At 58.1% G+C, this 121896-nt stretch overlaps 1 protein-coding gene across 1 annotated transcript; it reads left to right on the forward strand.

Annotated features, from left to right (window-relative positions):
- Positions 1 to 50770: 50770 nt before the first annotated feature.
- On the forward strand, positions 50771 to 116717 carry ZNF469 (zinc finger protein 469). Its single transcript, XM_035281895.3, has 3 exons — positions 50771 to 51064; positions 101540 to 101604; positions 103124 to 116717. The coding sequence occupies exon 3, from the start codon at positions 103250 to 103252 to the stop codon at positions 115397 to 115399; it is 12150 nt and encodes a 4049-aa protein (XP_035137786.3). The 5' UTR covers positions 50771 to 51064; positions 101540 to 101604; positions 103124 to 103249; the 3' UTR covers positions 115400 to 116717.
- Positions 116718 to 121896: the final 5179 nt, after the last annotated feature.

Consider the following 121896-nt stretch of genomic DNA (forward strand, 5'->3'; position numbering starts at 1 on the left):
GGCTCCTACCCCGGAGTGCAGTGGGCCTGCCCCTCCACACCGTCCTGAGCACGCATATTCCCAGTGGTTGCCACGCTTGAGCAATGTCAGGAAACAGTGATGTGGTGTGGTTTTCCTTGCATGTCTTTGGTTCTCCCTGGCCCAGACCACAGCCTCCACTTCATGAACAGTGGGACTAAGAATGAAGCTTGAGTCTGGCTCGCCACTTCTAGAGGCAGCGTCATGGCCCACACCCCTGCCTCAGTCAGCACAGGAGGTGAGAGACTTAGGTCCCCAGGGAAAGGAGCAGTCTTCTCTCCAGGCCTCCCAGGATCTCTCCTGCAGAGGCTGCGCACTAAGTGACAGTCAGGCCAGCCACAGCCTCATGCTCCCTGTTTGCTACTCTGTGACCTTGGGCTGGCCCCTTCAGTCCTCTGAGCCTCATCCACAAAAAAAGTGACACATTCCCCATGTAGCAAGTGGGTTGTGCAGACCGAGAGCATGTCTGCAAAAGCACCTGGCAGGCAGCAATTGCTCACTAAACACTGGGCAACTGCTGCATCAACATCATCATTGCCATTGTCACCACCAGCATCACCATCACCACCATCACCACCACCATCATCACCATCATCACCACCACCACCATCCTCATCACCATCCTCATCACCATCATCATCACCACCATCCTCATCATCACCATCATCACCATCATCACCATTACCACCATCCTCATCACCATCATCATCACCACCATCCTCATCATCACCATCATCACCATCATCACCATTACCACCATCATCATCATCAGCACCACCATCACCATCATCACCATCACCATTACCACCATCCTCATCACCATCATCACCATCACCACCATCCTCATCATCATCACCATTACCACCATCCTCATCACCACCATCATCACCATCATCACCACCACCATCATCATCATCACCATCACCATTACCACCATCCTCATCACCATCATCACCATCACCACCATCCTCATCACCATCATCACCATCACCACCATCCTCATCACCATCATCACCATCACCATCATCCTCACCACCACCACCATCCTCATCACCATCATCACCACCACCACCATCCTCATCACCATCATCACCATCACCACCATCCTCATCATCATCACCATTACCACCACCATCATCATCATCATCACCATTACCACCATCCTCATCACCATCATCATCACCATCATCACCATCACCATCATCATCATCATCACCATTACCACCATCCTCATCACCATCATCATCACCACCACCATCACCATCATCACCACCATCACCACCATCACCATCATCATCATCATCATCACCATTACCACCATCCTCATCACCACCGTCATCACCACCATCCTCATCACCATCATCACCATCACCACCATCCTCATCACCATCACCACCACCACCACCATCCTCATCACCATCACCACCATCACCATCACCACCGTCATCACCACCATCCTCATCACCACCGTCATCACCACCATCCTCACCACCACCATCACCATCACCACCATCCTCATCACCATCATCACCATCACTACCATCATCATCACCATCATCCCCATCACCACCACCACCACCATCCTCATCACCATCACCACCATCACCACCATCATCACCACCATCCTCATCACCATCATCACCATCACCACCATCATCACCACCATCCTCATCACCATCATCATCACCACCATCCTCATCATCACCATCATCACCATCATCACCACCACCACCACCACCACCATCCTCATCACCATCATCATCACCACCATCCTCATCATCACCATCATCACCATCACCACCATCCTCACCACCACCATCACCACCAGCATTGCCATTATCATCAGCATCACCACCATCTCTATGATCATCACCACCGTCATCACCATCACCATCTTCATCATCACTATTGTAATCACCACCATCATCCTCATCGCCACCATCACCATCATCATTATCGTTATTCATTTTTCCCTCTGTGGAGACACCCATGAGTCCTGGAAGCTCAGGATGCAGGCTTTAGGAGCGGTCAGTCACCTCTTCACTCACAGGAATACAAAGACCCAGTGTGGCAGCGACTTGCCCCAGGCCACCGTGCTGAGAGCAGAGCTGGATCCGGCCCTCTCCCTCGGCATGGAGCTTTGCGGCCCGATGGCTTTCCTCACAGCCCTGGGGACAGCAGTCTCTCGCCTCCCCCTCCTTGGTATTTAGTTGACATCAGTAAAGCCACCAAATGAATCTTTCAGAAATAAACAAAGTTGCATTTTTTGACAGACAGAGGATGGAAAATGACTCACAGGAACTCGGCATTCCGAGTGCACTACCCCATTAGGTATGAAGCGGGTCAGGTTTCGGTGCAGCGTCCAAGAATCCTGTGGCTTATTGCAGGAGGATGACACCGTCTGTGTGGGGAGCTGGCGCGGGTGCCTGAGGCCTGGAAGCACCCGTGGGAACCCATGATGTGCCGTCACCATGTGCCCTGCCCCCTCTGTGACGGCTCTCCCAGCAGTCTGGGCACGGCCACGCTTGGGCGCAGCCTTGCCACTGGCACTGGCCTCGGGCAGGGTCCTTGCAGCATGCCTGGATGCTGGGTTCTAATTTGGCTCTGAATCTGACTTGCAGGTTTGGGCCATTCCTCCTGTGTACCTCTGGCAGGCAGCCACCTGGCATATACCACGTGTGGCAGGGAGAGGGAAGGCACCATCAAGTCCACAAAAGCAAGGCCTCCCCTGAGGGACCCCAGAACCCATGGGTTGAGATGGGCAGGATGGTGGAAGGAGGGCTGCTGGGAACAGGGCAAGGGCCCCCCAGCACTGCTGCCCAGGCCAGCTCTCACAGCCTGCAAATCCTTCCCACAAGGCTCTGCACAGGCAGCCTCTGCAGCCAGCCTGCACTGTTTGACAGATGAGAAGACCAAGGGCCCAGGTTGCCCCTTGAGCCTGGGCAGCAGAGACCCAGGCATGCTGTCCCCCAGCCCATGACCTTCCTGCCCCCGTCAGAGCCACTGAGCTGTGCTCCCAGGAGCCACATCCCTGCCCAGCCTCTGTGACACCCAGAGGTGTCAGAGACTCTGGCACCAGGACGCACCACGTGGGTCCCTGTGCTGCTGGCCATTGCTGATTTGGTGACAAACCATGGAGGGAGGAGCCCGCTGGGGTCATTCACCCACTGCCCATGCTGTGGCCTCTGTGGGCAAAGCAAGCGTCCACAGCCCACCCATGAGTCCCCTGCTCCGTGTTGCCACGAGCCTCCACCCACCCAGAGGGAGACTAGGTGTGGTCTCTGAGCCGGCAGGCGTGGCTGGGGGAGAGAAGGCTCCGGACTTGCTGAGTCATGGAAGAGGGGCCCATGGGTGGCTGATAGCGACAGTTACAACTTGGGGACATTTCCTTCCAGCGGAGATGCAAAGATGGGGCATGAAGGCAGAAGCATAGAGGTCTTGGCATGTGTGGCCGGGGCCACCTGCGGGGGGAGGTTTTCTATTCTTGCCACAGATGCGGGCCACACGGTGGGGCCAGTTAGTAAAGATCCTGGGAGAGAGAGAACACACGGAGAACCGGAGCCCTTCGAACGTTCGAGAGAGAGAGAGAGAGACAGCTGCCCGGCTGGGGGGACAAGGGGGACGCTGCAATGTGCATGTGTGCGTGTGTGTCTGTGCATGTGTGTATGTGTATGCATGTGTGTCTGTATGTGTGCATGCATGTGTGTGCCTGCGTGCACGTGTGTGCATGTGCATGCGTGTCTGTGTATGCATGCGTGTCTACGTGTGTGCATGTGTGTCTGTACATGTGTGCGTGTGTGTGTGCATGTGTGCGTGTGTGTGTGCATGTGTGCGTGTGTGTGTGCATGTGTGCTCCATTTGTGTCTGTGAGCATGTGTGTGTGTGTGTCTGTGTGGGTGTATCTGTGTGCATGCCCAAGAGAGGCAGGTGCAAAGCTAAGGCAGTCTTGCTCTGTGTTGCAAATGTCATCCCCTTTCCTGAGAGACCAAGGAGTTGAGGTATTTTTCAGGTTTGCTGGGATGCTGAACTAAGCTGGACTAAGCTTCCTGTGAACGTGCCTCTGAAAAAATTTCTGGGGATTGATGGTGAAAAAACAACCACCACCAAAGCGAAGGGCAGGCTCGAGAGGCTGGCAGGGCAGCCCGAGAGGGGCTCCAGGGGTGGCCCGGGAGGGGCTCGCCGCAGCCCGTGTGAGAGGCTCTGCAGGATGAGCGGCTCTTGTCTGAAATGCTGGGGACCGGAAGTGTTTTGCAGTTCTGATTTTTTTGTATTTTGGAATGTTTGCCTTACCCTGCCCAGCTCGGCATCCCTGACTCAGTGTCTGAAAGGAGACGTGCTCCAGGGAGCACTTCCCAAGAGCGTTGTGTCGAGCTTTTGGCTTCTGGGGCATTTGGGGTTAGGGATTCTCAACCCGTAAGACCCAGGGCGTGCACCTGCCACAGAGCCGGAAGTGTCCCTCTGTCCCGGAAGGTGCAGAAGGTGGAACTGGGACCAGTTCATGTTCACCTGGAGCCGATGACTGTGACCTTATTTGGAATAAGGGTGTTGGCAGATGTCACTGCACTAAAGATCTCAAGGTGAGGTTGTCCTGGACCAGGGTGGGGCCTAGATCCCATGACAAGCAAGCTTATAAGGCAAAGAGAGGCTGAGATGGGAAGGTACAGACGGGAGAACATGTGTGTGACGGAGATGGAGAGGGGAGCGATGCAGCTACCAGGCCCAGGAAGAGGCAGGGAGGACCCCAGAGCCTTCGGAGGCAGCACAACCTGCGCATGCTGGATCCGGGACATGCAGTCTCCGGCAGTGTGAGAGGGTGAATGTGTGTTGCTTTAAGCTGCTAGGTTTGCCAGGAAATGAGCCCAGGCTCTCACCCCAAAACTCAGAGCTTAACTGTGGGGTCAGACGCAGATGAGGCTCTCCACCCCAAAACTTAGAGCTTAACTGTGGGGTCAGATGCAGGCAAGGCTCTCTACCACCCCAAAACTCAGCACTTAACCCCTGGTTAGTGCATCTCTGGATTCGCGTCAGGAAAGCAGGCAGGGCTGGCTGTGCTTCAGCGCCACGTGGTGTGGATAAGAACCACTCCAGGGTGCTCTGCGCCACGTGGTGTGGATGAGAACCACTCCAGGGTGCTCTGCGCCACGTGGTGTGGATGAGAACCACTCCAGGGTGCTCTGCGCCACGTGGTGTGGATAAGAACCACTCCAGGGTGCTCTGTGGGCAGTCAGGCTGATCAGAACTTCTGAGGTGTCCTTACCACTGCAGCTCCATGGCAAGACAGCTGGAACGTCCACACAGGGCCACTCTAGCATGGGGTCTCAGGGTGGCCAGGCCCTTCCACAGTCCCTCAGGACTCCCAAAGTGAGTGTCCAGAGGGGCCTCTGATGACCCAGCCACAGGGCCTCACTTTGGCCACACATCACTGGTCAGGCACGGGTGAGACCAGACAGACGCCCAGGAGGGGATTAGCTCTGCCTCCCTATGGGAGGAGAAATGAGGGGCTTGATAAGCACCAAATGAATGAAAGAAAGAAATTTGCATCGTGGCATTGACTGAGCAATACTTCACACATTCATCCTTCACATGAGACACAGATGCACCATACCACACACATCATCCTTCATGTGAGACACGCAGCAATACCACGCACATTCATCCTTCACGTGAGACACTGACACAGCAATACCACGCACATTCATCCTTCACGTGAGACACAGATGCACCATACCACACACATCATCCTTCATGTGAGACACGCAGCAATACCACGCACATCATCCTTCATGTGTGACACTGACACAGCAATACCACACACATTCATCCTTCACGTGAGACACGGATGCACCATACCACACACATCATCCTTCATGTGAGACACTGAGACACCAATACCACGCACATTCATCCTTCACATGAGACACAGATGCAGCAATACCATGCACATTCATCCTTCACATGAGACACGGATGCACCAATACCACACACATTCATCCTTCACGTGAGACACGGATGCACCATACCACACACATCATCCTTCATGTGAGACATGGATGGACCAATACCACACACATTCATCCTTCTCATGAGACACTGACACAGCAATACCACACACATTCATCCTTCACGTGAGACACGGATGGACCATACCACACACATCATCCTTCATGTGAGACACGCACCAATACCACGCACATCATCCTTCACGTGAGACACGCAGCAATACCATGCACATTCATCCTTCACATGAGACATGGATGCACCAATACCACACACATTCATCCTTCACGTGAGACACGGATGCAGCAATACCACGCACATTCATCCTTCACGTGAGACACACAGCAATACCACGCACATTCATCCTTCACGTGAGACACGGATGCACCAATACCCCACACATTCTTCACGTGAGACACACAGCAATACCACGCACATTCATCCTTCACGTGAGACACGGATGGACCAATACCCCACACATTCATCCTTCACGTGAGACACACAGCAATACCATGCACATTCATCCTTCACATGAGACACAGATGCACCATACCACACACATCATCCTTCATGTGAGACACGCAGCAATACCACGCACATTCATCCTTCACGTGAGACACGGATGCACCATACCACACACATCATCCTTCATGTGAGACACGCAGCAATACCACGCACATTCATCCTTCACGTGAGACACGGATGCACCAATACCACACACATTCATCCTTCACGTGAGACACGGATGCAGCAATACCACGCACATTCATCCTTCACGTGAGACACACAGCAATACCACGCACATTCATCCTTCACGTGAGACACGGATGCACCAATACCCCACACATTCATCCTTCACATGAGACACACAGCAATACCACGCACATTCATCCTTCACGTGAGACACGGATGCACCATACCACACACATCATCCTTCATGTGAGACATGCAGCAATACCACACACATTCATCCTTCACGTGAGACACGGATGGACCAATACCACACACATTCATCCTTCATGTGAGACACGGATGGACCAATACCACACACATCATCCTTCACGTGAGACACGGATGCACCAATACCACGCACATTCATCCTTCACGTGAGACACGGATGCAGCAATACCACGCATATTCATCCTTCATGTGAGACACGGATGCACCAATACCACGCACATTCATCCTTCACGTGAGACACGGATGCAGCAATACCACGCATATTCATCCTTCATGTGAGACACGGATGCACCAATACCACGCACATTCATCCTTCACGTGAGACACGGATGCAGCAATACCACGCATATTCATCCTTCATGTGAGACACGGATGCACCAATACCACGCACATTCATCCTTCACGTGAGACACGGATGCACCAATACCACACACATTCATCCTTCACGTGAGACATGGATGGACCAATACCACACACATTCATCCTTCACGTGAGACATGGATGCACCAATACCACGCACATTCATTCTTCACGTGAGACACGGATGCACCAATACCACGCACATTCATCCTTCACGTGAGACACGGATGGACCAATACCACACACATCATCCTTCATGTGAGACACGCAGCAATACCACGCACATTCATCCTTCATGTGAGACACAGATGCACCAATACCACACACATTCATCCTTCACGTGAGACACGGATGCACCAATACCACACACATTCATCCTTCACGTGAGACATGGATGGACCAATACCACACACATTCATCCTTCACGTGAGACACGGATGCACCAATACCACGCACATTCATTCTTCACGTGAGACACGGATGCACCAATACCACGCACATTCATCCTTCACGTGAGACACGGATGGACCAATACCACACACATCATCCTTCATGTGAGACACGCAGCAATACCACGCACATTCATCCTTCATGTGAGACACAGATGCACCAATACCACACACATTCATCCTTCACGTGAGACACGGATGCACCAATACCACGCACATTCATCCTTCACGTGAGACACGGATGGACCAATACCACACACATCATCCTTCATGTGAGACACGCAGCAATACCACGCACATTCATCCTTCATGTGAGACACGGATGCACCAATACCACACACATTCATCCTTCATGTGAGACACGGATGCAGCAATACCACGCATATTCATCCTTCACGTGAGACACGGATGCACCAATGCCACACACATTCATCCTTCACATGTGCAATTTGGTGGCTTTTAGTGCATTCACAGGGTTATACTACCATCACCACTATCTCATTCCAGCACAGGTCGCATCCCCAAACCAAACCCCATACCCACTGGAGGTCACTCCCTGCAGTTCCCCCAGCCCCCAGCGACCCCTAGTCTACTGCCTCTGCCTTTCTGGGCGTTTCACATGAGCAGAATTATGCTGTGTTTGCCCCTTCATGTCTGGCTTTGTCCACTTGGCCTGGTGTTTTCAAGGTTCGTCTATGTCACTGCATGTGTTAGTGCTTCACTCCTCTTCATGGCTGAAAAGTATTCCAGTGTGTGAATGGACTGTGCTTGGTTTAACCATTCACCAAATGATGAGCATTAGGGCCATTTCCATTTTGGGGCTATGGTGAGTGGTGCCGCTATGAATGTTCACACCTGATATGGTTTGTCTGTGTCCCCAACCAAATGTCATCTTAAATGGTGGGTCCCACAATTCCCATATGTCGTGGGAAGGACCCAGTAGGAGGTAATTGAAAGGTGGGGGCCTTTCCCATGCTGTTCTCGCGATGGTAGGTCTCGTGAGATCCGATGGTTTTATGGTGAGTTCCCTGCCGCTCTCTTGCCTCCACCGTGTAAGACGTCTTTTGCTCTAGCCCTGTGATCGTGAGCTCCCCAGCCTGTGGAACTGTGAGTCTGCTGTGCCTCTCTCCTTGACAGATTATGCGGTTGCGGGTAAGTCTTTATCCGCGGCGTGAGAACAGACTGTTACAGCAGCCAAGCGTTTGTGCGGTCGTGTGTTCGATTCTGCTGAGTTTGTACCTCGCAGTGCGAGGTCCCAGGGTCACTCTCCATCTGTCTTATTGAGAAAGTGCCAGGCTGCTCTTTATTTTGCATCCCCGTTCGCAAAGCTGGAGGGCTCTGGTCTTTGGCATCCTCGGCAGCAAGCGTCACTGTGCATCTTTGGATCCGGCCACCCCACGGGTGTCAGGTGCAGCTCGCGTGCCATGACCCACATTTCCCTGGTGGCTGAGGGTGTCCCAACACATCCCAGGGGCCGCGGGCAAACCTGCTCTCAGTGCTCCACACAACCCGCCTGCCTCCGGTCGCCTGGGGAGAGACCCTCTGCCTCCCAGCAGGTGGGGGTCCCGTGGGTGGGGGGCTGCCCGTCCGTGCTGTGCTGGGGGTGGTCCTGAGCTGGGTTCAGGCTGCGGGAAAGTGCTCTGTGCTTGATTAGCTATGTCTGCCCCTGAAGGAGTGAAGCCTGCACCCTGGGGCCACCCCTGGCTCCTGACTCTCCAGGCACCCTGGCACTGTGCCCTGGCCCACTTGATGAGGAGAGGTGGCCTCAGGTAATGCACTGAGGCTCCACACCCCCAGGGTGTGTTTGCCCTGAATGGGCACTGGGCCACCTATAGCAACTGTCTACAGACACACAGAAACCACAGAGCCGCAGGCCATCTTGTGCTGTCACCAAGGAAGAAACACGGAGGCCAAAGGCCTTGGGTGAACAGTGCCCCCAAACCCATGTCCACACACAGCCTGTGAACATGGCCCGGTTTACAGACAGGGTCTTTGAGGTGCAGTTAATTAAGATGTAATCAGCCACCGTTCTTATCAGAGGGGAGGACATGGGTGGACACACAGAGGAAGGACCGGGCCACAGCAAGACGGAGGCTGTGGCAATACAGGCAGAGGCCACTGGCCGAGAGTGTCAAGGAAGCCAGCAGACCCCAGAAGTAGGGAGGGGCAGTGGGGACGCTCCTGCAGTCCCAGGCTTCCGTCCTGAGAGAGCATTTGTCTCTTTTTGAAGCTCTCCAGTTTGTGGCATTTTGTTCTAGAAGCCCCAGAGAACCTACACTGCACGTGATAGTGTGTTCACTGCACAGTGGAGATGCCTGAGTCAGCCTCCCCAGGGCTGCTGTGTCCCAGAGGGGGCCATGCCCACCTGAGCAGAGAAGTCACACAGGGGCACTCCCAGCACCAGCAGGGCCACTGGGGTGAGAGCTGGGCACCAGGGAGGGCAGGGTGGCAGAGAGACTGGAAGACAGAGTGACAGGGGGATGAGGGGACAGGGTGGCAGAGGGATGGGGGACAGGGTGGTAGGGGGATGGCACAGGGTGGCAGGGGATGGGGGACACTGGCAGGGGAATGGGGGAACAGGACGGCAGGGGATGGCGGGACAGGCTGGCAGGGGGACAGGCTGGCAGGGGGACAGGGTGGCAGGGGGGCAGGGGGCAGGGGGACGGGGTGGCAGGGAGGCTGATCATGGCCAAACCCAGGTGCTTGACAGGGTGGCGCAGGTATGGGGGACGAGGCCACCCCTGCAGAGAGGAGCCAGTGGGTGGGCCTCCTTACTAACACACAAACCTCAGTTGTCTTCTGAGCATGCAGGGGGCAGGCATAATATTTTTAAGCAGGAGCAGTGCCCGATCTGAGCCACGGGTGCGAGTCCAGTCTGTAAGGTAAGTCAACGAGCAGACAGCGCCCTCACCACCACTCCTCCTCCTCCAGCAGCAGACGTGGCTGAGCAGCACAGAGGTGCCTCCCTGCCACGGCAGCCCAGGCCGCCACAGCAGCTGGGAGACCCGGTGTGCAGAGCGGGCGCCTGTTGTTCAGGCAGAGACCACCTCATAGGTGGGAGTGAGCCACATGTCCCAAGCCAGGTACAATCCTGGGGCCGAGAAAGGCCGTGGTAAGGAGGAGGTGGGGTTCTGAACAAAGTGTGGCTTCACTTCATGGCAGCTGAATGCTGCCCCTCAGTTGCTGCTGACGTCCCACGATGGTGTGAGATGTTAGTGGCAGGGAAACTGGAGTGAGGGCGGAACAAACTCTCCATGCTATCTTTGCAAACCTCAGGTAAATCTTAAACTGTTCTGAAATTAGGTTGACTGTGCTTGGTCACGGTGCTGGGCGCAGGGCATGAGGCAGGTGCTCTGAGAGTGAAGGTCCCCATGAGCTTCTGGCAGGGGTGGGGTCAGTGTGAAGAGGGGCACGTTGCACGGGGGCCAGGATGGCCGGCTGGGTTTCGGCTCTGCCCCTGCTGCTGGGCACCCTCAGGCAGTGCCCAGGCCCTCTCTGGGCCTTGGACCACAGCTGTGCACGTAGCATGGGGAGCAGCTCTGCATAAGGCCGTGATGGATGCGGGATGCAGCCAGAAGATCCCCCAGAGTGCCTGGGTTCCTGGGAGGGGCCGCTGTGGATGTCTGCCCCCTGTCCCAGAGGCGAGGCTGGACCAGAACCCGAGCCTCCTCCCCAAACCACCGCTTGGGCTCAGGGTCCCACGTGCCATGCCCCTCGGGTCCGTCCATCATGCGGCCTCTGGGACTTCCTGAAACCATCCAGGTGTTGCACATGTGGCCCCGACATCCCTGACGTTACTGTGCATCCCTCACAGAAGTGGCTCTGACTTGGGGTTTGGCTGGTGGAGCCCAGAGCTCTACAGCAAGTTCTAGAAGGGCCTGTGAAGACCAGTCACCTCCTCCTCACCTGTTGTAAAGGTGACAGGAGCCTGGGGTGGGGAGTGGATGCTGCAGTCAGAGGGCACATAAGGACCAGCTACACTGCTGGCAGAGCCTGAATCGTCCAGCGAGCCCCCTCCCAGGCGCCCAGGCCGATGCTCCATGTCCATCCTTGCTTCTGAGTGCAGGAAAACACCCTGGCACGGCGCCATCCACGTACACCTCCTGCGACCAGGGGACATTTCCGCACCTGTGCTGGCAACACGGCCGCCTGCACACGCGGAGCTTCTGAGCGGCTGAGGCCTGCGTAGGGACCTCAAAGAACCAGCTTTTTCATTGTTCCTTGTTTTAATCAACTTAAATGTAAGTAGCTCCTTGCGGCCCAGGGCTTCCGTACTGGACTGCACAGCTGTGATGGCTACACACACACACACGTTTGGGTGGGTGAGACCAGGAGCATGGGACCTGCACCAGGGCTCCTCTGCCGTCACTCACCATGAGACACAGGCATATCACTGTCCTCTGCAAGACAAGAGGCCTCTGCAGGCCGGCATGACAGCCCCCACATCTGGGTAGCTGTCCCCACCACCCCTCGGCCTGTGGGGTACCCCAGAGCCCATTTCACACAAACCCAGAAGGAGCCTCTGGCTGGCCATGCGGTGAAGGGCCCTTTCCAACGCCTTGCCTGCGTTCACCGAAGCACGGCTCCAGCTCTCCTCACGTGGATGGAACTCCCTGTCTTGGAAGAAGGAGGGTTTTGCGAGAGGCAGCTTCTCAGAGGGGAGAGTGCACGCCGGCCCACGCGTCAGGCCCCACTGAGGCTACCAGAGGTGACCTGCCGGCTTCGGTAACTCTGTGCTTCATCCAGAAGGATCTAGACCTGCTCCCCCGTCTAATATCACTATAATGACCTGGCACCGTGTCGCCCTGGAAGGACCAGAGGAAAATGGCGCCATCTGTTCCCATTATTCTTGGCCGGGGTGGAAGCATGAGAGGCGGGGCTCTGGACCAGGTCGGGCTGTGAGCGCGCTCTCAGATTTCTGGTAAAGTGCCGGACTCAGCAGCCGAGAGCATCACAAAAGAATTTGTATTCCGTCCCTCCTCTACCCCGCGGGTGCCCGACAGATGTCTCCAGGGATGGGAGTTCTTGGCTCCGTCCCAGGCCCATTTCTCCAGTGGCCTCCAGGCTGCAGGGACAGCCGGTGCAGGCCTCTGGGCGAGGAGAAGCGTGGCCTCTGGCCTGCTCATTTCAGGAGAGCCTCTGCTGACCACAAGGCCCTGGGAGTGCTCTGAGGACCAGCGATGCTTGTCCACTAATCACCAAAACAGACCCCGAGTCCTGGCAGGGCTCGCTGGGAAACTCCAAGCCGGCCTGCCCAGAGCCCCCCTCCGTCCCCCCCTCCCTCCCTCCCTCCCAGCCCTGGCCTGGACCTGCACATGCGCCTTGCGGGCCGCCTCAGAGCTGCAGAGCAAACCCGACAGCAGGACCCTTGCTCCTACTTCCACTTACTTTTTTTTTTTTATTTTTTAGAGTCGAGGTCTCGCTCTGTGGCCCAGGCTGGAGTGCAGTGACGTGATCTCAGCTCACTGCAGCCTCCAACTCCTGGGCTCAAGCAGTCCTCCTGCCTCTGCCTCCCGAGCAGCTGGGACTACAGGCGCCACCATGCTCGGCTCATTTTTAAATTCTCAGGACAGGGTTTCACTCTGTTGCCCAGGCCGGACTGACTTCTTCCTGTAAGAGGAAATGGGGAGACCGGTGGCCCCATGTGTGTGTCCCACGCTGCTCATGCATGAGCTGCCCTGGACCCAGCCCAGCGCGGGACTTCAGGCTCCCGTTGTGTCCACACTTGCCACGTCTGCCCTCAAACTCTCTTCCAAACCACAGACCGAGAAGCAGCGGCCGGGAGGAAACCATCCCACCTGGCCACCCTCGGGAGAATGCCCTCATTCCCAGGAGAGGCACCCTGAGGTATTATCCAGAAATGTCATTCCTGCTGGTCCTCGGGAGAAAAAGCAAGATAAATCCACAGGAAGAGAAGAAACATGGCCGTGTGGCTGAACTGGGTGGCATCAGTGTGCTCTCTCCTGAGTTGGTTTTGGTTCCACGGGGGCAAGGTGCCCGCCCTAACTCCTTCCCACCAAGCTGCGGGACCCACACGCAGGAGGCAATGCAGGAGCCCCCTGAACCTTTGCACGAGTGAGACCCCATGTTCTGGTTGCATTCGACCCCCTAAAAGATGTCAGGGCCCCACCCCACACCTGTGATGGGGCCGCCTTTGTAAATAAGGGCTTGGCGGATGATGGAGCGGAGACACAGTCAGGCTGGGTCCTAATTCACTAGCACCGTTACTCAAAGGTGAAATGGACACTGAGCTATGGGCACACCGGAGGGAAGGTCACACGAAGACACCCGGGAAGATGGCATCACCAAGCCCAGGAGAAAGGCCCAGAACAGAGCCTCCCTCCCAGCTCTGCGGAAGCCAGCCCCGCCATGCCTTGGCCCTGGACTTCCATCCTCCAGAACTGCCAGACGATAGGCTCCTGTTTTATCCACCCCGTCTGTGGTACTTGGTCATGGGGCCCCAGGAAACCCATCGCCCACATCCACCCCAATGCTAAGAACCATGGGGGCAGGGGACCAGTCCCCTCCAATCACAGGGGAAGAACCAGAGGCGGCCTCCTGCACCTCACGGCCACCTCTGGGCCTCCCATCCTCGCCGTTCCAGCCTTGGCTCCAGTTTACCCCAAAGGTGTCTCAAGCCCTGGGCCACACCCCACACCCACCGGCCTCTCGGGACCACTGGAGGTGTTTGGGCCCCCAGGAAGACAGCAGAGTCCGGTGAGAGCCGTGTGGAGGCTGCCACTGGAGCAGGGGGCCCACACCCCTGAGAAGGAGGATCTAAGACCAGACAGGGGCAGCGCCCTTCCCAGAGAGCTCCACCAGGTGTCGGGAGCCCAGGGGCCCAAACAGCCCACCCCGCACCCCTGCGTCCTCCTCGCTGTGGCAGCCTGGGCAGGCGGAGCATGGTCGTCCTGGCCCAGGGGGCTGCAGCCGGTCAGTCAGGGTGGCTCCCAGCAGAGGGCGGAGCCTGATTCTCAGCAGGCCCACCTGCCCCTCCCCGCTCTGTGTGCATCCCTGAGGCAGGTGGGGCTTCCCTCAGCAGCGGTGATTATGTCAGAGCTTCGGAGCTAGTGCTGCAAAGTCAGGTTGACTCAGAGACGCCTTCCTACCTCCTCCGGCTCCAGGTGGCTGCAGGCACTCCCTGGTTGGTGGCCGCCTTGCTGCTGTCCCCGCCTCTGGCTTCATGCCACTGTTTCCCCTGCACATGCCTCTTGTCTCCCTGTCCTTGCAGGGACACCAGTCACCATATTCAGGGGCCACCTCACTCCTGTGTGACCCCATCTCCATCACACCTGCAAAGACTCTGGCTCCAAATGAGGCCACACCTGCAGGTCCCCAGGGTTGGGACTTGGGCATATCCCTTTCAGGCCACCATCACACCTGCCTCGAAGCTCCACCACTCTGAGCCCAGGACTGGGATGACCTGCTGATTTGCCCACACTGAGGGGGGCTAGACAGGGAGTGGGGGGCCAACGGTGCCCTGGCGGACCAGGTCAAACAGGTGAGGGACGGTGCCGACGAGGGCCAGCCTGGTCCCTGTCCATACCCCTGCCAGGAGATCTGGGGACCTCTTGAGATGCCATCTGGGGTCTGGGACCTGGTGTGGATCCCGAAAGCCTGCCTCAACCTCCCCACTGCCCTGGGACCACAACTCCCCAGGTGAAGAGTTGAAGAAGACCTGTCATCCCCTTCCTGAGACGCCTGGGGCTGTCAGCGGGGATGGTCACTCAGGACCCCACAGGTCCTCAGCATCACACATGGGTGTGTGTGTGTGTGCGTGCATGTTTTGCACACAGCTGCTGTCCCAGGACAGGGTAGGGCTTGCCATGGCTTCCAGAGCCAGCCCTGAGCCGGGGGCATCATACAAGCCCTCAGCCACTGTGTCCCGCGTGGGGCCCCAGGCAGATCGTGGCCTCTCTGACCCATTCCCATCGCTTCACTTGGACACCTCCGCAGGCCGGCGTGGCTCTGGCCAGGAGGGAAGAGGCTTCCAGCCACCTGGAAAAAGAAGCAAGTGCTCACTCATCCCCGCCTCAGCAGTGCCCGGTTCCAGACACCCAGGCCAGTGCAGCCTCCCGGGCAGAGTGAGAAACTGAGGCCCTGAGAGGTGACAGAGCCCTCACAGTTATGAGGGTTCAGCGAGGCTCTGCTGTGCCCAGTGCCCTCCACGTAGCGGTGAACACCCCACGCATGTGTGTGACATGCACATAAGCACCACATACCCACGCAAGTTCATGCACACCTGGCACAGTACACATCACACACAAGTGCACACACACCCGGCACAGGACACACCACACAGTTACACCCAACACACAAGTGCACACACACCTGGCACAGTACACACCACACACAAGTGCACACACACCTGGCACAGTACACATCACACGCAAGTGCACACACACCTGGCACAGTACACACCACACGCAAGTGCACACACACCCGGCACAGTACACATCACACACAAGTGCACACACACCCGGCACAGTACACACCACACGCAAGTGCACACACACCTGGCACAGTACACACCACACGCAAGTGCACACACACCCGGCACAGTACACATCACACACAAGTGCACACACACCCGGCACAGTACACACCACACGCAAGTGCACACACACCTGGCACAGTACACATCACACACAAGTGCACACACACCCGGCACAGTACACACCACACACAAGTGCACACACACCCGGCACAGTACACATCACACGCAAGTGCACACACACCTGGCACAGTACACATCACACACAAGTGCACACACACCCGGCACAGTACACACCACACACAAGTGCACACACACCTGGCACAGTACACATCACACGCAAGTGCACACACACCTGGCACAGTACACACCATACACAAGTACACACCCCCAACACACAAGTGCACACATACCAGGCACAGTACACACCACACACAAGTACACACCTGGCACAGTACACACACCCGGCACAGTACACACCACACACAAGTACACACCCCCAACACACAAGTGCACACACATCCGGCACAGTACACACCACACACAAGTACACACCTGGCACAGTACACACCACACACAAGTACACAACCCCAACACACAAGTGCACACACCCGGCACAGTACACACCACACACAAGTACACACACCTGGCACAGTACACACCACACACAAGTACACACCCCCAACACACAAGTGCACACACACCCGGCACAGTACACACCACACACAAGTACACAACCCCAACACACAAGTGCACACACCCGGCACAGTACACACCACACACAAGTACACACCTGGCACAGTACACACCACAAAGTACACAACCCCAACACACAAGTGCACACACACAGCACAGTACACACCACACAGTTACACACACCCCAACACACAAGTGCACACACACCCGGCACAGTACACACCACACACAAGTACACACCCGGCACAGTACACACCACACACAAGTACACAACCCCAACACACAAGTGCACATACACCAGGCACAGTACATGCCACACAAGCACACACACATCAGGCACAATACACCCCACACACAAGTGCACACACACTGGGCACAATACACACCACATACAAGTGCACACACACCAGGCACAATACACACCACACACAAGTGCACACACACCAGGCACAGTACACACCAACACAAGTGCACACACACCAGGCAGAATATTCACACCACACAAGTGCACACATATCCTGCACAATATACACCAATACAAGTGCACACACACATGCACAGTACACACACCACACACAAGTGCACACACCAGGCACAATACACACCACACACAAGTGCACACACACCAGGCACAATACACACCACACAAGTGCACACATATCCTGCACAATATACACCAATACAAGTGCACACACACATGCACAGTACACACACCACACACAAGTGCACACACCAGGCACAATACACACCACACACAAGTGCACACACACCAGGCACAATACACACCACACAAGTGCACACATATCCTGCACAATATATACCAATACAAGTGCACACACACATGCACAGTACACACACCACACACAAGTGCACACACCAGGCACAATACACACCACACACAAGTGCACACACACCCTGCAGAATACACACCAACACATAAGTGCATACACACCAGGCACAATATACACCATGCACAAGTGCACACACACCCTGCACAATCTGTGTTCACAGTATCCACGAATGCACAAGGACACCCTACACACACTACACCCCACATACACATATTCCACACTAACATGTACCACACACTACACACCACACACTATACACAAATATGCACCGTGCACAATACACACTGCACACTTGCACATACAAGTACACATGCACGCACACACGACATACAATACACATTACATACAGTGCGCACACTGAACGCCACATACTACATAACATGCCACACAAACACACAGCGTGCATGATAAATAGCACACAACACACGTACCATGTACGGCACACAGACCGTGTGCACCCACACCACACAGCGCACACGGACACTCCCCCAGCTTCTGGGAAGGCCCACCCCGGCAGGCATGATCAGCGCAGTTCCGCCTGTCCCCCTCGGGCTGATGGTGCAATCGCAGAGGGGGTTCAGTGACTGAAGGTCAAACACTCTCCACGTTTTAAGGCAAGGCAGCCGCGGCCACAGCTGCAGGCTGATCTCCAGAGGCCTCACAGTGAGCTGCCTCTCACGACGCTACCCTCCTGTCCCAGGGGCCCTTCCTCCCCTCAGCACCATCCATGCAGGGACCCAAATGGGACCCAGGCAGGCTCCAGCACAAGTGCCACATCCTGGTGCAGGGCCATGGGCACTGCCTGGCACACCAGCCTTCGTCGGCCAGAAGCATCTGGGGAGGGCAGGGCAGCCTCACCACCAGCTCACACCCAGGCTGGGCCACTCACCAGCGCGTGACTAGGCAGGTGGCCTCCCTCTCGGAGCCTCGGTTTCCGCTCTGGAAGGTGGCTGGGACCTGTATTAACTGGGGAGGCCAAGCAGCCTGGATTCACACTCAGCCTCCCTGGGGTTGGCAGAACACGGTCCTGATCCCAGAGCCTCACAAGGCGAAAGGGGGAGGTCCAGGACCACCCAGGGCACCCAGTGTCCTCACCGAGCTTCTCAACGCTGACCCCGGCCGGAAGGAGATGTTGATTATGGCAGCACAGGTCACAGAGATGTGGAGGAGCCTGAGCCCAGGAACATAGGCCTCTAGAGTTTGGAAAGGGCAAGAAACACATTCTCCCCTGGAGCTTCCGGAAGGAGCTGGTCCGCCAACACCTCGATGTCAGTGGAGCAGTGAGATTGATTTTGGGCCCTGACTTTCAGAGCTGTGGGGGAATAAACACGAGTTCCCGGCCTCCAAGTGTGTGGTCTGTCGCAGCAGCAAGGTGACCTGCCGTGCTCCCCCAGCATGGACGTGTGATCCTGGGCACATGCTGTGACCTTGCTGGGCCTGTTTCCTGGTCATCGGCAGGTCAAGGGCAGGGTCAGTCACTCCAGGTGCTCAGGAGGGATGACAAGTGACAGGCAGTGTGCCCTGCCCCTGACCTCAGCAAACACCCAGCCCTGAGTGGCGCAGCCAAAGACTGGACAGCTGCCCTCCCACTGCCGGTCCCGGGCTCCCACCGGCAGGTGACTGCGCTGCACGGGCCTCTGTCACCCCCCCCCGCCCCGCCATGCAATGGGGATGTTGGATGCAGGGGCTTCTGAGAGCTTCCTCTGCCCCACAGGCCTCACATGGCTCCGCCCTGGGCTTCTGTGACTGTTGTCTCACAAAACCAAAATCAAAGTGCAGGCCCCATAAAGGCCCTGAACCTCAGAGCAAGAGCATTCTGGGCTCCCCAGGCGACCTGTACTGTCCCCATGTCCTCCAGGAAAGGGCAGAGGGGCCGCCGGCGCAGCAGCACCGTTGACCGAGCCCTGCACTATGGCGGTCATCGTGGGCTATGGATCTGAGGTCCAGACGGCCCTCCGTGGGGGCCCCCACCCCGGCCACAGGCAGCAGGCCCCGGCCAGAGCACCTCCCCCACCAGCAGAGTGCAAGGGGCTATGTGGGGCTCAAGTGCTTGGGGCCGGGCCATGCTTTGCCACCACCCGCCAGCCTCTCCCCCCATCCTCGTGGCAGCATCTCATTTGATGTCTGCGGTGGGTGTTGAAACTGGGTCACCAGCTGATGGACAGATAAACACCATGTGTCCCGCACGTGATGGGGTGGTCCTCCGCCTCGAGGAGAAACACACGCTCACACTCGCCACGACACCGACGAACCCACCAGTGGTGCAGCCACGAAAGGCCACACATGGTAGGGTTCCTTTTCCAGGGAACCCCAGGAACAGGTCTGTAGGTGTCAGGGGCTGGCGGGGGGGCTGGAGAGGGACTGTCCAGTGGGATGCGTTTCTTTTTGGGGTGAGGAAAAGCTCCAGAACCAGTGAGGGGATGGGTGCACCGCCGTGGATGACTCGCCGCCCCGCCTGCACCCTTTCAGAAGGTGGCAGCGGTAAATTTGAGGAACGTGTATTTTGTCGCAGTAGAGAAGCTTCATGCAAACCTAGAGGAGTGACAGATTCCCATGGCGTCCTCGTGACTTCTCTGAGAGCATTTCACTAATGAAACTGATAACAGAGTCAGGGCCTTTTGGAGGGTGCTGTGGGTGCAGAGGGAGGGGCTGCCTGTGTGGGGGGCTGAACGTGGCACCGATGGGCACGCAAGGCACACCGGGCACCATGGCTCAGCACCGGGCTGCTGGGCTGCCAGGCGGGCTCCTGAAGCTCTCAGACCAGTGTTCTTGTCTGTACAACCACAGCGGGCATGGGGCCAACTTCCTGGAGCTGGTGGAAGGGGCGGATGGTAGACACTTTGGTGCCAAGCCTGCCATGGGAACGAGCCTTTCTCCCCCCTGGCTGGTAACAGCCCTGGGGACGTGGTGTGGAAGACTCCGAGGCACACCCCCAAGGGTCTTCACTCCCCTCTTCGCCTTCCCTGGTCAGGTCTGCATCACAGGGAGATGTGGGCATCTGGCTGCCCCGTCCTCACTGCTCTGACGGCTGCTCCTCCCCACTGCATGGGCCTGACCCCAGGCACTGCCCCAGAGCCCACAGAGTGAGACAGCTCCTGCTGGTTCCAGTCCAGTGGGGAGGCCTGGGATGTGGGGGCAGAGAGCCAGGCCCAGCCTGGGGTGGGTGGCCGGTTAGAGAGATGCCGGTTCTCAGGCATAGTGGGTGGGGAGTGCCCAGGCAGCCCCCCGTGAGGCTGCAGGGTCTGGGCAGAGGGAGGCCAGGCTGAGGCTCAGGGTGGTGCCGAGCAGGAGGAATACCCCCGGTGGGCTGCCGTCCCAGGGGAGGATAGTCCAGGAAATGCTGGTCGTCTGGTGGTCCTGCTGACCGCGCAAGTCGAAGCATGAGTCTCACCACAGAGCGCGCCCCGCTCCAGCCTCTCCCTCCAGACAGCACAGCACACTCCCAATAACTCCCTACGGCGGCTGCGGGGATCCTGACTCTGAAACGGGAGCCGGCCGTGTCTCCCTCCACACAGAAACCGCAGGAACCACCACTGGCTTCAGCCCGCCTCACTCAGAGGGTGGCCCGGTGACCGTCCTCTGTGCCAACGACAAGGCCTGTGACCCAGTGCCCACTGCCCCTCAGGGCTCAGTCCCACCCAGCTCCCCCAGCCCCACGCTGGCCCCCTTCACGCTGCTCAAAGCCCCCAGTGCCTTCATCCCTCGGGCCTTTGCACCCCACACCCTCCGCCAGGCCCTCGCCCACCCCATGAAGGCCGCAGCTCACCCATGCGTGACCAGGGTGGCTCCCGGAGCCTGTCGGAGTCCCTGGGCCCTCCCCGCTCCAAGCTGGCCCAGAGCACTCACGTGTTGTGGTGAGCGGGGTCTCCCAACCGCATAGTCCACACGAACCCTCAGAACGCAAGCTCTTTGGAAGCAGGGCCCTTGCAGGTGTCATCTGCTGAGGCTGCGCGTGAGGTCACACAGAGATGCAGGGACGACGAGCCCAAGATGACAGAGGCAGAGATCCTGGTGATGTGGTCACTCGCGGAGGACTGCCGGGGGCCTCCAGCAGCTGGAAGGGGCAGGAAGGAAGCTTCCCTGGAGCCTCTGGAGAGAGCGCGGCCCTCCCCTCCCTACCGTTGGCCTCCCAGCAGGACAGTAAAGCCAGCTGTCTCGGCCCCTCCACCAAGCAGCCATGAGAGGCGAATGCGCCCCCGGCCTGGTTCATACCCACGTGCTCATGCCACCCCGGCTGCAACAGCAGGGCCAGGGACGGTGTTGCCAGGTTGTGCCTGAACCTCAGCACTGGGGATAGTTTCACAAACTGGGCACTCAGTGAATGTTGTGGACTCAGCGGCTGGGTGAGAGCTCCCTATGACACATCCTCCCTGCAACCCCGGGGTTCCCTTCTGTGGGCAGAAAGTCTGCTGCGGGAGCTGCCAGCGTTTCAGTCCGGGTCTGCAGCTCCCCAGGGGATCGGGGGAAACAAGGGATGGTGTGTCTGTGTGTCTGTGTGTGTGTCTATTGGCGTGTGCCTATGTGTGTGTCTGTGTGTGTGTCTGTGTGCATGTCTGTGTGTGTGTCTGTGTGTGTGTGTCTGTTGGCATGTGCCTGTGTGTGTGTATTTGTCTGTGTGCGTGTCTGTGTGTGTGCCTGTGTGTGTCTGTGTCTGTGTGCGTGTCTGTTGGTGTGTGCCTGTGTGTGTGTCTGTGTGTGTGTCTGCATGTCTGTGTGCCTGTGTGTGTGCCTGTGTGTATGTCTGTGTTTGTGTGTCCGTTGGCATGTGCCTGTGTGTGTGCGTGTCTGTGTGTGTGTCTGTGTGTGTGCCTGTGTGTGTCTGTGTCTGCGTGCGTGTCTGTTGGCGTGTGCCTGTGTGTGTCTGTGTGCATGTCTGTGTGTGTGTCTGCGTGTCTGTGTGCATGTCTGTGTGTGTGTGTGCCTGTGTGTGTGTGTCTGTTGGCATGTGCCTGTGTGTGTGTCTGTGTGCAAGTCTGTGTGGGTGTGTGTGTCTGTGTGCATGTCTGTGTGTGTCTGTGTGCCTGTGCGTGTCCGTGTGTGTCTGTGAGTGTTGGTGTGTGCCTGTGTGTGTGTCTGTGTATGTGTCTGTGTGCCTGTGTGTGTGTCTGTGTGTGTCCCTGTGTGTGTGCCTGTGTGTGTGTCTGTGTGTCTGTGTGCGTGTCTGTGTGCATGTCTGTGTGTCTGTGTGCCTGTGCGTGTCTGTGTGTGTCTGTGAGTGTTAGCGTGTGCCTGTGTGTTTGTGTCTGTGTGGGTGTCTGTGTGTATGTCTGTGTGTGTGTCTGTGTGCCTGTGCATGTCCGTGTGTGTCTGTGAGTGTTGGTGTGTGCCTGTGTGTGTGTCTATCTGTGTGTGTCTGTGTGCCTGTGTGTGTGTCTGTGTGTGTGTGTCCCTGTGTGTGTGCCTGTGTATGTGTCTGTGTGTCTGTGTGTCTGTGTGCGTGTGTCCCTGTGTGTGTGCCTGTGTGTGTGTCTGTGTGTCTGTGTGCGTGTCTGTGTGCATGTCTGTGTGTGTGTCTGTGTGCCTGTGCGTGTCTGTGTGTGTCTGTGAGTGTTGGCGTGTGCCTGTGTGTGTGTGTCTGTGTGCGTGTCTGTGTGTGTCTGTGTGTGTGTCTGTGTGTGTCCCTGTGTGTGTGCATGCATATACCTACCATCACTGTTAACATCATCACCCCCTGCCGGCTCCCAGTGGACTGGGGTCAGAACGTCCCCCAAGGCTGTGTCAGGGAGAAGCCAGGTAAATGAACAAGGCGTCCCTGAGGAAACTTCCTTCCATGGTCTCCATTGCTCTGTGACTTTGCCACAGTCTCACCTGCAGAGGGGCCAGCGCTGGCACATCCGGTGGACTCGCCCGGCTCTGCTGTTGGCCGGGAAGCTCCTGGGGGCAGAGCCGCGTCAGCTCATGGAGATGGGGCGAGAGGCGCCAGGCCAGGGTCCGCAGTCTCGTTCTGAATCCCAGCTCTCCTGTTAGCTGTACAGCCTTAGGCAGTGCCAGAGAACCTTCTGGAAGCTTGGCTTGCTTGCCTTGCCATAACATGGAGGTATAGCTGTGGTGGCACATGGTGGCTGCCCAGGCAATGCTTTTAGAGGAGCTGCAGGGGGCCCGGCTAGGCCCTTTACACGTCCCCTCCCAGCCCTCGGTAGGGACTGGGCTGGCCCTTGGCTGGAGGGGTCGGGAGCTGGTGGCCTCTGGCAGCGTGAGAGTTGGCAAGGGCGGAACAGTGCTCCCTCTGAGGAGATGACAGCAATGGACCTGGGTTCGTACTCCCCTCCCCACTTACTGTCCCTGCAAGCCACACTCTTGGCCTCTGTTTCACACATATATAGTGAGATGACAGAGATGGTGGGGACCAGCTGTGCCCGCAAGTAGTTATCCGGTCCTTGCGCTGTCTGCAGTGACTCACAGACCCTAGAGAGAGACTTCCCAGTGGACATGGGAAGTGTGGCTTCAAGTCTCAGACCAGCCACTCCCGTCTCTGGGCCTTGGTGGCATCAGCTGGGAAGTAGCAGGTCGACCCAAGGCCTCTTTCTGAGCCAGCATCTCAGTGCGCTGGGCACTAGCAGGCGGGGAGGCCTGGGCAGGGAGGTGCGACGGCTGAGGTGGAGGTGGGGGGGGGCTGGGGCTTGGTCTGAGTTAGCGGTGATGGAGCCCCGAAGCCAAGTCTATTTTGAGGCGGTGCGGAGTTTATTTCCCATTGCATTTATGGGAGATCATGATTCAATTAATTCTTTTGTTGCCCGTGCAATGAAAAAAATGTGCAGCATGCCCAGCTGTCTCCCAAACTGTGGTTCTTATTAAGCGAGTGACTCAGGCCACGAGGGGCCTGCACTGCAGTGGGGGCGTCAGGCCGGGGAGAACAGAGGCGGGCATTGTGAGGAGGCTCAGCTAAGCAAACAGACCCAGCGCAGAGTCCCCGCGCCCACGGGCTCGGACCTCCGACCCCCACCACGGCCCTGCAGCTGGAAGGTCCACACCCGGTTGGGGCTGGTCTTCCCACCCGGCCTCCAGGGGCCGTCGTGGGCAGAGTGTGATGAAAGGGTCCTCCGGGGGCCGCTGCATTTCCTGGATTGCAGGATGATTTATGCACACGACTTGAATGCCTGCAACGTGAACCTGCCCACCCATGTAACAAACACTGAGGTCCAAACATTCCGGGATCCAGGAATCCTCCCCAGAGGCAGCCACGGGCCTGCCCACTCCCACCCAGGTCAGGCTCTGATGCTGGATTTTGTTTCCGTGAATGACACGGAGCGGGCCCTCTCCTGTCTGCCTCTGTTTCAGAGAACACCGGGTCTCTGAGACTCGTCCCACTTTGTGGTGTGTAGCGTTCCACTGCTGAAGGCGCCACTTCCCTTTGTTTTTAATTTATTTTATTTATTTATTTTTTTTTTTTGAGACAGAGAGTGCAGTGGCGCTATCTCAGCTCCCCACAACCTCCACCTCCTGGGTTCACGCCATTCTCCTGCCTCAGCCTCCCGAGTAGCTGGGACTACAGGCGCCTGCCATGACGCCCAGCTAGCCCCACCTTTTCTTGTCCTTTCTGCCCCTGGTGGACACCTGGGACGCTTCCGGTCAGGTTCTTGTGCCTGGCAGGCTGTGGGCTTCTTGGACAGCTCTCAGGAGTGTAAGCGTTGACCTGCTTCTGCTGGGCCCCTCCCTAGAAGTAGAATCACTGAGTCGTTGGCCGTGCAGACGCCCTGCCCCGAAGACGCTGTCTAATAGGTATTCTGGGTATCTGTGGCAAGTTATGCTGCCACCAGCACCGTGGGAGTATTCCAGTGGCTTGGGATCCTAGCCCACATTAGGTGTCCGGTTTTGTGCTCTGCTGAGCTGTGTTTTCACCTGAGTCATTCGGTTTGTGTGGGACGGAGTTTTGACTGACTTTTCGCTGTTGTGTGAAGACGTTGTGAACTTTCTGAAGCACGGCTGGCCTTGGGATGGCCTCTTTTGTGAAGCATCTGCTCAGGTGTAGTCTCCTGACCTAAGATGTTCTCTGTCTTTTTCATACTGATTTGAGACGTATTGAAAAATACTTTCCGGATAGCAGTCTTGCTGGGGAAAACAAGGATTGCCCGTGTATTCTTTTAACTCTGTGGCTTACATGATTTTTTCTTTTTTCCCCCCAACATTGGATCTGAAAACGTTCAAATATCTGGAAAGTTGGAAAGAATTCCTCAGTGATGATCCACACACCTGCCACGTAGATTCTAGAATTAACACTGAATAGACCTTACCATGCCTCTGTCCATCTTGCTTTCCGTCAGTTCATCTTATTTTCTGATGCATTTCAAAGTGAGTTGCAGATGTTAATACCCATCACTCAAAACGTTTCAGCACGGGCGTCATTAACAGAAAGGTCAATATTTGTGTCTTGACTTTCTTTTCCTTTTCTTTTTTTTTTTTTTTTTTGCATTTCAGTAGAGATGGGGTTTCACCACTCTGGCCAGGCTGGTCCTGAACTCCTGACCTGCCTCAGCCTCCCAAAGTGCTGGGATAACAGGCGTGAGCCACCGCACCCAGCCTTAACTTTCTTTTGAGGTGAAATGGACAGCTCGAGGGTGTCTTACAGGGAGACCCAACAAATATGACCCAGAACTTGCCACGGTGCAGAAGAACACCATCTCCCCAGACGGTCCCCACACGCTCCCTCAAAGGCAGCCCATGCCCCCCAACACCCTCTAGAGCAGCGATCTCCAAACTTTTAACCACCAGGGACTGGTTTCATGGAACATAATGTTTTCAGGGACCGGGGCGAGGGGCGTGGTTTCGGATGATTCAGGCCGGTGACATTTATTGTGTACATTATTTCTATTATTACATCACAAAACATAGTAAGTATACAAATCATCATCATGCACAATCAGGGGAGGCCTGAGCTTGTCTTCCTGCAGCTAGACAGTCCCATCTAGGGGTGATGGGAGACGGTGACCGACCATCAGGCATTAGATGCTAGTAAGGCGTGTGCAGCCTGGATCCCTCGTATGCGCAGTTGACAAGAGTGTTCACACTCCTGTGAGAATCTGTTGCCACTGGTCCGACAGGAGGCAGAGCTCACGTGGGAACACGAGCCACGAGGAACAGCTGCAAACACAGACGAAGCTTCCCGTGGCCGGGCGCAGTGGCTCACGCCTGTCATCCCAGCACTTTGGGAGGCCAAGGTGGGTGGATCACCTGAGGTCAGGAGTTCAAGATGAAGCTTCCCTCGCTCACCTGCTGCCCATCTCCTGCCGTGTGGCCCCGTTCCTAACAGGCCTGGGGGCTGGGGACCCCTGCCCTAGAGGGAGCACACACTGTATGATTCTATTTATGTATTTATATAAAGATCTAAAACAGGTGGAACTAACCTATGATGGAAAAATCAAAACACCAAATCAGAGAGATTCCGCATTTCCCTGAAGACAGACGATATTGACGCCTTTTCATGTGTCTGGGCCATTTGTGTATCTTCCTCTGTGAAGGTCTCTTCAAATTATTTGCCCATTTAAGAAATTTTCTGTCTGGGCGCGGTGGCTCATGCCTGTAATCCCAGCACTTTGGGAGGCCAAGGCGGGTGGATCACGAGGTCAAGAGATCGAGACCATCCTGGTCAACATGGAGAAACCCCGTCTGTACTAAAAATACAAAAAATTAGCTGGGCACGGTGGCGCGTGCCTGTAATCCCAGCTACTCAGGAGGCTGAGGCAGGAGAATTGCCTGAACCCAGGAGGCAGAGGTCGCGGTGAGCCGAGATCGCACCGTTGCACTCCAGCCTGGGTTACGAGCGAAACTCCGTCTCAAAAAAAAAAAAAAAAAAAGGAAATTTTCTGTCCTAATTCTTCCCATGTCCAGTGCTTTGTCAGATAGGTGTTTTGAAAATACTTTCTCCTATTCTGGTTCTTGCCTATTCATTTTCTCAATGGTGACTTTTAATGAGCACTAGTTTTTTATCCGCTGAAATCTAACTTACAAATATTTTTCTCATATGATCTTGCTTTTCATGTCCTAAGAAAGTTTCTCTAGCCCCCAAGTTGTGAAGCTATTCATCTAAATTTCCTTCTTTTAAGCATGAGAGTTTTAGCCTTTAGGGCTGAGGTTCATCGTGACTGAGTCTGGGGTGTGCGGATACCCAGCTGTGCCTGTGCCAATGGCTGGAAGATTCACCATTGAAGTGAGTTGACACTTTCGTTGAAAAGCAAATCATTATATAAGTGCGTGTCTGTTCCTGAATTGTCCGTTCTGTTAACTGATCTATTTATTGACTGCTGTCTCAGTTCTCTGTCTGGCTTCTATAGCTTTACATTGATTCTGAATTTCAGCTGGTATAAATTGTTCATCTTCGTTCTTTTCAACGTTGCTTTGGATATTCTTGGTCCTCTACGTTTTCCTATCAATTTTAGAATCAGTTTGTCCATTTCTACTAAAAAATGCTGGTAAGATTATCGTTGGAATTGGTATACAATTGTAAGATTGATTTATGGCTCCTGGTTTCTGCACAGAATGCCAAATTTTGGAAAGAGCTCTGCTCCCATCCTCATACTCTTTACCCATATATTTGCCATTTCTGATGTTCTCCGTTTCCTCCAGACGACCTGAATTTCTATCTGAATTCCTATCTCTTCAGCCTTAAAAAGTTTGTTCACTATTTGCCTATAATATAGGTCAGCTGCTGATGAATTCTCCACTTGCTTTTATACAAAAATATCATCTCACTTTCATTCTTGAAGGATGTTTTTGCTGGATATAAAATTCTGGGTTGACAATTTTTCTTTTCTGTCATCAGTTGAAAGATGTTTTTCTTCTGTCTTCTGACTTCTGGTGTTTTTAATGAGGATTTAGTGGTAATTTGGATCATTATTCCCTTGGATTTTTGGTGACATTTATCTTCAGTTTTCAGAAGTTTGACTATGATATGCCTGAGTGTAGCTGCTTTATATTCTTCTTGCTTCGGGTCCAGCTTCTTATAGCTGTAAATGTATCTTTCGCCAAATTGGAGAATTTTTTTTTTTTTTTTTGGCAACTGAATATCTGTCTGTCACCCAGGCTGGAGTGCAGTGACATGATCTCAGCTCACTGCAACTTCTGCTTCCTCTCCTGGGTCCAAGCGATGCTCCTACCTCAGCCTCCCAAGTAGCTGGGATTACAGGTGCCCACCACTGTGCCTGGCTAATTTTTTGTATTTTTTAGTAGAGACAGGGTTTCACCATGTTGGCCAGGATGGTCTCTATCTCCTGACCTTGTGATCCACCCACCTCAGCCTCCCAAAGTGCTGAAATTATAGGTGTGAGGCACCACACCCGGCCTGAAGAAAAAAAAATTGTTTCTTTGTTTTTTGTTTTTTTGAGATGGAGTCTTGCTCTGTTGCCCAGGCTGGAGGGCAGTGGCACTATCTCAGCTCACTGCAATGATCTCCTCCTGGGCTCAAACAATTCTCCTGCCTCAGCCTCCAAGTAGCTGGGACTACAGGGATGCACACATGATGCCCGGCGAATTTTTTTGTATTTTTAGTAGAGACAGGGTTTCACCTTGTTGATCAGGCTAGTCTTGAACTCCTGAACTCAGGTGATCCACCCACCTTGGTCTTCCAAAGTGCTGGGATTACAGGCATGAGCTACCATGCCTAGCCAGAAAAAATTTAACTGCTATTTTTCCAAATAATTTTTGAGCCGTTCTCACCCTCCTTTTTTTCTGAGACTCCAGTTACGCAATAGCAGACCTTTAAATACGTTCCTGTAGGTCTCTGAGGCTCTGTTAATTTGGATTTCCATCTTTATCTAGGATTAAATAATTTCCATTCATCTGTGTTCAAGCTTAGGGATTTTTTTCTTTGTCATCTCCATTCCACTCTGCATTTCCTCCAGCAAATCTGTACTTTCCGATTTTATATATGTTAGTTCTAGATTTTTACTTGTTTCCTTTTTATAGTTTCAGGCTTTCTTTTGAGGCTTTCTGTCTTTTTTATTAATTGCAAGTGTAATTTCCTTTATAACCTTGAGCCCAGTAAAAGAACTGCTTTAAAAAAGTTTGTTGATTCGGGCCGGGCGCGGTGGCTCACGCCTGTAATCCCAGCACTTTGGGAGGCCGAGGCGGGTGGATCACGAGGTCAAGAGATCGAGACCATCCTGGTCAACATGGTGAAACCCCGTCTCTACTAAAAATACAAAAAATCAGCCGGGCATGGTGGCACGTGCCTGTAATCCCAGCTACTCGGGAGGCTGAGGCAGGAGAATTGCCTGAACCCAGGAGGCGGAGGTTGCGGTGAGCCGAGATCGCGCCATTGCACTCCAGCCTGGGTAACAAGAGCGAAACTCCGTCTCAAAAAAAAAAAAAAAGTTTGTTGATTCTAGCCTCTAGGTCATAGCAGCCTTGGTCTCTGTTGACATCTTTGCACTTGAGAAAATGTCACATTCTTCTAGTTGGTTTTTTTTTAACATGTCAGGTAATTTTTTATTTTATTCTGGACATTGTAAGAGATATATTTTAGAACCTGTAGATTCTGCTGTGTGCCTCCAAAGAGTGAGGTGTGCAGACAGCAAGCATGTAGGTTCCATAAACTCAAAGTGACAGGAAAGTATGCCTCCTCTGTTGTAGATGAGAGCTCAAATCTTGATTCCAGTGTTTCAGCCCCAGCCCGACTGCTGGGGGTCTACCCTATGCATGTGTGGCTTGGGGGAGTCAGCCAGATGTGCTGGCAAAGTTTAAATACAGGATTTTTTCCCATGTGGGTCTCTCCTATTTAAGGTCTCCGTTCCTCAGTTTTCAGTGTCTGTAGCTGCCCTGTTCTCCGTTTTTGGGCTCTTCCACCCAGCAAGACGACAGGTTTTGCATCAGAGTTTTAGCTGCCCCACGTGGCAGAAGCTAGAGTCTTCTCTCAGACCAAAAGCTGTAAAGCCCAGCAGACAGCATAAGCACGCATCCCCTTTCTCACGTGCGGATACTCTCCACCGTCGGCCTGCCTTCATTCCATCTCTAGCACCCTTGGGTGATTGTCTTCTGCTATTTCGTCTACAGTTTATTGTTATTTCCTGTATGCAGACTGGTCTGGAAGGGGCCACCTGGCCACTAGCAGAAACCGGACTTGTGGTCTGCATGTCACTCTCTTTTTTTTTGAGATGCAGTTTCACTCTTGTTACCCAGGCTGGAGGGCAATGGCGCGATCTCGGCTCACCGCAACCTCCGCCTCCTGGGTTCAGGCAATTCTCCTGCCTCAGCCTCCCGAGTAGCTGGGATTACAGGCATGCGCCACCATGCCCAGCTAATTTTTTGTATTTTCTTTTTTTAGTAGAGACGGCATTTCCCCATGTTGACCAGGATGGTCTCGATCTCTCGACCTCGTCATCCACCCGCCTCGGCCTCCCGTGCATGTCACTCTCTCAATGGTGTCTGCTGATGAATGGATGATTTAATTTCAGTGCACTTTTCTTTATCAGTCTTTTCCTTTGTAACTAGTGTTTCTGTGTCCTATCAAAGAAATCGTTGCCTATCCCAAGGGCACAAATATATTTTTTATATGACCTTCTGGAAGCTGTGTTATTTGACCTTTCACTCTTAGAGCTGAGATTCTGGCATTGAGGTTTTGGTATGTGGAGCAGGGCTCAACATTCGATACTGAGCTGACCCAGCAGCACTTACCTAAATGCTGTGACAATTCGCGGGCGCCTCTGTCATCAACCAGGTGACTGCATAGGCGTGGATCTGTTTCTAAATTCCAAATTTTGTTACTTCGGCCTATGCCTGTGCCGGTATCACTGTTTTCACTACTCTAACCTCACAGGAAGCCATGTGTTGTGGTGGAAGCCTTCCAGCATGTTCTTTATTTTGTCTGGCCATTGTTGTCCCCTTGCTTTTCCACACAAGTTCTAGAATCAGCTTGTTGGTTTCAAAAAAAAAAAAAAAAGCTGCTAGGATTTAGATTAAGATTGCGTTTAATCCAGAGATGAATTTGAGAAGAACAGACATCCTTCCATCAGAGTCTCGCAGTCCCTGAATAGGGCATAGCCCTACACTTATTTGGGTCTTCATTTCTCTCAGTGATCTCATGTCATTTTCTGCATAAACGTCGTGCATAGGTCAGGCACGGTAGTTCACACCTATAATCCCAGCACTTTGGGAGGCCGAGGTGGGCAGATCACTTGAGGTCAGGAGTTCGAGACCAGCCTGGACAATGTGGCAAAACCCCGTCTCTACTAAAAATACAAAAATAAGCTGGGCGTGGTGGCAGGAGCCCATAATTTCATCTACTCGGGAGGCTGAGACATGAGAATCGCTTGAACCTGAGGGGCAGGGGCTGCTGTGAGCCAAGATCACACCACTGCACTCCAGCCTGGGCAACAGAGTGAGACTCCATCTCAGAAATGATTAAATAAAAAGGCTTACACATCTTTCACGAGTTTATTCCTGGATATTTGATGTTTTACGATGTTATTTCAAATGGTATCAATTTTTGAATTTCATTTTCCGACTGCATGTGGGGAAAATGAAACAGCACTGTGCTGGGATCCCTGAGTGGAGTCACAGCCCAGCTAATCATTAGCTGAGTAATCTCGGGCATCAGTTTCCTATCTGCAGGATGGAAGCCGTGCCTGTGTGTAGATACTAGTGTGTTTAACTCCCAGCATCCAGCCTTTTCTGCTTTATGTTGCTCATGTTCTGGGGATTCGCTGGGCGTTGGCTCCACCCATGCATCCTGGGTAGTCACAGTTACGCCCGTCCAATCGGAGTGCCATTTCCCTGGCCGCTGGGATGGGCATGGAACCCGCTACGGACAGCAGTCAGTCATGTCTTCTGAGACTGTCAGAAGGGGCCAGGCACCCATCTGCCGCTGGACCACGAGGTGGCTAGCATGGGGGGGAGGGCTGTCATCCTGCTGCCAGGGGCAAGGCTCTGCTGGAAAAGAAGCCTGGAGCCAGCCAGCAGAAGCCCTGAGCTGTGCCTGGCCTTTCCGGCTTTATGAGCCAAGCACTGTCTTTTCTCAGCTGGGCCATTTGGGCCGGGTTTTCTGCCACTTACTGCCAGAGGGTCCTGAGAAGGAGCCGGGCTGCTCCATGGCACTGGTGTGGCTTCAGGGCTGAGTGTGACTACAGGTGTCCTCACCGGCCTTGGAGTCCTTTGCTGTGGCCGGGGTAAGTGAGGGAGTCCAAGGGTCCCATTTACCTTACCTTATCAGGACACGGGTAATGCTGCCACACAAGCTACCAGACAGAGACTGCCGAATCCTGCCCAGATTGAGTGGTGCCTCCCCACTAGAGCCTTCTCTACTGCCTCCAACCAGCCATACACACATGGTGACAGCACCCCCTGCAGAAATCTGCAGAGTTCTGATTTTCCCCCACAGTCTACTGTGTGTTATAATTAAGATAATATAGACAAAACATTCAGTACAAGCCCTGGTATAAAGTAAGTGGTGATAAATATGAGGTCACCATCATCCCATCATCATTATCATCATCATCATCATCATCACCATCATCACCACCATTACCATCATCATCACCAGTACCACCACTGTCATCACCACCACCATCACCATAACCATTACCATCATTGCCACCATCATTGTCAACCCCATCAACACCATCATCACCACCAAGACCATCATCATCACCAAGACCATCAACACCATCACCACCATCATCATCACCAAGACCATCATCACCATCATGATCATCATCATCACTAAGACCATCAACACCATCACCACCATCATCATCATCACCAAGACCATCATCACCAAGACCATCAACACCATCATCACCACCATCATCATCACCAAGACTATCACCATCATCACTATTAACATCATCAATATCACCACTGTCATCACCATAACCATTATCATCATTACCATCATCATTGTCACCCCCACACCATCATGACCATCATCATCACCATCATCATCACCAAGACCATCATCATCACCATCACCACCACCATCATCACCAGGACCATCAACACCATCATCATCACCATAACCATTATCACCATCATCATCACCAAGACCATCATCATCATTACCATGATCATTGTCACCCCCACACCATCAACACCATCATCACCATCATCATCACCAAGACCATCAACACCATCACCACCGTCATCATCACCAAGACCGTCACCATCATCACTATTACCATCATCACCAATATCACCACCACCATCACCATAACCATTATCATCATTACCATCATCATTGTCACCCCCACACCATCAATACCATCATGACCATCATCATCACCAAGACCATCATCATCACCATCATCATCACCAGGACCATCATCACCACCACCACCATCATCATCACCAAGACCATCACCACCATCATCATCACCAAGACCATCATCATCATTACCATGATCATTGTCACCCCCACACCATCAACACCATCATCACCATCATCATCACCAAGACCATCAACAGTATCACCACCGTCATCATCACCAAGACCATCAACACCATCACCACCGTCATCATCACCAAGACCGTCACCATCATCACTATTACCATCATCACCAATATCACCACCACCATCACCATAAACATTATCATCATTACCATCATCATTGTCACCCCCACACCATCAACACCATCATGACCATCATCATCACCAAGACCATCATCACCACCACCACCATCATCATCACCAAGACCATCACCACCATCATCATCACCAAGACCATCATCACCAAGACCATCATCATCACCATCATCATCACCAGGACCATCATCACCACCACCACCATCATCACCAAGACCATCAACACTGTCATCATCACCAAGACCATCATCATCACCAAGACCATCAACACCATCATCATCACCAAGACCATCATCATCATTACCATCATCATCACCATCATCATCACCAGGACCATCATCACCACCACCACCATCATCACCAAGACCATCACCACCGTCATCATCACCAAGACCATCACCACCATCATCATCACCAAGACCATCACCACCATCATCATCACCAAGACCATCATCATCATTACCATCATCGTTGTCACCCCTACACCATCAACACCATCACCACCACCTTCATCATCACCAAGACCATTATCACCAAGACCATCATAACCATCATCACCAGCATCATCACCATCACCATCATCATGAGCAGTAACAGCACTAACGTGGTCTCTGTCATCACATCACTGACACCTCTGTCATTACCAGCATCTTCACTACCACCATCAATGTCAACACCATTGTCTTCATCAGCATCACCACCTTCACTTGAGGGCAAGATCCAGTCCTCCCCCGTCTGTGTCCCCTCCGTGCCTGTCATGGACTCTGACTCCCGTGAGTACTCAGCAAATGTCTGCTAAGTAAATGAATGAAAGAAAATAGCCTATTGAGCTCCAACTGTATACCAAGTATTGAGCTCCAACCTTATACCAAGTATGGAGCTCCAACCGTATAGCAAGTATTGAGCTCCAACTGTATACCAAGTATGGAGCTCCAACCGTATAGCAAGTATGAGCACCAACTGTATACCAAGTATCGAGCTCCAACTGTATAGCAAGTATTGAGCTCCAACTGTATACCAAGTATGGAGCTCCAACCGTATAGCAAGTATTGAGCTCCAACTGTATACCAAGTATGGAGCTCCAACCGTATAGCAAGTATGAGCACCAACTGTATACCAAGTATCGAGCTCCAACTGTATAGCAAGTATTGAGCTCCAACTGTATACCAAGTATTGAGCTCCAACTGTATACCAAGTTCTTAGTTTTAGTAACAGCAGCAGCATATGCTGAGTTAGATGTTGGGCCCTGTGCTCTCGTCTCAGTCGTCATAGGCAAGACTCAGTCCCTCAAGGCAAGTTTTCCAAGCCCACTTTACAGATGAGCAAATTAAGGCACAAGAGAGGTTAGGCTCAGAGGCCCAAATCCGTGAGTGATGGAGCCTTACTTCCCCTGCACGAGGTCGTCCTCTGCCTTCTTCTCCCAGGGAACAGGGTGCCAGAACACTTGCCACAACAGCAGACACAGAGGCCGCTTTGAGGGCTTTGGAAGGAAGGGCACATCGCAGACCCTGAGATGAACTAAAACAGGAATTTAGAAATCAAAGCAAGGAAACCAAGACCACAAAAAGGTGGTTGTGCGAGCGTTCTGTGTGCTGGAGTCAAGCCCAGGCATGCAGTGACCTCCGCTACGCACCAGGCCCCACAGCCCTGGGCGCCAACCTGAGCCTGACTGGCATCTCCTCATCGGCTGGTCACTGGCTCCAGTCCCTGGGGTCCCTGGCTCGTGGCCCCATCTGGAATTCTGAACAATTCCACGAAGAGGCCAGCTTTCCAAGAGATATATTTATTAAAAAACAAAAACATCCCTCTCCAAAGCAGCCCCCACACTGCTGAACCGGTGAGCCTGGGCCAACATCAGCGTCAGCGCCAGCTCCCCGGCAAACACAGAGACCCGCATTCTTACCCCAGTGCCCACAGACGAAAGCACGCCCGATCCCAGCTCCATTCCAGATGACTGTCCTCCCTGCACAGGATGAGAGAGGAAATCCAATATTATTTTAGGACTTGCCTTCGCATAATAGCGGCGAGGGCAGAGAACAATCCCGCGCTTATATCAGACGCAAACAAGCCTGCTCCCTCAGCTGCTGCTGAGCCTCGCTGCTGCCCAGGAGGGAGCTTGGCATCGGGCTCTGTGTCCTTCTGGTCAGTGACCAGGTCTCTGGGTTGGAGTCCGGAGCCAGTCACAGCTTCCATGGAACCCAGCAGCCGGTACCGAAGAGGGGCCAAGAGCCGCACATGTGGGACAGGGTACAGGTGCCCTCCTGGGGCCTGGACGCCATCCCTGAGCCGTCAGCAGAGAAGTCAGCTCTGATAGAGGTGGAGCTCCTTGCAGGGGCTCTGCGAGGTGGGGGCTCTGCGAAGTTGGGGGGCTCCATCCTTCCTCTTCGAAAGTTTCCTAAAACCATCTGGCTTCTTCGTCTCTGAGAACAGACTGGTCATTGGCTGGGAGCAGACTCTGGGGAGAATGTGACTTGGAGAGAGCATGGCCCTGGGAGAGAAGGCGGCCTGGAGACAGTGGCCTTGGAGAGCATGGCGCTGGGAGAGATTGGCCCAGAAAAGCATGGCCTGGTAGAGCGTGGCCTGGGAGACCGTGGCCTGAGAAAGAGAGTAGCCTAAGAGAGCATGGGCCTGCGATACCATGGCCTGGGAAAGTGTGGCCTCAGCAGTGCCACCTGCTCACTGAGCTCCTTGTTTTCCTTCTCAAAGGCGTGGGCAGGCCAGGCACGGTGGCTCACACCTGTAATTCCAGCACTTTGGGAGACTGAGGCATGCAGATCTCCGAGGTCAGGAGTTCAAGACAAGCCTGGTCAACATGGTAAAACCCTATCTCTACTAAAAATACAAAAATTAGCCAGACGTGGTGACAGGCATCTGTAGTCCCCGCTCCTTGGGAGGCTGAGGCAAGAGAATTGCTTGAACCTGAGAGGCAGAGGATGCACTGAGCTGAGATCGCACTACTGCACTCCAGCCTGGATGACAGAGCAAGATTCTGTCTCAAAAAAAAAAAGGCCTGGGCAGCAGATCCCTGCAGCTGCCGCCCTCTCCTCCCTGGGGTCATTGGGGGAACACGGGGAGTGGCCCTGCAGTCTCCCCATAAAGCTCTGAACTATGGACTCCCCTCCCCCACCCCACCCTGGAGAATAAACCCCTCCCTTCCAGGTAGGCAGGACGCCCAGCACAGGCACCACTGCCCTTGGGATACCACATGCAGATAGTTGCAAATTACGTGCAAAGCCACCTGTTGGGACTGAAGCCCCATTGCTTCTTCCTGGGGCTCCTTGGCATTGCCTGGCTGGCAGGTTAGAGGCAGCCCAGTAGGCTGGGGTCTGCATGGCCTCCTCTCCCCACTTCCCCATTGCAGGGGGCACCCAAGCCATGTGAGGAGAACACAGCAGGGCATCATGTCAGCCCATGGCCCACTGCCGTGTGACCCAGTGCAGGTCACTTCACTTGAGCCTAGCTCCCTCACGTTGAGGCAGGAGGCAAATGGCATGATTCAGGTTGACAAGCAGTCCCTGGGTATGTGGACACTCTCACAGTGACTCTGAGGGGTGATGCTGTCCCACCACCATTTCTCAGATGACAAGGCAGATTCTCTCAGGGCTAGGTGGAGAGTAGCCTGGGAGGACCAAGCAGAGCTCAGTCACAGAAGCCACCCCCACAACCCCTTCCGGGGACAGTGACATAGTCTCAACATTCCGTTCCCGCCGCACCCTCAGAAACCACAGTGTCTGCTCCTCCCCTCCTGGGGACCCACCTCCCTGAGCGTGGCTTCGACAACTTGGACTGAGGCCACTGCTTTTAATTGCTTTGTTTTCCGTTTCAAAAATAATACCTGTTCTTTACACAAAGTCTGAACACTCCAGCAAAGCCCAAACGGGGAAATTTTAAAAGTCCCCTCGATCCTGTGGCCAGGATGTGGCTGCAGCCCTTCTCACTGCGGTCTGTCTTCCCCTGTTCCTGGGAGCATCAGCTTCTTTTTCTTGCCTTTTAACAAAATCAGTGCAGACGTCTCTTATAACCAGTATTTTACACGCTGCTATTATTTTCCGGCGTCCATGAGAACAAGCCTCCTGCAGCATCTTCTGGAGAGAGCGTTTCTGTGCAGACCGTCCGCCTGTTGTGGGCATTTGTGCAGAGTGTTGCCCACTCTGATACCATGAAGAGCGTGGGGCTGGCGCCACCTCACCATGGCCCCTCGTTACTCCTGAGGGGAGTCATGGCACAGAGCTGCCGGAACAGAGGAAGGTTTCAGAATTCAGCAGCCTGTGCGTGCTCGTGGTCCATCCCTCGCGAGCCCTGGGACCCACATGCCCTGAGCCTCAGGTGATCGGCAAAGGAAGAATATCTCGTCTTGTCCCCTCGGTTCCTCGCAGGGCTGGACATCCCGTGTGACTGGGCCGCTGCGTGTCTCATGCATGTCACATGCGTGTGTCCAGGGCCCGGTCCTGAGTCCTGAAGTGTGTGAGCCTTCTGGGGCTGCTGTGACAAACGACCACAGACTGGGCGAGTGAACACAGCAGCAATCTGTCCCGCAGTGTGACCAGAAGTCTGAGGCTGAGCTGTGGACAGGGCGGGTGACTTTGTGGTCCCTCCCGTAGAGATTGGAGTCTTTCTCTCCATCCCTTTGGCAATGAGGCAGCACCAAGGGTGACACACGTAGAAAGAGGTTAGAAAGCTTTGCTCGTGGGGGTTGCCATCTTGCTGAGCTTGTGAGTCCATGGCTTCCCCCTGAAGAATGAGTATGAGTGAGCCAGGCTACCTGCTGGAGGATGGGAGGCATGTGGCCCAGTCATTCCTGTCACCCAGCTCACAGCAAGTCAACCATTAGACCATCCAGCCCCAGCCATGTGTCCAACTGAATGCAGATATCAGCCAGGCTGGCCTAAGCCAGAAAATGGTTCGTGTGCTCCTCTGAACCATGAGAAGTAACCAAATTACTGTTTAAGCCGCTAACTTTGGGGCTGGCTGTTACACAGCAAAGGCTCACTGATACAGCTTCCCACAAACATGGCAGGCTCCTCAGTCTGAGAAACCAGCCTCATCTCTTCTGAGACAGGAAGAGGAGTTAGTCAATACTAAGCACATACAGTGCTCTGATACATAAACCATTAGGAGAATCCAGGATGGGAGATGCTGATTTATCCTAAACCCATGCACAGCCACATATGTGAGCAATCGGTTTCCCACAGTTTTTGACAAAAGGGGTGGCAAGTGTCCCCGGTTCAGTCCTCATAGTAACCTCATGGTACAGGCCAGGCAGGTTTGAACATCACCACGTGATAGATGGGAAACCAAACCTCAGGGAGGTGACGGGATTTGCTCAAAGCTGCCAGTCATGCTTTGTAGAGGCAGAGCTCCAATCCAGTTCTAGATCTCAGCCAGAAAGTCATGCTGTGGACAAACACATTCACGCTCATGCTCAGAGCAGGCTTGGTTTGAGAATTTGGCATTTCTTGTTCCAGCTCTTCCTCGGTGATGTAACCATTGAGTGAACCTAGCCGACCACCAACACCACAGCTGGGTTGCTTATTCTCAGTGACATCGACACATTTGCTATGCTCCATTTAGTGTTTTCAGTATGCTACTCTGTGAGATTATCATCATCACCATCACCACCACCAACACCATCACCGCCATTATCTTAACCATCATCACCACCATTATCACCATCACCACCATCACCATCACCTGAACCATCATCACCACCATGATAACCATTGTCACCATCAGCACCATCATCACCACCATGATAACCATTATCACCATCAGCACCATCATCACCACCATCACCACCATCACCACCACCTTAACCATCATCACCACCATGATAACCATTATCACCATCAGCACCATCATCACCATCATCACCATCACCTGAACCATCATCGCCACCATGATAACCATTGTCACCATCAGCACCATCATCTCCATCACCATTGTCACCATCAACATCACCACCATCGTCACCATCATCTTAATCATCATCACTACCATTATCACCATCACCATTATCACCACCAACACCATCACCACCATCGTCTTCACCATCACCACCACCACTATCATCACCATCATCTTAATCATCATCACCAGCATCACCATCACCATCATCATCACCATCACCACCAACACCATCATCTTAATCATCACCAGCATCACCATCATCATCTTAACCATCATCACCACCATGATAACCATTATCACCATCACCACGATCATCACCATCATCACCATCACCATCATCACCATCATCATCGCAATCATTATCACCACCACCATCACCATCATCATCGCCACCAACACCAACACCATCATCACCATCATTACCACCATCATCACCACCATCACTATCATCATCACCATCACCACCAACACCATCACCGCCATTATCTTAACCATCATCACCACCATCATTATCACCATCACCACCATCACCACCACCTTAACCATCATCACCACCATGATAACCATTATCACCATCACCACCCATCAACATCACCACCATCACCATCCATCAACATCACTACCATCATCACAATCATCACCGCCAACACCAACACCACCATCATCATCATTACCATCATTATCATCTTCACCATTACCATCATCACCATCACTACCATCATCACAATCATCACTATCACAATCACCATCACCATCATCACCACCATTAACACCACCATCATTACCACCATTATCACCATCACCACCATCACCATCATCATCATCACCATCACCACCATCATCACCATCACCATCCCCATCATCCCCATCATCACCATCACCACCAACATCAACACCACCATCATTACCATTATCACCATCACCATCATCATCACCATCCCCATCATCACCGTTACCACAATCATCATCACCACCATCATCATCACAATCATCACCACCACCACATCACCATCATAACCACCAATATTAACACCACCATCATTACCACCATTATCACCATCACCACCAGCACCACCACCACCATTCCCATCATCACCATCATCACCATCACCACCAACATCAACACCACCATCATTACCATTATCACCATCACCATCATCATCATCACCATCATCATCATCACCATCACCACCATCATCACCGTTCCCATCCCCATGATCACCATCATCACCATCACCACCACCATCAACACCACCATCATTACCATTATCACCATCACCATCACCGTCCCCATCCCCATCATCACCATCATCACCATCACCACCAACATCAACACCACCATCATTACCATTATCACCATCACCATCACCATCATCATCACCAGCACCACCATCATCACCATCCCCATCATCACCGTTACCACGATCATCATCACCACCCTCAGCATCGCCATTTTTACCATCTTCACCATCACCACCATCATGATCTTTATTGTCTTCACCATCACCACCACCAGCATCTGCATCACAGCCTGACCTGGCGGAACACCCTGGCTCCGTGCCAGGCACGCTTATAAGGACTTTACACTGTTTCATTGCATCCTCATGGCACTGCTTGAGGCGTCAACCTCTATTTTGTCACCTCTGTTTTTCAAAAAGGAAGACTGGGGCTCTAAGAGGAAATGAGACTTGCCCAGAGTCACCCAGCTGTCAACTGACAGGGCCCTTCCTGCACTGGCCACAGTCTACTCTGCCAGGGATGCCTGGCTCCCTGGTGTATGGCTTGCAGGAGTCTCATTGTGTGACAGGATGTGTTAGGTGCTTTCGTGGGGGAGCGGAATGAAGCCAGGGCACCTGGAGAGCCAGTGTCTCAGAATGGGGTGTTGATGGACGGCTGGGCTGCCCCTGTGTGGATACAGACAGGGAGGCCATGCAGAACACAAAGTCTGCTTGAGAGAGCTGGTCCCACCCTACCTGTGCCCCACACATCATCTCTCCCTCTCTGGGGCTCAGTCTCTTCATCTGTAAAGTGAAAAGTCTGGGGTAGACCACCCTTGAGGCTTTCTGGTGCTGACATTCTCCCATGCTCCATAGACTTGCTCACATCACACAGTGACACTGGGTCAAGAACGGGGCGATCCCTGCAGGGGAGGAATCTTGAGCAGGTTTTGGAAGCAAGAAGAGGCAGCAGGGCTCGGTGGCTCATGCCTATAATCCCAGCAGGCTGAGGTGGGTGGATCACTTGAGGCCAGGAGTTCGAGACCAACCTGGCCAACATGGCAAACACCCATTAATACTAAAAATACAAAAATTAGCTGAGCGTGGTGATGCATGCCTGTAATCCCAGGTACTTGGGAGGCTGAGGCAAGAGAATCTTGAACCTGGGAGGCAGAGGCAGAGGCAGAGGTTGCGACGAGCCAAGATTGCACCACTGCAGAGCCTGGGCAATAGAGTAAGACCCTGTCTCAAAAAAAAAAACAAAAACAAAAACAAAAACAATGACTTCAGGTGTCAGAGATATGAGCCATTCCAGGATGAGGAATGAACGCAGCGTGTGGTGAGGAATGAAGGAATAGACTTCACCCATCACAGATCACGGAGCCCTGCTTGGAGTCAGGCACTGTCTGAGGTGTAGGGTGGACAGAAGGAAGGCCTGGTACCCTGTGGTCCAGCAAGGGGGGCCAGGGCATGGCCAGATATAGGACACAGTATGACGTATGTGTGCCAGAAGCCAAGGAGGAAGCACACAGGGGGTGACTTCTGAATGGGTCGTGAAGGATGAACAGGAGTTTGCTAGTTTGGCAAAGCTGGCAGTCAGGGAGGGATTCCAGGGAGGAGAAACATCAGGTACAGAATGAGTAAGGTGTTGGAGATGAAGGGGCAGCAGCTCACATGGCCTGAGTCAGAGTTGGTGGGGCAGGGAAGAAGGAGCACAGAGACCAGGAACATAGCTGGGGGCCCCGACAGGGAAAGGCTGTGAGTCTGGAACTGAGCGAACATTCGTGCTGTGGGCACTGGGGTGCCATGTGAGGCTCCTGATCAGGGGCATGACATGACCAAGTCCATGTGTATCCCTAACTCCCTGGTGTTCAGGAACATTCTTGTGATGGGTAGGACGTTGTTTTCTTCACACCAACCCAGCGTTTCGTTAACAAACAGCTGCGTGTGCGATGGGCTGAGATCGGCGCCACTGAGCTGTGAGACGCTGTATCCGCGCCCTGAGGTGTGCGCTGGTTTTGCTGGCAGCTCAGCAGTGATGCAGGCCCGGGCACAGCTCACAGTTCGCAGCCAATGTGAAGGTTTCCCCTGCTCTGGTAAATGCCTGGCAGTGCCCTGTGTCGTGGAGTCTGTGGGTGAAATCCTCAGACAGCACAGGGCTCCCACATTCTCAGAAACCGCCCAGGCACCGAAGCTCGGGGGCTGCGCACATGGTGGGGGCGGGGCCCTGCAAGGACAGGCCTGAAGGCTGCAGCAGGTGCGGGGTGGGGGAGCGGGTCATCGTCTATCGCGTTTTTTCTGGTTATAAAATATAAGGCAGGACCAGAGTGAGCGTTTGGGAACATGCGCAGGAGAAAATAATTCACGCGGAAACGATGCCGAGAGCAGTCAGAGTTCACCTCTGTCAGGACCAGGCCACCATTCATCTCTCTGAGCACAAGGATGGGAAAACTGAAGCACAGAAGGGCCAAAGCCACCGCCCAGGGCCTGCCAGTAAGAACCGGGATGGCCCCCAGACCGCTCCTGCGCTGCCTCTCAGCAAGCCTCTGGCCACTTAGCAGCGAGCTGGGTGAGTTACCAGAACGAAATACATTAACACCTGTCATGTCCTTGCACAGAGTCCCATCAGGGCCACAGGCCCGGCTGGCTGCTGGCACTGTTGCCACGAATGGTGTCACGGTGTGGCCCCTGGCACACCCAGGCATCACCCCACCGGTAACTCCACTCACGCTTCCCACGTTTCCTTCCAGCCGTTTGAGAATCTCTTTGTTCATTTATTCAAGAAAGATGAGTGCTCCTGGGCGCTGGGCACCATCACAGGGACGAGGCGTGCTGCCTCTGGCTCCCGGCGTGGTCACATCCGACCGCAGTGGGAACGTTGAGCCGCACGGCCAGCCTGCGCAAGTCTCTTCAAAGACCTAACGAAGGAAATCGTCTGGCGGCTGACGCTCGCCCCCCGGGAAGTCAGCAGGAGCGGCTGTTTGGGCTGTCACAGCAGGTGGCAGAGACGAAAGCACGGTTTTTCTTTAATGTTGCTGAAGGGAAGAAGAGCTGGCCGACGCGTGGCCGGACCGGGGTGGATAAGCCATTTGGAGAGGAAAAGATCCCGGGGAATCTTGCCACATTTTTTTCTCGAAGAATGTTGGCAGATTCCGTGGTCAGGTATGGAAAAGAAAACCCGCGCACACTGAGGCCATTCACGGCGTCGGGGCGGAGGGTGCAGCACAGCCCAGGTGCTGGGAGAGGGACGGTGCTGTTCACGGCGCGGCGTGGCCACAACGGCCAGTTGTCTGCACGCCTTCGGCAGTCGCCCGAGCAACACAAAAACACACGTCGATGCCCTTTTGCTGCGGGGCCTTTCTGCAGGCGGATGAACGACAGAGCCGAGCAAAACGTAAATGCGCACTTATGCCCTGGAGGCATAATTATAGGAAAAAGCTGAGGACGGTGGTGACCCGGACTGCGGACATCTGACTCCTTCACACAGCCGGGCCAGTGCGAGAGGGCATCCAGGGTAAGAGGGGGCGGGAAGCTGCAGCCAGCGCTGGAGGCCGCTGTCCCTCTCCTCGCCTGCCCTGGGCACTGCCATTCCCTGGGCCCAGCCCGGGTGCCTCCTCCCAGGCCCTCGCCCTGCGGCCACCATGAACGGGTCCATTCATGCGCCAGCCACTGGCTGGGGTTCCCGCGGCCGGCTGGTCTCCGCTGCCTGTGTTTTCTTTTCATTAGAAGGATTCCCATTTTGAAGGTCTGTGAGGGCTGAGTCAGGGATGCTGCGGCTGACCGTGTCTGGAGAGCACAGCTGCCCATGCCCCCAGCACATTCGCTTAGTTACCATGGCAGATGGGGAAACTGAGGCTTGAGTGAAGTCCCAGCCACGTGGCTGGCAGACAGCGGAGCCGGGGTTTGGACCCAGGCCACCAGCTGCCTGCTGTGTCTCAGATTCCCAGAGGGGCTCCCAGGAAAGCCAAGAGGTGCGGGGCACAGGTGCTGTGTGTGCCCAGCCCAGGTGCCAAGCCTCCTCCCAGCATGCCCCGAGGCCCCTGAGGGCCTGGCCTCCTCCTGGGTAAGGCAGGGAGAAGGCTCTGCTTGTTCAGGCCACCGGGATGGCCGGAGGCAACAGAAGGCCAGGCCCCAGTGCAGGCTGACTCTCAGCTGGGTCACTTCAGCATCTCCCAGGAGGGACTTGCCAGAGCTAGAGGCAGAGCTGGGAGTCGACCCAGAGCCCACTGTTAGCCACCACTCCTGTGTCTTATCCACACAGGGTAGGCCACAAGCAGTGTTCTCAATGGAGCAGGAGCACAGACTGTGTGCCCAAAAGCAGCCCTACTGGGAAGTGCCCAGGAGGCAGGAGCCGAGACTGTGTGGGGCTGGGGGGCTTCCCGGAAGAGGCGTGACTGAGCAGGGCAGGGGGCTTCTGGGAGGAGCTGAGATTGTGCGGGGCCAGGGGGCTTCCCAGAGAAGCTGAGACTGAGCGGGGCAGAGGGGCTTCCCGGAGGAGGCATGAATGTGCGGGACAGGGGGCTTCCCAGAGGAGGTGTGAATGTGGGGGCAGGGGGGCTTCCCGGAAGAGGCGTGACTGTGTGGGTCAGGGGGCCTTCCCAGAGGAGGTGTGAATGTGTGGGGCAGGGGGGCTTCCCGGAAGAGGCGTGACTGTGTGGGTCAGGGGGCCTTCCCAGAGGAGGTGTGAATGTGTGGGGCAGGGGGCTTCCTGGAGAAGGTGACGCTGCTCTGAGCCTCACAGAGGGTAGGCGAGGTGGGTCCTGCGTGCCCAGACCCTCTGCTGGCCAGTGGGCCTAGTGGCTTTGGGCTGCTCTCCTGCTGGGCCCGCCACACACAGAAGCACATGTGTGTGTAAGCCAGTGTGTATGGCCCGAGTGGGTGTGTGTGCCCGTGTCCCTGTGCAGGATGCCCTCAAGGCCACCCCAGCTATTTGCTCTAGACTGAGCCATTCAGATGATGGGGCTGAAACACTCGGGCCTTGGGCATCTGAGTCACGCGCCACCATCTGTCTGGAATGTCTCCTTGGACCCGGCTCAGCTGGGCTCCAGGCCCTGACGCTCCCTCCCCTGCACTTCCCTCTGTCCTTCCTCCCTTCCGCACTCCCCATCCTCCCTCCCCTGTCCCCCTCCTCCAGCCCTTCCTTCCCCTTCCCCTCTCACTTTCCAAGCCTCCTCTGGTTGAGCCTGTCCCACTGTCCCACCTCGGGGTGCAGCCCGAGCCACCCCTCAAGCACTGGCCTGTAGGCGCTTGAAGATTTATGAAGATTTATTCAGCCTCACTTTTGTATTCTAGAGGTTGGTTTTTTTTTTTTTTTTCTGATGCCAGGAAAAGAATGGTGTCTGGCCTCAGCCCTGAGCAGGCCGAGGGAAGCACGGGGCACCGCAGGGTGAGGGGAAGGCTGCCTGGGATGGGCGCTGCGTCCTCAAGGGCCCCAGTCCACAGAGCCACTGCCCCTCCTCCCTTGTACATACGTGTTATGTCCAACTGCCCTCGATACCCTAAGACCCCCACTTCACCACCACGGAGTGGGGGGCCCGCAGCTGCACAGCCTCATGATGTCATGTCCCAGACAAGCAAGAGAAACTCGGAGAGCCCGCTCACCCACCCAGGCACACAAAGTGGGCAGGGAGCAGGGCGTCAGGCCCTTCTCTCTGCAGCCCCCAGACCCAGGCAAGGTCTACTTGGTGAAATCCACAGGTATTGATTGTGTTCCAGAAATTCCAGGCTGGTAACACAGCGCCTCATCAGCCAGGTCGCACGTTCTTGGAGAGGCCCCTGATGGTGGTCCTTGTGCTTGCACGCATTGTAACAGGAGAGGGCTTATGAGCCCCCACGAGCTTCTCACTGCACCCAGAAGCTGTCCTGGGGGAGGCGGAGCTCATTAGAGGCTGTCCAGGTGGGCTTCCTGCCCGATGGGGAGTTGGAGTCTGCACCTCAGCCCGGCTGCTCACAGACCCCCAAATGTCGTGCAGACCCCAGTGCTCAGAGGCCCCCAAAGCTGCTCTCCCCTCCACTCCTGCCCTGGACTAGGGAGAAGGTGGCAGCCTGGAACAGGCTTGACCACTCACCGCCACGTCTCTGTGGTGGGCTCTTCATCCTCCAGCCTCACTTTCCCCTGTCTAGCAAATGGGGCTAAGGAGCCCATGAGATGACAGGGGAAGCTTGCTTTGAAAACTCCCGGAGGATTTAAACGTTCCGTATGCCATATCTCGGCCACAGGTCAGGTCCTCTCGTGGAGGTCTCCTCTCTGGAGGGCCCATCTGGGGCAGGTGTTGGCCCAGGTGTGGCAGGGGTGCAGCCTTGCTCTCAAGGCACGTGGCAGTCTGGAGGGATGGGTGTCCACACCCCTGCCACCAGCACTGAGCTCGAGTGCCAGAGAACAGTCACCCCCGGAATGTGTCGGCGGCTTCTCGCGCCCCCCACCTCGCTGGCGATGGTTATTCGGTTTCATTTTTACATCAGGCGAAAGTCAAGGGGGTGACTCATGTGGCTTGGCTCTCCTGATGTCCACTGGGACCCAGGAAACCTCCCCCCACCCAGGGTTGGCCTGGAGCTCTGGGCAGCATGGGGGCTTGGCTAGGGCAAGAGACCTGGGCTCAGTGGCTGTGGCCATGGGTAAGTCAAGTCAGCAGGCTGCTGGGCCGGTTTCCTCTGGAAAGCACAGGCTGGGACCACCCAGGAGCCTTCCAGCTCTGCTGAGCTCACAGACACAGGGGAGGCTTCCTAGCCCTGCTCCCCACAGGGTACCCTCCCTTTACTGGGGTGGGCATGGCCCCCTTTACTGCTCTCTGACAGCTTTGAGGCCTGCAAAGAGGGGAAAGAGGCCTGGGGAGTGACAGGAATCAGGAGGCCACAGCTGGAGCAAAGCCGCCCCAGGAGGACACTGATACCAGGATTCTCACCTCCCACCATGGACACCTGGGGCGGGATGATACCTGCACACTCGGGAGGTGTGGCAGCAGGCCCTGCTCACCCACGAGATGCCTGAGGCAGCCCCCAGTCACGACAGCCCAAAGTGGCTCCTGACGCTGCCACTGGGTTACTCAAAGCAGGTGGGTGTGGAGCAGGGGGACAAGGTGAGGGGTGGACGGTGGCTCTGGGGCAGGGGAGGCATACTTCATGCCCTGGCCGTGCTGCTAGTCCTCCCTGTGAAAGGGGAGAGGCAGCACCCTCGCAGGGCTGTCGGAGTCCTTTGCATAGTGACTGGCCCAGGGTGGGCACAGGGTCATCCCCTGTTGGCACCATGGTCTTGGGCATGGGCCCTGAGTGAGGGCTTCTGTGGTTTCTCATGCCTAAGTGGCATTCAGGTACCCCAGAGCTGAGGAAAGAACTCATGTGTATGCACACACACATATGCACTCACACATGCATTCACACACATACACACATGCACTCACACATGCATTCACTCACCGGGTGTTCACGCACATGCACTCACACTCATGCACTCATACACATGCACTCAGATACATTCACATATACTCATACTTGCACTAACACATACACACACATGCATTCACACTCATGCACTCGCACACATGCAGTCACACATGCAGTCACACACATTCACGCACATGCAATCACACGCATTCACACATGCACTCACACACGTATTCACACTCATGCATTCACACACGCAGTCACACACGTGAGCTCACACATGCATTCACGCATTCACACACGCACATGCACGTACTCATACACTCACAAACGAACACATGCACACTCACACGTGCTCTAATACACTAACACACACGCACTAACACACACGCACTAACACACACACACGTGGGTTTGGAAATTGAAGTCTTTCTCAGAAACAAGAATAGACCCAGTGGAAAAGACAGGGAAGGAAACGCCCGCTGCGGTCTTTGTCCAGAGCCGAGGGGACCCCCGCACTTGAAACTTTAAGAAACTTGCTTGATTGAAATCCTGATTAACTCGAGAGGGTTTCTTAGTTCCTCCCCATTTTCCATAGAAAGGCAGCTCCCAGGACCTGGAGGCCCCAGACGATGCCACAGAAATGTGAGCCCAGCCTGGAGCCTCTGGGGCCTCTCAGCCCCTGCCCCTGGTTCAGTTCACATTTTCAAGCCACTGGCAGGAACGTCGTGTGCTGCAGTGCCCAGGACAGAAACCCCCCTGTGACGTGCAGTCCATTTTACTTTATTCTATAGCATGTGTGGAGAGTCTGGAAACAGCCTCAGGAGGCAGACCAGAATGGTGGGGCGGCGGGGCGGGCAGGCTCACTCAGTGGCTCCGAGAGAAGGCCCCGTGGGTGAGGCTGCGCCTTGCTTTACATAATAAAGGTGTCCCTAAAAGGGTGTGCGACTTGAACTTGTGTGAGTAAAGCATGCTGGACCTGCTCCCCGGGGAGCTGGGTCTGAGGACTAATTCTGAAAGCATTCCTTTCTGCGAGGTCCCCCGACGGGCACCCCATTTCTTAGAAGCCCACCGATTCACCACCTGGGATCCTCTGAGGCGGGGGAGGGCAATCTGTCCCCAGATGCTGCCCTGACGCTGCACCCCTGACCTTGGGGGAGGCCCACACACCCCAGTGTGGGATCAGCCCTCCCTCCTGTTTGCCTGGGATAGCTGGGGATGAGTTGGCCAAGTCCCTTCTCTTCTCCAGGCCTTGGTTTCCTTGGCCGTGAATGGAGCTGTTGCACGCATGACCGGTGAGGCCCTCTCCCTGTCTAGGGGCCTGCATGGCTCCTAGCACCCCCCACCCCCAGCAATGCTGCAGAACTCACAGGCCAGTCCGGGTCAGTCCCAGGGTTGGACGGAGGGTCCCCAAGTGGAGACGCAAAGGTCTGGGGCAATGTTAGCTCCCATGCAGGAGAAAGTACCCCATGGGCCCCTCCCTATGGTGCCTTCCAGGGCCAACGGAGGCCACTCAAACCCAACTTGACCAGGCAGGTGCCAGGTGCCAGGTGGGACATTCCCCAACCACCCGACAGCAGCACTAGGCGAGCATGTCCTGTGTGGGCACCCGGGCAGGGGTGGGGGGGAGCTGCTGCGGAGCCCAGGGATGGGGATGGAGCAGCCACTGGAAGCCACATGGGTAGAATTATGGCAGCCGTTTTGTAAGTTGTGCTAAGTCCAGCGTTTCCATCTGAGCAGCAAGCCTGCCAATCTGGGGGTGGGCTGGCCGGGGAGGGTGGAGAGGGGGTTCAGGGAGCAATGCCTTGGGTTCCCCCATCGCTGGTGGGTCCCCTGAAACGAACACCTAGGAAAAGCGGCGCTAAAAACAGCCGTGGGGGAGGGTGCGGGGGCGGCGGAGTCTGTAACCTAAGCCGCCCCAGCCTCCGGGGGGCAGACCCCGCAGCCGCCCGGCCGGCGTCCGGCCTTCCCAACACCCGGCCCGGGGCTGGAGCTGCAGGGCTGGCCAGAGGCGCCCGCGGCCGCTCCCTCTCCTCCCACCCCACCCCGAGGAGCAGCGCGCGGCAGGGCGGCTCGGTGCCCGGCGGGCGGGCGGCCCGTCTGCGCGGCCCGGGCGGGCCTGCGGTCGGGATGAGGACGGCGCCTCTGCAGCTGAGCGCTGGAGCGGCGGGGCCGGGAGCTCGTTGGCGGCCGCCGGCGTGGCGCGCGGAGCGGGCCTCGGAGAGGAGGTGAGTGCGGATGCGCTGCCCGGGCGCGCGGTGCCCAGGGGAGCCGGGGCTGGAATGCCGGGCGGGGGTATCACCGGGCTGCGCCGCGCCCCTCGAGGGTCCCGACCCGGCTCCGCTCCTTCGCCCTCGGGGACGCTCCCTGCGCTCGCAGCGCCCGGCCCGGCTCCCCTTCACCCAGACCTCGCCTGCCCGGGCGGACGTGCGGGGATGAGAGCGCCTGGGGCCGGGCCGGGCCGGGCCGGGCCGCCGCCTTGCCCGGAGCGTTGGCAGCGCCGAGGATGGGCTCCGCGGGCAGCGTGTGAAGCGCCGGGGCTGGCTGGGGCCGGGGAGCGCAGCGCGGGCAGCGGGGCCTCTGGGCGGGACGGCGGGAGCGGGGCGTGGGGACTGAGGCGCGGGCGGCCCATTCATCGTGGGTCGGATCCGCTGTGGGTGCCCGGGCCGTGCCGTGCCGCCGCCTCCTCCAGGCCGCCCGCCCAGGCGTGCTGGCCCTGCAGCGCTCCGAGGGCGGCACAGACTGGCGCGTCGGCTGTGTCAGCGCCCGTGACTGGGGTGAGAGCTTTGAAGCCGACCCTGGGGGCTCGACGCCGCCAGGCTCCTGCGGGGAGGCCACGCTGTGCCCCCACCCATCGCCGTGCGCCCCCAGAGGCTCCTGCGGAGCCGGGAAGTTGGTTGGACGTCTAGACCCATGGGGACACGGCGCCCCGCGTGGCGGCGGTCGGAAGGGAAGGCCAGCGGGGCTGGGGGGACCCCTCAGCCACCCAGACCTTGTCCCTGCACCCTGGGCCGAGGGCGGAGGGACAGGTCGGGTGTGGCGGGGGCGGGCAGCAGAGGCTCTGGGGCCGCTCAGCTGCCAAGTCCGCTCCTGCGGCCGAGGCGGTTAACTGCTTCATCCCCAGCCTGAGCCATGCTGGGCACGGGAGTGTGCCACGTGCTACTCATTTAAACCTCACGTCCTGAGTTCAGTATTAGATGAAGGTGGTCAGGGTGGGCCCACGCTGGGAAGGTAGCACGTGGTGGACAGCCCCTGCCCGTTCTGCCAAGACCGACTCTAGTTCCCTTCTGCCCGTTGGGTAGACAAAGGCGTCCTGAGGTCCTCTCAGTGCCCAGACTGTCTTAGGTGCCCCCAGCACAGCCAAGAGCCCTGCATTCCTGCAAATAAACAAGATAAACAGGGAAGTGCCTGGATGGGACCGTGAGGGCTGAGCAGGGAGGCGGAGCTGGGGCGGAGCTGCAGGTTTAGGAAGGGCAGCCAGGGCGGCCTGGGCCTCGGCCTCGGAGGAGGTGGCCTGGGAGGGACGTGCCTTTCATGCCATGTGCCTGGCAGGTCCCATGCCACAGGACAGAGCTCACCAAGAGCCAATCATTCCTCCCTGCAAATAGAAAAGAGGGAGAGAGTATCTGAGGCAAAGAGGAAGGCCCAGGTCTTCTCATAGGGCACCCAGGGCCCCTGCAGAGTCTCATGCTGGGAAGCAAAGGTGATGGGTGTGAGACTGAAGCAGCTGGAGGCTGGCAGCCCTGGGCAGTGTGCAAAGCAGGAAGTCCCAGGATTTCAGAGTCAGGGAAATTTGGGGGTCATAAACTTCAACCCCCTCATCAGTGCTTCGGTCTCCACCAGACCCTGCTGCCTCCAGGTTATTGACTCTGTTTTGATACCTCCAGTGATGGGGAACTCACTCTCCATCACCGCAGCCTGTTCCAGCCATTCCTGCAGTCCTACAGCTGGAATGCACGGAAGCTGGAACGTGATGAGACCGCCCTGCTTCAGGTCGCGCCAACAGCCTCCTCCTTGTTTCTGCCGACTCTGGTCCACTGTCCTGGAGCAGCACGCCGCACGGCAGCTCAGCTCTTACACGTGGCTGCCTTTGGAGACTTTAATAGAGAGATGATCTTCCCTTTTGTGCCGGGTCTCTTCAGGTCATTTCTGATTTGACATTCCACGCCAGGGCCCATCCTGCCACCTTCCCTGGGAGAAATTCAGTGGGTCTCTGCTCTTTCCTCAGATTTGCTGAATGGAAGTAAGCCTGAACACCAGGGTGGCCTAGAAGCGGAGATGTCCTCTCCTTTCTCCTGGAGTCTCTCCACCACCTGTGGCTCCCTCAATATCAGGCCACTGTACACACTCTAGCCCAGATGCTTCCGAGACAAGCCCCCACCCTCCCTTCTGGGTCTGACTCCTACTAAGAATTCGGTTACCAGCTGGGCATGGTGGCTCACACCTGTAATCCCAACACTTTGGGAGACTGAGACAGGAGGGTCATTTGAGCCCAGGAGTTTGAGGTCAGCCTGGGCAACACAGCGAGACCCCATCTCGACTAAAAAAAGAAATTAAAGTAAGTTAGCCAGGCATGGTGGCGTGCACCTGTACTCTCAGCTACTAGGGAGGCTGAAGAGAAAGAATCGCTGGAACCCAGGAGTTTAAGGCTGCAATGAATGGTGATTGTGCCGTTCCGTTCCAGCCTGCGTGATAGAGTGAGACCCTGTCTCAAAAATCATAATAATAATCTGTTACCCTGCCTGCCTCCTTGTCCACGATGTGGGGCTGACGATGTGGGGAGCAGCTGTGCAGTGGTTGAGAGGCCAGCTCTGGAAACAGCTTCTAGGGGTTGTGCAGCCTTTAGTGAGTGACCAAACCTCTCTGGGGCTTGATTTCTCATCAGAAAACTGGGGAGTCCTCACAAGGGTCCGTGGGATTGGCTGGTGTGTGGAGCACCCTGGCGCGGGCCTGGCACACCACAAGCGCTCAGGAGGTGCCAGCTGCTGTGGCCTCACCCCATGGGTTTGGGGAGACTCTGGAGAGGGTTCTGAAGGTGGGAAAGGCCTGAGCAGTGCCAGGTACCAGCTAAAAGCCTGGATGGAAGCCACCACAGTGAGCAGCAATGCTGGCCAGGCACACACAGCACGGTCCCGTGGGCGCCGCCGTCCCAATCTTCCCTCCCAGCTGGACCCCTTGCTTTGGTTCATTCTAGACATGCAGGCAGGGAGGAGACCTGGGAGAGCGTGATGAGCCGTCCTTCTGCTCACCATGAGCGGCGGCCATGCGCAGTGTCCTGCATTCGAGGCCTCAGTCCAGCCCTGTTCTCCTCCCCGACAAGGATCCCCACGGGTCCATCTCCTCCCCGACAAGGATCCCCACGGGTCCATCTCCTCCCCGACAAGGATCCCCACGGGTCCATCTCAGGATGGGTGCTCTCCCTCCCGGCCTCCTGCCTGGGACCCCACTGTCCGCCCCATCGCCACAGGAGACTGCCTGTGCCACTCCCCTGGATGTCACCCCCACCCTCGTGGTAACATCCCCTCCTCTCCCTGCCGCCCTCACCCATCCTGCCTCCCACCTCCCATTGTCAGTGGCCCATCCACCCTGCTAGGCCATCCCCCTTGACGAAGGGGCCCTGTTCAGGCCAGACCCCTTCTCCCCGGGCTCAGCAGGCACTGGCCAGGGCCCTCTAGTGATTCCTTTCCAGATGCACCTCCATCCACACACACACAGAGACCAGCTGCTCCCAGGTCAAGCCTTCTCCAAGTGGCTTTAAGCTCCCAGGCCTCGTGACTGACCCGCAGGAGCCAACCTCGTTCTCTGATGGAGCTGACCTGCTATGCACAGGGAGCCGGACCGAGCATGGTAGAAGACGGGGGGCAGTCCCTTGAGGATGGGGCTCTGTGAGGTAGCCTTGGAGTTGCCCAGAGCCTGTGTCTTTAGCGGCTCCCTCCCCATGCTTGCCATTGGCCGAGGCCATAGTGGGGGTGGCAGGTGCTGTCCTCAGGAGTGAGCACAGTCTTATACGTCAGAGCTAAGGACCTCTGTTTTCCTGGGTAGAAGGAAAGGTGGGCTAGTACAGTTCACTGTACACGGACCCCCAGTCCATAGTCTACTCGGCGGGCCTCCACAGCCTCTAAGACTGTGGCCACCCAGAGAAGCGCCTTGTGCTAGACACCCAGAGCCCCGAGGCAGCCCCAGGTTGGGTGTGGACTGCCATCCTCACCTCTGAAGACCCATGCCACCCCCTCCCTCGTGCCTGCAGAAGCTGCTCCCCAAGGCCAGAGAGTGGCAGCTGTCATCTCCAGCTCCAGTCCCCTCAGCCCTCATCAGGTGCTGTCAGCCGTCCAGGCCCCTCATTCTTGTGAGTCCCCGTCACTCCCGATTCTCCCCGCTTGGGTTCACCAGGCCGGCTTCGGGGCGGGGTGGGAAGCGGCAGGCAGGACACACCCCGGGTGCTGGGGACTCAGGCCCGGCCAGCCCCGGCCGGCCGCAGTCAGCACGGCCTCCAGATGTTCTTCAAAGTGCACCCCACCCCCTCAAGGCTGCTTGTGGTCGTCGCTGGTCCCAAGGCCAGAGGACCAAAAAGTGAGATCAGCGATGACGATGTGGGGGCTTGGGCCCTGTGACCGGCGTCAAACTATCGGCTTCCTCTCATTACTCACCCAGCCCTGCCAGGAGTGAAGTGGTCTCAGAATCACACAGTGGTTTAACAGGAGCTGGCCTTGGGGAGGAGAATTCCAAACATAAGCTCCGTTTGTGACCAGCAAGGAGAGTCCACAGCCAGGCTGGGGGGCCTCAGCGTGTCTGGGGAACACTGGGCGCTCACCTGCCCAGCCTGGTTGGTGGACCTGGGGCTCCCGCCACCCTGTCTCTTGCAGCAAGAGTAGCTCTGTCGCCTGCACTGGAGGAACTGGGGGCCAAGGGCCCGTCTCATCCCCAGCCTCAGATCAGGTTGAGCGGCCCCTCAGGTGGAAAGAACATGGGCTTGAAGGCCTCGGAGCTCTGGGGCCGAGCTTCACTCAGCCCTCCCAGCCACGCCACCAGGACAGGGCAGCTGTTTGCATTACGAAGCAGGGCACACGGCCCTGGAGTCTCTTTGCACCCCCAGAGCGGCTGCAGAAAGGCTCCCTGGAGAGGAGGCTGCGGAGCAGCAGGTGGGTGGAGGGATGAATGAGCAGCGAGCGCCCGGCTGAGCGAGGGAGCTGTGCCCGGGGCCACTCCTGCCACTCCCCACCCTCGGCCGGAGCCAGAGTCAGGATGGGGGACATTCCGTCCCCGGGCCGCCTGCTCACAGTGTCTGTCCTGTCTCTGGGCTGTTCGCGGGGCCAGCATCCCAGCCAGCGGCCAAACAGAGTCCACATTCATGAGCGGCTGTGAGGCTTTCCGACCGGCCAGGCTGGCGGCCGCCTGCAGAATGTGACCGTTGGGAACGTCCCTGAGAGGGGTTTTCCGCATTCCTCAGGGGCTGCCGGGCCAAGGTAGCTGTGTGTAAACAGAGCCTGCTTCTCCAGGCCTGGACGAGGCCAGCCGGGCACTGCCCACTGGGAGGCCTCAGAATGGAGCTTCTCTGCATTCCGGGCAGGGCAGGAATGTGGGCTTGCTAAGGTCCTGACCAGAGGGGGCGTGGGAGCCAGCACCCCCGGGTGTGCATGTGGAGGAAGCGGGCCCTCTGTAGAAGCTGGGGAGCAGGTGCCAGGCTCTCTGTGCCTTCCCCAGCCCCTCACTGTAGGGACCTTTTGCACAGAGGTGTCTGTACAGCTCCTCGTCACAGAAGCACTCTCGTAAGGCGTGCAGTTCAGGGGCTTTTAGGGTACTCACAAGATTGTACAAACATCACCACATCCAGTTCTAGAACGTTTTTATCACCCTAAAAAAAACCCATGGCTGTGAAGAAGTCCCTCCCTGTTCCCCTCCGCCAGCACCGAGCAGCCGCTCCTTCCGGTCTGTGAATTTGTCCTTTCTGGACACTTGGAGTGCGTGGTTCCTACACCCTCCTCTTTTGTGAGCGGCTCTGTCGCTCAGCAGGGTCCGTGGCTGCGCGGTGGGAGTCAGCACGTCCTTCCTGTTTGAGGCTGAGCACTGTTCCGTGCGTGGACAGAGCACCTTTTGTGCACACACCCCTCCTGCGTCACACACCTGGCTTGTATCCGCTGTCTGGCTGTTGTGAATCGAGCTGCTGTGAGCATGTGCGTCCCGCCTCTGTGCGGACACCCATTTTCATCTCTCCTGGGTGGGTTCCTAGGAGTGGAAGCCCACATCCCACCGCCACACTGGCCTTCAAGATGCTGGGCAATTTCCCACAACAGCAGCACCATTCCATTCCCACCAGTGTGTCTGTGGTGGGAACCTCTTACCCCGCCTCTGTGGGTGAAGAGACCAGGCCCAGGGAGGGGAGGCTCTGGCTCAGGACCAAAGACGGGGAATGGGGCCAGGATCAAATCTGCCCTGAGTGTGGAAATCAAGGCAAGCAAGTGAGAGGCCATCGGGACCCCAAAGCTGTGTCTTTGAATGATGGTGCAGTCTTCAGGGCTCACCTGCTGTCCCTCCCTGGAGTCCTGAGGCAGAGCACAGTGTCTTCCTCACAGGGACCCTGAGTGAGGCCGGGTCAGCTTGGGGAGGGGCCCCGCTGCGCTGTCAGAGATGATGCCTCTCGTCCTTCCACAGCCTCCTCCCCAGGGACCCCTGGCCTTTTTCCAGGGTGGTTACGTGTCAAGGAGAAAGAAATAATCAGACCTTTTGGGGACCACTAGGCCCTGGCTCTGAACTGACCCTTACTCCGGGAAATCCACAACATTCCTGCGTCCTCCAGGCAGAGGGCGCACGGAGGGTGGGTGGTCACGGGGTTCAGCTCAGGCCTGTCTCACCGTGGGCCCAGCGGGTCCCGGGACCTGTCCCATGGGGCCTCCCCAGTTCTGGATGCACATGGGAGTAGGTAGGGGTACCCACCAGCTGAGCTCCCATGGTTCCAACCACCCGCCCAGAGCCCACCCAGTGGGGAGCAGTCAGGAGCTGAGGGAGGCAGGCCAGACTGTGTAACCTGACGTGGGGTCCACGAGCACTGCACGTCTTCTCCAACCAAGCAGGAGGAGGCCTCTCTGCCTGGGAACCCCCTGCGAGTCCTGACCTGGGTCTCACTTGGACACACCCTCGAGGAGGCCTCAGTGTCCCCTTCCTAGGCAGGCTGACTTTTCCTGCACTGTCAGCTACGCTCAGCTGGAGAAAACAGCCTCCTCGCGGGGACGACCGCAGTGCCAACTTGCGGACACCACCGGGCACTGCCCCCAAGCAGCCCCTCCAGACAGCAGAAGCCAGCAGGTAGACTAGGGAGACCGTCCTGTGTGTGAGGAGCTGACACAGGCTCCGGGGCCAAGGCGCCTCTGAGCTGGGTGAGTTTCACACTCCAGATGGGAGAGCGCATTCCAAGCAAAGGAAGAGGCATAGGCAAAGGCACAGAGACACATTCCTCCTGGCTGAACCGGAACCCCTGGCATCTCATGGTCAGCAGCCCCGGAAGACCCGACCCAGGCAGCCGCCCACACCATAGGCCTGGGTGAATGGCCTGCACCAGCTTCTCCAAACCGGGCCGCTGCCCTGGAGATGGGACCAGCTCCGCCTGCCCTCCACCCACATCATGGAATCACAGCTGGGAGGTGTGCTGTAGAATCCCATGGTGCCAGCTGCTGCCCGCGAGACTGTGGGCAAGCTCCCCAAAGCCTCAGTTTCCCCACTTCACAGTGGAGTGATGAGATGTGGAAAGCACCCCAGTGGTGCTGAGGTGGCGTAGACAGGGCACCACCTATAGGGTCTGGATGCCAGCACCCAATGGAGAATGGAAAGAGCTGGGCAGCACCCAGGGCTTGGAGCTCCTGGGATTCAAAGCTGCCACCTCTCGCTTGGGAGGAGGGGCAGAGCCAGGGCAGTTGCTCCGTGTGACTGTGCTTGGCTGGCCACATTTCCCAAGTCCCACCACCCACGGGCTCAAGTCTGACCCTGGGCAAAGCCCTGGGGAACAGTGAATTCAGGGCCATCATTTGGAACAGATTCTGAGGGTTCGCTGTCTCTGCTACTCGAGGCAAGAGGCATCCCTCTGTGGCCGTGGTGTCCTCTTCATCAAGTGAAGGGTTGAATGGTTCCTCGAGGTACAGGCTCAATGCCTCAGGGTGGGAGCCTCCCACCTATGCAGGTAGGAAGGCTCCTGGGACAGGTGGGGCCAGAGGATAGGAGGCAGCAGGGAGCAGTGTGGTCTGGCCCCCTGCCAGCGCCCGACACATCCTCGAGGGAGATGCAAGGAGACAGGCTGATGGCGGCCACATCTCATCAGCTTTCAAAAGACGCCTAGCTGAACTGTTACATAAATTCTCTTGGCTTGACATTTTTAAGAGTGTTTTGAATCCTGTGCAGGCTGGGTTTGCAGCCTATGGGTCAGAGCTCACCAATAGAAATAGCTAGAAAAATATAGTGTAATATGATATACAACATAATATAATAAAGTGTAATTCACATAAAGACGTGTAGGACAATTAACATGGGTTATGTAATGCATAACATGCTATAGTATTATATGATACGGGTGTATAACATGCTACCGTATTATATGATACAGGTGTATAACGTGGTACAGTATTATACGACGCGGGTGTATAACATGCTACAGTATTATATGACGCGGGTGTGTAACGTGCTACAGTATTATATGATACGGGTGTATAACGTGCTACAGTATTATACAATGCCGGTGTGTAACATGCTACAGTATTATATGATACAGGTGTATAACGTGCTACAGTATTATACGATGCGGGTGTATAACATGCTACAGTATTATATGACGCGGGTGTGTAACGTGCTACAGTATTATATGATACGGGTGTATAACGTGCTACAGTATTATACAATGCCGGTGTGTAACATGCTACAGTATTATATGATACAGGTGTATAACGTGCTACAGTATTATACGACGCGGGTGTATAACATGCTACAGTATTATATGACGCGGGTGTGTAACGTGCTACAGTATTATATGATACGGGTGTATAACGTGCTACAGTATTATACGACACGGGTGTATAACGTGCTACAGTGTTATATGATACGGGTATATAACATGCTACAGTATTATATGATATGGGTGTATAATGTGCTACAGTATTATATGATACAGGTGTATAACGTGCTACAGTATTATATGATACGGGTGTATAACGTGCTACAGTATTATACGACACGGGTGTATAACGTGCTACAGTATTATACAATACGGGTGTTTAATGTGCTACAGTATTATACGATATGGGTGTATAATGTGCTATGGTATTATACGACACAGGGCGTATCATACAACACGGGTGCATAACTTGCTACAGTATTATACGACACGAGCTACAGTATTATACAACACGAGCACGTAACGTGCTACAATATTATACGACACGGGTGTATAACATGCTACCGTATTATACAACATGGGTGTGTAACGTGCTACAGTATTATACGACGCAGGTGTATAACATGCTACCGTATTATACAACATGGGTGTGTAACATGCTACAGTATTATACGACGCGGGTGCGTAACGTGCTACAGTATTATACGATGGGGTGTATAACGTGCTACAGTATTATACGATGGGGTGTATAACGTGCTACAGTATTATACGATGGGGTGTATAACGTGCTACAGTATTATATGACACGGGTGTATAACGTGCTACAGTATTATACGACGCGGGTGCGTAACGTGCTACAGTATTATACGATGGGGTGTATAACGTGCTACAGTATTATATGACGCGGGTGTATAACGTGCTACAGTATTATACGATGGGGTGTATAACGTGCTACAGTATTATACGATGCAGGTGCGTAATGTGCTACAGTATTATACGATGGGGTGTATAACGTGCTACAGTATTATATGACACGGGTGTATAACGTGCTACAGTATTATACGATGCAGGTGCGTAATGTGCTACAGTATTATACGATGGGGTGTATAACGTGCTACAGTATTATACGATGCAGGTGCGTAATGTGCTACAGTATTATACGATGGGGTGTATAACGTGCTACAGTATTATACAATGGGGTGTATAACATGCTACAGCATTATACAATATGGGTGTATAACGTGTGACAGTATTATACAATACGGCGTGTATAACGTTCTACAGTATTATACGACGCGGGTGTGTAACGTGCTACAGTATTATACGACACGGGTGTGTAACGTGCTACAGTATTATACAATACGGGTGTATAACGTGCTACAGTATTATAGGATACGGGTGTATAACGTGCTACAGCATTATATGACACGGGTGTATAACGTGCTACAGTATTATACGATACGGGTGTATAACGTGCTACAGCATTATATGACACGGGTGTATAACGTGCTACAGTATTATACGACGCGGGTGCGTAACGTGCTACAGTATTATACGATGGGGTGTATAACGTGCTACAGTATTATACGATGGGGTGTATAACGTGCTACAGTATTATACGATGGGGTGTATAACGTGCTACAGTATTATACGATGGGGTGTATAACGTGCTACAGTATTATACGATGCAGGTGCGTAATGTGCTACAGTATTATACGATGGGGTGTATAACGTGCTACAGTATTATACGACACGGGTGTATAACGTGCTACAGTATTATACGATGCAGGTGCATAATGTGCTACAGTATTATACGATGGGGTGTATAACGTGCTACAGTATTATACGACACGGGTGTATAACGTGCTACAGTATTATACGATGCAGGTGCGTAATGTGCTACAGTATTATACGATGGGGTGTATAACGTGCTACAGTATTATACGATGCAGGTGCGTAATGTGCTACAGTATTATACGATGGGGTGTATAACGTGCTACAGTATTATACAATGGGGTGTATAACATGCTACAGCATTATACAATATGGGTGTATAACGTGTGACAGTATTATACAACACGGCGTGTATAACGTTCTACAGTATTATACGACGCGGGTGTGTAACGTGCTACAGTATTATACGATACGGGTGTGTAACGTGCTACAGTATTATACGATACGGGTGTGTAACGTGCTACAGTATTATACGACACGGGTGTGTAACGTGCTACAGTATTATACGATACGGGTGTGTAACGTGCTACAGTATTATACGACACGGGTGTGTAACGTGCTACAGTATTATACAATACGGGTGTATGACGTGCTACAGTATTATACGACACGGGTGTGTAACGTGCTACAGTATTATACGACGCGGGTGTGTAACATGCTACAGTATTATACGATGGGGTGTATAACGTGCTACAGTATTATATGACGCAGGTGTATAATGTGCTACAGCATTATACGATGGGGTGTATAACGTACTACAGTATTATATGATGCGGGTGTATAACGTGCTACAGCATTATACGATGGGGTGTATAACGTGCTACAGCATTATATGACACGGGTGTATAACGTGCTACAGTATTATACGATGGGATGTATAACGTGCTACAGTATTATATGATGCGGGTGTATAACGTACTACAGTATTATACAATGGGGTGTATAACGTGCTACAGTATTATACGATGGGGTGTATAACGTGCTACAGTATTATATGATGCGGGTGTATAACGTACTACAGTATTATACAATGGGGTGTATAACGTGCTACAGTATTATACGACACGGGTGTATAACATGCTACCGTATTATACAGCATGGGTGTGTAACGTGCTACTGTATTATACGATGGGGTGTATAACGTGCTACAGCATTATACGACACAGGTGTATAACGTGCTACAGTATTATACAATGGGGTGTATAATGTGCTACAGCATTATACGATATGGGTGTATAATGTGCTACAGTATTATACGACGCGGGTGTATAACGTGCTACAGTATTATACGACGCGGGTGTATAACGTGCTACAGTATTATACGATGGGGTGTATAACGTGCTACAGTATTATACGACGCGGGTGTATAACGTGCTACAGTATTATACGATGGGGTGTATAACGTGCTACAGTATTATATGACACGGGTGTATAACGTGCTACAGTATTATACGATGGGATGTATAACGCGCTACAGTATTATATGATGCGGGTGTATAACGTGCTACAGTATTATACAATGGGGTGTATAACGTGCTACAGTATTATACGATGAAGTGTATAACGTGCTACAGTATTATACGACACGGGTGTATAACATGCTACCGTATTATACAGCATGGGTGTGTAACGTGCTACTGTATTATACGATGGGGTGTATAACGTGCTACAGTATTATACGATATGGAGTGTATAACGTGCTACAGTATTATACGATATGGAGTGTATAACGTGCTACAGTATTATACGATACGGGTGTATAACGTGCTACAGTATTATACGATACGGGTGTATAACGTGCTACAGTATTATACGATATGGAGTGTATAACGTGCTACAGTATTATACGATACGGGTGTATAACGTGCTACGGTATTATACGATACGGAGTGTATAACGTGCTACGGTATTATACGATACGGAGTGTATAACGTGCTACGGTATTATACGATACGGAGTGTATAACGTGCTACAGTATTATACGATATGGAGTGTATAACGTGCTACAGTATTATACGATACGGGTATATAACATGCTACAGTATTATACGATACGGAGTGTATAACGTGCTACAGTATTATACGATACGGAGTGTATAACGTGCTACAGTATTATACGATACGGAGTGTATAACGTGCTACAGTATTATACGATACGGGTGTATAACGTGCTACAGTATTATACGATACGGGTGTATAACGTGCTACAGTATTATATGATACGGAGTGTATCACGTGCTACAGTATTATACGATACGGGTGTATCACGTGCTACAGTATTATATGATACAGGTGTATCACGTGCTACAGTATTATACGATATGGGTGTATAACGTGCTACAGTATTATATGATACGGAGTGTATAACGTGCTACAGTATTATACGATATGGGTGTATAACGTGCTACAGTATTATATGATACGGGTGTATAACATGATACAGTGTCTTATGCAGGCTACAAATGCAAGCTACCCAAGGGACTTTGCAGCCACATTAAAAAGGATGTAAAGAAACAGGTGAAATGAATTGTATCTACAAAGTATCCTCATTCCACGTGTAATTGATACAAAGATGAGTGAGTTCACATTCTCCTTGCTGGCTCTCTCAGGAGGTGGCCTGTGTTCTCTTCTTGTGCTGCATCCTGATTCTGGCCCACCACGTGCAAGCACTCTGTGACCACGTGTGCCCATGGCCGCTGCCTGAGGAGCTCAGCCTGCCCCCAGGGTCTCTGAGTGCCCTTCTGCCTTGCAGTCCTGATGCCAAATACCAAGCTTAGGTGCCTTGTCGCCAGCCCAGCCTTCTCACACTTGACAACCTTCTTAACTGTTTTCTCCAAGAAGCCACACCCAAATTTTGTGGCCATCACGGATCTCTTTCTTCTCTGAGAGTTAGTTTCTTAAAATAGGATTAGTGGGCCTGGGTCAGACCCCCTTAGGGGCTGGTTAAACTGCAGACTCCCAGCCGAATGAAAATCACTAGGGCTGGGCCTGGGGTCTGTACCTCAGGCTGCCCTGGTGATTTTTACCCACGCTGAGGTTTGAGGCCCTTGTAAAGCCTCAACTCTTCATCCCTAGATGCTATGTTTCAGGCACCTGCTGCTGTCCCCAGACACCCCACTTCTGTGCTCACCACCAGATCATTCTGCTCATGCTATTCATCTCTACTTGGAATTCTTGGAAGACTCCTATTCACCCATCAAAACCCACCTCCAACATCACCCTGCCTTTCCTCTGAGACAGTCTCCCTTCCCAGGCAGATGCCCTCCCCCACCTCCCTTCCCCCTCGTAAATCTATGCTTTGCATGCTGGTCCTGAGTCACCATGCTGGTCCCAAGTCCCATGTGTCCCAAGTCCCTGAGGCAGTGACACCTGCTGAGGGTTGTGACTGTCACCAGCTCTCTGAGCCCCAGAGCCCGCCAGGCCCTGGCTCAGAGAGGCCACAGAGCGTGGATGTGGGATAAGTCCAGGCGTGTGTGGGTGGGTTGGTCTCTGCAATCTCAGTAAACATCTGGCTGCACGGCCTGGCAGGAAGCTGACCTCGTGGGTACCACGCGGCTGGCAGCTGTAGCCAGTCTATAAATACATTATAAACGCGGACCAGCCCATGTGCATTCCTGCCTCGCCCGCCCCGGAGCGCCCTCCCAGCGGAAGAAAGGCCGCCAGCAGCCCTCCGTGCCTGGCCAAGCGGTCACTCCCAGTGAGTGGGAGCATGCCCACAGCAGGGTCAGCCCAGGGCCCGCGGCATCTGATTGTTAGGTGAGCGCTCAGGACCTGCCCGGAGCTGGGAGCTGCATTTAGCTCTGGGCAAGGCTGTCCGCGCCGGCAGCCTCCTTTCCTTGGATGTCTGGGCTGTGTTTACGCCGGACCAGTGCCTGGGGAGTAATTAGAGTCTCCATAGGGCACCGGGGGGCCTGCCGTAGGCGGGAGGTGCCTGGGACCCAAGGCCCTGCTGTGCCCTGTGGCCCAGGGTGGGCAGAGCCCGGGAGCCCATGGAGGAAAGAGCAGGGATGGGCTCGTCCCAGCGCTGAGCTGCCCAGGCAGACGGAGGGGCTCGGCTGGGGGTCAGCCCTGGAGTTGTGAGCTTTGTCAAGGTATTCCACACACTCAGTTTCCCCACCCATACCCAAGCGTCACAATTCCTGCCTCCAGGACACGGATGGCAACCAGCGTGGCTGGGAATTGGTCTGAAAGCCAGAAGCCAGGGTGGCGGGTGGCAGTGGCGGTCACGGTTCCAACAGCAGGTGGGGCATGTGTCCAGAAAGGTCATCGGGGACCCCGAAGGCTGGGGCCTCGGGAGGGAGGGGCTCAGATTTATACCAGTGCTGTCGGGGAGGAGCGGCTTTGAGCCACAGCAGGTTCAGCTGCTCAGGTGCTTCGGATGAGAAAGGAGGTGAAATGAGCTTTAAGGACACGTTTCATTTAGTCCAGCATAAGCACAGTAGTTTCGTGTTAGCATGTGGTCTGCATTTCAAATTTAAAAATTATCTGTGAAGCATGTCACATTCTCCTGGACTCGGTCTTTGAGGGTGCCTGTCAGTCACATCGTGAGCACTGAGGCGCACGTGGCCCACGTGGCCAGGGGCCCCAAAGGACGGGCCTGTGGGGTGTGAGGCAGGGCTTGCACTCCCAGCCCCTCCCCAGGTAGGGCCTGGTGTCTGCTCTGCCGGCTGGGGAGCTTGTTGAATGCTGGGGGTACCTTGTCATTTCTTGGCCCTGGAGGCCAGGAGGCATCCAGGTGTTCAGAGCAAGGCCTGAGTGAACGGGGGGCTCAGGGCCTCTCAGAGCATGACCAGAGCATGTGGAGTCCCCCTTGGACACTTCGGAGCCCTGTCACCGTGGCTTTCATGTGGTCCTTCTCTTATGGTCCCCACAGATACCTGGGCCCACCACTGGGCAGGCACCAGAACCTCTTTACCAACCCGGACTCACTCACCCCGTCCCTCCCTGCTCTCTGGGGCAGCTTTGCTTGCCTTGGCCCCAACAAGGGCTTTGCCTGCACCAGCCTCTCCATTCTGGGATCTGGGCTTTCCTGCGATACCAGTGGTAGGCCCAGTTCAGCCTCAGGTTGGCTCAGGTGCCCCCCATCGCAAGGAGTGCATCAGCCCTAGGGACCCTTCTACCTCCATGTGAACTCCATAGGCAGAACTTCAGAAAGTTGAAGCCAGGAGGAACGGACAGCCAGGGAGTCTGTAGGTAGGTGGGTGGGTGGATGGATGGGTGGATGGGTGGATAGATAGATGGGTGGGTGGATGAGTGGGTGGGTGGGTGGATGGATAGACGGGTGGGTGGATAGTGGATGGGTGGATAGGTGAATGGATGGGCAGGTGGATGGGTGGGTGGATGGGTGGGTGGATGGATAGATGGGTGGGTGGATAGTGGATGGGTGGATAGGTGAATGGATGGGCAGGTGGATGGGTGGGTGGGTGGGTGGATGGATGGGCAGGTGGATGGGTGGGTGGATGATGGGTGAATGGATGGATGGATGGATAGGTGGGTGGATGGATGGGTGGATGGATAGATGGATAGGTAGATAGGTAGATAGATATAGAGCTATTATTGTATGTATACTTAAGTAACATTGTATGTTCTATGTATTATTGTATAAATAATATATAATTGCATGTATGTACAAATACAAATTCTATATCTGATGTTACTGGGTTTCGGTGTTCCACCCATGGGTATGACGTGTCAGGCACCATGCTCTGACCTGCTGAGGTTCGCTGGTGTCAGGCACCCTCATGGAAGCCCTCTGGGTAGATAGCGTTACAAGGCTATCATTCCCACCTGAGGCTCAGAGGCTGAACGCCTTACCCAGAGCTGCATGGCCAGCAAGGAGAAGGGATTACAACTTGGAGGCAGAAGCTCTTGTGTGATCCTTCACTCTGTGCTGGGCGATTCCCCAGCTGGAAGAGCTGCAGCCACGCGTGGTGTCTGTGGTACAGGATGTTGACACACATCAGGCCACACTTCGGCCTGGATGGGTCAAAAGCACATGCTGTGTTCAGGAAGGCCCCATGCCCAACTTCTGCACCTGTCCCAGGGTCCCAACCCGGGGCCGCCCCAGGTGAACTCTGGAGCCATCCCACTGCAGGTGAGGCCCTCCCAGCCACGTGCTCAGGCTTCCTGCAGGTGGCAGAGTTGAGGTCCGAGGGCAGACCCGGGACCCTCAGTCACGTCTACTCCGTGCCCCTGCTCCCCATAACCCCACTCCCAGTGTGGCAGTCAAACTGTGTTCCCCAGGTGCTTGCACCTCGGGTCTGTTAAGTGCGAGTGACGGAAGAACAACTCATAGAGCACAATAGAGAATCTTCTGGCAGAGCTGGATCCAGGTTCTCAGACAGTGCCCGTGGGTATCTCTTCATCTCTTGGCTCTGCATTTCTGCACATCAGCTCCAAACTTGAGAGACCCTCCTGCAGGGAGGCCAAGCAGAGACCCTCCTGAAGGGAGGCTAAGTGGCCCCCAGGGCTTAGGCCTCCATCCGGCCAGCACAGCAAAATCACCTGCTTCTGTGAGTTCCAGCAAAGGTCCCAGGGAAGCCTCTCATTGGCAGACCCTGTGCCTACCCTCAAGCAATCACCATGGCCCTGGGACGGACATGGTGCCCCGTCTGGTGAGACTGGGCCATGCACCCCCACAGGACCTGGGACAGGGTCAGCCCCACTGTGGGCTCATGGCCTGGGAGTGCCTTTCCTCCTTCGTCATCTCCTTCCCTTTGTCACATAGGTCTGCCTGCCCTCGTCACAGCTAAGAAGACTGCTAGGGAAGAGAAGCTGAGGAAGATCAGTGGGGCTGGTACATTTCAGCATTCTCGTGGAGTTAAAGGTCAAAGTCATATATCTCAATGTCAGCAGTCTTTGCCCCATCATATAAACCCAAATCTGAATATCTGTATAGATATTTATGTATGTAGTGTGTGTGTGTGCGTGCAGTAGGTGGATGGATGGAGATCAGTAAGGGATAGATAGATACAATGGATTAGATAGATGTGACAGAGACACGTAGATATATAGGTGAGGAGAGAGAGAGATTGATCCTCCTCTGTAAGGTGTCTTCTTCTGGTCATTTAAACGAACGTGTCAGTGCCTTAGAATGTTGGAAATCCCCACTCCGGACGGCCTCTGACTCTGTGCATCCCAGACACTTTGGAGACTATGCCTGGGAGTGAGAGTCGAGGTCAAGAGAGGAACTCAGCTCTTGCTTCACAGCCTCCCATCAGGGGCGCAGGCTCCTGGCGTCAGGGGCCTTGCTCTCAGGTGCAGGGACAGAGGCTCCACCCTACTCCTGACCACTGTGTTCAGGCCATGCACACAAGACACCATGAGCCACGGATGAAGGAAAACACATGAGCCACAGATGAAGGGAGGCATGTGAGCCACAGATGAGAGACACATGATCCATGGATAAAGGGAACATATGAGCCACAGATAAAGGGTGGACACATGAGCCACAGATGAAGGGGGGCATGTGAGCCACGGACGAAGGGAACACATGAGCCATGGATGAAGGGGACCATGGAGCCATGGACAAGAGAGCATATGAGCCATAGATGTGGGTGTGAGCCATGGATGAAGGGACATGTGATCTATGGATGAAGGGACGTGTGAGCCACAGATTAAGGGGGACATGTGAGCCACAGATGAAGGGAACATATGAGCCACAGATGAAGGACACATGAGCCATAAATAAGAGAACATGTGAGCCACAAAGGGACATGTGTGCCACAGATGAAGGGAGCATATGAGCCATGGGTGAGGAGAAACATGAGCCCCAGATGAAGGGACACGTGAGCCCCAGGTGAAGGGACACGTGAGCCACAGATGAAGGGACACATGAGCCACAGATGAAGGGAAATGTGAGCCCCAGGTGAAGGGACACATGAGCCACAGATGAAGGGACATGTGAGCCCCAGGTGAAGGGACACATGAGCCACAGATGAAGGGACACGTGAGCCCCAGGTGAAGGGACACGTGAGCCCCAGGTGAAGAGACACGTGAGCCACAGATGAAGGGACATGTGAGCCCCAGGTGAAGGGACACGTGAGCCCCAGGTGAAGGGACACATGAGCCACAGATGAAGGGACACGTGAGCCCCAGGTGAAGGGACACGTGAGCCACAGATGAAGGGACACGTGAGCCCCAGGTGAAGGGACACGTGAGCCCCAGGTGAAGGGACACGTGAGCCCCAGGTGAAGGGACACGTGAGCCACAGATGAAGGGACACGTGAGCCCCAGGTGAAGGGACACGTGAGCCACAGATGAAAGGACACGTGAGCCCCAGGTGAAGGGACACGTGAGCCACAGATGAAGGGACACGTGAGCCCCAGGTGAAGGGACATGTGAGCCCCAGGTGAAGGAACACGTGAGCCCCAGGTGAAGGGACACGTGAGCCCCAGGTGAAGGGACACATGGGGCAGCAGGATGGACTTGGATTTGGATACTTTGCAGCAGCCCAGGGCATCTGGGTTGGTATTCATGACCAAAGGTCAGGGCAGATCTGAGGAAAGTGTCAATTTCATGGGTCATGAACAAAGCAGAGGATGGCAGTCACTTGTCAGCCCTTGCTGTGACCTGCACTGCCTCATCTCATCCCTGCAGCAACCCCCCCACCCCAGGTGTCTATTTCTAACCTCGTTTAACAGATAAGAAAACACAGCAGAGAGATATTAGCCATGGCAGCTCTCAACTGCTGTGTAACAAGCAGCCCCACCCCTGAGGCTCACACAGCAATGGTTTCCTCTGTTCTGAGAGTCTGAGGTTGGCTGCCACGCTTCTGCAGGTCTATCCTGGCCCACCCAGGGGCTGCATTTGGCTGGCAGTTTGGCAGGCAGGCAGTTTTGGCAGGCGGGCGGTTTCGGCAGGCAGGTGGTTTTGGCAGGTGGCCCGCTGGCCCCAGCAGGTTCTGTATGTGTGCCTGGCAGTTGTCTGAGGCTGGGTCTGGGCCCCTCACTCCCCTCTGCTCCCTTATGTGATGGTGAAGCCTCCAGACTCCCCTGACGTCACTTCCGCTGCATCCCAATGATCAATGGCCAGCCAGGTTCCGGGGACAAGGATAAACCCCACGTCTTGATGGGACTGTGACCACATTCAATTACTTGCCCAGAGTCACAGCTACAAGATGACAGTGTTTGAATTTAAACTGGGCCTATGGGCCCACAGGTCACAAAGGCAGGTGGCCTCTGGGCCAGGCAGGAAGGGGCTGCATGAGAAGCCCAGGTGTGGGGGTCGGGCAAAACAGAGGGAGCCATTCTCATGTGTGGACCAGTGGGGGGCCTGGACAACTTTGTCACATGAGCCAGAAATGAGTATCTGTGGTGCCTCCCAGCCGCTCAGAATCACTGCAAACCACACACTTTCAATAGCAGAATGACCTTGCTGGGACCAGGTATGAGCCGTGGCCCCCACATGTGGCCTGCCCCAGCCTCACACCAGTAGCCTGAGCCAGCTGTGCACCCTCTCCGCTCTGGATGGAGCTACCAATCCTTCCTTCTTAGCCAATGCCCGATCTCGCAGGGGGCACACAGGAGGCATGGAGTCCCGGGACAGCAGCCAGGACAGTAGCCCCTCTTCCAGCTGTTCCCTCCCCATGGCTCTACCCAGGGCTGGGGCCACCTCAGGAGAAGCAGATCCCTGGAGAGGTGGCCGGACACCAGGAGCACTGGGACCCCAGGCAGGTCCCTCCACTTCCTGGGCCTGTACTCCTCGTTGGGAAAATGGGGGCCACCATCATGCCTGCCTCACAGGGCAAGTGAGGACTGGCTGAAGCATCACAGGGATGTGCGTGAAGGAAGGTGGTGTCCGGGCTGGCTGTCCAGCAGCAGCACCCACCATTGTGCCATCACTGGGGAGGAGCAGAGCTGATGGCCCTCAGGGCAGGTGGGGACGGTCGCCCAGCAAGGAGGGGGGCTTCTGAGTCAGCAGGCCTGAGTTCGAGCTCTGGCTCTGCCCTCGCTCATACGGGACCTCATCTGCCCTCCTTGGAGCCTCAGCATCCTGTGACCCCACCTGCTGAGCCCGGCAAAATGTGCCCAGGCATGGCAGCTGGAAGCCCTGCTGCAAAATCAACCTACTGGGACAGTGGCTCCATTTTCCAGATGGGGAGACTGAGGCCCTGACGGGTCACACCTGTCAGAGCTCCTGCGGCTGCTCCCATGAGCTGACTAGACCAGGAAGGAGCGCAGGCCCAGAGCTGCTGTGGGTCACGGAAGCGGTTAACTCATCCCTGCTTTCCAGAACCTCTAAGCCCACGGAGCCCCGATGGCCTTCCTGGGGCCCGTGACCCAACTTCTCACATCAGTCCATCCTCTCAGCTGTGAAAACAGAGCAGAAGCAGCAGCAGGACCAAAGCCAGCTCTGTCCCCACAGGCATGGGTCAGCTGGTGGTCGGCAGTGCAAGGCCCCATTCCAGAGGCTGAGGGCAAGCTGGGACTGCACCCAAGGTCAGCCTGTGGGTCGGTAGTCTGTCTGTCTCTGGGCAGGTCATGCCACCTCTGGATAAAATGGGCAGAATCGCTTCAAATCCTGTTCACAGGATCACCTGGGAGCATCTTCAGTGACCCCAGGACAGTGGTTACCATCACTCGGGGCTCAGCAGAGGGCCCGGGGTGGCCAGGGGCAGGAGATGGAAGGGGCGCAGATTAGCCCTGCTGAACAATAGGCCAGGGGTTGCTTCTGGGGACTGGAGGAGGGATGCAGGAGGATCCACTCCAGGAAAAAGACGAGGCCAAGCCTGGCTCCCTCCACCCCAGCCCCTCCCTGGCTCTGGCTCATGAGGCCCTTGGACACTCAGTAGTCTCAAGCATAAAAGTGGGTTTAGACCCCAGAAGGCTGAGTACAGTTTTTCTCCCATGGGACCCAGAGATGACCAACAGTAAATGCAAGAGAGGCACAGCTTGTCCCTTCTCCAGCACAGGGGCGTGCGAAGCAGTGGAGACGGTACCGTGGGCACTGTGCTTACAGCCTCACAGCGTCAGCGCCTCTCTGTTGAGGCTGGGCAGTGGGGGATGGTAGGGCAGTTGCTTACTCCAGGGTGCCACAGCACCTTCAGCCCTGCAGTAACCCAAGGCTAGAAGAGAGCACTTGGGGGCCCAAGATCTATATTGTAGTCCTGGTGATGGACAGATGGATAGAGGAATGAATGCATGGATGGGTGGGTGGGTGGGTGGGTGGGTAGGTGGATGCATGTATGTGTGTATGGGTGGATGGGTCAACAAACTGGTGGATGGACGGGTGGTTAGATGGGTAGATGAATAGGTGGATAAATGGATGGATGGGTGGGTCATGGATGGATGGATGGATGGATGGATGGATGGATGGATTGATAAATGGGTGGATGGATGGATGGGTAGACGGATGGATGCTGGGTGGATGAATGGGTGAATAGATGGGTGGGTGGATGGATGGATGGATGGATGGATACATGGGTAGATGGATGGGTTGATAAATGGGTGGATGGTTGGGTGAATAGATGGGTAGGTGGATGGATGGGTGGATGGGTGGGTGAGTGGTTGGGTGATTTCATGGATGGATGGATGCATGGGTGGATAAATGGTAGATGGATGGGTGGACGGATGGGTACATGGGTGGGTGGGTAGATGAATGGGTGAGTTCATGGATGGATGGATGGATGGATGGATAGATGGATGGATAGATGGTAGATGGATGGGTGGGTGGATGGATGGTAGATGGTGACTGCAGTTCACCAGGCATTGTGCCAGGCATCAGAAGCACAGTGCTGACCCTGTCCTACTCTTCCCTGTCCTTCAAGAGTATCCTGTCTAGTGCAGTAAGCAGATTCACCCAGACGAACAGGTGGATCAAAAACTTGACCCCATTTATGCTCAGGATGCTGAGTGCTGTGGGTGGCACCACAGCTGGACCGTGAAGGCACAGGAGTGCAGTGGAGGGGAAGATGGTGATGAGACAGATGGGGCACTGCGTGGGGAAAGGAAGATGGAGATGGGGGCACCGCATGGGGAGAGGAAGATGGAGATGAGACAGATGGGGCACCACGTGGGGAAAGGAAGATGGAGATGGGGGCACTGCGTGGGGAGAGGAAGACGGAGATGGGGGCACCACGTGGGGAGAGAGGACGACAGTGGTGAGACAGATTGGGGCACCTCGTGGGGAGAGAGGACGACAGCGGTGAGACAGATGGGGGCACCGTGTGGGGAGAGAGGACAATGGTGGTGAGACAGATGGGGCACCACGTGGGGAGAGGAAGATGGAGATGGGGGCACCGCATGGGGAGAGGAAGATGGTGGTGAGACAGATGGGAGATGGGGGCACCGCGTGGGGAGAGGAAGACGGTGGTGAGACAGATGGGGGCACCGCGTGGGGAGAGAGGACAATGGTGGTGAGACAGATGGGGCACCACGTGGGGAGAGGAAGATGGTGGTGAGACAGATGGGGGCACCGCATGGGGAGAGAGGACAATGGTGGTGAGACAGATGGGGGCACCGCGTGGGGAGAGGAAGACGGTGGTGAGACAGATGGGGGCACCACGTGGGGAGAGGAAGACGGAGGTGAGACAGATGGGGGCACCACGTGGGGAGAGAGGAAGACGGTGGTGAGACAGATGGGGGCACCGCGTGGGGAGAGAGGACAATGGTGGTGAGACAGATGGGGCACCACGTGGGGAGAGGAAGATGGTGGTGAGACAGATGGGGGCACCGCGTGGGGAGAGAGGACAATGGTGGTGAGACAGATGGGGGCACCGCGTGGGGAGAGGAAGATGGTGGTGAGACAGATGGGGGCACCGCGTGGGGAGAGGAAGATGGTGGTGAGACAGATGGGGGCACCGCGTGGGGAGAGAGGACAATGGTGGTGAGACAGATGGGGGCACCGCGTGGGGAGAGAGGACAATGGTGGTGAGACAGATGGGGCACCACGTGGGGAGAGGAAGACGGTGGTGAGACAGATGGGGGCACCGCGTGGGGAGAGGAAGATGGTGGTGAGACAGATGGGGGCACCGCGTGGGGAGAGAGGACAATGGTGGTGAGACAGATGGGGGCACCGCGTGGGGAGAGGAAGATGGTGGTGAGACAGATGGGGGCACCGCATGGGGAGAGAGGACAATGGTGGTGAGACAGATGGGGGCACCGCGTGGGGAGAGGAAGACGGTGGTGAGACAGATGGGGGCACCGCGTGGGGAGAGAGGACAATGGTGGTGAGACAGATGGGGGCACCGCATGGGGAGAGAGGATAATGGTGGTGAGACAGATGGGGGCACCACGTGGGGAGAGGAAGACGGAGGTGAGACAGATGGGGCACCACGTGGGGAGAGGAAGACGGAGGTGAGACAGATGGGGCACCACGTGGGGAGAGGAAGATGGTGGTGAGACAGATGGGGGCACCGCGTGGGGAGAGAGGACAATGGTGGTGAGACAGATGGGGGCACCGCATGGGGAGAGAGGACAATGGTGGTGAGACAGATGGGGGCACCACGTGGGGAGAGGAAGACGGAGGTGAGACAGATGGGGGCACCACGTGGGGAGAGAGGAAGACGGTGGTGAGACAGATGGGGGCACCGCGTGGGGAGAGAGGACAATGGTGGTGAGACAGATGGGGGCACCGCGTGGGGAGAGAGGACAATGGTGGTGAGACAGATGGGGCACCACGTGGGGAGAGGAAGATGGTGGTGAGACAGATGGGGGCACCGCGTGGGGAGAGAGGACAATGGTGGTGAGACAGATGGGGGCACCGCGTGGGGAGAGGAAGATGGTGGTGAGACAGATGGGGGCACCGCGTGGGGAGAGAGGACAATGGTGGTGAGACAGATGGGGGCACCGCGTGGGGAGAGAGGACGACAGTGGTGAGACAGATGGGGTCACCGCGTGGGGAGAGAGGAAGACGGTGGTGAGACAGATGGGGGCACCGCGTGGGGAGAGAGGACAATGGTGGTGAGACAGATGGGGCACCACGTGGGGAGAGGAAGATGGTGGTGAGACAGATGGGGGCACCGCGTGGGGAGAGAGGACAATGGTGGTGAGACAGATGGGGGCACCACGTGGGGAGAGGAAGACGGAGGTGAGACAGATGGGGGCACCACGTGGGGAGAGAGGAAGACGGTGGTGAGACAGATGGGGGCACCGCGTGGGGAGAGAGGACAATGGTGGTGAGACAGATGGGGGCACCGCGTGGGGAGAGAGGACAATGGTGGTGAGACAGATGGGGCACCACGTGGGGAGAGGAAGATGGTGGTGAGACAGATGGGGGCACCGCGTGGGGAGAGAGGACAATGGTGGTGAGACAGATGGGGGCACCGCGTGGGGAGAGGAAGATGGTGGTGAGACAGATGGGGGCACCGCGTGGGGAGAGAGGACAATGGTGGTGAGACAGATGGGGGCACCGCGTGGGGAGAGGAAGATGGTGGTGAGACAGATGGGGGCACCGCGTGGGGAGAGAGGACAATGGTGGTGAGACAGATGGGGGCACCGCGTGGGGAGAGGAAGATGGTGGTGAGACAGATGGGGGCACCGCGTGGGGAGAGAGGACAATGGTGGTGAGACAGATGGGGGCACCGCGTGGGGAGAGAGGACGACAGTGGTGAGACAGATGGGGGCACCGCGTGGGGAGAGAGGAAGACGGTGGTGAGACAGATGAGGGCACCGCGTGGGGAGAGAGGACAATGGTGGTGAGACAGATGGGGGCACCTCATGGGGAGAGGAAGACGGAGGTGAGACAGATGGGGGCACCGTGTGGGGAGAGAGGACAATGGTGGTGAGACAGATGGGGGCACCGCGTGGGGAGAGGAAGACGGTGGTGAGACAGATGGGGGCACCACGTGGGGAGAGGAAGACGGAGGTGAGACAGATGGGGGCACCACGTGGGGAGAGAGGAAGACGGTGGTGAGACAGATGGGGGCACCGCGTGGGGAGAGAGGACAATGGTGGTGAGACAGATGGGGGCACCGCGTGGGGAGAGGAAGACGGTGGTGAGACAGATGGGGGCACCACGTGGGGAGAGAGGAAGACGGTGGTGAGACAGATGGGGGCACCGCGTGGGGAGAGAGGACAATGGTGGTGAGACAGATGGGGGCACCACGTGGGGAGAGAGGAAGACGGTGGTGAGACAGATGGGGGCACCGCGTGGGGAGAGAGGACAATGGTGGTGAGACAGATGGGGGCACCGCGTGGGGAGAGAGGACAATGGTGGTGAGACAGATGGGGGCACCGCGTGGGGAGAGGAAGATGGTGGTGAGACAGATGGGGGCACCGCGTGGGGAGAGAGGACAATGGTGGTGAGACAGATGGGGGCACCGCGTGGGGAGAGAGGACAATGGTGGTGAGACAGATGGGGGCACCGCGTGGGGAGAGGAAGATGGTGGTGAGACAGATGGGGGCACCGCGTGGGGAGAGAGGACAATGGTGGTGAGACAGATGGGGGCACCGCGTGGGGAGAGAGGACAATGGTGGTGAGACAGATGGGGGCACCACGTGGGGAGAGAGGAAGACGGTGGTGAGACAGATGGGGGCACCGCGTGGGGAGAGAGGACAATGGTGGTGAGACAGATGGGGGCACCGCGTGGGGAGAGAGGACAATGGTGGTGAGACAGATGGGGGCACCGCGTGGGGAGAGAGGACAATGGTGGTGAGACAGATGGGGGCACCGCGTGGGGAGAGGAAGATGGTGGTGAGACAGATGGGGGCACCGCGTGGGGAGAGAGGACAATGGTGGTGAGACAGATGGGGGCACCGCGTGGGGAGAGAGGACAATGGTGGTGAGACAGATGGGGGCACCGCGTGGGGAGAGAGGACAATGGTGGTGAGACAGATGGGGGCACCGCGTGGGGAGAGAGGACAATGGTGGTGAGACAGATGGGGGCACCGCGTGGGGAGAGGAAGATGGTGGTGAGACAGATGGGGGCACCGCGTGGGGAGAGGAAGATGGTGGTGAGACAGATGGGGGCACCGCGTGGGGAGAGAGGACAATGGTGGTGAGACAGATGGGGGCACCGCGTGGGGAGAGAGGACAATGGTGGTGAGACAGATGGGGGCACCGCGTGGGGAGAGAGGACAATGGTGGTGAGACAGATGGGGGCACCGCGTGGGGAGAGGAAGATGGTGGTGAGACAGATGGGGGCACCGCGTGGGGAGAGAGGACAATGGTGGTGAGACAGATGGGGGCACCGCGTGGGGAGAGAGGACAATGGTGGTGAGACAGATGGGGGCACCGCGTGGGGAGAGGAAGATGGTGGTGAGACAGATGGGGGCACCGCGTGGGGAGAGGAAGATGGTGGTGAGACAGATGGGGGCACCGCGTGGGGAGAGAGGACAATGGTGGTGAGACAGATGGGGGCACCGCGTGGGGAGAGGAAGATGGTGGTGAGACAGATGGGGGCACCGCGTGGGGAGAGAGGACAATGGTGGTGAGACAGATGGGGGCACCGCGTGGGGAGAGGAAGATGGTGGTGAGACAGATGGGGGCACCGCGTGGGGAGAGAGGACAATGGTGGTGAGACAGATGGGGGCACCGCGTGGGGAGAGGAAGATGGTGGTGAGACAGATGGGGGCACCGCGTGGGGAGAGAGGAAGATGGTGGTGAGACAGATGAGGGCACCGCGTGGGGAGAGAGGAAGATGGTGGTGAGACAGATGAGGGCACCGCGTGGGGAGAGAGGACGACAGTGGTGAGACAGATGGGGGCACCGCGTGGGGAGAGAGGAAGACGGTGGTGAGACAGATGGGGGCACCGCGTGGGGAGAGAGGACAATGGTGGTGAGACAGATGGGGGCACCGCGTGGGGAGAGAGGACAATGGTGGTGAGACAGATGGGGGCACCTCATGGGGAGAGGAAGACGGAGGTGAGACAGATGGGGGCACCGTGTGGGGAGAGAGGACAATGGTGGTGAGACAGATGGGGGCACCGCGTGGGGAGAGAGGACAATGGTGGTGAGACAGATGGGGGCACCGCGTGGGGAGAGAGGACAATGGTGGTGAGACAGATGGGGGCACCTCGTGGGGAGAGAGGACGACAGTGGTGAGACAGATGGGGGCACCACGTGGGGAGAGAGGACAATGGTGGTGAGACAGATGGGGGCACCGCGTGGGGAGAGAGGACAATGGTGGTGAGACAGATGGGGGCACCGCGTGGGGAGAGAGGACAATGGTGGTGAGACAGATGGGGGCACCTCGTGGGGAGAGAGGACGACAGTGGTGAGACAGATGGGGGCACCGCGTGGGGAGAGGAAGATGGAGATGGGGGCACCACATGGGGAGAGGAAGATGGTGGTGAGACAGATGGGAGATGGGGGCACCGCGTGGGGAGAGGAAGACGGTGGTGAGACAGATGGGGGCACCGCGTGGGGAGAGAGGACAGTGGTGATGAGACAGATGGGGGCACCTCGTGGGGAGAGAGGACGACAGTGGTGAGACAGATGGGGGCACCGCGTGGGGAGAGGATATCCCTGGGCCATGTTGTATTTGAAGGGCCCTGGAGAGGGACGCTGTGTCGCTGCAGGGGCCTTGCTGTCCCTCTGTGAGTAGAGACTTGCGCTGGACGCTGGCTGCAGCTCAGACCTCTTTGCAGTTGATCTGCGTCTGCCCCACAGTCAGGGCCTCCACCATCACCCGCTTTCCAGGGCCCTCTCACATGCCAGGCCAGCCTTGCCACGATCGTGGGGCACAGCCCTGCCTGCCTCTGGGCATTCTTCTTCTAGATCCAGGGCCTCTGTCTGAGCTGGGTTCATCTCCCACTGGACTCTCTCACGCACCTCATCTTACCAGTGGGGAAACTGAGGCAGGCCAGGCTGGGGCAGCAGGTGGCCCAGGGTCACTCCACCAGTCAGGCTTTCCCTGGGCTGTGCTGACTCTCTCAGCTGAGAAGCCCGCTGGGAACAGGAAGGCCCCATCCAGGGGCCGGCCCAGCCCAGGAAGACGAGGCCACTAATGGCAGCACCCGGGCCTGCACACCAGGGTGCAAATGCGTGGGAGACACGTGGGCATCGAGGCGCTTTTAACTTTACAAGGCCCAGAAACTTCAGAAGGAGAGGCGTGGGAGGGATCAGGGAGTCCAAGAGAGAGTCTTGGGTGGAGGCCGAGTGTGGCTGGAAGCCTGTGGCCAGTGGCCCTGCTGGACGCTCCCATCCGTCCGTTGCCAGGGCCCTGTTCCCAGGGTGGCCACGCATTCTGCCCGCCCAGGACAGTCCCTGCTGTCTTCCTCCCGCCGGGTGAGCATTTCCCCCTGACTTCTCAGCGTTATTAATGGTTGTGTTAAAATCCTTCGGGTGGGTTTTTGGCGGCTCTGGGTTCCGTCTTGCACTAGTTGAATGGGGCAAACATGCGCTGTCCTTTAGATGGGGGTAGAATTGGGCAGGCCACTGCTCTCCCAGGCCCCACAGAGCCCCCACCACCCCACAGAGCTCCCATCGCCATCTCGGGAGCAGCCGCAGAAACACAGCGGAGGGCTCCAGGCCTTGGGGTCAGCAGCAGGCCTGTAAGCTGCCATCCAGGCCGAAGTCTGCAGAGGCCAGCCGGGGTGGGACCGGGGCAGGCAAGGGGGAAGAGCAGGGGCGGGACCGGGGCAGGCAAGGGGGGCAGAGCAGGGGCGGGACCGGGGCAGGCAAGGGGCAGAGCAGGGGCGGGACCGGAGCAGGCAAGGGGGCAGAGCAGGGGCGGGACCGGCGCAGGCAAGGGGGCAGAGCAGGGGCGGGACCGGCGCAGGCAAGGGGGCAGAGCAGGGGCGGGACCAGGGCAGGCAAGGGGCAGAGCAGGGGCGGGACCGGCGCAGGCAAGGGGCAGAGCAGGGGTGGGACCGGGACAGGCGAGGGGGGCAGAGCAGGGGCGGGACCAGGGCAGGCAAGGGGCAGAGCAGGGGCGGGACCGGGACAGGCAAGGGGGGAAGAGCAGGGGTGGGACCGGGGCAGGTGAGGGGGGCAGAGCAGGGTGGGACCAGGGCAGGCAAGGGGGGCAGAGCAGGGGTGGGGCAGGTGAGGGGGGCAGAGCAGGGTGGGACCGGGGCAGGCAAGGGGGGCAGAGCAGGGGTGGGACAGGGAGCAGGGCCTCCAGCCCTCGGCAGCTGCGGTTGGTACCATTTGTGTCTTGATCACGGACGCTTTCCATCCTGCACTTGTTACAAACCCATAACTTGAATGGTTTTATTCTCAGGTAGCCCAGTGTGGACAGAGCATTCTCCAGACTCCCTAAAGGCCAAGCCCTGGGTCTGTCTGGACTTGCCCCCCAGCCCCTGTGCCCAGCTCAGGTGCCCCCTCCCCCTCAGTACCAGGACACTCCTCAGCCTGGTTCAAAAGCAAATTCAAGGGTTCCTGGTGGGCAAGAAGGGACAGCACCCTGCCCACCTGCTCTGCTCTGGGGCTTGGCGCTCCAGAGGCCTGTCCTCCCCAACATGACAGAGCCCCTGCGCCACCAGGCAGAGCCAAAGCCCCTGCGCTCGTCAGCTCCCCGCCATCCTGGGATCCTTAGAAAAGCAGTCGGGACGCTTCTGGTGACAGTTCTTTCACAGGACCTTTGTGTTCACACTTTAACTGTGGATCCTTTTAAACATACACAAAAGCAGCGAGAGATGTCACAGCCCCACACCCCCAGCACCCCCTGAGCCCTGGGCATTCTGGCTTCAGCTGCCTCTGCCCTCATGCTTATTCTTTCTGTGCCTTTTAAAGCACGTTCTAGATGCCAGGTCGTTTTGCCTGTAAGGATTTCAACAAGAACCACAGCCAGCCTAGAGGGGTGAGCGTGGGGCGGGCACAATAGACCGGCCCTGGGGGTGCCGGCGGGGCGTGTGCTGTGAGCGACTCAGCAGCATGAGTGAGTTGTTCACGTGTGTGATATAAACTGGGACTGGTTCGAGGTCGGCCACCCACACATCCCTCTGGCCGTGTTCCGTTGGGCCCTTGCGGTGGGGAGAGGAAGAGGTAGCCGTCATGGCTGTGCCCGGGTTGCAGGGGAAGAACTAGGAGGGCTGGGAACAGCTGGAAGGTTCTAGTGTGGGGTGACTGCCCACAGATGGAAGGTTCTAGTGTGGGGTGACTGCCCGCGGATGGACACGCTGATATGCAAATGAGTGCATGTACTGCCGGGGGCGGGCACAGAGCGACGCTGCAGGAAGGGGGCACTGACCGCCTAGAGGGGCGAGCGTGGGGCGGGCACAGAGTGATGCTGCAGGAAGGGGGCACTGACCGCCTAGAGGGGTGAGTGTGGGGCGGGCACAGAGTGATGCTGCAGGAAGGGGGCACTGACCGCCTAGAGGGGCGAGCGTGGGGCAGGCACAGAGCGACGCTGCAGGAAGGGGGCACTGACTGCCTAGAGGGGCGAGTGTGGGGCGGGCACAGAGGGGCGCTGCAGGAAGGGGGCACTGACCGCCTAGAGGGGCGAGTGTGGGGCGGGCACAGAGCGACGCTGCAGGAAGGGGGCACTGACCGCCTAGAGGGGTGAGCATGGGGCGGGCACAGAGGGACACTGCAGGAAGGGGGCACTGACCGCCTAGAGGGGCGAGTGTGGGGTGGGCACAGAGGGACGCTGCAGGAAGGGGGCACTGACCGCCTAGAGGGGTGAGCGTGGGGCGGGCACAGAGCGACACTGCAGGAAGGGGGCACTGACCGCCTAGAGGGGTGAGTGTGGGGTGGGCACAGAGGGACGCTGCAGGAAGGGGGCACTGACCGCCTAGAGGGGTGAGCGTGGGGCGGGCACAGAGGGACACTGCAGGAAGGGGGCACTGACCGCCTAGAGGGGTGAGCGTGGGGTGGGCACAGAGGGACACTGCAGGAAGGGGGCACTGACCGCCTAGAGGGGTGAGCGTGGGGTGGGCACAGAGGGACGCTGCAGGAAGGGGGCACTGACCGCCTAGAGGGGTGAGCGTGGGGCGGGCACAGAGTGACACTGCAGGAAGGGGGCACTGACCGCCTAGAGGGATGAGTGTGGGGTGGGCACAGAGGGACGCTGCAGGAAGGGGGCACTGACCGCCTAGAGGGGTGAGCGTGGGGTGGGCACAGAGGGACGCTGCAGGAAGGGGGCACTGACCGCCTAGAGGGGTGAGCGTGGGGTGGGCACAGAGGGACGCTGCAGGAAGGGGGCACTGACCGCCTAGAGGGGTGAGCGTGGGGCGGGCACAGAGGGGCGCTGCAGGAAGGGGGCACTGACCACCTAGAGGGGCAAGTGTGGGGCGGGCACAGAGGGACGCTGCAGGAAGGGGGCACTGACCGCCTAGAGGGGCGAGTGTGGGGCAGGCACAGAGGGGCGCTGCAGGAAGGGGGCACTGACCTCCTAGAGGGGTAAGCGTGGGTGGCACTACAAGGAGAAAAGTAGCTAGGGGCCATGGGGCTGAGTCAGGCCCTTAGGACAGCCAGTGCAGATGCACAGTGACCCAGGACAAAATCAGCACCCAACAGGGTCACTTGTGAGTCCCCATGTGGGATCACATTGGTCAGGACACCTTTCAGCTTCAGGAGGACAGAACCCAGTTCTAAATAAGCTTAACAGAAAGGAGAAGCTGTTGGCTCACATAGCTAGGCTGTGCAGGGGGACTTCAGGCATAGCTGGATCCAGGTGCCCAAACAGTGGTATGAGGATCCAGTCTAACAGGGCAGGAAGGGGGTCAGCCCCCCAGAACACATGAGCACAAGGCAAGGAAGGTCAGCTCCACACAGAGTGCTTGAGGCGCTGTTGCCAACACGGGAGGTTGGTGGTGGGCAGGCGAGGAGCAGATGTCCACGCAGAGGGAACATTTGCAGCCACAGAATGGGCTGGGGCTAGAAAGCAGGACGACAGCAGAGCAAGAGCGTCTGAGCCCTGGGCCTTGGGGTGTGGCCTCGTACAGGGCGAGGCTGGCACACAGGTAGCCTCTGGGCTACCACTGTGGTTTGGCCACCACTGTTTTTTAAAATATTAGAAGTGTACGAGAATATCCAAGCGTCTCTTGGAAACCAAAGGGGAGTGGCCACATGGCCCGTGGTGTCTCCTGGCGACAGTCAGGTGGGGCCCAGCACTGCTGCCCCTCGGGATGGACCATGAGTTTCCCCAGCGTGCATTGTAGCCCACCTGCCTCCCTGGCATCCACACCCAGCCACAGGGGCATTTGCATCTGCGCCTCAGGGGCTGGAGGGGACTCCGGTGGGAGGGGCTGGGATGAGAGTGGACACAGGTCCCCAGGGAAGTGAACACCAAGGAGCTTTCTTCAAACACCCGTGAGAGCAGAGTGGAGGCTGCAGCTGGGCCCCGCGGACCCTGTGGGTGCTCAGAGTACCCCAGGAAGCACACACGGGGAGCGCAGGCTCCGGCTCTCTGAGCCTGCTCAGTGGGGCCACAGCGTCCGTCCCGGTCATAGCCCGCCCTGCCAAGCCCTGCCCATCCCGCCCCACAGCCCAGGCCAGAAACGCCTCCAGCCCTGCAGTACTTGGCCTCAGAAGCGGAAAAGCCTCTGCAGTTAGCAACGCAAGATGGTTTCTGCGTCCTGCGGACCCCCGCCCCCAAAACACACACACACATCAGAGCGTCTTGGCAGCTGGTGAGCGCTAACGTGGCTGAATTGCTTTTGGGGACTTTGAAGGAAACTAATTAAAACCAGCTGAGATGGGAAAGCTGGAAGGTGACGGGAGCCAGGGACAGCTTTCCACAGGGCCCGGGAGGGAGCAGCCCGGAGCTGACCACGCCACCGCCAGCCACGGTGTCCAGCCAGGCCCCACGACCTGTGCGGCCTCGCCAGAGGTGGGACTGCCCAGGAAACCGCCCTTCCGTGGGGCCCAGAGCTGAGTACGGGAAACGGGGTGGGAGGGCAGAAACCTGGATGTACCTCAGGGTGGCCATGTATGTGTGCACGTGTGTCCCAGGGCAGCTGTGTGTGTGGTGTGTCTTGGGATGGTCCTGTATATGTGCCTCAGTTTACCTGGTATCCAAGAATGCCATGCGGTGCCCCCCACGCTGGGAAGCCTTCCTGTCCTCCTCCCTGCCATGGGGCTGCACGGCCAGGGTCCAGGTGGCCCGCGCCAACTGCCTCCACCTCAGCAGAGGATCTCAAGTTTCTCAGAAGGACCCATGCTTGGGTTCTTCTCATTGCAAAAGCTGTCCCTGCCCAGGGTGAGGGACTTAGATATGGAGGGGTCAGTAGTGAGAAGAGAAGACAGCCGTTCCCACGTGCCTGCAGCCCCTGCCTCCAAGGGCCACAGAGTCCTCTCCATGTGTGCACGCCTGGGCAGAGGTGGCTTTGCTTTGCTTTGTTACAAAGACGGGGCCATGCCCCGAGCACTGTAGCGTTTCGCTTTCTCAGTTAGGGATGGCACATGGTTGGCACCCTCCTGTCCCCGTTGGCCCCGAGGTCTCCTAATTCTGCATCACAGCTGCTCAGCACCCATCAGGTGGCTCAGTGCCTTGTGGATCCCCCTTAATGGATGTTTTCTTTCATTTCCTACAATCTTTCTGCCTTAAAAATCAGCCTAAACATATATTTTAAAAGACTAGGAGATTGCGCCTGAGATGTTGGGGTGGTGCTTACCTGAGAAGCCCTCCCTGACCCCCTGACCACCATGACCGCCATTCCTGGGCCTTTGTGCTCTCTCCACCCTCTGCGTCCCAGGACTGAGGCTAGCTCTCCCTGATCCGGTGGCTGCAGCTCAGAGCTCCCAAAGGGCAAGGCAGGGCTGGGCTGGGTCCCCCAGGGTGGGAGCTCCGGGGTCACCAGGAATTGTCTCAGCTGCGTCCACATTTACAGGGACCATATGGAACCTGTCGCCAGCACTTGGGGGCAGCTCTGAGCTGGGAGCCGGCATCGTGGAGGGCTCACGGTCCCCTCTTCTCAGTGTTATGCCAAGGAAGGAGCCAGGCTGTACAGGGACAGGGCAGACCCAGGTCCCCATTACTCTCTGTATCTGTAGCGTGGCCGATAACGCCTAATTCAGTACCCTGGTGGTCATTTTCAATGAGGAATCACCAGGTGACCGACACCAACGGGGCCCTGTGCATCAGACATCTGATTTCATCTTCATTTCAACCCTGTGTGGCTGTGTCCTTGTCCCCATTTTGTGCAGGGGAAACTGAGGCATGGGCAGAGGCAAGTCATTTGCCCAGATGGCTGGCGTGTGGCAGAGCTGTGGTTCCAGGCTGGCATGCATTTTGAGATGGTTCCTACCCCCAAGTCCCACCCGTGGGCCCAGATTTAAGTTACTCCCAGGGTGGTGACGCCACAGCCCTGCCGGTGCTCAGATGCTGCCACCTGTGATTTGGGTGTGCGGGCGTCTCCTGTGGAGCCCTGCTGGTGCCCCCACGTTTGTGCAAATTAAGACAACATCACAGGCGAGACAGGAAACCACGTGCACACACCCGGCCAAACCTGCATGCACGTGCCTGCCGCGTCGCATGAGTGCAGGCATCTGACCCACAGGCACTCACTGCCCCTTGTTCAGGTCGTGGAAGAGACAAGCTCACCGTGTGTTGTTCCCTTTTTGCCTTGGTGGCCAGGAAGCTCAGAGCTTAGCCGTCCTGCGAGGTTTTGCTTTGCAGTTTCTGTCTCAGCCTCTTGCGGTGGCCTCGTTCTCCCGAGATCCTTTACTGCTTTTGGTTTTGGAGGTTTTTAGTTTTTGTTTGTTTCTTTGTTTTTGCAGAAGAGCCTCACTCTGTCCCCAGGCTGCAGTGCAGTGGCGCGATCCCAGCCTCTTGGGTTCAAGCAGTTCTCCTGCCTCAGCCTCCAGGTAGCTGTGATTACAGGCATGTGCCACGGTGCCTGGCTAATTTTGTATTTTTAGGAGAGACGAGTTTTCCCCACGTTGGCCAGGCTGGTCTCAAACTCCTGACCTCAAGTGATCCGCCCGCCTCGGCCTCCCAAAGTGCTGGGATCACAGGCGTGAGCCGCCGCACCCAACCCCCTTTCGTACTTTTTGGAACAAAGCGGGTGCAAGTTTTCACGAAACAGAGTTGGAAGAAGAGGATGAGAGGGAGGGGCTGTCACCGTGGAGACCTCCCCAGAATCGGGGTCAGCAGGCCACACGAGGCTCAGGAAGGCCCTGCCGGCCTCTTACCACCCGCCAGCACTGACTACGCAGGGCTGAATTGGTCTCTCCCTCTTTCCTTCTGGAATCTACTCTACCAGGCTTACTGCCGGTGCCACACAGGCTTCCAGGCTGGCCCTGACCCTCCCTCCTGCCGCCCATCCCTGCAGATCCCAGCCTGCCCGAGAGAGGGACCACCTGTGCCCAGCACCCCACGCACCATCGCCTGCATCCTCGGGGCAGCTGCTGGGAGTGTGGGAGGAGACCCTCCCAGGGGCAGGGCGCCAGCCAGGGAGGGGTCCTGGCTACTCAGGTTGGGGGACATTCCCCGCCGTGCACACCCCACGCACTGACGATCATTAATGTGTGCAGCACTTGTGAGGAAAATGCAAAACGATCAGGAAAGCAGGCCGGGGCCAACACGCGCAGACAGGGCGTCCAGGCAGCTTTGGGCACGGAGGTCAGAGGGCCTCGCTCAGCAGCCTGTGAGCAGAGGCCTGAGTGCAGCAGTTGCGGCGGCCATGGCGGGGTGGGGCAGGTGTCGCAGGGCTCCGGGCGGAGTGGGGCAGGTGCGGTGGCCATGGCGGGGTGGGGCAGCTGTCACCGGGCGGGGTGGGGCAGGTGCGGAGGCCATGGCGGGGTGGGGCAGGTGTCGCAGGGCTCTGGGCGGGGTGGGGCAGGTGCGGAGGCCATGGCGGGGTGGGGCAGGTGTTGCAGGGCTCCGGGCGGGGTGGGGCAGGTGTCGCAGGGCTCCGGCGGGGTGGGCCCGGTGCACGTGTTCCAGGTCTGCTCTGGCTGCTGGAAGGCGGCAGGGCAGCACGTGCACGGCGCCCAGGAAGGCGAGGCCCTTGGTCCAGTGGGAGATGAGAGTCGGGGGGTTCAGAGCAGGTACTGGGCAAGGCGGGCTTCCAGAAGGCAGAGCTGCTGATGGGTTGGATGTGGGGTGGGGAGGGAAGGTAGCCCCACTGTTGATCCTGCAGTTCATAGTGACACTCACACGTTCATGGTAAAGTTCACAGTGAAGGAGCGACTCATGACTGACAGGTGTGGGCAGGGCCAGCTCCTTGCTCAGTCCCAGGAGAAGGTCCCTTCCGCCTCCTCCAGCCCCTGGTGGCCGCAGGCGTTCCTGGCTTATGGCCGCATCTGCCCCTCTGCCTCCATCTGGGCAAGGCCTCCTCCTGCGTCTGTCTCTCCTTCGTGGGCCCCTCCTGAGGACACCTGTCTCGGAGGCAGAGCCCGTGCGATCCGGCACGGCTCCTCTCAGCACATTGCATCTACAAAGACCCTATTTCTAGATAAGGTTACATTCGCAGGTGCTGGGGTTAGGACTTGCATTTGGGGGACACACCTCAGCCCACACCTCACTATTCCCCACCCTCCACCCGACCTCAGCAATGACAGCTTCAGAGGGTGAAGGTGCCACACAGACAATGACACAGAGGCGCAGGCGAGGGCTCCATGGGGCAGCCTCTCAGGCCCCAGCGAGCCAGCATCTGGGCTGAGGCCTCCAGAGCCCGACACAGCCCTGGCAGGTGGTCCAGGGGAAGTGGCGAGCAGACATGGTGGGGGAAGCAGGGGCCATGGGGGCAACAGATGGTGGGGGCAGTGAGGGCAAGGCCAGGAGGCATGTGTGCTTGTGAGCAGGCAGGGGTGTGAGCGGGCAGGGGTGCGAGCGGGCAGGGGTGTGAGCGGGCAGGGGGTGTGAGCGGGCAGGGGGTGTGAGCGGGCAGTGGTGTGAGCGGGCAGGGGGTGTGAGCGGGCTGTCGTGTGAGCGGGCAGGGGGTGTGAGCGGGCAGGGGGTGTGAGCGGGCTGTCGTGTGAGCGGGCAGTGGTGTGAGCGGGCAGTGGTGTGAGCGGGCAGGGGTGTGAGCAGTCTGTCGTGTGAGCGGGCAGTGGTGTGAGTGGGCAGGGGGTGTGAGCGGGCAGGGTGTGAGCAGGCAGGGGTGTGAGCGGGCAGGGTGTGTGCGGGCAGTGGTGTGAGCGGGCAGGGGGTGTGAGCGGGCAGGGGTGTGAGCAGTCTGTCATGTGAGCGGGCAGGGGGTGTGAGCGGGCAGTGGTGTGAGCGGGCAGGGGTGTGAGTGGGCAGGGGTGTGAGCAGTCTGTCGTGTGAGCGGGCAGTGGTGTGAGCGGGCAGGGGTGTGAGCGGGCAGTGGTGTGAGCGGGCAGGGGATGTGAGCGGGCAGGGTGTGAACGGGCAGTGGTGTGTGCAGGCAGGGTGTAAGCAGGCAGGGGGTGTGAGCGGGCAGGGGGTGTGAGCGGGCAGTGGTGTGAGCGGGCAGGGGTGTGAGCGGGCAGGGATGTGAGCGGGCAGGGGGTGTGAGCGGGAAGTGGTGTGTGCAGGCAGGGTGTGAGCGGGCAGGGGGTGTGAGCGGGCAGTGGTGTGTGCAGGCAGGGTGTAAGCAGGCAGGGGGTGTGAGCGGGCAGGGGGTGTGAGCGGGCAGTGGTGTGAGCGGGCAGGGGTGTGAGCGGGCAGGGATGTGAGCGGGCAGGGGGTGTGAGCAGGCAGTGGTGTGTGCAGGCAGGGTGTAAGCAGGCAGGGGGTGTGAGCGGGCAGGGGGTGTGAGCGGGCAGTGGTGTGAGCGGGCAGGGGTGTGAGCAGGCAGGGATGTGAGCGGGCAGGGGGTGTGAGTGGGCAGGGGGTGTGAGCGGGCAGTGGTATGAGTGGGCAGGGTGTAAGCAGGCAGGGGGTGTGAGCGGGCAGTGGTGTGAGCGGGCAGGGGGTGTGAGCGGGCAGGGGGTGTGAGCGGGCAGTGGTGTGAGCGGGCAGTGGTGTGAGCGGGCAGGGGGTGTGAGCGGGCAGGGGTGTGAGCGGGCAGGGGATGTGAGCGGGCAGGGGTGTGAGCAGGCAGTGGGTGTGAGTGGGCAGGTGTACAAGCATGGCAGTCCGCATGGATGCAGACTAAGGTGTGTTTGGAAGGACTCCTCGGCCTGCCTCAGGGAGAATGGGGTGTAGGGAGCCCTGGGAAGCTGGAGACGGGTGTCAGAATCTTCTGGGCAGGAGACGGTGGAGGCCTGAGGTGGCGCAGGGTAGACACCAGCCCCAGTTCTCTGGGGCCTGGGCCCTCTCGCTGTGTGTCCGTGGCGAGTGGCTTGCTCTCTCTGAGCTTGGTTTCTTTGTCTGTAGGGTGTGTGCGAGGTCCCCACCTGGTTTCTCCTTCTGTCGTAGCTGAACCGGGTCATGCTTGGGGCCTCCTTCTGTCCTTCAGCTTCCCAGGGGCCTCGCAGGGCCTCCGCCAGCCTGCCCTGCCTTCTCTGAAGAAACGAAACCCTGGTGCTTGTGGAACCCTGACGGAGTGCGGGACAGCAAGGCCAGACCCAGCTGCTGTCTGTGGACAGCCTGGGTGAGGGGCTGCCATCCTCTGCCCCATGGGAGGGGAGGCCAAAGGCTCTGGGAAGGAGCTGGGGGCCGCTGTCCTGCTGGGCACCTGGGGTCCCTGTCCCTGTTGGTTTTGCCTCTGTCTCCCAGTGGAGCGGGGGGTGGGGGCCTGGAGAGGCGGAGGGTGGAGGCGGGGGCCAGCATACAGCCCCACCCTCCATCAGGAGCCCGCCAGACCCCCCCGACCCAGGCCCAGCCTGCTGTGCCAGCCCCTGTCCAGTCCCAGGCCCCAGATAACACACATTCGCCAGCCCCACTCAGCCACACAGGCCTCTCCACACAGCCAGACCCAGCCGCCGGCGCTCACCCTCCCCCTGCCCTCTCCACAGCCTGCTGTGTGACTGCAGGCACCTCACTTCACCCTCTGAGCCTGCTGCATAGCTCACAAGGTCTTTGCCAGTGAAGGCTTTTCCTGCTCCAATGGTGGTTCCAGAAACCCTTGACCTTTCCTGGGCACCGCAGCCTAGACCCAGCCGTAGTGTCAGGGACCTTTGCTCTGTCCTGAAGTGCGCTGCCGGAGTGGGAGCAGGGAGGACGGTCGTCTGTCACTTCCGCAGCGATGTCCCAGAGCTCACTGAATAACCCTGAAAGAATGAGTGGGTGACCCGGGGGGACCTTGTTGGGGTGGGGACAGCTTGGAAAACGTGCAGCCTGGAGAGAAAGTTCACACGCCATAAACCCTGGGCCCGGTCTGCCCCTGCGGCTTCAGCCCACATAGTAGTTATTTGTTTTACATGGATTCTTGCCAAAGTTTTAAAATGGGGAGATTTCACTTGAAAACCTGGATTTCTGGCTTTTCCTGAAAAATCAGAAAACCTGCCACTGTGCTCCATTTCCTGGCAGCCTCAGCCAGCCTGGGCCTGAGCAGTCGTGGGTGCTTATCCAGCTACGAGCTCCGGACCCCTGCAATCCCCACCTGAGTGGGAGGGTCACCGGGAGACCAGGCCCCCCACGGCACCACAGGCCAGGCACCAGCGATGTGGCATCCCCATTGCACCCTCCTTGAACAAATCTGGGTGCTGTCTCTGCCTCATCCGAGGCACAGGGGCCACAGTGGTGCGTAAAACCAATTAAAATCTGGGTCCCTGCACCCAAGTGATAAATGGGACAAGCGGTGGCACTCTGGTGTGCACAAGAGACCGGGACCCAGGAGGCAGGGTGGCTGGAGACGGCTGGGTGCTGCAGTGGTGGCCTGGGCAGTGACTCTCCGGGACAGGCCTGTCCTGTCTCTCCCTCAGCTCCTCCCTTCCCTTATCCCGCGAAACACCCGCCTGTGGGCCCTGGAGGCAGCGGTGGCAGGAGGAGCACAGGAGGAGGAGCCAGCACAGGAGAAGCTAACAGAGGTGCCCAGGCAGGCCGAGGCCCAGCACCCCGTGGCCTTCCCAGCACCGACGTGTTTTCTGAGGTTTTCTGAAAGCGGGGCGCCCTGGGCCATGTGGCGGCCCTGCTCAGCCCCACTGGGCCCCACCATCCTGCCCGCCTGTGAACCCAAACCTCTGGAGAAGCGACTGTGTCAGTGAGCCTCAGAGGGTGTCCCAGGGCTTGGTGAGTCCTGCCACTGCCTCCAACTGGGCGTTTGGCTCAGTTTTCTCAGCTGTGAAATGCGGTGATAATGGCAGTGCTGACCACAGCCGTGGTCCAGAGGGTTCAGGACCCAGAGAGACCCCGCTCCTTGGCTCCATGCCTCAGCACCTGGGCAGCGCCACAGGGGCCTCTGCAGGCTCCGCAACGTTCCCCGGGACAGTGACCGGGCCAGCCCCCAGGGCTCTGTGCGTGTGGCGGCAGGTGCCATGGAGGCAGGGAAGAGGAGGCACTCAGGGACAGTGACCCTGAGCCTTCACCAAGAGGTGTGAGGAGGGGACTCTGCTGCAGCTGGGCCAGTGACACCCCCAGGACCGTGCGGCGGAGACGTCCGGAACCCTCAGCATCTGGGCGTTCCCTACACCCTCGAGTCAGGGACTCCCTGGAGGATGACTGGAGGCTGCAGGCCCTCGGGGCTGGCTCCCTTCAGCAGGTCCCATCCACAGGAAGACAGAGCACAGTCCCACCTTGGGAGCCCAGAGACCCCACTTGGGTTCAGGCTTCTCCTCCAGGCCACGGGCTTCCAGGTCAGACATGGCCACAGACCCCACCACTCCCAGGCTTTGGCCCCCAAAACAAACACCAGCTGGGCAACAGGAAGCGGGAACCAACGTGGGTGCAGGATGGACACATCTGGCCTCAAGGGCGCCTGGAGGAGGGCACAGTCTTATCACCTCCACCCAGAAGAGCTCCGCGGACACAGACTCGAAGCACCAGAGACCCTGGATATTGTGGAGCCAGGATTTGAAAGGTGGCAGCCTCCTGGGAGGCAGCTGTGAGGGCTGAGACCCCCGGGCCAGGCAGAGCCGGCCTAGACTGGGAGCAAGCTGTGACCTGAGGGAGGGCAGGACCCACAGCAGGCAGGTTCATGGGAGACGCAGGCCCTGTGGCATCAGGTTGGCTGTAGAGGCCTCCTCTGTCCTGGCCATGGCCTCCTGCTCTTGGGAATGGACCAAACCCAAGAGGAAGTGCCATTGGGGGACAGTTTCCCCCACCCCAAGGAACCCGGGCTCTTCAGTGCCCGGATGGCACAAGGCCACCCCTTGCCAGGCCACTGTGGTCCACATGCAGAACAGCCCCGCCCAGACATCCGCTGCCACCCAGCCCGGCCTTCCCAGAGCCACGGGTCAGCCAGGCCTCCGGATTCCCACTGCCCAGAAACCAGCTGAGGCCACAGAGCGAGTGGGGACAGCAGGGCCAGCCACACCAGGGCCCAGATAGTCTCAGAAAGACACTTGTGACAGGGAAGGGCGCTGCCCCAGCCTTGCAGAGACTTCTGTCCCAGGCCGATTCCCACTGTGTGGCCCTGGAAAGGTCCCTTCCCGCGTCTGAGCCTCAGTTTCTCATCTGAGCGACGAGGAGGAACAGAACCACCTCCTGGAGCTTTGAGAGGATTCACGAGGCAGTGCTGGCCCAGTAAATGTCCCAGCACCCAGCACATCGGAGACCTCCATGATCTCAGAGTCCATCCGGCCAGTACTGGTCACATCTGAGCAAGGGCCCTGGAGAGAGGCCGGGAGCACACACCCAGCTGCCGCTCAGGGCCTCCGACCACCGACGGCTCACCCCACTTCCCCACCAGGAGCCGGGGCCTTCCCCAAAGCCTCTCCTCAACCCTCAGCAAGACTCCGTCCCCAACTGGATGAGGGAGGAAGGCACTGCATCCTGGGGACCCACAGGGCCTGTGCTGCCGGCGCAGTGCTGTGCCCATTTTACAGCTGAGCACACTGAGACCGAGCCCCCAACCTGGGGATGGCAGCGCAGTGGGAATCAGGTGACTCAGGCCCCTCTGTGGATTGTCTGCAGGATCACAGCTGGCACTCCAGGTGGTCACCCAGGGACAGGAGGACGTCCAGGAGGAGGTAGAAGCCCGCCAGTGGCCAGAGCTGGGTACACGTCCCAGCCCCACATCTAAGCCGTGTGCCCTGGAGCCCAGGATGGACACGAGCCCCAGTTTCCTCTCTGCAAAGTGGAGCCGAGGGCTTCATTCTGGCATGTAGCCCCCGAGCCTGGTATCTTCCTGGACCAATTGCCTGGAAGGCCACACACAACACACAGTCATAAGCATCCTTCCTCAACCCAGGGCAGCAGACACGCAGCCCAGCCCCTCCTAGGATGGCTCCCTTCCCAGCACAGCAGGGCCTGAGTGTGGACACCCCGTCCCACCCAGCTCCCACCGCGGGTGCTTCACTAATCCTCTGTCCTTAGGAGGCAAAATTATCATCACTTTTAATTGAAAAAGGAGGCTCACATGATTCCAAACCCCACGGAGTCAGGAGAGTAATTAACGCAGCCACCAGGCCTCAGAGGGGCTCACTAATCATGTCACTCAGGAGACATCTCATTAAACCTGTGCTGGGGCAGCAGGAGGACCAGGTGACCCCCGCATGGGTTTCTCATCCAGAGACCTCACTTGAGGTGGGAAGGGCTCCGTTCCCAAAAGCCAGAGGAGGCAAACTTCTCAGGAGGTCACTTGACGGCAAGGGGAGTCCAGGCGGCTGCTCAGAGATCATTTACGCGCTGGCGGCACTGGCGTCCTCAGCTGTGACATGGGCCTGCTGGAGCTCCCCGGCTGGAAGATGAGGAGACACCCAGGCCTCCCGTCCAACCTCCCGCCCAGACCAGCTTCGCACTGTCACACGTTGCAGTCATAGCGGCCTGTGACTTCGGCAGGACAAGCTCTGGACCCGGCCTGAAGCTTCTGACCCATAGGGTCTGGGTAGGTCCCAGGAAAGACCACTGAAAACGCCCCTTCAGACAGCACCACCATCAGCATGAGAACGGGCAGACTGGCTTTCTCGGGAAAGAGTCGTGGAAAATAACTGTGGTTTCTATAATCAGCAAGCAGTCACGTGGTGATCGGTTGTTTCAGGGAGGGCTGGTAACAACCTGGCCCGCAAAATGAAAACCGGGCAGGGCCTCGCACCCTTCACCCTCGTGGGGGGTACCCAGCCTGCAGAAGGATCCCGTGGAGGAAGAGGAGGAAGAGGTATACTCACTCCCCGGCAGGTACTCAGGGCTTCTCTTGGAGGACAGAGCCTGAGCAGGCACCTGTACTGCGGTAAGGGCCTACCCCAGGGCCTGGAGACTGCCAGGTCCAGGTCAGCCATCCACACACTCAGGGCATCCTCCTGGGGTTCCCCGGAGTCTCCCTGGTGCCTGGCATCCTTCTCGGTGTGACGGGTAAGGGCTGACAGCTCTGAAAGAAAGGCAGACTTGGGCGCTGCCTGCCCTTTTCCAGAGCTGCTGCTTGGCATCTGGAGGGCATCTCCTCTGCCTTCCCCTGGGGACCAACCACCCTGCCCTGAGCATCACTGCGAGGAGGCTCAAAGCCAAGAGAGCCCAGGCCCCACCATGCTGTAGCCTGGGGTGAGCCTGTACCCTTTCTGAGCCACTGTTACCATCTGTAAGGTGGGCACTTGGAACAGTACACCCTCAAAGATCCTCATTCTAGAAACCCAAGCAGGGCTGCTCAACCAGCCAATGACAGAAAGGTGCCCCCATCTTTGGTTTTTAAAATGGGTTCTGGGGCTGTGGGCACTGTTGCCAATCTAACCACCTGCCACCTCTGCACCCTGGACAAGCCGCCTCAGCCTTGGGACACCCGCCTGGCTTTATTCACGTTGGCTGTTCTAGAAGTCTCCTGGGGCCACTGAACCCCAGTCCCATCCCCCCAAGTCAGATGCCTGGCAGGGCGGCCCCCAGACCGTTCTCAGGCCCCCCCCCCATATGGTCCTGCTTCCTACACATTTGGCCAGGAGAGAAGGACCTCAGACACACGTGCTGATGGAGGCAGCTGGCGTGGCTGGAGTCTGGCAGAGCATCCACATTTAGGGGGTAGGCTGTGTCCACAGTCATTTCTGGGCAGCATGCTATGGCCACACGCCCAGCTCTGCTGGACAGCGCCTCCACCTCCCAGTGCCAGGGAGCTCCTGGAGCCTCCTGTAGAAATGAGCCCCCAAAGCCCCCACAGCCTGGCAGGGGAGCCCAAATGTGTGTGTGTGCACGTGTGCCCATGTGTGGATATAGACAAGGGTGAGCATGTGTTCACAAGTGGGCACAGATGGGCATAAGTGTGCACCATTGTACATGTTTGCATGAGTGTGTCCACATGTGTGCTGACAGGGGAGGCCTGTCCCCACCCTGCACCCCACCCTAACTGGACTCCCACCCTAACTTGGAGCCCCAGGTTCGAGGAGCAGCTCCCGGAGACCCCAGGAATAACAGTTGCCCAAGGTGGACCCCACTCAGGGTCCTGAGCACCAACTCCCTGCCAGGCCCAGGACCAGGGCAAGCAGAAGACCTGCGGCCCCTACCTGTATGATGCCAGCAGTGAGGACAGGGGACAGTACAGTAGCAAGTAGACACCATCTACAGAGCCAGGACCAACAGCAACAGCTCCGCGGTCAGGGAGGGCTTCCTGGAGGAGGTGGCATTGGAGCTAGAGCTGAAGGCTCGTCTTGGTGAGGATGTGCAGGGTTGTCTAGGAGACTGAGCAGAGCTGGGTCAGGGCCTGGCCACTGGTGAGGTCCTGGCTTCCTTCTGGGTAATGACCCCCTGAATACTGGCCTTTGTGGCATAGAGGGGCAGAGGAGGGCTGCCGTTCTTGCCTGCCTCTTGCCGTGTGCCAGCTCTCAGCAATTTCAGTGGGTGACAGGGTTCCGCCTTCAGCGCAGCACAAACCCCGGCGCCCCCAGCCGCTTCCCTGTCATTTTCGAAAGCATCGTCTTCTTTCCCCACATGCCCCTTATCTGCCTCCCGTGAAAGGACGTCAAATGTGTACCCCGATAAGGCGGGGTGAACACCGCTCCCCAGCCCTCCATCGCCGGCCTCCACTTTCCCCCAAAGTAATTAAGATAAATGCACCGTATTCTTAAAGGTGCCCTCCGGGCCATATCTCAGATATAATTTTACCTGCAAAGGTTTATCTGAGCACTCAGGTAACAGATGGTTTTTAAGCAAAGCGGCAGCGTTTGAAGCAAAAGGAAAGGAGAATGTTTGTGAAATAAATGTCAGAAGGCAGCGGCGCGGCAGCCCCTGACGGCGAGGGCTGCAGACAGAGGCCCCTGGGCTTTCTCCGGGGCTGCTCGGCTCCGCCAGGGTTTGGGGTGAGCCCGGCTGCCTGCCCGAGCTGTGAATGGGGCCGGATGGGTGTGACGGGCGGACATAGTGCTCAGGACAAAGGCCAGGGCCCAGAGGCCGTGGGCACAGCGGAGCTCCTCCCTGCTTCCAGCCTCGCTGTCTCGGGCGACCTGGGACAGGAGGCCCCTGCCCAGCAGCGCTGGCACACATGGCGTCTGGCTTTGTGCTTCACGCCCATCGGGGAGCGGCCAGCTGGCTGCAGGGGCTGTGCCAAGCCACAGAAGGGGGACCAGACAGCAGGGGATGGTGCCCAGGGTGACACAGCTCGGGCAGGCTCAGCCCCAGTGGGCAGCAGAACTGACAGAGCGGACCAAGCCGATCCCTGGATGGGCCGGTGCCTCCCCGACACCCGGGAGAGCACAGCATGGGAGGCGACGTTCTGCGCCCGGTTCTGCTCCTAGGCTTGCCGAGTAGCCTTGGCCAGGTTCCCTGAGCCTCGTTTTCCCCATTTGGCCTGGGAACCCAGCTGCTCTTCCCAGCCCCGTCCCACCCCATGGCACACATGTCTTGGCCCTTGTTTGGTGTCTAGGATGGGACAGGTAGGGCCCTGGGAGTGGGTGTAGACAGGGTTCAGACCTGCACAGCCTCCCCGACGCCCGGCGGCCTCCCTGACGCCCGTGCTGGCCCCACCTCCCAAAATACCACGTGCCCCTCAGTAGCACTCCACCCCCTCCTCAACGTTCCTCCAACAGCCAGGAATGCCCCCAACACTGTGCCAGAGGCCCTCACCCAAGGCTAGCCCTTCCTGAAGGCTCACATCACCTGAAGGCCGCTCAGTTCCCCAGAAGGCCCCATGTGCCAGGGCCTTGGAGCTGGGACTGAGCCAGGCAGGGCTCAGAAGCCTGTGGGGCTCGCCCACTGCCCTCCTCTGCCAAAGGGAGGAAGGCACAGAGAGAGGTGGAGGCCGGCCTGAGGCCACACAGCACCCCATGGCAGACCCCGACTGCAGGATCAGCTCTCAGCCATGCCATTCTTCCTTGGTGCCACGTCCAGAAAGCAGGGGGGCACACGCAGGGGCTACGTGTGGGGAAGGCAGGGCGGCGCACCAGGCTGCAGCCCCACACCAGGACAAGCTAAGAAAGGGCAGCTCTCCCACAGCTCCCCGCCCACCGGGAACCTCACACCCTTTGCTTTTCCCATGGAGGGGCCGGGAAGACAGGGAGAGCTGGTCCCTGCTGTTGGGGAAGGCAGGGGCCAGCCCTGACCACAGCAGAAACAGTCAGGAGAATGAAACCCACGCCAGGCCAGGGGCGGCTCCCAGGGAGGGGCCGTGGGTTGCTCAGGACACCTGCCTGCCAATGGGGCTTTGTCAGCTTTAACATCAGGGTGTCACAGGCTCGAGGACCCATTGCATCCAACCCCCATTCACAGTAGGGGTAACTGAGGCCAGGAGCCCCAATGGGACAGGGCAGCCGAGTGTGCAGGGCTCCCAGGCCCGGTGCTTCAGGGACAGCCACCAGGACGTGGAAAGACAGGCACCTTTTGAGAATTGCAGGATTGTGGAGACACCCACCCGAGGAGTTACCACGGGCAATCCAGGAGGGCTTCCTGGAAGAGGGTTGCCATGCTTCAGAGCAAGTGTCTGTGGGGTACTCACTGTGTGCTGGTTTGTGAGCTTCACGAGGCAGCTTGCATTGTTCTATCTAACCCTCTGACCACACCCTGTGAGGTCAGGACTCATCATCCCCATTTTACAGGTGGAGAAACAGGCTCAGAGAGGCTGGGACGGGCCCTGGATCCCACAGTCAGGGAGAACCGGGTCTGAGAGTGAAGCCCTGGCAGGGCCAGCCCCAAAGCCCCTGGCATGCTGGGCCAAGAGTGAGTGGGAGTCTGGAGGACAGGAAAGAGGGGCAGGGCAACCCGAGGGAGCTTCTCAAGCAGAAGCCCCCAAGAGGGGCTAGGGAAGAAGGGCCAGGAGTAGGGCTGGGGAGCAGTCTCCTGGCTCTGAAGGGTGGAGAGGCCATAGCTGACACTGAGCAGGTTGAAAGAGGAGGTGAGGGGAAGAGGGTTGGGAGCAGTAGCCAGGTGTGGAGCAGAGGCATGGGCAGAAGCCCAGGCAGGGGCACCCCTCCCCTCAGGCACTGGCGGCCCCACACCCCCAGCCAGAGCCAGCCCAACCTGCTCTTGAGTTACCAGGGCACTCGGCCAGTTAGAGGGGGGCCAGTTCCTGTTTCTGAGAGAAAAGGAGCCACTCACACTCCTCTGGGGTCTCCCTGGGGCTGGCCCTGGATCTGGGGGATAGGATCTCCCGACTTCAAAGTGGCCTGGCTGCTGAAACCCACACCAACAGTTGGCACCAAGGGGCTTTGCCAAGAGCCTGGATGGGGCCAGAACCTGAAGCCTGGGGCACATGCTGACCCCAGGTCCACCCCAGATCTGAGGATTACGTCCTTGTGTCCCTGGAGTGGGAGGTGGCAGCTGGCCCTTGAGTGCCCCAGGGTGCTGCAGGCAGGCATCGCTGCTGTCCTGGGACACAGGAAAGAGGGAATGGGACAGGCAAGACCCACAGAGGCAGGGCTACCCAGGGATGGGAAGGATGGAGGGACAGGGTGTGGAGGTGGTGGGGCGGGGCTGCTTTTTGTTCAGCACAGAAGCAGCACAGTCACAGGCAGTCCTGCCTTCACCCCTCAGTGTGGCTGTATCTGCCATGGGACCCTGGACCTGTCACACCACCTCTCTGGGCTGCAACTTCCTCAGCCCAGAGGAAGCCTAAGGCTGAGAATCTGTCACACCACCGTGTGCCCAGTACCTCACACAGCATCCCACACAAATGTAGACTCATGGATGGATGGGTGGGTGGGCGGGTGGATGGATGAATGGATGAGTAGGTAGACAAATGGGTGGAAGGGTGGATGGGTGGGTGGGTGTTAGATGGACGGATGAATGGGTGAATAGATAGGTGAGTGAGGGATGGGTGGGTGGGCAGGTGGATGGGCGGAGGGATGGGTAGATGGGGGAGTGGATGGTTGGATGGATGAATGAGTGGGTGGATAGATGGGTGCATGAATGGGTAGATGGGTGGGTGGCTGACGGATGAATGGGTAAGTGGGTGGATAGATGGGTGGATGAATGGGTGAGTGGGTGGATGGGTATCTGGGTGAGTAGTTGGATGGATGAGTGGGTGGGTGGTGGATGGGGTGGTGGGTGAGTAGCTGGATGGATGGGTAGGTGGGTGGATGGATGGATGGATGGATGGGTGATGGATGAGTGGGTGATGGATAGATGGAGGGATGGGTGAATGGATGATGATGGATGGGTAGGTGGATGGATGGATGGATAGATAGGTAGGTGGGTGGGTGGAAGGATGGATGGATGGATGGATGGATGGGTAAGTGGGTGGATGGATGGATGATGATTGATTGGTAGATGGATGGATAGGTAGGTGGGTGGGTGAAGGGATGGATAGATGGATGGGTAAGTGGGTGGATGGATGGGTAGATGGATGGGTGTGTTGGTGGATGGGTGGGTGGATGGGTTGATGATTGATGGGTGGATGGATGGGTAGGAGTGTGGAAAGATAGGTGGGTGGATGGATGATGATTGATGGGTGCACAGATGGATAGGTGGGTGGGTGGGTGGATGGATGAATGGATGGATGGATGGGTAAGTGGGTGGATGGATGGATAGATGGATGGGTGGGTTGGTGGATAGGTGGGTGGATGGATGATGATTGATGGGTAGATGGATGGATGGATGGATGGATGGATGGATAGGTCGGTGGGTGAGTGGAGGGATAGATAGATGGATGGATGGGTAAGTGGGTAGATGGATGGGCGGGTTGATGGATAGGTGGGTAGATGGGTGATGATTGACGGGTGGATAGAAGGGTAGGAGTGTGGATGGATAGGTGGGTGGATGGATGATGATTGACGGGTGGATAGAAGGGTAGGAGTGTGGATGGATAGGTGGGTAGATGGGTGATGATTGACGGGTGGATAGAAGGGTAGGAGTGTGGATGGATAGGTGGGTGGATGGATGATGACTGATGGGTGCACGGATGGATAGGTGGGTGGGCTGAGAGCATGGCAGCTGCTTCCCCACCTGTGTGATCTCAGTGTGCAAGGAGGAAGCTAAAATCCTTTTAGAACTCAGTCTTAAAGTCAAACACCCCCACTAGCAGCATATTCTGTTTATTAGCTCAGCCACGTTCAAGTGGAGAGAACGAGGCTCCACCTCTTGAAGGGAGGAAGGTTAAAGAATGTGTGGCTGTGTTTAAAACCATCAGAGGCTGATAATTGGACAGTCTCCCTCCAGATGAAAAATGCAGGTGCCCTTTGATGCAGCTGGATGCTCAGCGTTTGGAGCACAGGCTATGCCCATGCAGTGACCACTCTGTCTTGTTTCTAAGGGCCGAGTGCAGGCAGCAGCCCAGGGTCCATCCAGAGAGGCCTGGGTGCTCCACAGCCCCAGCTGGGAGGACAAGTGGGCAGAGAGTCAGAAACCTCTTCGTGGAATGCTGTGGAATTATCTACAGAATGTGGTTGAATGGAAAATCAGGTGCAGAACAGTGCAGTCAGCGGATGGTCTTGTGTTCAAGGAAGGAGGGACAGGGAGTGTACAGTCCTGTGTGCCAGGGTCTGCATCAAGGGACTCTGGAGGGAAGCACCAGAAGCTCCTCTAGTTTTCCCAGCGGGACTAGGGAGGGGCTGTGGCAGGGGTGGGAGGGGCCGTGGCAGGGGTGGGAGGGGCCGTGGCAGGGGTGGGAGGGGCAGCATTCTCGCCGCAATGCCTCGATGTGTAATAGAGTCTCAAGCTTTGGAGCCCCGTGAATACAGTCTGCATCCATAAAGGCCTCACAAAAAGAAACGTAACAGACCCGTCAGAGCTGCAGCTGAGGCAGCCAGCTGACCCCCAAACCCTCCAGGGTCCCCTGGGCCAGCTGAGCTGCCCGCTGACCTCAAGGATGAGCTCACCCATCTCCTGGTGGCCTTTGGTGGCTTCCTGGTGCCCTGAGGCTGCAACTGGCTCTGCCCAGGGGCCGCTCACTCCCGCCTGGCTCCTCCTGGGGCCCATGGTCCAGAGCCAAGCACCACATCGGCCCTGACATGCTTTCCATTTCCTTTGCAGCCAAGAAATTCTCATTCCTCAGGAAGTTGTGCGGCGTCCCAGCTGAGGGGCCCCTGACTCCCCAGGTACGTAGAGGCAGCAGCCTGCTCCCAGGCTGGCGGGAGATGCCCGTGTCCTGAGGCCCCTCCACCCCCACCCGCCCAGCCTTCCTCTCCCTCTCTGGACAGTAATTGGGCCTGCCTCCTGGGGTCTCCAAGCAGGGCTTCCAGCCACAGCTCTGAGCCGGGCAGGCAGGCGTGTCACCTGATGTTCCTCACGGTGGCCGCCCAGCCAGCAGGCCTCACGGAAGCAGACCAACTCCTGCCCTTGTTAAAAGCTACTGGGCACAGCTGTGTTCCCAGCACTCCTCACCACCATCCAGGACTTAGTGAAAGCCACCTCCTCCAGGAAGCCTTTCTGATGCTCCATCTGCGCTGAGGTCCCCACTCAGAGTCCCCTCCTCCTCCATCACCTTCTGGAGGACTCTGGCCATGGGTAGGGGGTCTGGCCTATGGGACCTGGGCTTCATGTGGGGCCTGGCTGTTGCTGTTCCTACCCCCAACAGCCTGGTCCCGGTGGGTGTCTGAGCCATGCGGGACACAGCTGAGCCCAGTGCAGGGCAGGAGATGCGCAGGGCTGGGAGCCGGCCCTCCCAGGAGGACCCGCCTGCACTGGCTGAGGCCTCCAGTGGGTTCCCCACTTCTCTATCTGGATTCCTCACCCATAAATTCAGAGCGACAATCACCAAGTCACCTCTGAGCCACCATGGGCACAAGGAAGGCAGTGCAGGAAAGTGCTCTGGTGCCCAGCCTTGCTGTTGCTGCTGTCGGCATTATTTATTCATTCAACAAACCTCACCTATGAGTCCTGCCCCAAGGACTCCAGACCTTTGTTCCCTGACAGTGGAGCCAAGAAGAGGGAAAGGGACCCTCCTCCCGGGGTCATGGGACAGGAGGCTCCTCAGTGGAGGTGGCAGAGGAGGAAGGACCCCCGGACCCCTCCCCCCCACCATGACTCTTCTTGGTGCTGTGGTGTGGTGCTTGCAGGCTGGAGCCTTACCCACCCTGGGGACCTAGACCCAAATTGGGCAGGCCCCTCCTCCCTACTGCCTCATCCCTGCACCCTGCAATGCAGCCTCCGGCCACCAGGCCCTCCCAATGGCGGGTGCAGGCACCCTCCTGGGCCCTCCTAGACACTCTTGGGGCCCTCCCTGGGGAGCACCTGCAGGTCGGGAGCTTGTGCCCCACACAGGGGCCTGTCCTGGCTACAGCCGGCCAGTGGATGCTCTGGGGCCGTAAGCCGCTTTCTGACCCTGAGAACGCTCCCCCCTCCCTCCCCACCTTCCTCCCTCCACTCGCCCTCCGCCCCCCACCAGCCCTCTCCCTGAGATGGGAGGGTCCCTGCTCCAGCTGCTGGGATGCCCTCTCCCTGGGGGCTGAGCCGAGCATTCCTTCTAAGCTGGGAGCTTCTGTGATGTGCACACCCTGCCTCTTCTGCTTCCGGCTCGGCCACGCCTGCCTGGAAAACCAGGAGGCCCACAGAGCTCCCTGCCCAGATGGGGCCACCCACCCCTCCACCCTGCTCATCCCTCACTTTTCCTTTCAGGCTCCACTCAGGACCATGAGCACAGGCTTCCCTGGGACCCTCCGAGGGCTGAGAATGGCCATCCAGCCCACTCCCCGGGGCGCCCCTCGGACAGCTGCATCCTTCTAGCACCAGGACGGAGGGGCCATGCCAGGGGAACGGCCCCGAGGAGTGCCAGCCCCCACCATGACAGGAGACCTGCAGCCCTGCCACGTTGCCAGCAGCCTGGGGTGCCCCTCCCAGGCCCCACTGGAGGACCATAGCCCAGCCAGCAGGACTACCAAGGGTGCCAGGGAGGTTGGCCGCCAGGCCCAGGCCATGGAGCTCCCTGAGGCCCAGCCGAGGCAGGCCAGGGATGGGGAGCCCCAGCCCCCACCCCTGAGAGGCCAGGCCCTGAGCAGCACCCCCAGGAAGGGGGGCGGCCCCCAGACCCCACCAGGGAGGAGCCCCTTGCAGGCTTCCTCAAGACTGGTGGGCAAGGCAGCCGGCAGCCCCCCAAAGCACTATAGTCTGAGCATCACCAGCTCGAGAGCTAAGGCCACCCTGGAACAGATGCCTGAGAACCCACCACTGGAGGCTGCCCAGCCCCCAGAGGTGGAGGCCCCCCAGGGCCCTGGGACGGGAGCTCCCCTCAGGCCAGGCCTCCCAAGGACCACGGCCCAGCCCACTGCTGAAGAGCTCGGCTTCCACAGTAGTCTTCAGGAGACACCCTCCAGCTTTACCTCCACCAACTATACCTCACCAAGCGCCACCCCCAGGCCCCCAGCCACAGGGCCCCCCCAGAGCAGGGGCGCCAGCCCAATCCATCCCAGCCCCTATCCTGAATTGCAGGCCAGTGGGGCTGACTCCTGGCCTCCCGCTGCTGAGAATAGCTTCCGAGGTGCTAATTTCGGGGCTCCCCCTGCCGAGTCGGAGCCCATTCCCACAGGCAGCAGGCCCGGCAGCAGCCCCACGGGGGCTTCCTTCCAGTTCCCCTTCCCAGCCCTGCACGGGGCTGGTGCTAACCCCTTCCCTGCGAACGTGGCCAGCCACACATTCACCGACGGGCCTCTGGTGTTTGCCTTCCACCAGCCCCAGGGAGCGTGGCTGGAAGAGACCGTGGGAGCCGGCCCAGCCTACCCGCTGCCCACCCCGTCTGCACCCTCACCCCTCCCCTGCTACCAGGGCCAGCCAGGTGGCCTCAGCCCCCACAGCAACCTCAGCGGTGCCCTGTCTCCGCCTGTAGCTGCTCACTCGGCCCCGAGACCCTTTGACGGTTTGCACAAGAGCCTTACCAAAATCCTTCCCGAAAGACCATGTTCAGCCCAGGATGGGCTGGGAAGCCCAAGGGAGCCCCCTGGCTCCCTGCCCCAGAGGCACTTTTCAGGGCAGGCATACAGAGCCAGCCGGGTGGACACCAGCCCAGGGCCTCTGGACACTGAGCTGGTCACCCCAGGGCCACCACCCCCCAGGCTGCCCCAGCTGTGGGACCCCACAGCAGCCCCTTACCCCACAGCTGCCAAGGGCCCCCTGGCTGCCACCAGGAGTGCATTCTTCAATGGCCAGCCCAGCCCAGGCCAGCGGCTCTGCCTCCCCCAGAGTGCACCCTTGCCATGGCCCCAGGTGCTCCCGACTGCTGGGCCAAGCCCCCACAGAATGGAGATGCCGAGCCGGCTACCTGTCCCTGTGGGGGCCCCTGAGTGGCAGGAGGACAGCCACAGAGCTCTGAGCAGTGCTGGGAAGACACCGGGACCCGAGGAGAAGCTGGCAGCCGTGAGAAGTGGCCGGGACACCTCCCCAGCACTGTTCACCTACAGTGGGCTTACAGACCCCGGAGCCCAGCCCCTGTTCTTCAGCATGGCCCAGGCCCAGGTTCCACCTCACGGCACACCCAGGGTGGTGGGAGCATCCCCCAGCGAGTCCCCACTGCCATCACCAGCCACCAACACGGCCAGCAGCACCTGCTCTTCACTGTCACCGATGTCCAACAGCCCAGCCAACCCCAGCTCAGAGGAGAGCCAGCTCCCTGGCCCACGCGGGCCCTCGGCCTTCTTCCACCCACCCACTCACCCCCAGGAGACGGGCAGCCCCTTCCCATCCCCCGAGCCCCCCCACTCCCTCCCCACCCACTACCAGCCAGAGCCGGCCAAGGCCTTCCCTCTCCCTGCAGATGGGCTGGGAGCTGAGGGTACCTTCCAGTGCCTGGAGGAGACCCCATTCCCCCACGAGGGCCCCGAGGTGGGCCGGGGAGGGCTGCAGGGTTTCCCCCGCGTGCCGCCGCTGTGCCCCGCACACCACTTCTCCCTCAGTAGCGCCAGCCTGGACCAGCTGGACGTGCTGCTGACGTGCAGACAGTGTGACCGCAACTACAGCAGCCTGGCGGCCTTCCTGGCACACCGGCAGTTCTGCGGAGTGCTCCTGGCCAGGGCCAAGGATGGCCACCCGCGTTCCCCGGGTCCTGCTGGGCTCTCCTCGCCCACCACGGCCCCCAGAGTCCCTGCCGACGCACATCCCAGCATGCTCAGCCACTCGAAGGCCTTCCTGCCAGCTGAGGATGTCCAGGCCGAAGGCAAAGATGACCCCCTGAGAACAGGCTTCTTACCCAGCCTGGCCGCCACCCCGTTCCCACTTCCTGCCTCGGACCTGGACATGGAGGATGATGCCAAGCTGGACAGCCTCATCACCGAGGCGCTCAACGGCATGGAGTACCAGTCAGACAACCCCGAGATCGACAGCAGCTTCATCGACGTCTTCGCAGATGAGGAGCCTTCTGGCCTTAGAGGTCCCAGCACTGGGCAGCCCCCTAAGACGAAGGCAGGCGTGACTCCGGAGAACAGAGCTCCACCCCCACTCCCAACGGCCACACCAGACCCTCAAGCTCCCCGCCCTGGGGACAGAGGCTGCCCAGCCCGAGGCAGGCCCAAAACGCGTTCTCTGGGTCTGGCCCCCACAGAGGTGGACGCGCCCAGCCAGGGCAGGCAGCAGAGGAGAGGGAAGCAGTTGAAGCTCTTCCAGAAGGATCTGGACACCAGTACAGCAGAGGGGCTGGGTGTGGGCGGCAGAACTGCCCTGAGGCCCAGGAGGAGGAAGGGCAGTCATGGGCAGCGGCCCCCACCCTGTCCCCGCGACCTGAGAACTCAGGACCCCGAGAGCCATGCAGACCCCACCCCCCAGGTCCGGAGAGCCGCCACCCTCCCTGAGGAGACCAGGAGCTCCCCACGCCTCCGACTGCCCCCCAGGAAGGACTCCAGGAGGAGGAAGGCTGGGGATGGCGCCTGGGGCAAGGAGCTCATCCTGAAGATCGTGCAGCAGAAGAACAAGCACTACCAGCGGCTGGGACGGCAGGTGGGCAGGCGGGGGTCCCTGGTGGCCCAGAGGCTCCAGCCCCGTGCTGAGGACCACAGGCTCCAGGAGTACAACTATGCCTCCGAGTCCGAGGAGGACCAGCCTCCTCCGCAGCAGGGTCCTGGCTTCAGAGGCCGGAGGTGCCGAGGGGCGAAGAGGAAGGAAGTGGACTTGACCCAGGGTCCCAGAGAGGATGGAGAGCGACAGAAACACGGGAAGGCAGTGAGGCAGGGAGCCGGCGGGGACAGAGCCCCCCACAACCCCGAGGAACCAGGCAGGCCGTGTCGGGACCCCAACAGGAGCTCCGAGGCCGACGGACCACTGCCAAACCTGGAGGCCGGAGTGGCTGCCAGGGAGACAGCCAAGTGTGCTGATGGCCCCTCACTGGCCCCCAAGGATCCCCTGCAGGTCCCCACCAACACCCAGACCCCCAAGGAAAACCGCCCACCACTGGACTTCCCCCAGGAAGCCAAGGAGCCTGAAATTGTCAAAGGGTCACCCGTGGACACCACAGAACTTACAGAGGTTTTGAGTTCTTCTCCAGCCAGCTGTGCAGAAGGAAGCCCCAGCCTCCTGATTCCAGAGCAGCCGCAGCCCAGCAGACAGGACACGGGCAGCCCCAAGCTATCGGGAAGCCTCGCCAACATGGTGCCCCACACCACCCTGGCGCCCCTCAGGGGTGCACCAGCGCCAGGCATGGGCGGCCTGCTGGATGGCCCTGGGTGCACAAAGGCCCCCATCTCCCACAACAGAGAGGAACCCCCTGCCCGCCATCCTGCAGAATTTCTGGCACCCATGGCTAACCCCTTGAGTACTGCCTGCCCCAAACCCGGCATCCTGTCTTCAAAGGTCTCCGGTTTTGGCTGTGACCCTGCTGGTTTTAATGGAGACCCCATGGGGGTTCCAGTTGCCAAAAAGGGGCCTCAGTCCTATGGCAGCCCCCACAGTGAGTTGTTCCTTGGACCTAAAGACCTGGCTGGCTGTTTCCTGGAAGACCTGCACCCCAAGCCCTCAGCCATGGACGCCCCACCGGCCAGCAACTCCTGCCTTTGCCAGGATGGCAAGGATGCTGGCTCCCTCGAGCCACTGCTGCCTAAGAGCCTCCCCGGCACGGCCGAAACAGATGCAGGCAGAGCCACATCGCCACTGACCTTGGAGTCCACATCCCTTTTTCCAGGACTGCCACTGGACAGATTCAACCCACCCCTCTACGGCAGCCTGTCTGCAGACAGGGGCCCCCAGGTGCCGTTCACATGTGCTGACCCTCCCCAGAAGCAGCCCCCATCAGACCCACCGTTCCCCTCTTTTTTGCTGCTTGAAGAAGTACCCCCTATGCTGCCCAACCATTTTCCTGATCCCTCAGGGGGAAAGGTGCTCAGTAAGACGTGTCCCCCTGAACAGACAGCAGCCCCCGGCACCTCAGCTTTGCCTGGGAAAGGTAGTGGATGTAGTGCTGCTCTTATGAGCCACCTGTCTGAGGACGAACTGGAGATCCAGAAATTGGTCACCGAATTAGAAAGTCAACTGCAAAGGAGCAAAGACACACCTGGGGCCCCAAGAGAGCTCGGAGAAGCTGAGTCTGGGGGCAGGGTGGAGCCAGGCACAGGCACAGAGGCTGCCCACCTGCTGCCCACCTGCCAGACCACCATGCCCCACAAGGACACACTCTCGGCAGCTGACCTCATGGTCACTGGGGAATCCGCTGCACCTCGGGAGGGTGCAGGACCAGCTGTGGCCACCATGGAAGGGGTTCAGCAAAAGCCCACGACGACATGGCCCTGCCCAGCTTCCTTCCACCCAGGAGAAACAGCCCCTCTCCCCTGCGCCCAAGAAGACCTGGATTCTGGGTCTCCTTTCAGCCCCACGGGAGCCAGCTTCCATTTTCAGCTGGTGCAGAAAGCCAGAGTCTCCAAGACTGGACTCCACCAGGCAGAAGGAGACAACAGGGCCCCCCAACAAGTCTGCTTGCCTGAAGGGGACAGTGGGTCCCCCCAAGATGTCTGCTTGCCTGGAGGGGACAGTGGGTCCCCCCAAGATGTCTCCTTGCCTGGAGGGGACAGCAGGGCCCCCCAAGATGTCTGCTTGCCTGAAGGGGACAGCAGGGCCCCTGAAGATGTCTGCTTGCCTGGAGGGGACAGCGGGGCCCCCCAAGATGTCTGCTTGCCTGAAGGGGACAGCAGGGCCCCTGAAGATGTCTGCTTGCCTGGAGGGGACAGCGGGGCCCCCCAAGATGTCTGCTTGCCTGAAGGGGACAGCAGGGCCCCTGAAGATGTCTGCTTGCCAGAGCCCCGCAAGCAGCCAGGGCCACCACTGGATGCCAGGAGTTTAGCAAAGTACAGCCCTGACCAGGAGCTTTCATTTCCTAAAAATAAGGAGGTCAGCAGCTCACAAGAAAGTGAAGATGCCCTTCGGCCACTTCCCTGTGAACAGAGAGGACGGCTTTTCCCAGGACCCAGCACCGCAGACGGGCCCTGCCCAGAGGCCCCCGCTCTGGAAGCCTTCTGCAGCCCTGCACTCCATCTGGCCCCTGACTTGGCATTTCAGGGTGATGGGGCCTCACCACTGGATGCCACCTGGCCTTTTGGTGCCAGTCAGAGCCATGCCGCCCAGGGACATTCTGCAGGCAGAGCAGGTGGGCGCCTCTACCCTGCATCAGGGAGGCCTGGCTTTGAGGGTAATGAGTTTGCACCGGCAGGGGCCTCCTCGATGACCTCCCCCCAGGGCAGGAGGGCTTGGTTTGTCCCTGTGCCAAGTCCCACCTGTGTGTCTGACACACATCTCAGCAGGAGGTCCCAGGACCCAGCCTCAAGCCCCCTACGTCAGCTCTCAATCCTGGGGCCCGGAGCAGCTGAGAGTAAAGATGGCACCCCGGCCTCTCAAGATCCAACACCTGCTGCCCAGAGCCCTCTGAGAGGGAACCCCTCAGATCTGGAAGGGGACACTGTGAAATGGGAGAAGGTGGCCTGTGGCCCCGCCCTGGGCCCTCCAGAGGGTGTGGAGGTGACAACTCTCCCTACAGTGGCCGGACATCAGCTGGGGCTGGAGGCAGATGGACATCGAGGCTCTCTTGGCCAAGCTGAGAAAACCCAGGTCCAAGGCAGAGCCAGCTGGCCTCAGCCAGTGAACGGAGGGAGCCCAGGGGGGGCGGGTAACCTCTCCTCATTCAATACAGCACTGGCCAGGCCTGCCATGGGTGCAGTCCTGCTAGAGAAATGCAAAGGGCTTAGGGCAGCCATGAGCCTTCAGGGCGAGGCCCCGCACCCCCCAAGCCTCCCGCACCCTCCAAGCCTCCCGCCCCCGGATAGGGAGTCCCTGGAGCTAGCCTTGACAGCAGCCCACACCCAAAATGCACCTGAGGGCGGGGCTCTACAGAGGGCATCCAGCCTGGGCCTGAACAAGCCGATGTTCAGCACAGGGGATAGTCCAGCACCCTCCATCGGGGACCTGGCGGCCTGTGTCCCTTCACCCTCTTCTTCAGCCACCCCTACGCCCTGCAGCCTCAGGCCCCTGCCCCACGAAGACCCACCCACCTCTCCCTCCAGTGCCACCGGAGCCCAAGGTGGGCTGAGGGGGCAGCTGCCAACATCTCCATCCTGCAGGGACCCTCCCAGCCCCCAGCACCTGCCAGCCTATTCTCCTACCCAGGCACCTCTGGAAGAGGCAGATGCTATCCCAGCCCACACAGATACTGGGGCTGGGGATCCCCCGGTGGCTCCCCTGCCTTTGACCACAAGCCTGTGTGATCCTAAGGGAGCCCTGGCTCACTGCATCCTCCAGGGGGAGGACAGCCTCCTGGAAGACCCTTCCTCCCGGTGTCCTGGCTCAATCAGTGCCACAGTCTACACTCACGGCAGGGGCAGCCCCGAGGACAGCACTTTAAGAATTCCAGAGGATTCCAGAAAAGAGAAGCTGTGGGAGTCTCCTGGCCGAGCCACCTCTCCTCCCCTGGTGGGGGCTGTCTCCCCCACCATGGCCCTGAGGGCTGCTGACCTGGCCAGCACTCTCACCAAAGATGCGCCACAGGCAGGCAGAGGACCCCCAGGGCTGGAACCCCAAAGCAGGGGGGCCCCATCCCACCCCAATCCTGACAGGATGCCCAGCGGCCTCTCATATTCTCCAAGTAACACTGCCCGCCTCAGCCAAAGGGAAGCCCATGCTGTCACAGCTGTGCCCACTGAGCCTCCCACGCCACCAGGTGCAGGGTTGGACTCCCCCACCTGCCTGGAAGATGAGGCGGGGACCAGCAGCAAGGGGCCAGAGCACCCAGGGACCCCTGAGGCTGGGCATTCTTGTGCTACCAAGGTGCCCAGTGTCACCTGCCCTTCCACAGGACTCTGCTTGGGCATAACCACAGCTCCAAGCAGCGCAGCAAGTGACTTCCAGTCTGACTCCCCCAAAAGCCACAGAAATGCCTCCCACCAGACTTCCCAGGAGGACCCCCTCGGTCCCCAAGACCTCAAACAGGGGCCTCGTGGCTATAAAAAGAAGCCAGTGTCTACAGAGAACAGCCAGGCTGCGCTCGGGCCTGTGACCTGTGAGGTCTGCACAGCCTCCTTCCGCTCCCGGCCGGGCCTGAGCCGGCACAAGGCCAGGAAGCACCGGCCACACCCGGGAGCACCCCCACAGCCGAGCCCAGCGGCCCTGCCTGCTCACCAGCCTCCGGGGCCCCCAACCCAAAAGTGCCAGCCCCCCAGGAAGAAGAGCCGCAAGGCACCTGGGAAGGAGAGACCAAACCACTCGCGGGGGGACTCCAGCCACATCGCCCCGGGCTTGAAGGAGGTTCTCAGGACACCCGGCTCCACGCACAGCCAGCAGCAGCGCCCCCCAAGCCCTGCTGAGCATGGGGTGGATGGGAAGGCTCCAGCCTCCAAGCCAAGACCAGGCCGGGTCGGGGAAGAGGAGCTCCATCCCAAGCAGGCAGAGAGACGAGAAGGCCGGAGGCGGCGCAGAGAGCCCACAGGGGACTCCACCAGCCACTCAGAGGGGAAGTCAAGTCAGAAAGCAGGAAAGCTGAGAGGCAGAAGGCTCTGGGAGGACGGCGCTTCTGCAGTCTCTCCTGAAGTGGTTTCAGATGGGTGCGGCTCCCGACCATCCCTCGCAACAGCCAGCGACGCAGCCCCCGCTAGCCACTGCCTCTCTGTGGAAGGACAGCCTGAGGCTGACAAGGAGCAGCCTCCTCGCTGGACCATGCCTGGGCCTAGGGTGTTGGAGGTTGCTTCGGGGACTGACCTGGAGGCTCTGTGCGCAGGGGAGACTGGGGCCCAGAAGCTACCTGGAGATCAGATGCTTCGTCCAGGGAGGATGGACGGTACAGCTCTCGGGGAACGGCCAGTTGGGCAGAAGGGAGCCTTGGCCAGGGGGCTCCAGAGACCGAGAGAGACCAAAGCATTGGGTGTTTGCAGAGAGGCTGGGAGCACGCCGGCAGAGGACAGCAGCAGGGCCCACAGCGGGTCAGAGGAAGGCTTCTGGGAGGAGCTCGCGAGCCCCTTGGGTCCCCTGGGTTTTCCCGAGACTTCCAGCCCTCCAGTGGACAGCACCACTAGCGGCTGCCTCCAGGGCCTCCCGGAGAACCCAGACACCCAGGGTGGGGTCCAGGGGCCTGAGGGCCCCACTCCTGAAGCCCCCAGCTCCAGTGCCAAGGATCCTCCAAGCTTGTTTGATGATGAGGTCTCCTTCTCCCAGCTCTTCCCTCCCGGCGGCCGCTTGACCCAAAAGAGGAACCCACGCGTCTACGGGAAGCGCTGTGAGAAGCCAGAGCGCCAGCTGCCCACCCAGCCCAGCATGGAGGAGGGCCCCACACTCAGCCCAGCCTGCCTGCCCACGGACCTCAGCGACTCCGGCTCCCTCTGCCTCTGCCATGAGGATCCGTGGGAGGACGAGGACCCCGCAGGTCTGCCCGAGTCCTTCCTCCTGGATGGGTTCCTCAGCAGCAGGTCGCCTGGCATCGACCCCTGGGCCTCCGGCCTCAGCCTGTGGGCCCTGGAGCCTGGTGAGGAAGGCAGTGCAGAGAAGCTGCCCTCCCATTACCCTGAGGACGATCAGCCCGAGGCCATTCCCAAACTGCACATGGTCCCGGCAGCTTGGCGAGGCCTAGAGCTGCCAGCCCCTACGAGTGATGCCTCCTCTTCTCTTGGAGACATGAGCCCTGAGCCCCCCAGCCTGGAGAGAGAACGCTATGATGGTGGGCTGCCCGGGAATGCCCACCTGCTGCCACTCCAGGCCGCGGACTTGGAGACACTGAGCTCCGAGTTTGAGATGCAAGACCTGTGCTTTCTGGGACCCTCTGAAGACCCCGCAGGTCTCCCAACCACCAGCTTCTCAGACTTCGAGGCCACGGCGAGCTCCCCGGGGCCACAGAACGGAAGGACAGAGGCAGCCATGGAGGCGGGGAGGGCCCAAGGCCGAGGGCGGCTGACCAAGGGCAAGCGGGCCTCCTACAAGTGCCGGGTGTGCTTCCAGCGCTTTCGCAGCCTGGGCGAGCTGGACCTGCACAAGCTGACCCACACACCCGCGCCACCGCCCACCTGCTACATGTGCGTGGAGCGCAGGTTCGGCTCGCGGGAGCTGCTCCGAGGGCACCTGCAAGAGAGACACGCGCAGAGCAAGGCGGGGCCCTGGGCCTGTGGCATGTGCCTGAAGGAGGTGGCTGACATCTGGATGTACAATGAGCACCTGCGGGAGCACGCCGCCCGGTTCGCCCGCAAGGGGCAGGCGCGGAGGTCTCTGGGGGACCTGCCCAGAGGCCTGCAGGGCGGCAGCGCCATTGCCCAGCTCCTGAGTGGCATCATGGAACCCACACCCAAACCCCACAGGGACAAGCACTCAGGCGGGAGCCCGGGAGACTCCTCAGGGCCGGAGGGAGAGGCCGGGAAAGAGAGCAGGAGCAAGAGGGCGAAACCCAGCTGGCACAGCGCCCCCAGCCACCCAGACAGGGCCGTGACACCAGACAGCGTCTCTGCCAACACCCTGGCCAACCTGGGCAGCCCTGCAGCCTGCGAGAAGCCCGCTCCGGCCTGCGGCTCGGCCCCTCTCCCAGGTCCCGCCAAGACCACCCCCATCCCGTCGCCAGACTCCTGGGCCGGCGGGGAGCCCCTCCTGCAAGCCGTCCTGGTGCACGAGGCCTGCAAGGACCCCTCGCGGGACTGCCACCACTGCGGGAAGCGCTTCCCCAAGCCCTTCAAGCTGCAGCGCCACCTGGCGGTGCACAGCCCACAGCGCGTCTACCTGTGCCCCCGGTGCCCCCGGGTCTACTCCGAGCTCGGGGAGCTGCTGGTGCACCTGGGCGGGGTGCACAGGCTGCAGGAGCCACTGGAGGTGCAGCACACACCACTCTACGCCTGCGAGCTCTGCGCCACGGTCATGCACATCATCAAGAAGTCCTTCGCCTGCAGCTCCTGCAACTACACCTTTGCCAAGAAGGAGCAGTTTGACCGCCACATGGACAAGCACCCCCGGAGGGAGTGGCAGCCCTTTACATTCCGCGGTGTGCGGAGGCCGGGAGCGCCAGGGCAGAAGTCCCTGGCCCTCGAAGGCACACTGCCCAGCAAACGGCGCAAGCTGGCTGTGCCCGGCAGTGCCCCCGGGCCCGAGGAGGACAGCCCCACCCTGAGCGAGCGGTCCCTCCCTGCCCTGCTCCAGCTCTGCCCGGAGGTGGCTGCCAGCACCACCAAGGGATGGCCCGAGATCCTAGAGAGGCCTGCAGACCCTGGGACCCTCCCGATCAGGGTTTGGGATCGGCCATCTGACCACCAGGAGTGTCCCCCGCCATCTCTGTCTCCCTACCCAGCTGCCTTGGCTGAGGGCAGAGGGGACTGCGAGCCAGACAGAGCCCTAGAGAGGCCAGAGGATGAGGCTTCCGCAGGCAGCCCTGGGACTCTTCTCCAGCAAGCTCTTCCACTGGGGGCATCTGTGCCACGGCCAGGAGCCAGAGACCAAGATGCAGAGGGTAAGAGGGCTCCCCTCCTGTTCTCAGGGAAACGCAGGGCCCCAGCTGCCCGAGGTAGAGGTGCCCCTGACCATTTCCAGCAAGATCCTGCCCTGCTTCCAAAACAGAAGCAGGTGTCCTCAAGCCACATGGCATCTGAAGGGGGGCCTGGAGGCCCCTTCCACAAGGGCAGTGCCACCAAGCCTGGGGGCTGCCAGAGCTCATCAATGGACAGGTGGGCAGCATCCACCCCCAGCAAAGCACCCAAGTTCCCAGTGCATCCAAGGAAGGCGGTGGGGAGCCTGGCACCCGGGGAGCTGGCCTGTGACACAGAGAACGGGACGAAGCCCGACACCCCCAAAGCCAAACCAGGCCCCAGCCCCCAGGGCAGTGGAAGCCCTCGCCCTGGCACCAAGACAGGTGGTGGCAGCCAGCCCCAGCCAGCCAGTGGGCAGCTCCAGAGTGAGACAGCCACTACCCCAGCCAAGCCTAGCTTCCCCAGCCAGAGCCCTGCACCAGACAGGCTCCTGCCTCAAGCCCAGGCCAAGAGCTGCACCAAGGGGCCAAGGGAAGCTGGTGAGCAGGGGCCCCACAGGAGCCCGGGTCCCAAGGAGAAGGGAGAAAGCAGCATGAAGAGGAAGAAGGGCCAGGCCCCAGGGGAAGCCAGGACTGAGAGTGTGGGGAGCTTGGGGAAAGCCCCCTCGGCCCCTGACAAGCCCCTCCGGACCCCTCGGAAGCAGGCAACTCCCAGCCGTGTGCTCCCGGCCAAGCCCAAACTCAACAGCCAGAAGAAACCCAGGCCAGCACCCTCAGAGCAGCGGAAGGCAGAGCCGGGCCACGTGCACAGGAAGGACAGACTGGGCAAGGCCTTCCCCCAGGGGCGACCCCTGCTCAGGCCCCCCAGGAGGGGCAGAGCTGTCCACGGTGCTGAACCTGCAGAGCCACACACCCACCGGACCGCCGAGGCCCAGAGTGACCTCCTTAGCCAGCTCTTCGGGCAGAGACTAACTGGATTCAAAATCCCTTTAAAGAAAGATGCTTCTGAGTAATTTATAGGAGCAAGAGCCTGGGAGCAGAGCTGGGGGCAGCCAGTTCACTCTGTGGCCACTTGACTTCGTGTGCCTTGATGTCAGAGCTGAGGTTGTGACACTTTGAACAGGGCCCTGGGTGGCCCTTTCTTGCTGGAAGGCTGCGGGTGAAAGACGGGGCCACTGCAGCCCCTTTGAGACCACACAGCTGCTTTCTTGGTACCAACTACTTGAAGAGACAGCACCTTATCCCCCCACCCACAGCCTTGTGCCCTGTTGGCAAGGCACCTACACCATAGAAGCCAATATCTGGAGATTTGCACGGCCTCCCATTCCCCATACGAAGCAGGGAAGTAAGTCGAGGCAGCCATGGGATGACGGCAGGTTCCCTCCTAGTTTTGCTGCTGTTGCTGGAGTTCCAAGTGACCTTAGAAACCACGTGGGGGAGGCAGCGCTCACCACTTGGAAGAGCTGCTCCTGAGCCGCCTGGTCCCCCAAGAGCACAACAGGCCTCCTCCCTCTGACCACAGGGTCGTGCTGGCCTCTGTGCTGCCGGAGAAAAGCCCATCTCTAGCACACCTTGACCCCGGGAACCAGGTTTCCATATGGAACCGGGAAGAAACAGCGCCTGTGCCAGCTCCCACAGGTCCTCCCGGTTCCCCGTCAGCCTCCATGGCCGCCTTCTGGAGCCCACCTGCTGTACGGAGCTCTGGGCTCTGCCTCTCTGCAATGTTACTCTGAAGTTTCTGGTGCTATTTTGGTGTTGTAATGTGAATACAGGCTTCCTTGGTTTTTTTTAATGAGGGGATCAGGTGAGGCAGATGGGGTCGGAGAGGCCTCAGCACGGCTGCGTGGAGGGCACGGGCACCCACGTGCCGGCACTGTCTCCCTGCCTCCCTGCCAGGCTGTGAGCCCTAGGTCTGTGTGGCCAGATAGGGGTGCTCAGGGCTGGGGTTGCGGAGGCACTGCCCAGCCAGGGAGGCCTCGGGCGAGGACCTGAGCCAGGCCCAGGATGCATGTGCCCACTCACAGCCAGCCATGTCTGTGAAGGTGGGTAGAAGGGCAGGAGAGCTTCCTTCTCTCCGGAAGTGTCTTGAAGACTCACGGTTTATTTTGCTCTGTTGTTTAGTTTTTATCTTGGGTGCAATGTGTATGTCAAAAGTTTTTATTTTGATATTTGAAAGAGACCAAATCCGGCCCAAATGGCCTCTCTGGAAGGTGCTGTGGGCCATTCACAACGCCTCCTGCCTCCGGAGTGTCGTAAAGCAGGCATGGAGGGGCCCTGAGGTTGTACTGTAAATGTCATAGTGACTTGTCTTTTCAAATATATTCCACTATTTTCGCAGAAAACCTCCCAGCTGTGTGACGTCTGTCCTCCCGCCGGCCCCCACCTCACCTGCACCTCCCTGAGCCTCAGAACATGGCTCCCCGGGTGTCTGTGCCTCTGTCACTCTCAGGCCACTGTGGGCTGAGTGCAGGAGCCAGTGACACAGCCATGGCCATGTCCTGAGAACACCCCTTCAGCAGTGGGGGAATGGGCCAGGCTTTCCAGAAAGGGGCAAGCCCACCCTGCCATCCTCGTTGAGGACCCCCCCACACACGCACATCCCCCAGAAGGAACAGAGGGGAGGCTGAGGAGCCCTCGTGCCCCTCCCCCATGTCAGAAGCATCATGAGGGGCCCAGGGAGCAACAGGGCTGGCCTTATCCACAGAGGAGGCAGGGCTGAGGGAGGGTGAGCATGGGGACCTGGGCTCTGCCACCCTCGGGCCTCCCCACAGGCACCTGTCTGGGGTGAGTTTCCAGCCTTCACGCACCGAGACATGGCCCTCCCAGGCTGGGGAGCCAGGCCCCTTCACCTACACAGAGACACAGCCTTGTCCCCTCCTCCCCAACGCCCTGGTCCGTGCAGGTGTCCACGTGCCCCTGCCTCAGCCTGCTCCCTCCTGTGCCCTTCCAAGCTTCTCCTGAGACTGTCCTCTGGAATGTTCTCGAGCCTGCCACTCACCATCACAGCACCCTCTTGTCTTCCTGGCCGCTGGACTTCCTCAGCTTTCAAATCCCTCTCCAGGTGGGCTCTGGGCCTCCCCTGCCTTCCGCTTGTTGCTGGTGGAACTCACACCACGAGGGCATCTGCAAAGGGGCTCGGTGTGGGGAGGGCAGTGCCTGACGTCAAAGCCAATGTCTCAGGGTGGATGTCAGACACTGTCACGCCAGCTGCAGAGCTAGGGGCATGGGGAGCTCCAGACCCCGGCAGGACCCGGGTGGGATCTTACAACCATTCCCAGCAGGGCAGCGACACTTCTTGCTTGTTAACATGTGAAGATCATGAGACCATCAGCAGTGCTGCCTCAGTCTCCCCCTCTGTTTCCAAAGCTTCTTGGTTCTGGGGTGAGGCCCTCAGGGAGCAGAGCAGCTCCACTGAGGACGACACAGGGAAGGGAAGAGGCAGCAGGAGGGGTGGACCCAGGAGACGCTCCCCACCCAGTCTCAGGCACCAGGGGCCTCCTGTGTCCTAAAGAGCCCCTCAAAGACCCCAGTGTCCAGGGGACAAGTGACCCTCTCCAGTGAGGGTGGGCCAGGTAGACCCTTGACTGGGCAGATGAGGGAGCTGCTCAGAGGAGGCTCCCAGCCTCACCAGCCTCCCTGCCTCACCAGCCTCCCAGCCTCACCAGCCTCCCTGCCTCACCAGCCTCCCAGCCTCACCAGCCTCCCTGCCTCACCAGCCTCCCAGCCTCACCAGCCTCCCTGCCTCACCAGCCTCCCAGCCTCACCAGCCTCCCAGCCTCACCAGCCTCCCTGCCTCACCAGCCTCACCAGCCTCCCAGCCTCACCAGCCTCCCTGCCTCACCAGCCTCCCAGCCTCACCAGCTTCGCTTTCCTCCCCTCTTCCTTGGGAAGCAGAGTTCCTAATGAAGTAACTGGGGTCTGTCCAAGCACACGGTGCCCCTCTTCCTTGGACAGATGACAAATTCACCTGCAGCCTGTGACTGTGGCCCCCGCAACCCCACAGCCTCCCCACCCGCCAGGCCCCTACACAGTTCCCTCTGCCGGGAACACTGTTCCCAAGCCGACACACGGCCCCTTCACTCCTTCCCGCCCCTCCCCTCACGCCAGCCATCCTCTGCCCCGTGGCTCTCTGCTGGGACCCTGGTTTTTGGGTCTTCCCGGCCCTGATGGTGGCAGATGCCACAAGGCAGCCCTGGCCAGGCCTGCCTTCGGGAGGGGCTGTGACAGTTGTCTGGCCATCTGCCCACCGCTTTGCTCACATTGCCCACCCACTGTGCAAGGATCCTGGCCCTGGGAAGCCAGCGGACACAGCCCCCAGGCAGGGTCTTCTGAACAGGTGCTGATTGGCATGAGGACTGCGCCTCGTGGGTGAGCAGGGGGCTCCGTCTCTGATGAGGAGGCGTAGACCGGGGTTGGAGGGAAGGGTGCGGGAAGGGCCTTGTGCACTGGGCTCTGAGTTGGTGTTTCACCGCAGTGGGTCACAGGGCAGCCTGTCTGGCTTTGGTGAGTGAAAGGGTCACGTGTATTTCGTGGGTGGGGACCTCGAGGTCCCACCAGGTCCTCGGTCCGGGACACTGGCTCCTGTTCAACACAGCGTGTCTCAGGCAGGGCCCCAGCCGGCAGCCAGAGCACCCTACTAAGGTCAGTGGCTCTGGGAAAGGCTGGGCACTCGCTCCCACCGGCGTCAGGGGCTGATATTGGAGGGCTGCTGCTCCCAGCCATCTCAGGCCCTGCTAGACTGTCAGGAGGGAGCCGTCCCTGTCCACATACCCCTCCTCCTGTGAGGCCTGAGACCACCCTGTGGCCGGAGACCCACAATGTGGATGCCCCCCGCCTGGCCACCAGGTGGCAGCATTCGCCTGGCCAGGAGACCCGGCCTCCACCTGGGCAGAGTAGCTGCCCACAGCCTCCAGAGGCACCGCACGTGCCGGCCCCACACCCATCTGCCAGCCCCACACCCACCTGACCTGCAAATCACCCACATGCACACCCGGGACCTCCACACACTAAAGGGGGCAGACAGGCAGGAGCCCCAGACTTCACATGTGCACACAGCACAGCCTCACCTATGTGGGCACTCAGACTCGTGCCCACAGGCACACACGCCTGCTCAGCCCCGGGGGCACTCCGGCCCCCGCCAGTCCACTCACACAGCCACAGGAGGGAGTGCTGTGGGGGTCCCTGCAGGCTTCCCTGAAGGACAGGTGTTTGAGCTGGGAGCGGAGGAACACTGGGCGTGAGCTGTGCAGGCCCCAAGGGGACCCCTGCAGAGAGTGGATACTGAGGCCCACCCCAGGCACAGTCAGGGTCACCGTCCGCACCAACCCTCCTGACCCAGGGACCCTGTCTCTCTCACCCAGGATTTTGAGGCCCAGTTTGTCCCAAGGTTCCAGAGATCCTCTGTGGCCAGAATCCGCAATGAGCTGTGTGGAGCAGCAGGGGTGGGTGGGAGGCCATGCACGTGCAGAGCTCCCACAGAGGCGGCGGCATTCCCCAGCAGCCACTGCTAGATCCGGAAGCCTGACCCAAAGCTGCTGGGTAAGTGGGATCAGGAGAGAAGGGGGTGCCGTGGGCCAGACCGAGGACACAGAGTGGGTGGGCAGCTGTGGAGGAAACACAGGCAGCCTTGGAGGAGATGCAGGCAGGGGAGCACGTACCAGGTACCCCTGGGTCTCAGCCTGTGAGGCAAGGAAGCGGAGGATGGGGGGTCCCGGTGGTGAGTGGCAGGCCCAGCTCCATCCCCCACACCCGCTACACAGAGAGGAGGTGTGCAGGGCAGGGTCAGAGGGTTCCATGGGATGGAGGTGCACCCTCCTCAGGGAACAGACACAGGAAGGGTTTCCTGGGAAACTCATTATTTAAAGCAGGCTCTCCTACACGCACCTACACCTTGGAGCACCTGGTTTCCTGAGAAAATGTGTGGGTGGGGCAGTGGGGAGATGGGGATGGAGAGGACCAGCCTGGGGAAGCAGCTGTGTTCTGGTGACTCGGAGGCAGCTGAAGCCAGGATTCCTTGAAGCACCCCCCTGAGGTGATGGGACTTGGAGGCCCTGGAGCCCATGGGGAGCTCAGTCCTGCGTGTCCTCTGTCCCGTGGGCAGCTCAGTCCTGCGTGTCCTCTGTCCCGTGGGCAGCTCAGTCCTGTGTGTCCTCTGTCCCGTGGGCAGCTCAGTCCTGTGTGTCCTCTGTCCCGTGGGCAGCTCAGCCCTGCCGTGTCCTATGTCCTGTGCCACATATTGGCCACAGAGATGCACACTGAGTCCCGGGGGTGTCTGTCTTTCCAGTGCTGGGCCCCAAGGCTGCGGCCCCTTTCTCCAGTGCAGTGTCTGTCTCGTCTCACTGACGAGCCGACATAGCCTTGAGGAGAGGAGGTAGAGCTGGCCCTCCCCAAGCAGGGGGTGAACACACACACCTGGGCCCGAACTGCCCAAGAGAACCCCAGGGCTGCTTCCGAGCCCAAGGAGGGCACAGATGTGTTCTGCCAGCATGAGGAGGTGCCCAGGAGCAGCCGAGCCCTGAGCTGGGGGCCAAGGCCTCAGGATGGTCACGGGCACCCCCCCCCAGCTCAGTTCTTCCAGCCATTAAACAGGCGATGTGGCCACCGAGAGCCTTTCCAGCCCCGGCTCCCAGCAGCTCCCTGTCAGAGCTCCATTCCAGGCGAGGAGCTGCGGTTCCCTGCACCGGCTGGATTTCAAACCCGAGCCTCAGTTTCCCCTGTCTGCAAATTGGGCTCTGTAAGACCTCCCGGGACGGTGGAGAGAAGGAGTGAGACGGCATTTGTGAAACGCTGGCCTCGAGGTGGGCATGGGCGCTGTCATTGTGAGGAGAAGCACAGGCCACAGCTGGCACCTTTCACACTGACCTGGACCCCTGCGGCGAGGCTGGCAGAGTGGAAGTCACACAGTGCTTCCTCCCCTCCAGGGCTGGTGCGGCTGGGGCCGTGTCCCTCTCTGACTCCTTCTCCCACCCTTCTGTCTCAGTCATCTGTGGCTGCGTGGAAAGCCACCCTAGCGCTCAGTGGCCCAGAATGACCATCCTGTCTTTTGCCCACAAATGTACAATTTGGGCAGGGCTGGGCATCCCCGGGGTGCCTCCACCCAACGTGGTGATTGAGTTCCCACATCGAGGGTCCGAGAGACACGGACACTGCCGGCCTCGGGTGGGCCGGGCTGGGAGTTGCCGTGGCGTGGCTTCCTGCACAGCCTGCAGGCCAAGCAGCCTCGGAGCCAGAATCCAAGAAGGGGCCTGGGTCTCCCCACCCGCACAGGGGTGTGTCCCAGATCCTGGGGCCACGTTTTAAAACCATCACAGTTGCTCTCTGGTCACAGATCATATTCCGCCCAGATGCAACGCACTGACCCCTCCAGAAGCCCCTCAAGAGTCTCACCGCATTTCAGCATCAGGCTCAGGCCCGGGGCCCTGCCCTTTAGATTGGCCCAGGCGTGGCTGAGGCCCTGGAGGAATTCCTCCAGTGAAGCATGCCCGTACCTCAGGGGGCAGGGCATGTGGCA

The sequence above is a fragment of the Callithrix jacchus genome, chromosome 20 (genome assembly GCF_049354715.1).
Source record: "Callithrix jacchus isolate 240 chromosome 20, calJac240_pri, whole genome shotgun sequence".
NCBI lineage: Eukaryota > Metazoa > Chordata > Mammalia > Primates > Cebidae > Callithrix > Callithrix jacchus.

What these genes read in the sequence shown, in the direction of transcription:
- ZNF469 (XM_035281895.3), top strand. Translation starts at nt 103,250, where the DNA reads ATGCCAGGGGAACGGCCCCGAGGAGTGCCAGCCCCCACCATGACAGGA.